The sequence below is a fragment of the Chrysemys picta genome, chromosome 12 (assembly GCF_011386835.1).
Source record: "Chrysemys picta bellii isolate R12L10 chromosome 12, ASM1138683v2, whole genome shotgun sequence".
Classification (NCBI taxonomy): domain Eukaryota; kingdom Metazoa; phylum Chordata; order Testudines; family Emydidae; genus Chrysemys; species Chrysemys picta.
Window position 1 is genome coordinate 16,458,889 of NC_088802.1, and position 112,942 is coordinate 16,571,830.

Genomic DNA, 112,942 nt, shown 5'->3' on the forward strand with positions numbered 1-112,942 from the left:
GAGTAAGGGGCTTCATCAGTGATTGGTGTGGGGCAGAGTAAAGCAACCAGGACGGTCATGACGGAGGCTGGAACTCTGTCCTCACCTCAAACCTGTGGGGAAGACAGGCCTTCAGACACCCCCTCCCACCTGCATTGCACTTTCCAGCCCAGGAGCAAGGAACCATTTCACACCTTAGCGCTGGGGGGAGCTGAAACCCAGAACGGGGAAGTAACTTGCCTGAACTCATCCAGTGAGTTGGTGGCAGGGTGGAGAATAGAAGCCAGATCCCGACTCCCAGCTCTGTGCTCTGATCCCCCAAACAGCCCTTTCCACATCCATGGGGCGGAGGGCAGGAGGGACTCTAGCCACATGCAGGAGACCCAAGGTCATTTATTTTCATTAAATATATAGACGAAATAATGAAATAAATAAAATTTCAAGCCGAACATGTATTAATTCTAATGAACAATGCCACATTATGCAGTATTCATTTTTGAAAGTTTATAATAAGCGATGCTCCGGGGGGAGGGGCGGAAGGGGGGGGGCGCAAGGTGGAAGTTTCGCCTAGGGCACAAAATATCCTTGCACTGGCCCTGGGTGCATGTCCACGTTCCTATGAAGAAGTGGCAAAGTAAGTAATGAATTTACACTGGCCAGGCTCCTGACCAGTGCAAGGCAGCATAATTCTGGGGTGTAAGACAGGGGAGCTGGGGGGAATTGGCTGGAGCCTCCCTATTGACCGTCCATGAGTGGCTGGGAGATCATTCATGTAACACTGCTGGGTGTGTCTCTGCCTGTGAATGGCTGTGTATGTGCAGTGTCTGTCAAGGCTAGTAGCTTGACACCAGCATCACAGGGTGAAAGGCAGCCCCGGTTGGTGGGTTTGGAGGGCTCAGTGGTCCCATAGTCCAGGTTGTGCTGTGGGGACGCGTCACACCCACCTCCTCCTCTCAGGTGAGCCCTCAACCTCTCTTCCCTCCCCTGTCACCCATTCCCACGTATTCCCATCTGTATAATCCCCCATCCCTCGATGCAGAACTAAACCCCTCTTCCCCATGCCGCCTACTCCTCTGCCCCCAACAGCCCTCTTCATCCCAGCCAGCCGGCAGACGGGTATTTTTTTTCTTACATTCAACTCAATTCATTTCACCTCTATGTTTTCATAATTATCTGACAGTTATGAATATGGGGGTTCCAGGGTGCTGCTTTGATGTACAGAGGCCTTACCTTCAACTCAATCCATTTCACCGCTCTGTCTGTAACACAATAATGGTTCAATGCTGCATCGGATCAATTCCAACGCTTCAGTGAATGTTCTAGGTACCAGCGGGCAGAACTGCCCTGATTGTGTCAGAAATCTGGAAGCAGGAAATGGGAGACACTTGGGGCCCCTGGCACTGGGTGGGGTGGGCAAATGGGGGCCCTTGATGAAAGAGTTGGGGGTAACTGAACCTTTAATCCCCTCTGTGGTCTACTGAGAAGCCACCTACAGCAATGGGAGCGACAATCATTCCTGGTGGGGAAGCCCCTGCCCCAGCCAGTTTTGTGCTGGTGAACAGGGCAGGGATTTTGCAGGAGGCTTCCACACGCGCTATTTACACCGGTTGGTGAAAGTCTCCCTCTGACTCCTCCCAGCTGCGAGTGATGCAGACTCAGCAGAAATTCTGCCCACAGTTCAAAATCGAGGCAAACTGGGCAGGTGAGAGCCTCCTAGAGATGGAGCGGGGGTGGGGTGGGGTGGGGGCTGCAACAGCCAGGGCCCTGGGAGAGGAACAGGGAGGGGAAATTCAGTCTCAATCATTCATTTCACAACAATGGGCCTCACCTCATGGAACTAGCTACAGGCAGAACAGCCAAAGGCTCTGAGCCCTGGCACTTTAGGGGGAGGGTGGAGTGAAGTCCCAGCAGGAATGTAACTGCTGTGCAGTGCAGCTGACACACTGTAGGGGGCAGCATCGCCTGCTGCCACTGGGGAATCCTGGAGGCTGCAATACACCAGGCTGTTACCGATGCCTGTGCCTCACTCAGGCTGCAGGCAGCACAGGGAGAGGCCCAGAGCAGGGCACAGAGGTGGCTGTGATGCTGTTTCAGCTCATAGGCACTGGGAGGTCTCGGGGGGCTTGGTGATGCAGGGTTCCCAGAGGCAACATGGAATAATGCGGTGCCCAGCGCTGGCCCTGGGGGCATGGTTCCCCATCCCCACAGATCTCACTGCCGGGATGTTTCCCCTGAAACTCAGTCTCACTTTCCCCTTTGTTAATTTCTCCCCATCCCCCCTGCTGCTTTTGCCCCTAATTTTTTTATGTTCAAAAACAGAACCAGAAACAACACAATCCCCCAGATGGTGGCCACAGAAAATACTGACCCTAGGACCAGTTCTCCATCCACATCTCACACTCCCCATGAGACCTCCTGTTCTCAGACATATCTCTGACCACAGTCCTGCATGTCTGGATGGGTCCCTCCACAGCTGGGAGGGGGGAGTCTGGAAAGTCTGGAGGATGCAGCCACTGTGAACCAGGAGCCCAGGCCGAGCCGCTGCTGCTCGCGCAGAATTGAATTTTCCCCTTTAATTATTGAATATTCATATTAAATCTTCCGAATTATGATGCTTTTTTCCATAATCCAATACTGATACTAGAATTCCCTCCGATTTCCTGCCCGTCCCTGTAATTCTCAATAAGGCTGTGATTGGGCCATGGGGATTTTTAGTATATTTCACTGCAGAAGTGTGGGAAAAACACAAGGAGTCATGGAAAGGTCACTTGGCAAGACCTGATCTGGTTTTAGCCCCAGACGGAGCAGCATGAGGGGTCACTCTCCACCCAATGGGGGCTGCTCTGTGTGTGACTGGGTCCCTTCTCCCCCCAGGCAGCACCCAGAGTGGTCACAAATCTAAACTTAATTTTCCACCATCACCACCACCCAGCCCTGCCACTGACATGGGCATCAGGGAGCCCTGGGTGATGCTGCATTAACAGGGGCAGGATGGGGGATGGAGCCAGAAGATCCTATGGCGCTTGGGGGTGGGGGGCAGCAGCAGAGGGGCAGGTGATTGACTCTTGGTGGTTGGGGTCAGGGCTGGGTTTGGTTAATTATAAATAATTTGGGGGAAGGGGGCACAGTCTGCAGAGGACATTACATCAATATTTAATGCGTAGTTGGGAGTTTAAGGGATCCAGCCCACTGGCCCGTTAGCAGCCAGGCAGCACCGTCCCCCACGTTCTGTTCTGTTCTATTCAGTCCTTACAGCCCCTCATCCCCGCAGGGTCCCAGTGCGTCTAGCCGGGCACCAGCCACACGATTCGCATTCATCCCCTGGGATTCTCTCCTGCTCCCTTCTCTCCCCAGTGCCGGGGATTTTCACTCTGTGTATCCATTGGTGGATGTGGTGCCTGCCGTGCTCTGTGCGCTGGTGACTGGAGGCAGGTCTGACACGTCCCCTGGCACTGGGAACCCAGCGTAGGGATGTTCAGGGGGGTTCTCAGCTCCTGTGGGAGTTTGTCCCATAGCCTGGGAGCGGCTCCTCCGCAGCCCAGCACATCCCGATCAGCAGCTCTGTGAGTGTAGAGACCCTGCTCCCTCTCCACGGCTTTGACTCCATCCTGGGCTTCCCGTCGACAGCACCTTCCCAGCACATGTCCCTAGTCCGCACTGACCTTTCTGCTGCTGGCCTCCCACTGGGGCCATGGGAAATGGCAGGGGAGGGGCCAGCACAACCCGCTCTGTCTCTGCGTGGTCCCGATTCCCAATTCTGTTCATTGTCAGGCAGCCAGACCAGGAATTAAAGCCAGGAAAACAAAAATAACATAACATGGATCCCAATGACATCTCTAGTGGGTCTGTGAAATGACGGGGTTAATGTCACACCCAGCAGCAGCATCTCAGCACACAAGGGGGATACAGAGAGAGAAACACAAATGAAAGTGAATGTCTGTGAGGATCTCATGACTCCCATAGTGTGTGTGGGCTGTTAAATCACCCGTGTCACTAGGTGTGTGCGATGAAGCCCTTTTAACACTGCAAAGCCAACCTGCTTCCAGCCTCCCCTGTCTGACCCGAGCACAACACTCACCCAGCTCAGGCTCACCAGCTCCCTCCCCACAGACAGCACTGAGGGCGGGAGCAGTTGGGTACAGAGCAGAGCAAGGAGGGGTTAGGGGTGCAGTTGTACAGGAAGGTGCCCAGGTGAAGGACGTTTATCTGCGCTGATAGGGCCCCACTCAGCGTTACCTGGCAGGGCTGTGTCTTTGCAGGTAAACAGGTCAATAACAGTTCCCTGCAAAGCAGTGTGGGATAGCTATTGGAGGACTGCCAAAGTGGTGTGCAGCAGGATTGTGTGCACTCAAACAATAGACGGATGGAACTTTATTCGCAGCATGGGGATCCACTTTGCAAGAGGACTCCAGATTTCACCATGAATACAGAATTAGTGTGCTGGAAAGGATTGCGGTATGTGTGCACATACGTTTTTAAATCAAATTAACTCAACTTAATCCAGTTTAACCCCCCTGTGTAGACAAGTAGGGTGGCCACTGACAAATCTCCAGACTACTGGACATTGCAGAACTTCTGGAACAGGATGGGCCCGCCCTCGTTGGCTTGACCCTGCCCCTGACATCATGATTTCACAGGCACCATGCGTGCAAAGTCACACTGTACGGAGGACACCGTGGGGACTCTGTTTTGTTAATTGATGTAAGAAAAAGAAAGGAAGGGTCATATCTTGATTACCAATTATATGTAGATAGAAAGGTAAAAATCAAATGCCTTAATGCTGACAGAACTTCAAAGACTATTATATAATCTTGGGTGAGTTCACTTAAATATATTGCTTAATTAATTCTATCATTTTTTCACCTATTAATTTACAAAGATGTAGTGCAGGAGGTGGGTGTATGTGCCCTGCCTTCCAGAGAGAACCAGTCAAGACAATAAAGAGAGGGGGAGAGAGAGCAGCTGCACATGTGTGTAGTTGTGATGTTTACGACACATGTACATTATAACCAAATAACCTCCTCTGACAATGTAATGGTTTATTTTGTTAAGATAAATATTTTGGATTTCTTGAAATTCCACAGTTGAAATACAAATGACGTTATTGAGAGAAGTTAAACTTCAATATAGACTTGAGGGAAGAATAAAAAAATAGATGTAAATAATTCCAGTTCTAAAAATACGTTTAGATGCTTGTTTTTGAAATACTGTTGAAATGTAAATTAAAATGTTCTTGTATTTACACCTTGTTACAATAATATTTTCTAAATTAGAATAATCTTTTTTCTTTCATATTTTACGTTGAGCTTTCACAGGGGTAGAAAATTCTGACAGGGGTAAATGTCCCTCATCCACCCCCATCTGCTACCCCTGGGGCAGGGGACGGGGAAAGGTGAGGGCTGGGGGTTCCCAGGTGTCTGTTTTTCGACCGGAAGCTCCAGTTGAAAAGGGAAACTGGCAGTGTCCGGTCAGCACCAAAGCTCCAGTTGCTGCAGTAACTGGCCCCCACCACTGGGGGCGGGAAGAGCAGCAGCGCTGGGCGGGGACAGTCTGTGCCGCGGGGTCACTGTCAGGGACAGAGATTCCCTCCGGCCTGAGCTGGGACCGGGCAGATTATCAGGGGAGCCGCGTTTGTACCCCCAGCGTTGAGATAAGGACTGAAATAAGGGCGGAGCGTCCCGGAGAAGGTGTCAGTGAAAGTGAAGAGATGGGACCTGTCAGTCGCATTGTAAAACGAGACCTCGCCCGCCTCATAGTCCAGGAAAATCCCCACCCGGCTGGGCCTGACGCTCACAGGGAGGGGGGTCCAGGGGGAGGTGAGGGCCTTGTATCCCCCATCCCTCAACCACACGGCCCAGTATCCATTCCCAGGTGAGAGTGTGACCTTCCCCTTCCTGCTCACAGATTCCCTACAAACCCCCAGGTCCCACTCAGTCTTGTCTCCCACCTCCACCTCCCAGTAACGCCTCCCACCCGCGAACCCCTCAGCGCCCAGGACACAGTAAGAATAATCAAATCTCTCAGGGTTGTTGGGCAGATCCTGGCATTTGTCTCCGAGTCTCACACGTTTCCGATCCTCAGACAGGACGAGGTTGGGATGAGCCGTGTCTGGATCCAGAGTCACGTCCACTGGGGAGAGAGTCACAGAGTCAGGGCCAGGGGCAGGGGCTGGTCACTGGGATCAAAGGGAAATTAACCTGCGTCCCCGTTAATCGCTGCGGGGGGGCGGTTGTTGCCTGAGGGGAGTCAGGGCCCATCTGCCTGTGAGGAGACAATCAGGGCCGGCTTTAGGCCGATTCAGCCGATTCGGCTGAATTGGGCCCTGCGCCAAGAGGGCCCCGCGCTGCAGCTGTTCACCCCGCCCCCAGCTCACTTCCCCCTCCCCCCTCCCCTGCACGCTCCGCCCCCTCCCCTGCTTCCCGCGAAGAAGTCTGAGACGAAGCAGGGGCAGGCCGGGACGGCAGCACAAGGTAAGCTGGGGTGGTGGGGGCGGGAGAAGGGCTCCGGGGAGGCGCGGCCCGTTCCCACAGGCCCCAGCGGCTCTGGCCCGGCTTGGCTCCAGCCTGGCCCCGGCGGCTCGGGTCCCCCCCCCCCCCCCCGGCGCGGCCCCCGCGGCGCGGCTCGGGTCTCCCCGTCCCCCCCCCCGTGGCGCGGCTCGGGTCTCCCCGTGTCCCCCCCCATCCCCCCCGCAGCGCGGCTCGGGTCTCCCCGTGTCCCCCCCCGTCCCCCCCGCGGCGCAGCTTTCCCCGTGTCCCCCCCGTCCCCCCCGCGGCGCGGCTCTCCCCGTGTCCCCCCCCGTCCCCCCCGCGGCTCGGCTCTCCCCATCCCCCCAGCGGCGCGGCGCAGCTCGGGTCTCCCCGTCCCCCCCCGTGGCGCGGCTCGGGTCTCCCCATGTCCCCCCCCCGTCCCCCCCGCGGCGCGGCTCTCCCCGTGTCCCCCCCGCGGCGCGGCGCGGCTCGGGTCTCCCCATGTCCCCCCCGCGGCGCGGCTCTCCCCGTGTCCCCCCCCGTCCCCCCCGCGGCGCGGCTCTCCCCGTGTCCGTCCCCCCCCCGTCCCCCCCGCGGCGCGGCGCAGCTCGGGTCTCCCCGTGTCCGTCCCCCCCGTCCCCCCCGCGGCGCGGCGCAGCTCGGGTCTCCCCGTGTCCGTCCCACCTGTCCCCCCCGCGGCGCGGCTCAGCTCTCCCCATGTCCGTCCCCCGCGAGCCGCGGGCTCGGGTCTCCCCGTGTCTCTCCCCCCCCCCCCGCGGCGCGGCTTGATTCCTGGGGGCCGGGCTTGCTGCAAGCCCCGCCCCCAGGAATCGGGCCCCGCTCTTGCTAAAGCTGGCCCTGGAGACAATGAGGGGAAAGGGCAGGAGGAGCGGGTGGGGGGAGGGTGATAAGGTGTCACTGGAGGTTGGGGAGGGGACAAGTAGATGCTGGGAGAGGAAAGGGGAGGGGGAGGTGACAGGAGCATGTAGATAAATCTCTGATAATTTTCATATGACTTTACATTGTGCCTCTTCATATAACCTTGTGGTGGGTCTACCCACGTGTGACCTCTGTTTTCATGGGACTTTGTATCAAAGCCTCATTTAGAAACTTTGCATTGCCCTTGGTATAATATTATAGCCCCTAAGGATAGAATAAGATAGAAGAAAAATTTCTTTTTGCTAGCAGTAGAACAAGAGCTCTCTCCCCCCCCTCTCTTAATCAATTGCCCTGTTGAAAGAATGAGGTGTGGATGAGCAAGGCATGGAAGGCAGCACCTCCAGACAGCCTCAACTGTTGGAGAGGGGCTGGGAGCCAGACCCAAGGACAATAAAACGTGTCAAGTGGGCTCATTAAAGACAAGCAGACATACCGACGGCCTCGGGGGTTAGAAGCAAGCACCTTCTTTGGAAACACCCTCTTTGCAGCATTGGGACAACACTCAAAAGAAAGCAGCACAAAGGACCAATGGACACAGACACAGAATTTGAATCTGGTATAGATTTGCATAAGAGGAAAGCTGCTATAAAAGTGAGGTGTCTTGCAGAGGACCCCGGGTCTCGTCTTGTCAACATGGGAGCATCGATCCGGATCGGCAGAAGCCCGGCTCCACCCCCTCCCCCATCTAACTCACCTGGCCAGTGAAGTTAAGGGGAGCAACTAATTGGTAACAAGAAGACGGAGTGTGTTTGTGTGTGTGTGAGTGTAAGTGTAATATATTATATGCATATAATACAGTGTTAATGAATACATGTATTACTAATAAATGTGGTGTTTTGCCTTATTCCCCCTGAAAAGATCCTGTGCAGTACTTTAAGTACAACAAGCAGAGGCAATGGAGGGAGGGGCAGAGGGGAGGGGCAGGCACAAGGGCAATGGGGGGGCCAGAGGAGCAGGCACCAGGAGGGCAGAGGGGGGTGAAGGGAAGGGCAGGTTCCAGGGGGCTGCAGGGGGTGGGGGCTCCAGGGGAGGAGAAGGAACAGACCCCAGGGGACTGTGGGAGGTGAGGGGAATGGGGGGTACCAGTGGGATGTAGGGGGGTGAAGGGAAGAGCATGTTCCAGGGGGGTGAGGGGAGAGATGGGCACAGGGGAGAAGGGGACAGACCCCAGGGGGCACAGGGAAGCAAGGGAAGGGGCGGGCACCAGGGGCAGAGGGGTGTGAGGGAATGGGGGGGAGCTCCAATGGGGCAGGGGGAATCAAGGGGAGGGACAGATGCCAGGGGATGGGGGGGATGAGGAGTGGGGCAGGTGCCAGGACCGGGGGGGGGGGGAGCAAATGGGCAGGCTCCAGGGGGACAGAGTGAGGCAGAAGCCTAGGGGCAGAGGGGCTGGCTATGGCAGGGACAGTGTCACCAGTAGGTGGAAGAGGGCAAGAGGAGGAGGGGCAGGTACCAGGGGGCTGCGGGGGGTGAGAAGAGAAGCATGTGCCGAGGGCAGAGTGGGGTGATGGGAGGGTCGGGCACTGGAGGGGGGGGCTAAGTAGGATGACAAGGGGCAGGTACCAGGGCTGTACAGCACGAGTGAGGGGTAGGATTGGTGCCAAGGGAAAGAGAGAGACAAGGAGAGGGGTGGGCACCAGGAGTCCAAAGGAGGGAGGTCAGGAGAGGGGGCAGGCACTGGGGGGACAAAGAGGGGAGAGGGAATGTGCTTGCACCAGGGGACACAAGGGGTGAACAGAGGTGCAGCTGCTAGGGAGGCAGAGGGGGAGTAGAAGAAGGGGCTGGCGCCAGGGGAAAAGGAGGGGGCAGGGAGAGACACAGATGAGAAGGGGACAAAGAGGGGTGAGGTGTAGGGCAGGTGCCAGAGGGGTATGGTGGGCAAAGAGTGGAGGGAGCCCTGGGGGCAACAGGGCAGTGGGGGAAAGGGAAGTTATCAAGGAGGAGAGGGGCATGAAGGGTGGGTGCCAGGAGGACAGAGGTGGGAGGGAAGGGGTAGTCACCAGGAGGGATGGGGGGGATTGAGCAGAGGGGCAGATGGAAGGAGGGGAGAGAGGAGAGGGGCAGGCACCAGGGGGCAGAGTGGGGACAAGGGAACAGATGAGCACAGGGGGGCAGAGAGAGCAGGGTGAAGGGCAGGCCCTAGGGGGGTAGAGGGGTGTGGAGATGTGGGCACCAGAGAGGCAGAGGGAGTGTGAGGGAAGAGGCGGGACCCAGAGGTTAGGAGAGGCTGAGGGGAGCGGTGGGCACTAGTGGGGTAGAGATGGGGTGAGGGGAAGGGCAGAGACCAGGATTCCAAAAGGGGGACGAGGGAAGGGACTTGCATCAGGCAGGCAGAGGGGGCATAGGAAAGGGCAGGCACCATGGAGGCAGATGGTGGCAATGGTAGAGATGGGCCTCAGGAGGGCAGAGGAGGAATGAACAGAGGGGCTGGCACGAAGGGATTGGTGGGGTGAGAGGTCCAGGTGTCAGGGATGCAGAGGGCAAGGGGAGGGAAAGGGGAAGAACTAAGGGGAAGGTGGAGGGTGTATGTGTGTGCGAGGGAAGGGGCAGGCCCCAGGGCGTGGGAGGATGAGGGAAGCGGCTTGTGCTGAGGGTAAAAGTAGGAGCCAGTGTGGGAGAAGGAAGGGGCAAGCACCAGATGGCAAAGTGGGGAAGAGACAAATGAGTTGGGGACAGTGGTGGGGCGTGGGATGGGGAAGGCACCAGGGACAAATGAGCAGGGGGTGAGGGAAGGTGCAGTCGTCAGTGGGTGGGAGGGCATGGGAAGGGGTGGATGCGAGGGGGATAGAGGGGTACAAAGGGAGGTGTGATAGCTGGGGGGCACAGGAGGGAAAGCAGAGGGGCAGGCAACAATGGGGCAGGAGGAGGGGCAAGTGCCAGGGGGACAGTGGTGTGGCATGGAATGGGGCAAGCAACAGCAGCAACAAGGGGAAAGAGGAGGGGCAGGTATTGGGGGTAGAGGAGGAGCAAGGGAAGTGGTGGGCACCAGAAGGGCAGGGGAAGGGGCAAGTTCCAGGAGACCGAAGGGGGAAAAGGAAGGGGCAGACAAAAGGAAGGAAGGGGGTGGGGGAGGAGTGTGTGTCAGGAGAGTGGGGGTGAATGGAGGGGTGAGCACAAGAAAGACAGGGGGTGGGGCAAGTCATGGGTGATTGGGGAAGAGGGGCGTGAGGAAAGCGGGGTCAGTGGGGCAGAAGGGGTAGGCACCAGGGAGGAGAGAAGTGAGGGGAGGGGTAGGTGTCAGGGGCCACGGGGAGTGAGGGAAGGGGTTGGCACCGGGTGGGTGCGGGGGGGTAAGGGAAAGGGCAGGTGCCAGGGGAATTGAGGGGGTTGAGCAGAAGGGCAGGCCCAGGGAGGGCAGAGGAGGGAGGGACAGGCACCAGGGGGCAGAGTGGGTGGGCAATGGGAGGGGTGGGCACCAGGGGGCAGAGGGGGCGAGGAGAGAGGCAGGGCAGGTGGGTAGAGGGAGGTGTTAGGAGAGGGAATCGAGGAGGGGCAGGAGCTGGAAGGTCAGAGGAGGGGTGGGCACAGGAGGGTGAGGGAAGGGGTGGGTGCCGGGGTCAGAGAGGGCTGAGGGGAGGAGAATGGTAGGAATCAGGACAGCAGAGGAGGGTGAGGGGTGGGGTGGCACCAGGGGAGAAGATGGGCAGCAGAGGGGGAAAGGGGAGAGGAGGATGCCAGGTGGTAGAAGGGGGGTGAAGTGATGGGTGGGCTCCAGGATGCAGAGGCTGTTTGGAGACGAGGGGCACGTGCCAGGAGGGCAGGGGGCAAAGGGGGAATCCAGTGGGGCAGAGGTGGGTGGAGGGCAGGGGCATGAGTCAGGGAGGCAAAGCGGGGCAGAGGGGCCTAGGGGAGCAGAAAGGGAGTGAGACGAAGGGGAGGTGCAAAGGGGAGAAGTAAGGCTAGAGGCAGGGGCCAGGTGGGCACAGGATTGAGGAAAGGGTACGGGAGGGGCAGGAGCCAGAGAGGGGTGAGGGAGAGGCAGGCCCCAGGGAGTCTCTGTTGCTTTCGGGCCATGTGTGGTTGGTTTGTCGCTAAGATCAGGTCTGTGCCGTCCCTGGCCGGGCAGCCCTGCCCCAGGGGGTGAAGCTGGGACTCTTCCAGCTTGCAGGCAGACAACCCCCTCCCCTCCCCTCCCCTCCCCCGGCCCAGCCCCTCCCCCAGGGCACGGGCAGTGTGTCTGGGCTGGGCTCACTAGGAGGGGGCAGTGCAGTGGGGGATTCCGGGGTGGGGTAAATGAGAAATGATTTGGCTGTTGCTCTTGAGTCCGGGACAATCGGGAGGGGAGGGGGCATTTCCCAACTTACTGCCCCCTCCATCGGAGATAAGCTGCACTGGGTGCTGCACAGCACGTCTGCACTAGGGGCTTGCACCAGGGCAGCTTTATCACTGAATGAAAACCCCGGCAGACACGACCTGAGACACTGCTGTGCCAGGGGCCGTAACCCCTCCCCTCACTGGGGCTATGGATCAATAATTACAGGGTCACTGGAGCAGGGGAGCTGGACTCTGGGCTCCCAGGTGGGGGCCCGACCCCCTGGGCTGCAGAGTCATTCTCACTCCCACGCTCTGGCCCAGTGCCCATGGCAGTGTTTAGACACAGGGGAATGCCATCAGCAGGAGAGATTGTGGGAGCCCCACATCAGACACCCAGAGCCCAGCAGTTCCAGCCCTTATCTGAGGTGGGGAGACCCACATTCCAATTCCTGCCCCACATCACACGGGGGTGATTGAACCTGGGGCTCCCAGCTGAGGGCCAAGCCACTGGGCTAAAGGCTAAAAGGGAAGTGCTGGCACCTTTGTTTGTTCATTGAAACTATTCAGCAAACTCAACATGGATTCAATCAACCCAAAACATTTCATCCAGCTCCACTTCGAACCTGTCAGAGCAACTTAGGAGCCCAAATCCTAGTGAGTGACTGTCGATATCCCCAGAAACTTACGGGCAGGCCAGGCTCAGGACATCGGCTATGAAACTCTCCAGAACTGCTGTTAAATTTGCCCTTGGTAGAAAAATTCCCCCTGCACCCCTGATCTCACCCCACAAACTCAGGGTGAAAATGGAGACTTGGTTCCATCCTGAAATCTCTGCCCAGAGTGATTTGTTCCATGGACGCTGCAAGCAGCACAGACCCCCTGCAGATGCACCTGAACATCTCACAGAGCAGATATTGGTCACATTGCCTCAGACTTCTCCATGTAACTACTTTCCTCCGCCACCCGCCTCTCTCTTATTAGCCAGCCCTGGGTCAGACACTTTGGGAACTTTCACACCCAGACCCTGGAGACACTTTGGGTTTGTCTACACAGCCTGCAGCAGTGAGTTCCAGAGCCAGGTCAACAGATTCAGGCTTGCGGGGCTCCCTCCATGGCGGTAAAAATAGCCACGTAGACGTTCAGGCTCAGACTGGAGCTCAGGCTCTGAAACCCAGGGTGGAGCCGGGTCTGCCCCTCACAGCGCAAGCCGGGACATTGTGTTCACGTCCCCTTCGCCCCATTTGTGGGACGGGGAACAGCAGCCCCAGGTCCCCTCCCTTCACCCCCAGGGCAGGGCAGTGAGAGCCCTCGGCCTCCTGGGCAGTGGGGCCTCCCAGTGCCAATTCCTGGGTCAGTGTGAAAGTGTCTCCATCCAGAGAGCTCTGTGCACCCAGCAAATGCAGCTGGTACTCACCTGCTCCCACCCCAGGAGGAGAGGGGGCCTTGGGGCAGTGTCAGTGAGTTCAGTGCTGGGGGTACGAGTGGGGTTTACACCCCGGCTGCTGGAGCTCTGTGTATCGAGGGTACGAGGATGTCACAGCAGCCATGTGAGCCCCCCACTGTCCTGCTGACGTGGCTCAGCTCTAACACCTGCAGGAGCCTCTCCCTGGGGAGGAATCGTCCCTGAGGCCCGTTCAGGCCTTGCCCTCCCTGCGGAGGTGCCGGTGAGGCTGCCGTTAATGTGAGTTACGATATGAGCTCCTGACTGCTGGGAACCGGACTCTGAGCCTGGGCTGAGATCAGTGACTGGGGAGTGAAAGGCCCCAGCTGCCCTCCCTGTGCCCCTGAGCCAGCTGGTCCATTGTGACCCCTGAGCCGTTCAGTGCATTAACAGAGATGCTCACACTTGGTGACCACCCCCAGTGCCCCAAGCAGGGCCCCACACATATTACAGCTGTTACTGGGCATGGGGCCTGCCCCTGGGAGCTATAAGTACAGGATTTGGCCCACAGTGGAGCTAACCGTTAGTGACCACGGCCGCTCGGCATCCCCACCAGGGGCTGGGCTGGCACGTGGCTGGATGCCTGTACCCGGCTCATCAGGCTGTTACAATGCTCTGTGGCCCGGACCCCCGAACAGTTCCCATGTAACTGGCCAGAGCACCCCCCTCCCTCCCAGCTCAGTGTGGTAGGATACCGCAGAGTTCATTGACCCCTGGGCTACTGGTGCTGCTCTGTGTGTGCCTGTCCCCTGGGCTCCTAACCTCTGCTGGCGCTGCCCAGTCTCCCAGCATGCACCAGGGCACACAGCGGTCAGGCAGCCAGCTGGGTGTGACTGTAAAACACAGCTCAGCACAGCTGTGAGACAGGAAAGCTGCTGTGTGGGCACCAGTAGCTGGGGGGGGGGGGGCAGGGGGAGCGGCCCCTCCCCCACTGAGCACATTCTCAAAAGTGGCGCCTTAGGCGCCAACTCCCTGGGTGCTCTTTAGTACTTAGTGCACCTTTTATATGGCTCTGCTTGCTTCTCATTCCTCTTTGGCCATAGAAGAGCTAATTGTGCATCAGCTATGTCCCATAGTATCCTCCTGTGATGGATTAGGGCGAGATCTGTACAGTTTATGAATTCTGCTTGATATTGTGAAGCTGATTATGCAAACCTGCTGTGTTATGAATGTCTCTCTACAAGTACAGCCAGTAGCGCTGACAGGCCCTGGAGCACATATGCACCCAACAGATGCATTAAGAAGGTGCTTAGGACTTAACGACCCTATTCAGGTGTAAACATCTGGGATAATGAGTGAGCTGCATCCTTAGAAAACCAGTTTAGCTGACTCTAGGAGGGTGGGAGGGAAGATAGGAGCATTGGAAAACTGTACCAGGAGGAGAACAAATAGGAGTCATACAGAAAGAGAAAGCACTGGGCAGGAAAGAGCAAGGTTACAGAAGCTAGGTAACGGGGCTCCAGCGAGAGAGGTCACTCAGGGCTTGAATTGTGCCGGAACACTCCGGAACCCCATTCTAACACGTTTTTGACGAGCTGGAATGGCATTTGGGTACTGCCAGTATCACTTAGTGGTGGAATTGGAAGCATGTTCCAGTCCTTTTTTTTTTTTTATTAAAGGATGGAAGTGCATTTTTTTTCTTCGCTGCTTCACAGCGAGTGGCGCCTTTTTTTATGTGTTCGCTCCCCCTGCTCCTAGAACCTGGCTACACCACTGGTGGGCACAGTTTGTTTTACTTGTGAGTTTCACAATCTGGTTATAAAAACATCTGCCTCTGCACTGGAGACAGGGCCTTCCTCACCCCAAATCCATGGAGACACTGAACAGCTCTTAGCCCTTCAGAGTATTGCAGAGGGAAATTGCAGGTTAAAGACCTGTATGAGCATGAAAACCCTGCTGTTGGGAGGGGAGATTTGAGCAGTTTAACGCCTATTAAGGTGAGCTGAGATAATGTCTATCAGGCACGATCCAGATACCATACTGGGAAGGTGAAGCCGAGGGGAAACAGTCTCTCATGATTCAGCACTTTTGCAAAGCAAAGGAGCAGAGAGCTCTCAGGGGCTGGTGGGGTTTTGACAGATCTCATTTCAGCGGAGTTTACAGCACAGTTACCTGCATATTGTCGGGCTTTCTCCCAACCTGAAATCAAGCAAATAGGGAGTGATGAGAACTGCCCTGAACACAAACTTGCTGAATAGAAAACAATCTCTAACAACATTTATGATAAGAGAAAAATATATTTCTGTACGATAACTATTAGCAAAAACACACATTTTTTTACCTGCATTTAGTAGGGCTCTTCTCCACTCTGAAACCAAACAGACAGAGAGATGAGACCTCCCCTGCACACAGACACTCCGAATACGAGACAATTTTGTAGCAAGGTTTATATTAGAAATAAATGACAACTTACTGAGTTCACCCTGCAGTTTCTCTAAAAGTAAAATAAAGAGAAACGAGTAAACATATGATAAAAGAAAAAGGAGGTTATTCAATAAGATCCCACACCACACAAACCAAACTGACTCTCAGTTCATAGTGAGAGCTCTGAATACCTGCCCTGCGGGTCTATGAAACTTGTTGTAAAGTTTGAGATTCCCCCTCCTCTCCCCATTGCAATGAACAAAGGGACCTTACCTTTCTCTGCATGATGTGCCCCTGCAAGTGAATAACAGGAGAGATGAGTTACAAGGTAGAAGACTTATCTTCAATTATTGCAGACTCATAGGAATAATTTTTCTACTGGTAGAAAGTAGAACACACACAGAGGCGCTCTGCCTAGCTATTCCCAGCATTATACTGGGGACACAATTCCTAGTTCAGTTAAAATGCTGAGTAAATAGTCGTCTCCTTTCCGTTTTGGCTGAGAGAAGCGAGGCCCCACACTGACCTCGATGGCATTTCTGTCTGTCTGCAATGAGATAACTTTTGAAAACCACGTCCCATCAGCTCCAGCGTTTCAGGGCGTGCTCTAGGCACCAGTGGGCAGAAACCTCCTGATGTTGGTGAAAACCGGAGAATTGTTAAAAGCCGGATTTCCACTAAACTCACCATTTGATCCCTCAAGATACAGGGTGAGGCAGTGACCTCAGGGTTAGGGTTTAAGCTGTGGGTGAGGTTAGAGTTAGGGTCAGCAGGCCCCTCACCCCACTCCAGTCACCCCTGCCCCAGCTGGGCTTCTTGCCCCAGTGTCAGCCGGACACCCAGCTGGTCTCCTCACCCCCGTATTCCAGCCAGGCCGTCCTCATCTGCGCTCTGGTCTGAACTCCATTGGTTTGGGTGACAATCAGAAAAGCCTGATTTTAGTGGAAATTAGTTTTCTCCAGTTTTCTGCTTTTCACCAAGCTCAATAAGGTTATGGCAGAGTGGGGAGAAGAGGGACCCAGATGAAGGGGGATGGAGAGGGGGAGGAGCCCAGCCGGGATTACTACTGGGCCTATGTAATCAACAAAATGTGCTCCCCTCTTGTTAAAGATTTGCCACATAATTATGCTCCGTGACCTAAACTCTCAGGGTGAGATTCTGTGCTCAGAACCTGCAGCCCAGGGGCATCTGAGGGCTCAGGCAGCTTTAAGCCCTGCCCCGTATCCTCCTGATCCCGGGTGCTCTGGATGCCAAATCAACTCCCGCAGTAATGCAGGGCTTGTCTGCATGGGAAGGTTACACCAGTACAAGGTTAGGTGGCAATTTAAACCGCTCTTGTTACACCGGTATAACGCCCCATGTCAACACACACATTCCATAAGAAGAGTGAGTTTTTCTGGCTTAGTTTATGTAATATCAGAAACTGCTCCTGGCTGGCAGGGGAGCACCGCAAACTCGCAGAGGCGAGACATCAGGAGCTGCTGCTCTCCTGCCCTCCCCTTACGCAGCCCAGGCGGGGAAAGTGACCTGGGATGCAGGGAACCCTGACATCACTCCTCGATCCCCCCCGCACACACACAGCCCCTAGGGGTGTGCAGAGGAGCAGTGTTCAAGGGTGGGAGGGAGCAGCAATGCCAGATGCTCCGTGCATTCAGCTCACTTTTCCCACATGGGCGCAGGAAGAGGGTGCAGGGGTTAGGGACACAGGACGGGGGCAGGGGTTAGGAGCGCAGGAGGTGGGGAATCAAGCAATTAGGAACACGGGGGGCTAGGGTTGGGGCAAAGGGGGCACAGTACAGGGGTTGGGGACACAGGATGGGGGCAGGGGTTAAGAGCGCAGGAGGTGGGGAGTGAAGGGATTAGGGACATGGGGGGCTGGAGTTGGGGTGGAGGGGGCTCAGTGCAGGGGTTGGAGTGAAGGGGGAGCCTGTGGGGGCCAGGATCCCTGGGGGGCACCTACAGGGAACAGGGAAATGAGGGGAGCAGTGTGCCCATGGGGGCCAGGAGCACCAAAATACAAGTCCACCCAGGGCACCATTTTCCTTAAGGCCCAGCCCTTGCGCTGTGGTCCTGCCCTGACACACCCCTCTTGTTCCCAGTCCCATCTCACACATGTCCCCTACAATAGGGCTTGTGAGGGGGTCCTCAAAGGGCAGCCTGCAGCTGTTTCATTCCCTGCCTGCAGTGGAGGAATCTGCCCCCAGCTGGATCCAGGTTTTCAGGAGCCCTGTTACGCTGCTCTGGTCCTTTTACTGAACAAAACTCGGTTGAGGGGGGGTGAAAATCTCACCCTCCATGTATTAAAATGTGTCCAGCCTTTCTGGGTATAAATGTGACATTGATCAAGTGACCTGGGTGTAAGCAGTGCACCAGCCCAGTGCGATCTGCCTGAGTCTGCAGGCAGCGCTGTTTGCTGCTCACACTCAGCACAGTGGGGTTGGGAGGCTGACACTAAAATCTGATCGATGACAATTTAATTGTCACCATTTGCAGTTATCTCAGTGCTGATCATTTTAACAGAAACATCCAGCTTGTGTGTTTCTCCCTCATAGCTGGATGAGGAGAGGTACTGGGGAGGGTGGCAGTGGGGCAAGGGCAGAGGGCAGCTACCTGTCATCAAAGGTTGCCGGGGTGAGGAACAGTGAATTCAGGCCCCTCCCCCATCCAAATACAGTGTGATCTCTGTGCATGCTAAAACGGGGAGGGGAGAAAGGAGATACATTCTCCTTCCGTTCCCTCAAGTACAAAATGCCTCCTGGTCCTGGATACCAGAACACACACACACATACACTCACACAGCCCATGGTCACTGAGGGTGAAATCCTGCCCCTTCCCTTTTTACATGGCTGTGGAAGGGGGATCCCATGTGAGGGAGTCTGTTAAATACTGGACAAGTTTCATCCCCAGCAATGACTCTGGCCTGGCCGGGCTAGCGCTACTCAGGGCCTAGGCTCAGGGTGTTATGTCTGTAATTTCCAAGGGGTTTTAGGACAATTGGCCCCTTCCCCTTCAGAGCCCGTATGCGTCAGCACGAGCAGCCCTGAGCTCACTGCTTGGGCTCTGGTGCCGATACGGAGACATTCCCCATCACCCCTTCAAACACCAGCACGTTATTTGTAATTGTTCCATCCCACGGGTGTTTTGCACTTTCTCCAGCACACACATTTACTCTCCCTCTCCCCTCCCCCCCATTGGAATTGTCTCTGTGCAAATACCCTCCCCCCAACGCCTGATGAAGCGAGGGGCTCTGCCAGGGGTGAAAGTAACATAGAAGACTTACTGGTATAAGGTCCCATCTCGGGTCCCCCGGAAGGGGCAGGGCCTCGGGTGGAAGGGGCGGGGCTGGGGACTCAGCCTCTCCCAGCAATCCCATATGCGCTCCCTGGCCCGCACCACACGGAGCACCAGCGGTGATTTAAAAGGGCCCGGGGCTCTGGCCACAGTAGCGGTGGCAGCAGCCGGAAGCCCCAAGCCCTTTTAAATCACCAGGCCCCGGGGCAATTGCCCCTTTTACCCCCCTCCCCCCTGTTGGTAGCCCTGCCGGGAGGGTCCGGCAGGATCGCCAATGGGGGGGGACAAATGGGGCAGCGATGTTAAAGCGCTGCCGCGACAGCACTTTAATGTTGGCTGTATACGGGCCGGTACCAGTGGCCACTTCTTCCCGGTACGCAGTACCAGCCTGTACCAGCCCACTTTCACCCATGGGGTCTGCTGATTTCTCACCCATCACCCCTCCCCATTGCTCTGTAGTGTCCCTGCTGCAGGCCCTGCAGCCCATGCAGCTCCGTATCCACAGCCTGAGCCATCATTGCCCATGGGCCCTCCAGGCACAGCCGGGTCCCAGGGCCAAGGGAGGGAATCCCCAGCTGTGACGATCTTTACATTGAGTCCCAGCCTCCCTTTGGCTTCATTCCAAATGTCTCCCCTGCCCGGCAATCTCTAGTTTACTGATCTGCCACATTTTTGGGAAACATTCTCATATAACCCTTAACCCACCCCATTGGCCCCAGACACTGACCTTTCTCGCTCTCCAGTTTAGATCGCAGCGTCTCTAGGGGGAGAAAAGGGGGAGAGATGAGATTCCCCTGTCATATTTATGGGAATAACCCTTACATCAGTTAATGTAACTAGCCCAGACACTGACCTTTCTCCCTCTCCAGTTTAGATCGCAGCGTCTCTAGGGGGAGAAAAATGGGGAGAGTTGTTTACTTGTTTACTGACATCTAGTTTGATGACATCCTCAACATCTGGCCCCATGGGAAGGAGGCCCTTGAAGAATTCCACCAGGATTTCAACAATTTCCACCCCACCGTCAACCTCAGCCTGGACTAGTCCACACAAGAGATCCACTTCCTAGACACTACAGTGCAAATAAGCGATGGTCACATAAACACCACCCGATACCGGAAACCTACTGACCACTATACTTACCTACATGCCTCCATCTTTCATCCAGACCACATCACACAATCCATTGTCTACAGCCAAGCTCTAAGATACAACCACATTTGCTCCAATCCCTCAGAACGAGACAAACACCTACAGGATCTCTATCAAGCATTCTTAAAACTACAATACTCACCTGGTGAAGTGAAGAAACAGATTGACAGAGCCAGAAGGGTACCCAGAAGTCACCTACTACAGGACAGGCCCAACAAAGAAAATAACAGAACGCCACTAGCCGTCACCTTCAGCCCCCAACTAAAACCTCTCCAGGCCATCATCAAGGATCTATAACCTATCCTGAAGGACAATCCCTCACTCTCACAGATCTTGGGAGATAGACCAGTCCTCGCTTATAGACAGTCCCCCAACCTGAAGCAAATACTCACCAGCAACCACACACCACACAACAAAAACACTAACAAAGCCCGTTGCCAACTCTGTCCACATATCTATTCAAGGGACACCATCATAGGACCTAATCACATCAGCCATGCCATCAGAGGCTCGTTCAACTGCACATCTAACAATGTGATATATGCCATCATGTGCCAGCAATGCCCCTCTGCCATGTACATTGGCCAACCAGTTTTGCACCCACCTTATAGTAGCTCCATCTAGGTTGCATTTTCCTAGTTTTGTTATGAGTCAAGATATACTATGTCTAACACTTCCCCCCATCCACAAGGCTTGTTACCCTGTCAAAGACAGCTATCAAGTTGATTTGACACAATTTGTTCTTGACAAATCCATGCTGACTGTTTCTTATCACTTTATTATCTTCTAGATGTTTGCAAATTGATTGCTTAATTATTTGCTCCATTATCTTTCCGGGTACAGAAGTTAGGCTGACTGATCTGTAATTCCCCGGGCTTTCCTTATTTCACTTTTTATAGGCCTTGCCTACAATGTCAAGCTACTGACCAGTAAAGCAGCGTTCTGCATTGTAACTCCCGAGGTGTACACACTGCCAAGCCACTGTGGCCTTGGCTACACTTGCGAGTTGCAGCGCTGTAAAGCCACCCCCAGCACTGTAATTCACTCCCCGTCCATGCTGGCAAGGCATTTGCAGCGCTGTATCTCCGTGGTTGCAGCGCTGCATGTACTCCATCTCCCCGAGAGGAATAGTGTGCATTACGCTGCCGCTGCAGCGCTGTGGCGCCAGTGTGGCCGCCCAATGCACTGTGACTGGCCTCCAGAAGTATTCGGCAGTATCCCACAATGCCTGTTCTAGCCACTCTGGTCATCAGTTCAAACTCTACTGCCCTGGCCTCAGGTAACCAACTATGTGACCCGCCCTTTACATTCCCCGGGAATTTTAAAAATCCCCTTCCTGTTTGCTCAGCCCTGCGTGGCGTGGAATGCTATCAGCAAATCTTTCCAGGTAACCATGCCTCCACGCGCCAAGCGAGCCCCAGCATGGAGCAATGGCGAGTTGCTGGACCTCATCAGTGTTTGGGAGAAGGAAGCTGTCCAGTCCCAGCGGCGCTCCAGCCATAGGAATTACGATACCTTTGGAAGGTATCAAAAGGACATGATGGAAAGGGGCCATGACCGGGACGCCCTGCAGTGCAGGATTAAAGTGAAGGAGCTGCGGAGTGCCTACCGCAAAGCCCATGACACAAATGGTCGCTTGGGTGCTCCCCCCGCAACCTGCCAATTCTACAAAGAGCTGGATGCGATACTTGGGGTTAACCCCACCTCCACTCTGAGCACCATCATGGACACTTCAGAGACGGTGTGGGGGGGGAGGGCGGAGGAGGAGGAGGAAAACGGGAGTGAGGGTGGTGGGCCGGATGGAGACACCCCGGAATCCCTGGAGCCATGCAGCCAGGAGTTCTTCTCGAGCCAGGAGGAAGGTAGCCAGTCGCAGCGGCCAGTACTTGGTGGAGGACAAACAGAAGAGCAGGTTCCCGGTAAGCGGTTTTTTTTCGGGAAGGAATTTTTTCGGTGCGGGCTCTTTGGGAGAGGAGGGCTAGGCATGCATGCCTAGATGCGGAATAGTGCATTGATGTGTTTTATCACATCGCGGTAATCGGCCTCGGTAATCTCTTTGAATGTCTCATTCAGAACGTGTGCAATGTGCTTACGCAGGTTTATCGGGAGAGCCACCGTGGTCCTTGTCCCAGCCAGGCTAACGTGTCCGCGCCACTGTGCCGTGAGGGGCGGGGGGACCATTGTTGCACACAGGCAAGCTGCATATGGGCCAGGGCGGAAGCCGCATCGCAGTAGAAGACCGTCCCTTGCTTCTCATCCTCAGCAGTGAGATATCGTCCAGGATGAACTCCTGTGGAAAATGTTGGGACAGTGTTTAGTGTAGGTGCCCCCTGAAGCTGTTGGCTCTCCCCAAGGCACAGAAACCCAGAGGACAGTACAGCCCTAAAACAATCAGTCCCCATTACTCACCATTTTGAGGCTCCCATTGGATATGTGTGCTCTGTTTGGGACGGGAAAATTATGCTATTGTGTAGACCCTGTGTATTTTCTACTCCTTAAGTGCGGGGGGAATCACTACTCTGTCTGGTATAAACAATGCTGCCTCTGTTAAATGTTGCGTTTTGCCTATACAGCTGCATCAACCCTGAGACCTCAGCCGTCCCTCTTATCGCCTGCTCAGAGACTGCAAAGACTCAGGAAGAGACCGTGAAAAAGCAAAGAACACATGCTGCAAGAAGTGATGCGGCAATCTATTAAAGAGAATGAGAAAGCGCAGGACTGGAGGGAGAGAGAAAGCAGGATCCACCAGGAAAACGCAGCACTCACTGCACAGCACACCAGACAGGACATACGCGAATCTGTGATTGTACTGTTCCCCACTCCACCCCCTTGTTTCTTTTCAATAAATAATTTTTTTTTCTTTTCAATAAATGGATTATTTGGCTTTGAAAACATTCTTTATTATTGCATAAAGTAAAAGACTCCTTAGCCCAGGAAATAAACAGGCACTGCACATCTGCTTGTCTGCTAAGCAGACACTGATTCCTAAAGATTGGAACTACTGCACTTCACTCCCGTGCAGGTCACCAGATATCACTGCTGGTTTTCAGCCTCAAATTGCCCCTCAAGGCATCCCTAATCCTTGCAGCACCGCACTGGGCCCCTGTAATAGCCCTGCTCTCTGGCTGTGCAAATTCAGCCTCCAGGTGTTGAACCTCGGAGGTCCATGCCTGAGTGAAGCTTTCACCCTTCCCTTCACACATATTATGGAGAGCACAGCACGCAGATATAACCGCGGGGATGCTGTTTTCGGCCAAGTCCAGCTTCCCATACAGAGATCGCCAGCGGGCCTTTAAATGGCCAAAGACACACTCCACACTCATTCGGCACCGGCTCAGCCTGTAGTTGAACTGGGAAAAAAGTCCCGGCCCGCATCTTCCTGAACAGCCAAGTGTTCCGAAAGATGCGTGCGTCATGCACCTTTCCGGGCCAGCCTGTTAATGTCAATGAAACGCCCACGGTGATCCACAAGCGCCTGGAGAACCAGAGAGAAATAGTTTGACAGCCAAATGTGACGTGCTGGCGAGACTCGTCAGCATACGTTTCAGCAGTTCGGACTCCATTTCCCGCAGACAGATCACGCTGCACAGAAACTGTTGAAAGATGGCGCCAAAGGTCGACGGAAACAAAGAGATTTCTGGGATGCGAAGCGATGCATCACGGGGCATTGGGACAGGACCCAGAATCCCCCGCACCCACGCCCCCTTCCCACAACCCACCAGAATGGGAAAAGGTGCTCTGTGGGATAGCTGCCCATAATGCACCGCTCCCACTAGCGCTGCAATTGCCGCAAATGTGGCCATGACAGCGCGCTGGGCAGCTGTCAGTGTGGACAGACTGCAGCGCTTTCCCTATTCAGCTGCACGAAGTCAGGTTTAACTCACAGCGCTGTACATCTGCAAGTGTAGCCAAGGCCTCAGACTCACACAGGGCTCATGATATGGCACTCAAATAGCTCTGTAGATGTTCCCACTTGGGTGCTGAAACCCAGCCAGGGAGTTTGTCTTACAGCCCAAGCTCCAGCCTGAGTGGAAACTATGACAGGGCTATTTTTAGTGCCATAGCACAAGCCCAAGTCTGTAGACTCAAGCTTTGAGACTCGCTACTTCGGGTCTTTTGTTGCGGTGCAGCCAGACCCATAGAAGTTTGTCAGCTTATCTTCCACTGGTTTGTACATCGCTCTGGGACTGAGGCAGGAGGCCAGATGCCCACAGGGAGGCAGAATTGCACGTGCCTAGAGACTCAAGTATAGATGCAAAGGGAACTTTTACTTTAAAAAATGTAGGGGCCAAGTGAATTTAGGCACCTACAGGTTTGACAGAGGTTTTGAGCATCACAGTGGTGCCAAAACCAGGACTTAGTGCTTAAAACAGGGACTTAGGAACTTGACTCTTTGCAGTGTTCAGCCCTTCCTCCATATTTGACTGAGTTTGGTAGGCTGTGATGGGGTCCCCAGGGTGCAACCTGGACTTTGGGATCACTGAGCCCCCTTTCCCACCACCCTGGAGTATCCCTCTCACGCTGTGATACTGATGTCAAGCCACAAACCAATGGCAGGTTTGTGCTGCACTTACACAGACATCCACAGGCAGGGTCACACCCAACTGAGTTACATGAATGATATCTCAGTGGTTGGCACATTGGTCTGCTAAATCCAAGTTTATAAACTCAATCCCTGAGGGGGGCACTTAGGGATTGGGGGCAAAATCAGTACATGGTACTGCTAGTGAAGGCAGTGGGCTGGACTCGACTCAATGACCTTTTGGGGTCCCTTCCAGCTCTATGAGATATGTATATCTGTATATATTATTATCTCCCAGACACACAAGAATCATCAATAGGGAGGCTCCAGCCAATTCCCCCCAGCTCCCCAGCCTTGCACTCCAGAACTGTTTTGTCTTGCACTAGTCAGAAGCCTGGCCAATATAAGTGCATTACCCAGTCTGCCTCCTCCCTTGATGTGGAGAGGACACGCACTAGCCTTTGTAAACTGGGCTGAGATTTTCCAAGCACTTCAACCAAGCAGTTTTACATTAAATATCAAACAGATTTATTGACTACAGACAGATTTTAAGTGGTTATATGCAGGGCCGGCTCCAGGCACCAGGCACCTAAGCACATGCTTGGGGCGGCACCTGGTAAGGGGCGGCGGGGGGAGCGCAGCGCGGCATTCCGCGGGGGGGGTGCTCCGGCGGCGCGGCCTGGCGCTCGGCAGGGGGGCGGCGCGGGGGCAGTGCTCGGGGGGGTTTCCGGCGGCACTTGGCGGGCTCCGGTGGCGCGGAGCTCGGCGGGGGGGCAGCACGGGGCTCGGCGCTCGGGGGGGGTTCCGGCCGCACGGAGCTCGGCGGGTGGGGGGGCAGCATGGGGCTCGGCGCTCGGGGGGGGTTCAGGCGGCGCGGAGCTCGGGGGGAGCAGCACGGGGCTCGGCGCTCGGGGGGGGGTTCCGGCGCTCAGCGGGGGGGCGGTGCGGGAGGGCGGTGCTCTGGGGGGGCGTTCCGGCGGCGCTTGGCGGGGGGCCTCGGGGGGCGGGGCTTTTTTTTGCTGCTTGGGGCAGCAAAAAAGCTAGAGCCGGCCCTGGTTATACGTAGCAAATGTAAAGATCGAAGCTGGTAACCTAAGAAATACAAATACAGTTGCAGGCTAAATTCTACAAACTAAGCAGGATTTGAATCAAGCAGTGTCTCACCCTGACAGATGGTCTAGTTCAGGGGTCAGCAACCTTTCAGAAGTGGTGTGCCGAGTCTTCGTTTATTCACTCTAATTTAAGGTTTCGTGTGCCAGTAATACATTTTAACATTTTTAGAAGGTCTCTTTCTATAAGTCTATAATACCTATAATATCTAAATTATTGTTGTATGTCAAGTAAATAAGGTTTTTAAAATGTTTAAGAAACTTCATTTAAAATTAAATTAAAATGCAGAGCCCCCCGGACCAGTGGCCAGGACCCGGGCAGTGTGAGTGCCGCTGAAAATCAGCTCGCGTGCTGCCTTCGGCACGCGTATCATAGGTTGCCTACCCCTGGTCTAGTTCCTTAATACACAGGCTGGGACTCTTTTCAAGCCTATGACCCCCTTCTTTTATAGTTTCCTCCAGCTTAGTGGAAAGATCTTTTGCTGTGACATGGGGATCAGTCAGTCCCCATTGGTCAAGCAGTCTCCATGGTACACAGTCTCTGGATAGTGGATTCTTTCCTTGATGGGTGTTGATGAGCCATTAACTGCTGTCTGGCTACTCCATTGTTGTACCTGAAAGGCTAGTTGTGGTGTTCCCAACCTGACAACATATTTTAGCACATATTTTAGTAACACATATAGCAATAATTCATAACTTCACATACAATAACACATACAACCCAACAGATCAAGACTTTTAAAATGATGCCTCACAAGGCATACTTTGTACAAAACATTTCATAATTATGAGACAGTGGTGAATATGGGGGTCCCGGGTGCTGCTTTGAGGTACAGAGGCCTTACATTCAACTCAATACATTTCACGTCTCTGTCTGTAACACAATAATGTTTCAATGCTGCATCTGATCAATTCCAACACTTCAGCGAATGTTCTAGGCATCAGCGGGCAGAACTGCACTGATTGTGTCAGAAATCTGGAAGCAGGAAATGGGAGACACTTGGTGCCCCTGGCACTGGGTGGGGTGGGCAAATGGGAGCCCTTGATGACAGAGTTGGGGGTAACTGCACCTTTAATCCCCTCTGTGGTCTATTGAGAAGCCACCTACAGCAATGGGAGGGACAATAACTCCTCATGGGGCAGCCCCTGCCCTAGCCAGTTTGCTTCTGGTGAACAGGGCAGGGATTTTGCAGGAGGCCTCCACACACCCTGCTGTGACGGTGGACGGTATTTACACCTGTTGGTGAAATTCTCCCGCTAACTCCTCCCAGCTGCGAGTGATGCAGACTCAGCAGAAATTCTGCCCACAGTTCAAAATCAAGCTAGACCGGGCAGGTGAGAGCCCCCTAGAGATGGAGCGGGGGTGGGGTGGGGGGGCTGCAGCAGCCAGGGCCCTGGGAGAGGAACAGGCAGGGGATATTCAGTCTCATTCATTCATTTCACAACAATGGGCCTCACCTCATGGAACTAGCTACAGGCAGAACAGCCAAAAGCCCTGAACCCTGGCACTTTAGGGCCTGTGCACAATTGATTCTGCTTCCCCCAGGATCTCTCCTTTGACTCTCTCCTATTGCACTGTGTGTTCCAGTGCGACTCACCAGGGGCTTTTGCTTAGGGGCCCTGGCTAGGGTGACCAGATCACCCAAGTCAAATATCGGGACGCGGGGGGGGCGTGGCGGGGGGACGTGGCGGGAGAGGGCGGGGCAAAAAAAAAACCACTCTTCCTCCACAAGCGCTGGAGGGAGGCCCGGGAGACACAGGGGAAGCGCGGGGCCAGGGTGAGTGAAAGTCTGGCCTGGCCCCGAGCAGGCAGGACTCAGTCGGGTGGTAGGGAGAGGAGGGGGGCGGCCCGCAGGGCCAGGCGGTGGCTGTTCTCCCACCCTTGGCAGTGGGACTCGGGAGCAGCCGCTGCTGCAGCTCCCATTGCCGCGGCGGGAGGAAGCGGTCAATGGCCAAGCTCAGCGGCTGCGGCTCTGGCGCCCCCAAACCTCCCGAGCCCGGGCCTGCTGTGGTGACCTAGCAGCGCGCACGCTGCGCTCAGCCCCTGGCCAGTCGTGTCTGGGCTGCTGCCCAGCTGGTACTATCCCGCGGTGGCCCCGGAGTGGGGGCAGCAGGCCGCAGCCCCCCCGTCCCGCTTGGTTCCCGCAGGGGAACGAACGGGGCTGGGCTGCCGATGCCTCCGCCCCGGGGCCACCGCGGGATTGCACCAGCTGGGCAGCAGCCCAGACGCGACTGGCCAGGGGCTGGGCCCAGCGTGCGCGCTGCTGGGTCCCCGCAGCAGGCCCCGGCTCGGTGGGTTCGGGGGCGCCAGAGCCGCAGCCGCCGAGCTTGGCCATTGACCGCTTCCTCCCCCGCGGCAGTGGGAGCTGCAGCAGTGGCTGCTCCCGAGTCCCACTGCCAAGGGTGGGAGAACAGCCACCGCCTGGCCCTGCGGGCCGCCCCCCCTCCTCTCCCTACCACCCAACTGAGTCCTGCCTGCGCTCGGGGCCAGGCCGGACTGTTACTCACCCCGGCCCCGCGCTTCCCCTGCGTCTCCCGGGCCTCCCTCCAGCGCTTGTGGAGGGAGGAGGAATGGTGAGCCCAGGGAAGAGGCGGGGATTCGGGGAGGGAGCCAATGGGGTGAGGAGGGGGCGGAGTCGGGGTGAGGGGGGGGGAACGAGCACTTCCGGGCTCCAGAGCATTTCCTTGTTTGTCCAGTGTCCCGACTGCTCATCGGTCGGGACGCGGGACAAACAAGGAAATATCGGGACAGTCCCGATAAAATCAGGACGTCTGGTCACCCTAGCCCTGGCCCTGCAGAGAACTGTCACCAGCAGGGGCAGCTCCTTCTTGGGGGAGGGTGGAGTGAAGTCCCAGCAGGAATGTAACTGCTGTGCAGTGCAGCTGACACACTGTGGGGGGCAGCACCGCCTGCTGCCACTGGGGAATCCTGGAGGCTGCAATACACCAGGCTGCTACCGATGCCTGTGTCTCACTCAGCCTGCAGGCAGCACAGGGAGAGGCCCAGAGCAGGGCACAGAGGTGGCTGTGGGGCTATTTCAGCTCATATGCACTGGGAGGTCTCGGGGGGCTTCGTGATGCAGGGTTCCCAGAGGTAACATGGAATAATGGGGTGCCCAGCGCTGGCCCTGGGGGGATGGTTCCCCAGCCCCACAGATCTCACTGCCAGGATGTTTCCCCTGAGACTTAGCCTCACTTTCCCCTTTGTTAATTTCTCCCCATCCCCCCTGCTCTTTTTGCCCCTAAATTCTTTATGTTCAAAAACAGAACCAGAAACAATAGAACCCCCTGATGGTGGCCACAGAAAATACTGACTCTAGGACCAATTCTCAATACACATCTCACAGTGCCCATGAGACCTCCTGTTCTCAGTCATATCTCTGACTATAGTCCTGCATGTCTGGATGGCTCCCTCCACAGCTGGGATGGGCAAATCCCCTCATGCAGCCCCCTCCCTCCACAGCTAGGATGGGGGACTCTGGAAAGTCTGGAGAACGCAGCCACATTAGCACTGTCCTCCCCCTTCCTCAGACACAGTTGGTGGGGACAGAAATGAGGATACCCCAGGAGGGGGTTCATACAGGATTTCATGCAAGGCAAATGTACTGCTTGGACTGGATTTAACTTTACAACCCCTGCAACGAAGTGGACCTGAGCGGATGGCTCCCCGTTAAATCAAACACTTTGCATCTTTCCCCATGTTAAATACATCTGAAGACTCTATGGTCAATTACACAATCATGGCAGTGTGACACGGGCTGTTAGCAACTACAAATGGAGCCATTTGGAAGCCAGCACCCTGGTCACTGAGAACACCCAGGGCACCGGGTGCAGTTAGAGTAGTTTGGGTTTGGAAGGGCAGAGGGGATCACTTGCACCTGTAGGGAGCCTGGTGAGGTCACTAGCTCAGCGCTGAGAAGAAAGCAGCAGTATAAAAGTCTGAACCAGGGAGCAGGAAGGGGGCTCCTCGTAACTGCTGCTCTGTTGTGATGCATCATAAAAAGTCATAAAGACACTTGGTGGAGGTTCCCTGGCAGACTGCCTGCTGCTTAATTCACACAGAGGTCTGCCAGCCAGGGGTTGCAGGAACTGATGGGGGAGCCCATTCATAGTTAGAAATTTAAAAATGAACATTGCCTGCAATCTCTTCATGGCACTTCATGCTGTAAATTGTGAGTGACAACACATTTTTATGTCTTGTCAGAGAGTAAAAACCATGTTGTATATTAACCTATTTGCCAACACATTTTCCCATGTAATAACACAAGTTAATAAGAAACCACAGTAATTATACATAATTCGAGAAATAGGGAAAGGAACGCAGATATTTCTGAAGGAAATTTTAGGGAAAAATTATCTATTTTTAGATTAAAATTTCCCTGTGTTAAAAACTAGGAAGAACACATAGCTTCAGGAGCCCATTCCACCTAGACACCAGCAGACGGGATAAAAACCACAAATGAATCCATCAAAAGATAAATTTAGGGTATTTATTTTCAGATAATCAAGGTACGTTTAGGGCACTCTGTCATGAATGGCATATTGTGAATAAATCTTCAAAACTGAATTATTACATTGAAAATGTTCATAACACATCATGTTTAAAACAAAAAGTAGTCCTAGCAATGCCATGTGATATGCCTCCCCTCATACTCGATCTTCAAGAAATTAGGCTCAGTCACTGATTTCAAGGAATTAGACCAATCGGTCACTATTTTTACAGAGCATTGCAGAAGGTGGTGAACAGAACCCAGAGGAATTGTGATGAATTTCCTGGAACAACTTTCTTTTCTTTGTACTCTAAACTTCACACGACAACAAAAATATCACCCTTTCAACTGATTTATGGCTGAGAAGAAAGGTTTGCCAAAAAGCTTCACCAAATTTCATGTTATGTGTAATTAAGTGCCAGCATCTTTAATACAATTAAGTAATTTGTGATGATTGAGTAAAGGAATACAACCCCTTCTCTATTTCTTTATCAAACTACATTTGTTGTGTCCTTATAACCAAGACCATGAACAGCCTGGCAGTACACTGAAATCAACAGTGCACAGTGACAGCACATTGCCTGCAAATAATATGTCTAAAGAAAAATAAACTAAAAAATGGAGATTGTAGAAGAGATTTCTATCTATAGAAAGGTAGCATTTGAGGTTGGGGACCGTGTTTTGTTAATTGATGTGAGAAAAAGAAAGGAAGGATCATATCTTGATTACCAATTATATGTAGCTAGAAAGTTAAAAATCACATGAATTAATGCAGACAGAAGTTCAAAGATTATTATATAATCTTGTGTGAGTTAATTTAAATATAATGCTTAATTAATTCTATCATTTTTTCAACTATTCATTTTCAAAGGTGTAGTGCAGGAGGTGAACATGTGTTCTCTACCTTCCAGAGAGAATCAGTCAAGACAATAAAGAGAGAGGGAGAGAGAACAGAGAGCAGCTGCACATGTGTGTAGTTGTGATGTTTATGACACATGTACATCGTAACTGAACAACCCAATCTGATAATTTAATAGTTTATTTTGTTAAGATAAATATTTTGGATTTCTTGAAATTCCACAATTGAAATACAAATGATGTTATTTAGAGAAGTTAAACTTCACTATAGATTTGAGGGAAAAATAAAAAAAAATTAAATAATTCCATTTCTACAAATATATTTATATGCTTGCTTTTGAAATACTGTTGAAATGTAAATTCAAATATTCTTATATTTACACCTTGTTACAATAATATTTTCTAAATTAAAATAATATTTTTTTCTTTCATATTTTACATTGAGTTTTCACAGGGGTAGAAAATTCTGACAGGGGTAAATGTCCCCCATCCACCCCCATCTGCTACCCCTGGGGCAGGGGACGGGGAAAGGTGAGGGCTGGGGGTTCCCAGGTGTCCGGTTTTCGACTGGAAGCTCCAGTTGAACAGGGAAACTGGCAGCGTCCGGTCAGCACGAAGTCCAGTTGCTGCAGTAACTGGCCCCCACCACAGGAAGAGCAGCAGGGCTGGGAGGGGACAGACTGTGCCGCGGGGTCACTGTCAGGGACAGAGATTCCCTCCGGCCTGAGCTGGGACCGGGCAGATTATCAGGGGAGCCGCGTTTGTACCCCCAGCGATTAGACCAGGACAGAAATAAGGGTGGAGCGTCCCGGAGAAGGTGCCAGTGAAAGTGAAGAGATGGGACCTGTCAGTCACATTGTAAAACGAGACCTCGCCCGCCTCATAGTCCAGGAAAATCCCCACCCGGCTGGGCCTGACGCTCACAGGGAGGGGGGTTGAGGGGGAGGTGCCGGCCTTGTATCCCCTACCCCACAGCCACACGACCCAGCATCCAATCTCAGGTTTGTATGTAAGCCACTCCTTCCTGCTCACAGATTCCCTACAAACCCCCAGAGTCCATCCATTCTTGTCTCCCACCTCCACCTCCCAGTAACGCCTCCCGCCCGCGAACCCCTCAGCGCCCAGGACACAGGGACAAGGATCAAATCTCTCAGGGTTGTTGGGCAGATCCTGGCGTGTGTCTCCGTGTCTCACACGTTTCCGATCCTCAGACAGGATGAGCCAGCGATTTGCAGTGTCTGGATCCAGCCTCACGTCCACTGGGGAGAGAGTCACAGAGTCAGGGCCGGGGGCAGGGGCTGGTCACTGGATCAAATGGAAATTAACCTGCACCCCCGTTAATCGCTGGGCGAGGGGGAGGGGGGTTTGTTGCCTGAGGGGAGTCAGGGCCCGTCTGCCTGTGAGGAGACAATGGGGGGAAAGGGCAGGAGGAGCGGGGGAGGGGTGGGAAGGTGTCAGTGGAGGCAGGGGAGGGGGCAGGCCGATGCTGGGAGAAGAAAGGGGAGGGGGAGGTGACAGGAGCAGAGGGGGTGGAGGGAGGGACATAGGGGGAGGGGCAGGCACAAGGGCAATGGAGAGACAAGAGAAGGGGCAGGCACCAGGAAGACTGAGGGGGGTGAAGGGCAGGTTCCTGGGGGCTGCAGGGGGTGAGGGGAGGGGTGGGCACGAGGACAGAAGAAGGGGACAGACCCCAGGGGGCACAGGGAAGCAAGGGAAGGGGCAGGAACCAGGGGGCAGAGGGATGTGAGGGAATGGGGGCAGCTCCAGTGGGGCAGGGGAAATCAAGGGAAGGGTGAGCTGCCAGGGGGTGAGATGATGAGGAGTGGGGCAGGTGGAACCATGCGGGGGAGCAAATGGGCAGGCACTGGTGCCAAAGGGGCAGAATGGGGGGTGTGGGAGCAGGTGAGCAGAAGGGGGGGCAAAGAAAGGGGTGTGGAGAAGGGTGAGCCCTGGGGGCACAGCGGTGTGAAGGGAGATGTGGGCACCAGGGTGGCAGAGGGGAGATGAAGGGAGGGGTGGGACCCAGATAGGGTGACCAGACAGCAAATGTGAAAAATCAGGACAGGGGGTGTGGGGTAATAAGAGCCTATATAAGAAAAAGACCCAAAAATCGGGACTGTCCCTATAAAATGGGGACATCTGGTCACCCTAGACCCAGAGGTTAGGAGAGGGAGAGGTGAGCGGTGGGGCAGTGCTGAGGTGAGGGGAAGGGCTGAGATCAGGGGTCCCAGAGGGGGGTGAAGGAAGGGACTTGCACCAGGCAGGCAGAGGGAGCAAAGGAAATGGCAGGCACCAGGGAGGCAGATGGGGCAAGGGTAGAGCTGGGACTTGGGGGAGAGGAGGAGCTGGCACCAGGGGACTGGAGGGGTGGTGAGGGGTGCAGATGTCATGGAGCCAGAGGGCGAGGGGACGGGCAGGGTGAGAAATAAAGAGAAGGTGGCATGGGTGATGGTGGCAGAGAGGAAAGAGGAGAGCAGGTCAGTAAGGCAGAGGGTGCTGAGGGGGTGGGCACCAGGAAGGAAGGGGAAAAGGAGAGTGTCAGGTGTTGGGGGGCAGGGGGAGGGAAGGAAGGGGTAGGCAGCAGAAGGGTGCGGGGAGCAGGGAAAGGGCAGGTGCCAGGGGGATTGAGGGGGTTGAGCAGAAGGGCAGGCACAGGGAGGGCAGAGGAGGGGAGGGACAAGCACCAGATGGCAGAGAAGGGAGAGGAGAGAGGCAGGGCAGGTGGGTAGAGGGAGGTGTTAGGAGAGGGGATTGGGCAGAGGCAGGTGCCAGGGGGTCAGAGTGGGGCTAGAGGAGGGTTGGGCACAGGGCGGGGTGAGGGAAGGGGTGGGTGCCAGGGGTCAGAGAGTGTGGGGAGAGGGACAGGTGTCAGGAGGGCTGAGGGGAGTAAGAAGGGCAAAAGCCAGGACAGCAGAGGAGGGTGAGGGGTGGGGTGGCCATCAGAGGGTGGGGGGGGTGATGGCAGTGGTAGGCACCAGGGAATCAGATGGGGGTGAGGGGAGGGGTGGGAGACATGGCATAGAGGAGGGAAAGGGGAGAGGTGGATGCTAGGACATAGCGGGGATGTGAAGTGATGGGTGGGCTCCAGGGTGCAGAGAATGTTTGGGGGAGAGGGGCAGATGCCAGGATGGCAGGGGGAGAAGGAATGGGCTGTTCCACTGGGGCAGAGATGGGTGGAGGGCAGGGGCACGTGCCAAGGAGGCAAAGTGAGAGTAGAGGGGCAGGGGCCCAGGGGAGCAGAAAGGGAGTGAGAAGAAAGGAAGGGATGTTGGTGAGGGGTCAGAATAGACGCAGGGTCCAGTTTTCCTCACAGGGGTGAGGGAAGGGTAAGGAAGGGGCAGGAGGTGATGGAGAGGAAGGCCCCAGGGAATCTCTGTTGCTTTCGGGCCATGTGTGGTTGGTTTCTCGCTCAGAGCAGGTCGGTTCTGGCCCCACACACATTGGGGGTGCAGCCCTGCCCCAGGGGGAGCAGCTGGGACACTCCATGCTGGTGGACACCACCTTCCAGCCAGGAAAACCCCACAGCCAGCCCCTCCCCTTGCCCGGCCCAGCCCCACCCCCACAGGGGCAGTTGTCTAGATTGGACTCACTTGGGGGGCATTACAGTGGAAGATTCTGGAGGGGGGGGGATAAATGCGGACTAATGGGCTGTTGCTAATGAGGCCAGGGCAGTGGGGAGGGGGCATTTCCCCACTTCCTGCCCCCTCCATCTGGGAGAAGCTGCTCCGGGGACCAGTCCCAGTTAACACCCGCACAGCGCGTCTGCACTAGGGGTTTGCACCAGTGCAGCTACATTGGTGCAAGGAAACCCCAGCAGACACGACCATAGACACTGCTGTGCCAGGGGTCGTAACCCCTCCCATCACTGGGGTTATGGATCAATAATTATAGGGTCACTGGAGCAGAGGAGCTGGACTCTGGGCTCTCAGGTCGGGGCCTGACCCCCTGGGCTGCAGAGTCATTCTCATTCGTATGCTCTGGCCCAGTACCCATGGCAGTGTTTAGACACTGGGGGACATCATCAGACACCTGGAGCCCAGCGGTTTGAGCCCTCATGACATCACCCGGGGGGATTGAACCTGGGCTCCCAGCTGAGGACCCAGCCGCTGGGCTAAAGGCTAGAGGGGAAGCAGCAGCACCTTTTTCTCTTAATTGAAACTAGTCAGCAAACTCGACGTGGATTCGCGAATAGTTTCTGTTGACCCGAAAAATAATTTTGCAGCAAATAAACTATTTGTCCAAAACATTTCACCCAGCTCCACTGCAAACCTGTCTGAGCAACATAGGAGCCTGAATCCCAGTGACTTGCAATGAGAGACTGTCAACAACCCCAGAAACGCACAGTTACAGGCAGGCCAGGGTCAGGACACTCCAGAGCTGCTGTTTAATTTGCCCTTTGCAGACAAATGCCCCCTGGGCCCCTGATCTCACCCCCACAAATCAGGCTGAAAATGGATACTTGGCTCCAGCCTGAACTCTCTGCCCAGAGCGATTTGTCCCATGGACACTGCTAGTGGCACAGACCCTCTGCCGCTGCTCCTGGACATCTCCCAGAGTGGATAATGGTCACAGAGACCATCTCAGAGCCCCAGGGACTCAGATGTCTCCATCTAACGACTATTAGCCACCCCCCTCGCTCTCATTAACCAGTCCTGGGTCAGACATGCTGGGAACTTTCACACCCAGACTCTGGAGACACTTTGGGTCCTTCTACACAGCCTGCAGAAGCGAGTCTCGGAACGGGCTGGACAGATTCAGGCTTGTGGGGCTCCCGCTTTAGAATTAAAAATAGCCACGTAGACGTTCAGGCTCAGGCTGGAGCTCAGGCTCTGAAGCCTGGGTGGAGACGGGTCTGCCCCTCCCAGCGCAAGCGGGGACATTGTCTGTGTCCACGTCCCCTTCGCCCCATTCCTGGGATGGGGAACAGCAGCCCCAGAGCCCCTCCCTTCACCCCCAGGGCAGGGCAGTGAGAGCCTTCAGCCTCCTGGGCATTGGGGCCTCCCAGCAAAGGTTCCTGGGTGAGCGTAAAAGTGTCTCCACCCAGAGAGCTCTGTGCACCCAGCAAATACACAGATGTGCCCGTGGATCAGGATCCGGGATGGTCCTCTCCCCAGGAGTGATGGAACCTCTCTAAAAGTAGAGGGGTCACCGGTGCCCAAACCATGGCCCCACACTCTCATGCCGGCCCTTTTTCCCTAGCTCCTGCCCCCGCACCACCCCTTCTCCCTGAACCCCCGCCCTCATACCGCCCCTTCTCCCTGACCCAAGTCCCCGCCCTCACATCACCCATTCTCCCCGAGCCACCACCCTCACACCACCTCTTCCCCCCAACACACTGACCCCCTGGTTGCTCCTCTCGGCCCTCTCCCCCCTCACCCTTACAGCTGGTAAAAAGTGGGAGGGAATAGCCCTCCCATTGGTAAAAGTGATTGGCCATGGCCCCTGGTCCCACTCTTCCAGTGCCCCTTACTCAACCCCCCCCCCCAACCCCAGGAGGAGAGGGGCCCTTGGGGAAGTGTCAGTGAGTTCAGTGCTGGGGGTACAAGTGGGGTTTACACCCTGACTGCTGGAACTCTGTGTATTGAGGGTACGAGGACGTCACAGCAGCCGTGTGAGCCCCCCACTGTCCTGCCAACATGGCTCAGCCCTGACACCTGCTGGAGCCTCTCCCTGGGGAGGAATCATCCTTGAGGCCCATTCAGCTCTTGGCCTCCCAGCGGAGGTGGCCGGTGAGGCTGCCGTTAATGTGAGTTACGATGTGAGCTCCTGTCTGCTGGGAACCGGACTCTCAGCCTGGGCTGAGATCGGTGACTGGGGAGTGAAAGGCCCCAGCTGCAGGGCCAGCTCCAGGGTTTTTGCCGCCCCAAGCAGCCAAAAAAAAAAAAAAAAGCCGCGATCGCAATCTGCGGCACTTCCGCCACGACTCTACTGCTGCCGCTTCTTCGGCGGCAGGTCCTTCCCCCCGAGAGGGAGTGAGGGACCCGCCACCGAATTACCGCCGAAGAGCCGGACGTACCGCCCCCTTCCATGTGCCGCCCCAAGCACCAGCTGCTACGCTGGTGCCTGGAGCCGGCCCTGCCCAGCTGCCCTCACTGTCCCCCTGAGCCAGCCCAGCGCCGCCAGCCATTCAGTGCAGGAACAGTGATGCTCACACTTGGTGACAGAGCCAGTGCCCCCAGCTGGAAAGACGAGGGTCTGTCCAAGGAGCAATGGGCACAATCTGCAGCAAGGGAGGTTGAGGCTGGAGATGAAGAAACACTTTCTAACTCTCAGGGCAGTGAAGCTCTGGACCCGGCTCCAAGGGAGGTTGTGGGATCCCCGTCACTGGAGGTTTATAAGAACAGGTTGGACAAACCCCTGCCAGGGATAGTCTAGTCCCTGACCCAGCCTGGGGGGCTGGACTAGGTGACCTCTCGAGGTCCCTTCCAGCCCTGCATTGCTGTTTCTAGGTTACAGCAGTTCCTGGGGCTGGGTCCAGGGCCCTGGGGACTCTAGCGTGGGGTGTGGCACATGGCAGAGTTAACACTGTTAGTGACTATGACAGCTGGCAGCTCAGCGTCCCTGCCAGGGGCCTGGGCTGGCACATGGCTGCCTGTACCTGGCTCAGCAGGGTGTTACTGGGCCGTGTAGACAGGACCTAGGGCTGGCACCTGTCCATAGGGTTGCCAGGCGTCCGGTTTTTGATTGGAACGCCTGGTCAAAAAGGGACACTGGTGGCTCCGGTTGTCACCGCCTACTGGGACGTTAAAAGACTGGTTAGTGGTGCAGCGGGGGCCCGGGGCTAAGGCAGGCTCCCTGCCTGCCCTAGCTCTGTGCGGCTCCTGGAAGCGGCCGCCAATTTACTTCCCTGGAGTTTGAAACTTTTCTAGCAGAGAGGAAAATTTTACACAGAAGGTCATCCCTATATTACCCTCAAGCCAATGGGGAAATCAAACGGTTTAACAGAAGTTTGAAAGAGAGTTTGCAAACGGCTAAACTGGAAGGGCGATTGTGGATACCCTTCACTACCAATTTCTTGCAAGCATATCGGGCTACACAACATGCCACAATGCAAAGATCATCCGCAGAGTTACGACATGGGAAACAGATGAATACTAAACTGAACACTGCTGGATTGTTAAAGGCACGACCTGAGGCCCCAACCGAGGATGATGTGAAAAAAACATTTGAACGGAACCAAGCAAAGTCTAAGGCTTTCACAGACAAGCGGCGGGGTGTTAAGGAACCAAAGTTTGAGTGTGGTTCCTTCGTTAGAATACGAAAACCTGGAATTTTACGCAAAGGGGACCATAAATTCACAGCTCCTCTTAAAATCATAGAGAAGAAGGGACCTTACATCTATCGACTTTCTGATGGGTGGGTATGGAATGCTTCTTATCTTGCACCTGCCTATGCACCAAGAGGCGATTATGCCAACACCCAGTCTGTATTGGATGACTTCACAGTAGAACCAACACAACAAGACATTGCACTGGAACCGGGGCTTGAGAGACAGCCTGTCAGACCCAGATGCCCACCTGTCTGGACTAGAGACTATGTTATGTAGTATCTACAGTGTTTTCAGTGTAATATTTCTCACAACAGTATAGTGTCTTGTTTCCTATTTGTTCCTGTGGTTAGAACACCAATGTTTATTTTAATTGGGAGAGTTTCTTAAGAGAGGAGGGAATGTGGTGTTTAGATGTTGTTTGTAATTATTAGAACTGGGAGCACTGGCTGTGGGGAGTCTGAAAGTACAGGAAACAGGAAGGACGGGGGAGGAGTTGAGGAGGCTGAGTGAGAGCTACTGAGGGTGCAGCAGCAGCTTGGTAAAGAGGTTTCCACTTTTAAAATAAAGTCCTGTTGAAGTTTGTTAGTACCTTGCCTGGTCACTACAACACCATGGTAAGTGCTGCCGGGACCCCGAACCCCCTCACGCACCCCCTCCCACACTCCCAACCCCCTGCCCCAGCCCGAAGTCCCCTCCTTCACCCCAAACCCCTCATCCCTGGCCCCACCCCAGAGCCCGCACCCCCAGCCGGAGCCCTAACCCCCCTCCTGCACCCCAAACCCCTGCCCCAGCCCAGTGAAAGTGACTAAGAGTGGGAAACAGTGAACGACAGAGGGAGGGGGGATGGAGTGAGCAAGGCTGGGGACTTGGAGAAGGGGAAGGGCAGGGGCAGGGCCTCAGGGCAGGGGTGGGGCAGGGGTGTTCGGTTTTGTGAGATTAGAAAGTTGGCAACCAGACCTGTCCAGGTTTTCCCAGGATTGTCCCTTTGTCCATGTCACTCTCCTGGGAAATCTGTGAGTCTGCCCAGGACATGACAAGTCCCAGGTGTGTCAGTGGCTGTAGCGGGGGAGCTGTGGGGTGCTGGTGACTACGCAAAGGGAGCTCTGGGTCCAGAGTGCCTGGGAGCTGCAGAGAGGGGGCAGCTTGGGGCAGTGAGTGAGATCGGGAGCTCAGGGCCAGCAGGGCCCAGTCACCACTGTGCAGGTACCAGCTGTGAGGGTCACTGCCGGGGGCAGTGGGGTAGATCTGGTGCCATGTTCTGCTTGGTGAGGTTGGTACTTGGGAAAGTCCAGGAGCAGGAGCCTTTGGGGGCTGGTGCCCTCTCCCGGGATTTGGATGGGGTGACAGTGCCCGAGTGAGGGGACAGGTGGTGTACATGAACCAGGCAGATTTCCTGTTTTGTTGCACCTCAGAGGTGGCAACCCTAACAGGACCCTCAGCGGTGTTTGTGTAACGGCCCTGGGTGCCCCCCTCCCTTCCAGCTCTGTGCGGTAGGATACCTCGGAGTTCATGGACCCGTGGGCCAGTGGTGCTGCAATGTGTGTGCACATCCCCTGGGCTCCCTGATCATTGCTGGAGCTGCCCAGACTCTCCCAGCATGCACCAGGCCGTCCCTAGCTATTTTGGTGCCCTACGTAGCCCCTCCCCATGGGGGGGGGGGGCTGTGTTGGGCTCTGCCCCAGGCCTCTGCAAGCCTGGGAGCCAGGGGAGCAGAGCAGGCTGGGTCTGGGTCACTCCACTTCCCACAGGAAGTGGCCAGCCCGCCGTCCCCCACGGAGGCCTGGGGCAGGGCCCCGCACAGCTCCCCTGCGGAGGCCTGGGACCCCAGCCTGCTCTGTTCCCCTGACTCCCAGGCTTGGGGGGAGGATAGAGGTGGGAACCGCCCCCCAGCACTCACCGGTAGCACAGCTGGGAGCCCTGGGAGCGGAGCAGACTGGGGCCGGGTCGCTCCACTTACCATGTGGTGAGTGCAGGGTCGGGCCTGGCTGCAGTCTTCAGGGGAGTGGGGGCGGGAGCCATGGGGCGGAGCAGGGGAGCCCCCCCTGTGGCAACTCCCAGCCCTGCAGTGCCCCCCCTGCAGCAGCTCTCCGCCCCCATTCCGCCCAGGGGGCCCCCCTGCGGCAGCTCCCCGCCCCAGCTCACCTCCGCTCCTCCTTCTCCCCTGAGCACGCCAGTGCCACTCCACTTCTCCCGCCTCCCAGGCTTGTAGTGCCAATCAGCTGTTTGGTGCGGCAAGCCTGGGAGGGGAGGAGAATTAGAGCGGGGACGGCGTGCTCAGGGGAGAAGGTGGAGTGGAGGTGAGCTGGGGCGGGGAGCGGTTACCCTGCACGTTCCCCCCCCCCTCAGTTACTTGCTGCGGGCAGCCCTCCCTGCACCCCCCTGCCCCAGCTCACCTCCACTCCACCGCCTCCCCATAGCGGGCTTTTTGGTGCCCCCAACCACTTGGTGCCCTAGTTCGCCTAGTGGTCGCACCGGCCCTGCACACACACAGCTCAGCCACGGCTGTGAGGCAGAAAAGCTGCCGCATGGGCACAGTTTGTTGCAATTGGGTCAGGGGAGTGTCACAGGCTGGTTATAAAACCGTGTCTGCCCTTGCAGTGGGGACAGGGCCTCCCTCCCCCCCAAATCCAGGGGACACTGAACAGCTCCTGTCTGGGCCTGTTACGCTAGAAGGAAATTGTGGGCTAAAGCCTGGTCTGAGCATAGAAACCCTGCTGCTGGGAAGGGAGAGCCGAGCAGTTCAGTGCAAATGATGGCCAGATAAGAATGTCCATCCTGCAAAGCCCAGGTAAGGCCCTGGAAAGGTGACACCAGGGGGCAGTATTCCCTCACCAATCAGCCCTTTCCCAAAGGGGGCATGTCCCTGCTCTGCAATAAACCTGGGGTGTCACCTGCCCCTTTCCATCTGCCCCCAGTGATATTGCTGTTTCCAGCCTATTGAATGTCATAGGAAAATGCTCTGCAGGGAAAGGAGCACAGAGCTCCCAGGGGAAGGTGGAGCCTCACCCTGGATAAAACATCAGTGGTTTGTACAGTACCTGCGTAGATCTGGGCGCGTCTCCACCCTGCAACCAAACACAGACAGACGGGTGAGAACGCCCCGGAACACCGACACGCTGATCAGGAGACAATGTCACACAGGGTGATACAGGGGGGAATGGAACTTACTGAGCTCAGCCTGGAGTTTGTCTAAAAATAAAACAAAGAGAAATGAGTCAATATCACATAAAGTTACCAGATGTCCCGATTTTATAGGGACAATCCCGATATTTGGGGCTTTGTCTTATATAGGCGCCTATTACCCCTCACCCCCATCCCGATTTTTCACACTTGCTGTCTGGTCACCCTAATATCACATTATCTTGCAGAAGAGAAGTGAGTCAAAAAGACTTTAAAGTAAGGAAGTTAAAATGCTTAGGCCTTGGCTACACTTGCGAGTTGCAGCGCTGTAAAGCCGCCCCCAGAGCTGTAACTCACTCCCCGTCCACACTGGCAAGGCATTTGCAGCGCTGTATCTCCGTGGTAGCAGCGCTGCATGTACTCCACCTCTCTGAGAGGAATAGCAAGTGCAGCGCTGCCACTGCAGCGCCAGTGTGGCCGCCCAATGCGCTGTGAATGGCCTCCAGAATTATTCGGCAGTATCCCACAATGCCTGTTCTAGCCACTCTGGTCATCCGTTCAAACTCTACTGTCCTGGCCTCAGGTAACCAACCATGTGACCGACCCTTTACATTCCCCGGGAATTTTAAAAATCCCCTTCCTGTTTGCTCAGCCCGGCGTGGCGTGGAGTGCTATCAGCGAATCTTTCCAGGTGACCATGCCTCCACGCGCCAAGCGAGCCCCAGCATGGAGCAATGGCGAGTTGCTGGACCTCATCAGTGTTTGGGGGGAGGAAGCTGTACAGTCCCAGCTGCGCTCCAGCCGTAGGAATTACGATACCTTCGGGAAGGTATCAAAGGACATGATGGAAAGGGGCCATGACTGGGATGCCCTGCACTGCAGGATTAAAGTGAAGGAGCTGCGGAGTGCCTACCGCAAAGCCCGCGACGCAAACGGCCGCTCGGGTGCTCCCCCCGCGACCTGCCGATTCTACAAAGAGTTGGATGCGATACTTGGGGTTAACCCCACCTCCACTCCGAGCACCACCATGGACACTTCAGAGCCAGTGGGTGGGGGGGGAGAGGGGAGGAGGAGGAGGAGGAGGAAAACGGGAGTGATGGTGGTGGGCCGGATGGAGACACCCTGGAGCCATGCAGCCAGGAGCTCTTCTCGAGCCAGGAGGAAGGTAGCCAGTCACAGCGGCTGGTACTTGGTGGAGGACAAACAGAAGAGCAGGTTCCCGGTAAGCGGGTTTTTTTTTCGGTCCGGGCTCTTTGGGAGAGGAGGGTTAGGCATGCATGCCTAGATGCGGAATAGTGAATTGATGTGGTTTATCACATCGCGGTAATCGGCCTCGATAATCTCTTCGAATGTCTCGTCCAGAACGTGTGCAATGCATTTGCTCAGGTTTATCGGGAGAGCCGCTGTGGTCCTTGTCCCAGCCAGGCTAACGTGTCCGCGCCACTGTGCCGCGAGGGACGGGGGGACCATTGCTGCACACAGGCAAGCTGCATATGGGCCAGGGCGGAAGCCGCATTGCAGTAGAAGACCCTCCCTTGCTTCCCAGGTCACCCTCAGCAGCGAGATATTGTCCAGGACGAACTCCTGTGGAAAATGTTGGGACAGTGTTCAGTGTAGGTGCCCCCTGAAGCTGTTGGCTCTCCCCAAGGCACAGAAACCCAGAGGACAGTGCAGCTCTGAAACAATCAGTCCCCCTTACTCACCATTGTGAGGCTCCCGTGGGATATGTGTGCTCTGTTTCAGATGGGAAAATTATGCTATTGTGTAGACCTGTGTGTTTTCTACTCCTTAAGTGCGGGGGAATCATTACTCTGTCTGGTATAAACAATGATGCTTCTGTTAAATGTTGCATTTTGCCTATACAGCTGCATCAGCCTTGAGACCTCAGCCGTCCCTCTTATCGCCTGCTCAGAGACTGCAAAGACTCAGGAAGAGACCGTGAAAAAGCAAAGAAGACATGCTGCAAGAAGTGATGCGGCAATCTATTAAAGAGAATGAGAAAGCACAGGACCGGAGGGAGAGAGAAAGCAGGATCCACCAGGAAAACGCAGTGCACCGGCGGCAAAGAACCGCGCACCGGCAGCAAAACACTGATAGGCTCATAAGCATCCTGGAGCGCCAAGCAGATGCTATCCAGGAGCTGGTAGCCATGCAGAAAGAGGAGCAGTACCGCAAACGCAAACACCCCCCACACAGCCCTTGTCCCAAAACTCTTTCCGTTGTGCCCCATTGTCACCTCCAACCCACTTTCCCCAACTTCCGTGTTCTTCACGCCACCCGCTGCCTCCAACACCAGTATCTTCACCACCCAGCCCTGAAAACCACGACCCTTACCCTCTGCACCCAACCCCCATCACCATGCAGTATAGCTGCCCTGAAGTGCAGCACTCACTGCACAGCACACCAGACAGGACATATGTGAATCTGTGATTGTACCATTCCCCACTCCACCCCCTTGTTTCTTTTCAATAAATATTTTTTTTTTCTTTTCAATAAATGGATTCTTTGGCTTTGAAAACATTCTTTATTATTGCATAAAGTAAAAGACTCCTTAGCCCAGGAAATCAACAGGCACTGCAAGTCTGCTTGTCTGCTAAGCAGACACTGATTCCTAAAGATTGGAACTACTGCACTTCACTCCTGTGAAGGGCACCAGATATCACTGCTGGTTTTCAGCCTCAAATTGCTCCCTCAAGGGATCCCTAATCCTTGCAGCCCCGCACTGGGCCCCTGTAATGGCCCTGCTCTCTGGCTGTGCAAATTCAGCCTCCGGGTGTTGAACCTCGGAGGTCCATGCTTGAGTGAAGCTTTCACCCTTCCCTTCACAAATATTATGGAGGGCACAGCACGCGGATATAACCGCGGTGATGCTGTTTTCGGCCAAGTCCAGCTTCCCATACAGAGATCACCAGCAGCCCTTTAAACGGCCAAAGGCACACTCCACAGTCATTCGGCACCGGCTCAGCCTGTAGTTGAACCGTTCCTTGCTGCTGTCAAGGCTCCCTGTGTAGGGTTTCATGAGCCATGGCATTAACAGGTAAGCGGGATCTCCAAGGATCACAATGGGCATTTCAACTTCCCCTACCGTGATCTTCCGCTCTGGGAAAAAAGTCCCAGCCTGCATCTTCCTGAACAGCCAAGTGTTCCGAAAGATCCGTGTGTCATGCACCTTTCCGGGCCAGCCTGTGTTAATGTCAATGAAACGCCCACAGTGATCCACAAGCGCCTGGAGAACCATAGAGAAATACCCCTTCCAATTAACGTACTCGGATCTTAGGTGGGGTGGTGCCAGAATAGGAATGTGCATCCCATCTATCGCCCCTCTACAGTTAGGGAACCCCATTTGTTCAAAGCCATCCACTATTTCCTGCACGTTACCCAGAGTCATGGTTCTTTTGAGTAGGATGTGATTAATGGCCCTGCAAACTTGCATCAACACGATTCCAACGGTCGACTTTCCCACTCCAAACTGGTTTGCGACCGACCGGTAGCTGTCTGGAGTTGCCAGCTTCCAGATTGCAATAGCCATCCGTTTCTCCACTGGCAGGGCAGCTCTCGATCTCGTGTCCTTGCGCCGCAGGATGGGGGTGAGTTCCTCACACAGTCCCATGAAAGTGGCTTTTCTCATCCGAAAGTTCTGCAGCCACTGCTCGTCATCCCAGACTTCCATGACGATGTGATCCCACCACTTGGTGCTTGTTTCCCGAGCCCAAAAGCGGCGTTCCACGGTGCTGAGCATGTCCGTGAATGCCACAAGCAATTTTGCGTCGTACGCGTTACGCGGCTCAATAGCATCGTCGGACTCCTCACCCTCACTCTCACTGTCACTTTGGATCTTAAGGAATAGTTCGACAGCCAAACGTGACGTGCTGGCGAGATAAGTCAGCATACGCCTCAGCAGTTCGGGCTCCATTTCCCGCAGACAGATCGCGCTGCACAGAAACTGTTGAAAGATGGCGCCAAAGGTGGATGCAAACAAAGGGATTTCTGGGATGTGAAGCGATGCATCACGGGGCATTGGGACAGGACCCAGAATCCCCCGCACCCACGCCCCCTTCCCACAACCCACGGCGCCAGAACGCGAAAAGGTGCTCTGTGGGATAGCTGCCCATAGTGCACGGCTCCCAACAGCACTGCAATTGCTGCAAATGTGGCCACCACAGTGCGCTGGGCAGCTGTCAGTGTGGACAGACTGCAGCGCTTTCCCTACTCAGCTGCACGAAGTCAGGTTTAACTCACAGCGCTGTATATCTGCAAGTGTAGCCAAGGCCTTAGACTCAGCCTGGAGGCTACATCAGCAACCAGAGCCTGGCACCTCCTGAGCAGCAAAGGAATTAGCAAGGGGAGGAATATTGTAACCCCACCTGGCCAGGTGCAGGAGGTGTTAGAGCCAAACAGGGATCCCTCAGCAAGTGGAAAATATTAACCCTGTGAAGCCCGCAGAAAGGAGCATAAAGTACATCAGGTGAAGTGCATGATGGGAATTAGGAGGCTAAATGGAATTAGCAGAGTGAACAGCCAGAGATATAAAACAAATACCAGGGAATTATTTCAGTCCATCAGAATCAGGAAGCCTGTGAGAGAATCGATGGGTCCCCTGGATCAGCAGGGGGGAAAGGGAGCAATTGAGGAGGTTAAGGACAATGCTGAGAGACTGACTGATTTCTCTGCATCAGTTTTCACCACAGAGAATGTTGGGGAGAGACCTGCCTGGAGCTGCTCTGGTCATGAAATGAATATCAGGGATCGAGGTGTGAAGACGAGATATTGGAACAACTGATAAGTTAAAGAGCCAGCAGTCACCAAGAGCAGCGTAGATCCCTGCCAGGTGCCAAACGCCCAAGAGTTCTGAAATGACGTCTGAGCGATATGGCTGAGCTGCTAACAATAATACGCATCACTCATTAAAATCAGCTACACTTCCGGAGATTCAGAGGGTTGGGAATGTTGTCCCCAGCTTTAAAAATTTGGCCGGAGTAATTCTGAGAGTTACAGCCCAGTGAGCCTTATGTCAGTGCCTGGTAAACTGGCTGAAACAAGAACTAAACCAGAATTCTAAATCAGCTGTATGAGAATGATGGGAACAAACCCAACTAGCACAGCTGGAAAAGAAAACTGTGGGTATGTCTACACGTAAACCCCTACAGCAGTGCAGCTGCACCACTGCTGCTGGGGGACTTCAGCATCAACACTCCCTATGCTGAGGGGAGGGATTCTCCCATTGTCATAGGTAACCCACCTCCCCCAGAGTCAGTAGCTAGGTTGATTCTTCCATCGACCTAGCACTGTCTACACCAGGGGTTAGCTTGGTAAATATAAACTACATCTCTCAGGGATGTGGATCCACACTCCAGAAAAACGTAGCTATACCAATATCAATTCCTAGAATAGACTAGGCTTGTGTCTCACTCATCTATTAAAATGTCACTGAGTATGTCAGTACAGTATGGCACATAGGAGAACCCAATGGCATAACTGATGTGGACTTTCAAAAAGTTTTTGAAAAAGTTCCTCACAAAAAGTTTTTAAGGAAACTAAAGCTGTCCACACTACCACTTATGGCTCCAAAACTTATGTCACTCAGAGGTGTGAATATTCCACCCCCTGAGCAACATAAGTTACGCTGACATAAGTGTTAGTGTGCACAGTGCTATGTCGGTGGGAGAAACTCTCCTGCCCACATAGCTACCTCCGCCCGCTGGAGGTGAATCATTATGCCAATGGGAGAACTCTCTCCCGTTGGCACAGAGTGGCTCCACTAGAGATCTTACAGTGGGACGGCTGCATTGGTACAGCTGTAGCGTTAGAAGCTCTGTAGTGCAGACATAGCCTAAGTCATCATGGGCTGAGAGGTAAAGTATTGTCCTGGATCAGAAACCAGCTTAATGACAGAAAACAAAGAGCAGGAATAAATGGTCAATTTTCATATGGAAAAAGGTTAGCTGTGGGGTGCCTCAAAGTCAGGTATTAGGACTGGTGTTTAGTCTATTTCAGCGGTTCTCAAACTGTGGGTCAAGACCCCAAAGTGGATTGCGGCCCTGTTTTAATGGGGTCGCCAGGGCTGCCTTAGAGTTGCTGGGGCCTGGGCCTGAAGCCCGAGTCCCACCACCTGGGGCTGAAGCTGAAGCCCAAGAGCTTCAGCCCTGGGCACTGGGGCTCAGATTACAAGCCCCATGTCTGGGACAGAAGCCCTTGGGATTCAGCTTTGGCCTGGCCCCACCCCCACTCAGTGGGCTCAGGCTTTGGTCCCCCCTCCTGGGGTCATGTAGTAATTGTTGTTGTCAGAAGGGGGTCGCGGTGCAATGAAGTTTGAGAACCCCTGGGCTATTTATCAGTGACTTGGAACAAAGGATAACCCTGAAGTGGCAAAATTTGCAGATGACACACAATTATTTAGGTTACCAAAGACGTCTGAGTTATTTCAGAGGGACCAAGCTTGGATAACATGATGGCTGATGAAATTCAGCATTGATCAATGTGAGGTAACGCACATTACACAGATAATCAGACCTAGGCATGCAGGTTATTGGCTTTAAAATACTCAGGAAAAAGACCTGGGCAGCACTGCGGACACCTCTGTGAAGAGCTCTGCTCAATGTGATCTAAACTCTCAGCGTGAGATTCTGTGCTCAGAACCTGCAGCCCAGGGGCACTTGAGGGCTCAGGCAGCTTTAAGCGCTGCCCCGTATCCTCCTGATCCCAGGTGCTCTGGATGCCAAAGCCGCCCCCGCTGTAACTCAGGGCTTGTCTGCAGCCCCCGCTGTAACTCAGGGCTTGCTGCAGCCCCCGCTGTAACTCAGGGCTTGCTGCAGGGCAAAGTTACACCAGTGTAAAATAAGTTGGGCATTTAAACCACTCACGTTATACCAGCGTAATGCTCCATATGAATACACTTATTCCATAATAAGAGTGAGTTTTTCTGGCTTAGCTTGTGCCTTTAGTTACAGCAGCCTTTCCCTGGGCGCATATGGGCAGCAGCACGGCCCAGAATCTCTCCAGCACCGTGCACTGTGGCCCCGCCCCGACACCCCCCTCTTGTTCCCAGTCCCATCTTCCCTACACCCCTACAATAGGGCTTGTAAGTGGGTCCTCAGAGGGCAGCCCACAGCTGTTCTCTGCTGTGCCTGCACTGGAGCGAATCCTCCCCCAGCTGGATCCAGGCCTTTTGAAGCCCAGTTATGCTGTTTTGGTCCTTTTGCTGACCATAAAGGGGTTGAAGGATGGGTGAAAATCTCACGCTCCATTTATTAAAAGGTGTCCGGCCTTTCTGGGTATGAAGATAGCACCGAGCAAGTGACCTGGGTGTAAGCAAGCAAGCTGGGTGCACCAGCCCAATGAGATCTGCCTGAGTCTGCAGGAAGCGCTGTTTGCTGCTCACACTTATCGAGTGGGGCTGGGATGCTGACATTAAAGCCTGATCGATGACAATTTAATTGTCACCATTTGCAATTATCTCACTGCTGATCATTTTAGCAGAAACATCCAGCTTCTGTGCTTCTCCCTCACAACTGGATGCAAGGACTGATACGGAGGAGGGCGGCAGTGGGGCAATGGCAGATACTGGGGCAGAAGGCAGTGGGGCAGCTACCTCTCATCAAAGGTTGCTGGGGTGAGGAACAGTGAATTCAGTTCCCTCCATCCAAATACAGAGTGACCACTTTTATGCTAAAACAGGAAGGGAGAGAGGAGATACATTTCCCTTTCCCTCCCCTCCTCCGATACGAAATGCCTCCTGGATACGAGAGCAAACACACACACAGCACATGGTCACTGAGGGTGAAATCTGGCCCCTTCCCTCTTTACATGGCCGTGGAAGGGGGGATCCCAAGTGAGAGATCCTGTTAAATACTGGACAAGTCTTATAGTGTCCAGCAATGAGTCTGGCCCATGTGGGCTGCTAGACAGAGCTGCTCAGGCCCCTTCCCCTTCACAGCTTATCTGTGTCAGTGCGACATAGAGAGAGAAAAGGGCGAGAGGTTGGATTTCATTCCATCACGTGTATGGTGAAGTTCCTATTACTGTTGAACGCAGCTCCGCTGTAGTTATGAGACAGAGAGACAAAGAGCCGGATAAATGGGTCACACAGATAGGTCTGTCTGTGGAGGTCTCTGCCCTCTGCGCCCCTGCTGCCTGGGACTGGACTGCAGGGATGGGTGGTTCAACCTGTCCCCACAGGCTGTGGCCTCAATGGGTCATAGCAGCTGTCCCTGCTGTTTGAGAACTAGGGCTAGTCTTCACTTACCGGCTGGTCCGGAGGCACGCAATCGATGTTCTGTGATCGATTTATCGCGTCTGGTTAAGACGCGATAAATCGATCCCGGATCGATCCCGGAAGTGCCCACAATCGGCGCCGGTACTCCAGCTCTCCGAGAGGAGTACGCAGCGTCGACGGGGGGAGACTTCCGGCCGCGTCTGGACCCCGGTAAGTCCGGACTAAGGTACTTCGAATTCAGCTACGTTATTAACGTAGCTGAATTTGCGTACCTTAGTCCGAAGTCCGGACTAAGTGGGGACCAGCCCCTAGACCCACTCACATCAGATATGGCTGTTGTGGGAGGGAAGGTCTTTTTTATCGAGTTTCCTGTCTGGTGCCCTCTGTGCCCATCCCTTGAATGGCCCCAGCTCCCCCCAGCTCTTGACTGTGGAAATGGGGGAGGGAAGAGAGCGATGGGAATGGGACTTTGACCTGGGCTGGATAAGGAACAGGGTCTTGCTGGCTCCATCCTAGGCCAGATCCTGATCTTGTGGGTGGCGTCTGCCCCTTGGTCCTAGGGATCACAGGGAAGAGCTCCCCCTAGGGGCTTGGTAAATAGTGGGTGTCCCAGCAAAGAATGGGGTGGAGGTGCCCTTCCAAATCTGGATGCTCAGGTCACTATCACTGCTGAGCACAGCCTGAGCGAGAGCATCTTGTGCCCAGTGTGAGCAGCGTGTCAGACCAGCCGTGCAAATCCTGAGTGTGTTTGTGTTATTACAGCATCCCAGCCACAGCTCACCAGTGCAGCTGGTGCAGAGAGTTCTCTGAAAGGCCCAGGGAACAAGACAGTGACAGTTAATTGTTCTGATTGTTTAGTGTTTGGAAATGCGCCCAACATAGCTCTCTCTGGGCACATACATGACTTTTACATACAACTCAAAATGATTAATCCCTGTCACCTAAACATGGACTCAACCCACGTAACGTATCTGTTAAAGCAGGGGTGGGGAACCTTTTTTCCATCAGGGGCCACTGACCCACAGAAAAAAATAGTCGGGGGCCACACACAGCCTTACAGGGAGGGGGCGGGGCGCGGAGGATCAGGGCTTCCCCTAGGCTCTGGAAAGTTGCCAGAAATGAGGGGTTCAGAGTGTGGGATGGGGCTCCGGGTTGGGGCAGGGGGTTGAGGTGTGGGAGGAGGTGAGGGCTCTGTCTGGAAGTGTGGGCTTGGGATGAGGGGTTTTGGGTGCAGGAGAGGGCTCCAGGCTGGGGCAAAGGGGTTTGGAGTGCAGGAGGTGGCTGAGGACTGGGCAGGGAGTTGGGGTGTGGGCTCCAGCTGGGGGTATGGGCCCTGGAGTGGGGCTGCGGATGGGACAGGGGGTTGGGGTGCAGGAGGAGGTTTGGAGTGCATGTTCCAGGATGGAGTTTGGGTGTAGGAGGGGGCTTTTTATTAATTTATTTATAAATGGACAGAAATCTGGCATCAGGAATTATAACATTCAAAAACCAGTAAGAGAACACTTCAGTCTCTCTGGTCACTCAATAACAGACCTAAAAGTGGCAATTCATCAACAAAAAAACTTCAAAAACAGACTCCAATGTGAAACTGCAGAACTGGAATTAATTTGCAAACTGGACACCATCAAATTAGGCTTGAATAAAGACTGGGAGTGGTTGGGTCATTACAAAACCTAATTTCCCCCATACTAATTTCCCCCTAATGGTACTCACACCTTCTTGTCAACTGTTTGAAATGGGCCACTCTCATTACCACTACAAAAGTGATTTTTCCTCCCTTGGTCTCCTGCTGTTAATTGAATTGTCTCGTTAGACTGACCCCCTACTTGGTATGGCAACTCCCATCTTTTCTTGTGCTGTGTATTTATACCTGCTACTGTATTTTCACTCCATGTATCTGATGAAGTGGGTTCTAGCCCATGAAAGCTTATGCCCAAATAAATTTGTTAGTCTCTAAGGTGCCACAAGGACTCCTCATTGTTCTTTTAATCTCTCTCTCTCTCACCAAGTTCCCGCCTCTTGTTACTTCACCTTTTGCTCTGTGCTGCCTCCAGAAGCAGTAACTGGACAGGGGAATGAGAACAGCCAGGAGAACCAGGATCACACCCAGAGCCACCATCCAGGGATTGACCCTCGGGAAAAACAGCTCTGCAAGAGAAAGTGCCATTGACTTGGGAGCAAACACGCGCAGAATGAAGACAGGAATTGACAAAGGTGACACTGCGACTAGTTAAAAGAACCTCACAGGGAAATACACAGGGTAGGGTTACCATATTTAAAAAATAAAAAAAGAGGACACTCCACGGGCCCTGGCCCCGCCCCTTTCCCACCCCTGGCCCCGCCCCTACTCCGCCCATTCCCCCAAAGTCCCCGCCCTAACTCCCCCTTCTCCCTCCCAGCCACGCGAAAAGGGCTGCCCAAGCGCTACCGGCTTCACGGTTTGCCGGGCAGCCGCCAGACCCTGCGCCCCCGGTCGGCGCTTCCCCAGCACAGCTGGAGCCCGGGAGGGGAAGAGCCCAGCTGGGGGCGCAGGGTCTGGAGGCTGCCCGGCAAACCCGTGAAGCCGGTAGCGCTCGGGCTTTGGGCAGCCCCTATGCCTCCGGACCCTGCGCCCCCGGCCGGGCACTTTCTCTCCCGGGCTCCAGCTGCTCTGCTCCTCCCCTGACTCTTTGGCTCTGTTTAAGAGCCAAGCTGCCCGAGCCAGCGCTACTGGCTTCGGGCAGCCCCCGTGCCCCCGGACCCCAGCCACCGGAACAGAGCAGCTGGAGCCCGGGAAGGGAAGTGCCCGGCCGGCGGCTCGGGGTCCGGAGGCACGGGGGCTGCCCGAAGCCGGTAGCGCTGGCTCGGGCAGCTTGGCTCTTAAACAGAGCCGAAGTCTGAGTCAGGGGAGGAGCAGAGGAGCCGCGGGAGAGGAAGTACCTGTCCGGTATTTTTCCCGGACATGTTCGGCTTTTTGGCAATTCTAGGGTTACCATACGTCCGGATTTTCCCAGACATGTCCGGCTTTTTGGGCTCCAAATCCCTGTCCGGGGGGAAATCCCATAAAGCCGGACATGTCCGGGAAAATCGGGACATGCGGGGCCGGCCGTGCAGGTGCTCGGGGGCCGGGCCGGCGGTGCGGTGCTGGGCCGTGCGGGTGCTCGGGGGCCGGGCCGGCTGTGCGGTGCCGGGCCGGGGGCTCGGGGGCCGGGGGTTCGGGGGCCGGGCCGGAGGAGCGGTGCCGGGCCAGGGGCTCGGGGGCCCGGGGGCCGGGCCGGGGGCTCGGGGGCCAGGACGGGCCGGCGGAGCGGTGCCGGGCCGGGCCGGGGGCTCCGGGGCCGGGCCGGCGGTGCGGTGCCGGGCCAGGGGCTCGGGGGCCCGGGGGCCGGGCCGGGGGCTCGGGGGCCAGGACGGGCCGGCGGTGCCGGGGGCCGGGACAGCGGTGCGGTGCCGAGGGCCGGGCTGGGGACCGGCGGTGCGGTGCCGGGGGCTGGGGGTGCTCGGCCGGGCCCGGGGCCGGCACCCCAGGGCCCGAGCCGACCCAGGCTGGAAACGCCGGGGGGGCCAGCCTGGGCTGCGCCTCCTCCCCCGACACCCCTCCTTACCTGCTTCAGGCTTCCCGCGAATCAAATGTTCGCGGGAAGCAGGGGAGGGGGCGGAGACTTTGGGGAGGGGGCGGAGTTGGGGCGGGGGGGCGTGGGCGGGGCTGGGGGGGGGGGGGCGTGGAGTGTCCTCCTTTCGGAGGCACTAAATATGGTAACCCTAGCAATTCCCCCCGGACAGGGGTTTGATTGCCGAAAAACCGGACGCATGGTAACCCTACGTGACTGGTGCCCGGGGCCGGGGGCGCAGCTCCAGCCCCAGGGGGACGCAAATCCGGACAGTGCCGGCTCCCCGCAACGCGCTGGCATCCACAACCCCCCCTGGGGCGCCCCCCAGCCCTGCGATGGCTGCCGAGCGGCGCCCACAGACACCCCCCACCCAAAGGACAGGGGCCCGCGCCCTCCCTCCCCCGACGGCTTGCTGCCTCACAGGGGCAGGTTGGTCGTGTCGCAGGGGCCGCTGGGAGTTGTAGTTCTCGGCCGCTCCCCTCTCCCGGCTCTCCCTGGAGCGTGAGGCCTGGCCGGACTACAGCCCCCAGCATGCCCTGGGCAGGAGCCGAGTGTCGCACCGAGATGATGTCACAGCGGGCGACCAACACACACAGATTCGGAGATCCTAGCCTCCCTATTTCCCCGGACATGTCCAGCTTTTTGGCAATTCCCCCCGGACGGGGATTTGGGGACCAAAAAGCCGGATATGTCCGGGGAAATCCGGACGTATGGTAACCCTAATTAGAGTTCTGGATTCTTAGCAATAAAGCAGTGTGACATTGCAGCCTTTCAGGAAGAGTATTTATGTTTTGTTTTTAACTCTCTGTGTGTGCTGTGAACATAACAATGAGGTAATACTGGGCATATCATAGACTAACCAGCAGTGCAGCACTATGAGACCTCAGACAAATACTGCTTTACAAATTCATCACTATAATAGTAAGCATGTTGTAATATTCATTTGATACACAAGAACCCCAGAATAGAGAGGGAGGCATCTCCCTAAGGCAGCAGGCACAACTCATCCCACCTTGCTCTACGGTGGCTCGTCTATAGGCGCAGTTAGTGCGCGGCAGGCTGGGGTGTAAATCCACTGTGCACTGGCCTGCTGCGCACTAACTGGCTGTGTGCACGCTGGTTCACTTTGTTCTGTTCCCGGTTTAAGGTGGGGTAGATCAAAGCACAGCATGGAATTTTTAGTGCATGTAGCAGGGTCCAGCCCAAGCTCGGACATCTATACCACAATTTAACAGGCCCTTAGCCTGAGGCCCTTAGCCTGAGCCAGCTGGCCTGGGTCACCAGCGGGTTTTGAATTGCAGTGTAGACATATCCAAAGAGAATTGAAGTTGTTCAGGATTTTACAAGACGTGCTCAGCACATTGAAGGTTCAGGCCAATAAACAGGAGACACAATGATAAATACTCTCTGCCCATGTCTGCAACGTCTCAATCTATCCATGTGCGGCACAGACGGGTACTGACCTGCTATGGAAATCTCTGACTCTCTCTCCTGGTTGAGAAGGAGGTTCCTGACAGAGCAGAACACTTTCTGGTTGGACTCTTCTGGTATAACAATGGCAATCTCTGTTTGAAACAGGTCATTAGCTTCTTGGGATATTTTTTCAGAGGCTGATGGTAAGATCTGCCCCTGGAGATCTCTCCACTGAGCCTTGGGTTGTGGGTACCATCCGGCTGATCGACACACAACCCGGATCCCTCCGTCCTGATGTCCCTCCACAGAGATGGCAGGAGCAGAGCCCAAACCTACAGAAGAAATAAATGAACTTGTGATTATCCTACAGTGCCTAGTAATGAGCCAAAAGTTTTATTACACAGTTATCAAAAGCCATTTCCTATTAAACTGAGAATTGAATGTGAGTCCATGGATGTGGTTGATTAGTTAAACTGGCCAGATTCCAATTTGATAGAATTAATCTTAATATCAGGGCTGTTCTATGCACAAACTTGCTCCAGTTTTGTTAAAGTTTTTTTTTTAAACCAGTGCAAACCCCTGTGTGGACACTCTTAAATCAAGAAGGAATCGACTCAAGCTTAATTAATATAAGCCATTTCCAAACCATTTAAGAGTGTCCATATAGGGTTTTGCACTACTTCATGGTAACCAGAGCATGTGTATGTATAGACCAGAGGTGGGCAAACTATGGCCTGCGGGTCACATCCGGCCCACAGGACCGTTCTGCCCGGCCCCTGAGCTCCTGGCCCAGGAGGCTAGCCCCTGACCCCTCCCCCACTGTTCCCCCTCCCCCGCAGCCTCAGCTCACTGCACCGCCGGCGCAATGCTCTGGGCAGCAGGGCTGTGAGCTCCTGGGGCAGCGCAGCTGCAGAGCCCGGCCTGACCCGGTGCTCTGTCCTGCACGGTGCGTGGCTGGCTCTAGCTGGGCGGCACGGCTGCCTATCCTGGTGCAGCCGCGCCGCCAGCCATCGGTGCTCCAGGAAGCGCGGTAAGGGGGCAGGGGCTGACAGAGGGGGGTTGGAGAGAGGGCAGGGAAGTTTGGGGGTGGTGGTCAGGGGCCGGGGCAGTCAGAGGACAGAGGACAGAGAACAGGGGGGTTGGATGGGGCAGGGATCCCGGGAAGGCGGTTAGGAAGGGGGGGGGGTTGGATGGGGCAGCAGGGGTCAGTTAGGGGTGGGAGGTCTGGGGGTGGTCAGGGGACAGAGAGCGGGGGGGTGGATAGAGCAGAGGTTCCAGGGGGGCCATCAGGGAACGTGGGGGTTGGATGGGGCAGGAGTCCCAGAGGGGCCATCAGAGGGTGAGAAGCGGGGGGTTGGGGGGGGGTCAGATAGGGGTTGGGGGCCGGGCCATGCCTGGCTGTTTGGGGAGGCACAGCCTCCTCTAACCGGCCCTCCATACAATTTCTGAAACCCGATGCAGCCATCAGTCCAAAAAGTTTGCCCACCACTGGTATAGACAAACATTAAATTAATTCACTACCAAAAAACTTTGTTACTGGGGAGTTCAAGTTGCCTCGGCTGTGCCTTGTACCCTTCCAGAACGCCGAAGTTGGCAGCAGAAAACTGGACTCCTCTGAGCCAGGAAACACACCCACACTCACACCCACAAAATACAGACATTAGATAACAAAAAAATGCAGGGTTAAGGTAATGCCTTCTGCACCAGATCATACTTTTACTGATGAGCTAAACTGAAATAAAATCTTAATCTGAATGATCTTAATCCGGTGGGAGCAGTGACCCAGTGGCGGTGGCAGGCAGGAGCAGCGGGCAAGTGGCTGGCAGGAGCAGTGAGCAGGGGGGCAGTGGGAGTGGTGAGCAGGCGGCCTGCAGGTGCATTTACCCCCCTCCCCCCGCTCATGGCAGGAGCAGAATGCACACAGATGTACCTATGAACTCTGGGTCTGTGCTGACCAGGTACAACAACTGTGAGTGGTGTGTTAAACGGGGGGCACACTGCAAGAACTTGGTTGCTGGACTCAAGAACCTGAAGCAAAGGACACTGCCCAGCACACTCTGGGGAGGGTGTTTTGCTCATGCTTTTGTGTTTATGAATATCGCTTGTACTGTTTTCTCAGATTAATACTAGGTTACTTTTATTAAAGAAACTATTTCTATCTCAGACTCTGCTTGCGAGAGGGGAAGAATTGCCTCTTAGAAGTGCCCAGAGCGTACAGTGAAATTTTCCCACATTACTGGGCAGGAGCTCAAGCCGGTTTTGGTTATATTGTTGAAAAGGAACCCCCTAGATATTGAACCCGGCGCTTCTTGCTGCCCACTCCAGCTGGCAGACGGGTCACATTATTATAGCACTTTTTGATTGTCGGCGTAACTTTTGTCAACAAAAGTTGGCAGTGTAGACAAGGCCTATTTCAAGGCGGATGGATTTTTTGGTTTTTGTTTTGATTTTGTTTTTCTTTTTTGAGATGTAATCTGTATCCAGGAGATAAATTGGAACGTGCTGAAACTATATTTGAAAAGAAAATAAATTACACGGCAAACACTCGCTGGGAGGGGTGATGGGGATGGAAGAGGAGATGGGAACAGGGGTTGGGTCTGCAGCAAGGAATGTGGGTATTATGGGGAGGGGGATAAATTGGAACGGGTGAAACGGGAGGAAAAAAGGGTTGAGGCCTCCTCAGATATGGGGAAGACGTGGGATGGGAGGGATTTGATATTGTGAGGGGTGACAGTAAAAGTTGTGGGTTTAGGGGCAGGGAGTCCTGTCAGCCCCAAATTCTCCCCTTCCCCATTCTGGGATCTGGGGGAGCCCTACCCTTTTGCAGGGCTCTGAATTCCTTTTTCTTCCCACTGTATGTCCTGGGATCTGGGATCCCCTGCCACTGTTGGGGTGTCTAACCCCCTCATGTAATCTGTGATCACAGGGGAGTGGGGTGGGGGCTGAATATGGTGGAAATGTAAACATCTGAAACGCAGGAAATGAATAGTTAAAATACACATCGCCTCTCTGTGGGGTTGCCAGACTGTGTCGGGGAGGTGGAGTTGGATTGGGTGAGCCTGCAACATGGCTGGGGAAGTCTGGCTGGACCGGGGGCAGAGGGTCTAGCTAGGCTTGGTAGTTGGGGTGAGGAGCCCAGCTCAGTGTGTAGCTCACATAACCGAGGTACTGTGTGGCCCACCAGTAAGCTGCTGCCTGTGATGTGGGCCCCCAGAAACGCAGGGCAGAGGGGAGCTACATGTTGTGGGGGATGGTGGAGAAGGAAACAGACACACGAGTCTCCTCTCACACGCTTAGAGTATCCGCTGTATAATAAAACTGTCAAGGTGTTGGGACAGAGACCTGGGATGAGATTTCTCTCACCAGCCCTGTTACAAGCTACACACTGCAAACATTGCAAAGCACGACCGTTATCCCCATTGCACTATCACAGAACATACAGGGGGGAGGGGCAGTGAGCAACCACAGAGCAACTGAGTGGCCTAACAGAGCATTCCCAGGACTGGGACTATTCCTCGCTCTGCCACTGAGCTGCTGGGTGACCTTGGGCAACTCACGTCTCTGCTCTGTGTCTCAGTTTCCCATCTGTAAAATGGGGATAATGATGTAAAGTTCTTTCAGGTCTACTAATGGAAAAGCACTATACTATACTTTTGATTATTACTGAGGCACAGTCATGTAGCAACTGCAAACCTAGATGAGAACTACAACCACGTAAATGGCCACTAGCTCCTACAACAAATGTTTCCCTTTCTGTTAAAAATAAAAAACAACTAGAAAATCCACTGACAAAACCTTCGTTAGCACAGAGTTCAGGCTGCCTGGTGAGATTATCTCCTGCTCTTCCACAGCACAGTGACAGCTCTGAGACCCTGTCCCCACTACTCTCTCCACTGGTCAGTACAGCTACACTGAACACAGGGATGCAGCTGCCGTGGAGGCAGATACATGCTGCAATTCAAATCTGTGGAACACAACACAAACAATGGCACCTTCCTGTAATCCTCCCTCATGTCTATTCACTGACAAAAAACTTAGTTACCTCCAGGCAACCTTAACTCCGTATTATCTCCTGCCTTTCCAGAATGCCTTTTTCAGCAAAACTCAGACCTCTAAAACCAGGAAATCCATAGTGAAGGTAAACACCCAAACAACCTTAACTCTGCCCCTTTGAAGCTGGCAATAACCACTGGGAATTGGCTGCATGCACTAAAGCTGCATGCAGTGTGCTCGGTGTAGCTGTAATGACCAGTGGGGGGGATTATTTGAGCCTATTGGCAGAGCTGTCACTGTGATATGCGGAGAGGTGCAGGTGTAACTTGAGGGATCGATCATGCCTCATTTCAGTGCTGAGTTGTGCAGGCTGTGTCAGTAGCAGGGCACAGACTCCTTGCCATGGGGATTGTCAGCAGTCTGGTGTCAGATATGCCAGTGATCTCCAGGGCTTGGTGAGGGGTAAGTGAAGGCAACATCCCAGAAGGAATCCTCAGGGCAAGGGTGATGAGGCGATAAAATTTTGCAAGTCAGGGTGGTTTGTGTGCAGCAGTGTTTGAATGGAGACCAGGAGTTCGCTACACCTGACCTAAGCCTCATGTCATGGTTACAGAACTAGCTACACCTCTGTCCCCTTGCTGGTCTCTCTGACAGCACCTTCAGGGGTCAGGCCTCCTGCCTCTACGTGTGCTGGGGGCGGGGAAATCCCCAATTCGCCCACCCTTAGACCAGGCTCTGGGCTATAGGTCCCTGTGCATCAACCACTGTTACCCTGAAGGGGCCAGACATGAGCTGAGATCAATCCCAGCTGGTGGCGTCAGTTTTCGGAGGATCAGAATCATTGTTCAGTCCCAGGTGTGCACAAAATAGTTGTAATCACCACAACATGTTAATGTCACCTGACTGTTTAGGGGTGTTTGTGTGTCTCATTAATTCCTTGCTCTAAAGACCTCACATTTGGGCCACTAACCCAACCCCAGACTCCAATGAGTCGCAGCAGTTTTCAAAACAATCTGAGGCCTTGTTTATGCCGGCAAGTTTCTGCGCAGTAAAGCAGCATTGAGAGCTGTAACTCCCGAGGTGTACACACTGCCAAGCCACTTTGTGTGCAGAAACTGCGCAGTTGAAGCGCTGTAAAACAACCACCTCGACAAGAGGTGTACAACTTTCTGCACTGGGGCTACAGCACCACAGTGCCAGCGTAGACACCCTGGTCGATTACAACACTGTGATTTGCCTCCAGGAGGTGTCCCACACGCCTGTTCTCGCCTTTCTGGTCATCGATTAGAACGCTACTGCCCTGCCCTCAGGTGACCAACCTTCAGCCCTATCCTTTAAATTCCTTGGGAATTTTGAAAGTCCCCTTCCTGTTTGCTCGGCATGCGGTGGTCTCAGCGCATCTTTCCAGGTGACCATGGCTGCTCCACACACCAGGCGATCCCCCGCTTGGAGCAATGCTGAGCTGCTGGACCTCATCAGAGTTTGGGGAGAGGAGGCTGTCCAGTCCCAGTTGTGCTCCAGCTGTAGGAATTATGATACCTACGGACAGATTTCACACTTCATGACAGAAAGGGGTCATGACCGGGACACATTGCAGTGCAGGGTCAAAGTGAAGGAGCTGTGGAACGCCTACCACAAGGTGTGGGAGGCAAACTGCCGCTCCGGTGCTGCACCCACAAGATGCCGGTTCTACAAAGAGCTCGACATGATACTCAGTGGTGACCCCACCTTCAGTGCGAAGAGTCCCGTGGATACTTCAGGGGCTTCCGTGCCAGTCAAGAGTGGACTGAGCCAGGAGGAGGAAATCTTGGACGAGGCTGCGGAGAGGGAGGTGGACCCAGAGCCAGAAGATGACTTGTTCAGAGATGCATGCAGCCAGGAGCTCTTGTGTACCTTAGAGGTGGCTAGCCAGTCACAGCGTTCAGAGCTTGGCGAAGCAGAAACAGGAGATGAGGCCCCTGGTAAGTGGCTTTGATTTTGGGAATCACTGAAGCGAGCTGTTGGGGGGAGGAGGGTTGCAGAAGGCTGGCTTGTTTCTGTGTGCTGAGCTTGCCGGAGGGATTTGCAGAAGGCTGCCTTGTGTCTGTGCGATGCGTGTACCACCACATGCCTAGGCAGAGCGGCGGAACAGGGTGTTGATGGACTCCCTCACTTCACGGGAATCTGCCTCAGAGATTTCCAGGAAACTCTCGTGGAGATACTGGTCAATCGGCTGCCACGGGTTCTTTGGCAGAGCTGCTTTGTTTCTTGCCCCACTAAGGGTAACGTTCCCACGCTACTCAGCCATCATTGTGTGTGTTTGGGGGGGACCATTGCTGCACACGGGCTAGCTGCATGAGGGCCTGGGTGGAAGCCGCATTCCTTGAGATGACCCTCCCTTGATTCACCCTCAGCAGCGAGATATCTTCCATAATGAGCACAGCCTGTGGAAAGTGTGGGGACAGGAACAATGATCAGCCCCCGCCTACAGTGCTGGCTCTCCCCAAGAGCCACGTGCCCAGTGTACAGCAGGGTCCGGGAAGAGTAATTTACCCTGCCCCTGTGGCTACTCACCATTTTGGGGGTCTTGTGGCTCATGTGTGCTTGCCTGGGGTCAGCCAGTTAGTGACAGGTGTGTGAGTACTGGCTGTGTTTTAAAACACTGATTCAGTGGTCTCTGTGTTGCAAACACAGCCTCCGTAAAATGCTTCATTTTGGCTTCACAAATCTGACCTTGGGAGCTCAGCCTCCCTCTTTTTTATTACCGGCTGAATGGCTGCGCAGGATTAGAAAGCAGCCACGAAAAAGTAGAGAGGATCTTCTGCGTGATGTCATGCTGCACTCTGCAGCCGAAAAACAAGAGTTGAATGAGTGGCAGGACAGCAAGAAGAGGGACCAAAAGGAGAACACAGAGTGCCAGAACGAAGCCACGGAGAGGCTCTTAAAGATTAGGGAGCGCCAAGTGGACACGCTCCAGGCACTCCTAGCACTGAAAACTGAGCAGCTCCGGCCCACCCTCCCCTGCAGCTGTTGTTGCAAAACTCTTTCCCATGCACCACCCCCAACCCACACACACACACACACACACACACACACAGAGCGCCAACACACAGTCCAGCTCTGTGGACTCCCAGTACCTACTGCACTCGACACCCATTCCTCTGCAGTTTACCCTGCTGAAGCACAGTACCCACTGCACAGTACTCCAAAGGACAAGGGTGCATATGACACCTGGACATACACAAATCTTTAACCATCTTGGGACCCCACCTCCCCCTGGGACCCTCCCTTCCATCATCCCCCTCACTGCTGATTTTGTGTGTGTGTGTGTGTGTGTGTGTGTGTGTGTGTGTGTGTGTGTGTGTGTGTGTGTGTGTGTCTCCTCCAGTTGTTTTTTTAATAAAAGATTTGTTTTGGTTTGAAAGCGACCTTTATTACATTAACTGAATGCAAACATAGCCCTGCAAAGCAACAGTCCATTTTCTTAAACCTTCACAGTGCATCATCCACACCAACATAATCACCTCCTAGCATTACAAGCACTGCAATCCCGAGCGTAGCAACAAATATTAGTGGCTTTCAGCTTCAAATGGCTGCCTCAAGGCATCCCTCATCCTTATGGCCTCACACTGTGCCCCTCTAATAGCCCTGGTCTCTGGCTGTTCAAAGTCAGCATCCAGGTGCTGAGACTCAACGGTCCAGCCCTGAGTGAAGCTTTCAGCCTTCCCTTCACAAATATTATGGACCGTTCAGCACGTGGAAATAACCATAGGAATATTGTCATTGGCCAGGTCCAGCCTCCCATATAGGCAGTGCCAGTGGGCCTTTAAATGACCAAGAGCACACTCAAGAGTCATTCTGCACCTGCTGAGCCTGTTGTTGAACCACTCCTTGCTGCTGTCAAGGTTCCCCGTTTATGGCTTCATAAACCACAGCTTTAACGGGTAGGTGGGGTCTCCCAGGATCACAATGGACATTTCGACTTCCCCTACGATGATCTTCTGGTCTGGGTAGAAAGTTCCTGCTTCCAGATTCCTGAACAGGCCAGTGTTCTGAAAGTTGCATACGTCATGCACCTTTCTGGACCAGCCTGCTTTAACGTCCATGAAACACCTATGGCGATCCACAAGCGCTTGGAGAACCATAAAGAAATACCCGTTGTGATTAATGTACTCGGTGGCTATGTGGTCCGGTGCCAGAATTGGAATATGAGTGCCATCTATCTCCCCTCCACAGTTAGGGAAGCCCATTTGTGCAAAGCCAACCACAATGTCGCGCATGTTGCCCAGAGTCCACGGTCTTACGCAGCAGAATGCGATTAATGGCCCTCCACACTTCCATCAACACAAGTTCAACGGTTGACTTTCCCACTCTGAACTGGTTAGCGAATGATCGGTAGCTGTCCGGAGTTGCCAGCTTCCACAGTGCAATCGCCACACGCTTCTCCAACAACAGGGCAGCTCTCATTTTTGTGTCCCTGTGCCACAGAGCTGGTGCGAGAGCACCACACAATACCATGAAAGTGGCTTTCCTCATTCGAAAGTTCTGCAGCCACTTCTCATCATCCCAGATGGGCATGACGATGTGATCCCACCACTCAGTGCTTATTTCCTGAGCCCAAAACCAGCGTTCCACTGTAGTTAGCCCCTCCGTGAATGCCACAAGCAATCTCATGTCATAGCTATTGCGTGCGGTGAGATCAATATTAGACATGTCTTGCCTTTGTAGTTTAAGGAACAACTTCACTGCCACTTGTGACGTGTTAGTCAGAGTGAGCAGCATGTTGGTCAACAGTGCGGGATCCATTCCTGCAGACTGAAGAGGCAGAGTGCACACTACGCAAACCGTTGAAAGATGGCGCCAAATGTGGAAGGAAGTACAGGAATTGCTGGGATGCAAAGCAATGCATCATAGGGCATTGGGACAGGGCCCAGGATGCCTTGCAACCCCCTCTGCCTTCCCACAACACTTAGCGGCGGAAGAGGAAGACGTGCTCTGTGGGATAGCTGCTGAATGACGATGCAAATGCCGCAAGTCTGAACACGCTATTGCGCAGGCAGCTGACAGTGTGAACACACAACAGCGGTTTCCCTTTAGCACTCGCTGAGCGGCGCTGGAACTGCCGGTGAAGAAAGTCTGCCACTGTAGACACACCATGAGCATGTGTCTTGGTTTTAGAGAACTTTGAAAAAATGGATATTATACAGCAAACTAGACTCAACTTTGTCCAGAGCAGAGCTGCTGCCCCACTATAATGAGAAAAATTGTGTCATCTCACAATGAACCCTCTGACTCCACTTATTACCCTGTTGAAGACATTAAAACATCAGAAGTTACTGACCTGCCACATGTAGTTCCAATACAGCATCTTCATAAGAGACACTGGACTGAAAAAAACACTTGTACTGTCCATTGTCAGAGGGTCGGATATTGCGTATTCTCAGGGAAACACTCCCATTGGTGATGTGGTCTCTTAAGAGCTCAGTTCTTCCTCGATATTCCGGTATCTGCTGTCCGTACTGATCCTGCCCATCACGGTACAGGTGCACGACTGCAGAGAACTGGGATCGGAACCATCTCACCTCCATGTTCTCAGCGCTCATCCTGGGGGAGAGGTGGCAGGGCAGGATGGCCTCCCCACCTAGGGAGGCAATGACTGGATGGTCAGGTCCAGCCACTATGAACTGTGCTGTGAAATGTACAATGAAAAAGGGAAATTAAATCGGCGAGGGGCTGGGCGTGGCGTTAATTCAGCCGTAAGACACACAGTAAGAGAGCGCCCTGCATTAGAAGTGAGACCATTTAAAGACAAAAGCCTGACAGAGAAAACTTACCATAAACCAATCAAAGGTCTGAACACATGTTATGCTTATCCCAAAGAATTCTCATCTGGCACATGGGACTCTTCGGTAGGTTCCAAAGTCTTTCAAACCTTTCTCTAAGGGTTTGTCCTCTTGGTTAACAGGTTCTGTCACTTTGCAGCCCAAGATCTCGGGGCCTCTGGTCAGTTCAAAGCCAACTTTTATACCAAAAATCTTTGTTCTCTTGGGTTTCTGGGACCTGGTCTAACCCAGTTTATGCAATTCTCCCTAGGAGTGGTACTTCTCTGGAGCTGTTACCTGTCCCACAAGTAATTACCCCCTGGTCTGTACATTCTGAAGGAGATGGGGTAACCCTCCTCCATGGCATAGATTACAATCCCAGTCCCACAAAGATACATATAACATGTATAGATACCATTGATAAAGAGGGTACAAAAATAAACAGAACATTCATAAAGTGAATTTGATAGTCCCCAAAATGCAGCATGTGGCTGCAATATCTGTCACACAGAGTTCACACGAGTGTTATACACTGTCCCTATTATCTCTGAATAAAGCTCTAACTTCTCATAGGCACCCTGGGGATAATGGTACTGGGGGCCTGGTTCTCTGATACACCAAGGCCTTTTCGTGCTGCTCCAGCACAGGGGCCTCCTCATCTGCAGGAGGGGGGGTGTAAAGGCTGACAAGGTGTAAAGATATGAAAACAGATCATCACTATGCAGGCAATAGCTTTAAAGGTAAAGTCAGGGGTCAGATAATGGAGAGGGAGAAGGAGGCAGATAGAAAAGTGCAAGAAACAGAGAATCGGTCACTATGGAACTGCACAGGATGTGGGAATCTCGGTGCAGAGACTCAGCATCAGGAGAGACAGAGAGAGCTGGTTAAATTAACAGGATGGAAACCACAGTAGGAGGGAACCAAAATGCCCGAGTAGCTGTGGAGCCAGCCCGGGGGTGGAGTGGGTCACTATCAGGGCTTCACTGAAGACACAGAATGAAGAAGCCAGCAAATATCCTCACATCCTCACTGTGAGATGAGGTTTAGCTCTGAGCCCTAGTCACATGTGCCTAGTGCAGCATGAATGACTTGTGGGTTGTTACATCTAAACTGGAGAGCCTAGGATTCAGGACCCCTTCGTGACTGAAGAGTCTGATTTCTGACGTATTCGGTCTGTCAGTGCAGTGTCTAGGAATTGGGTAGTTTCCTTTTAAATAGTTTGCGAGCCCTGTAGTGGTGCTCACTGTGTTCTGTGTTTTAGAAACTGCCAGAAATCAGCCAGAGCAGTAGGAAGGATGTAGTGTCAAGGTCTGACAAGATGGTGTATAGATAGTAACCATGGTTACTGGGGACCCAGGTGTAGCCTGTGATTTCTCCATGAGCTCCTACCTGACACCAGCCTGCGAACCTGTAGAGCGAGGCAGAGAGCGACGTAGCCGAGCAGAGCGGAGCTCACTGTGGAACCAGGGGAGAACGAGGGAACCTTCCCCGTCATCGTAGCTTGGTCTGGGGAACAGGAGAAATAACAAACCAGACAGCGAGTGAGTGGAATGCAGTGCCAGTGCCAGGTTGTCTAACTTTCATAGCCCTGGTCCATGGATCAGTTATGTTTACATTAGCGCACTTCCCAATATTCATAGACTAAGATCAGAGGGGACCATTAGATCATCTAGTCTGATCTGTGGCACAGGCCAAACACTCTCACCCATTTATCCCTGTACTGAGCCCAAACTTGTGTTTGACTGAAGCATCTTCCAGAAAGTCACCAAGTCTTTATCTGAAGACAGCAAAAGACGGACAATTCACCAGTTCCCTTGGTAGTTTGTTCCAGTGATTAATCACCCTCATGGTTACAATTCTGTGCCTTAATTCTAATTAGAATTTGTCCAGTTTTAACTTCCACCCATTGGTTCTTGTTATGCCTTTCTCCACTTTATTAAAGAGACCGTTAGCACCATGTACCTTCTTCATGAAGGTGTGACAGGTGGGGAATTTTACTGAAATATTTTTATGAACTATCAGTAGGACTCTGTACCAATCCCCTTGGCATTGCTGCTGCTTTGGGGAAAAGAATTGATTGTCTCGCTGGGACATGGCCGAACAGGCTAGGTGTCTGAGATGTAGAGCCACTCGGACTGTCTGGGCTGGAATCAACGCATATCAATGGAGGATTTTGAAAAGACAATGGGAAGCCTCAACGATTAAGCATCAACTCCTACACCAAGTTTCTCCCCCCACACCTCTCTACAGGGAAGAGGAGCAATAGCTGAGAGCTGGAGCACAAAGGGAGAAGGTGCCAGGTGTCTGTGTTAAAGGACTGGGCTGACAGAGACACAGGGACTCACTTGGGACTCAGAGACAAAAAAGGGACAGGGAGAGAGCGATACAAGCGGGACCCTCCAGCAGCACGGCTCGGCAGAGCCCCAGCTCTGGCCAGGCTGAACCCTCTCTTAAACTTTGCTTCTCTGTGCTGACCTAAGGACTTTCAGGCTCTATAGCCAGGTGACTAACACATGGTTAGTTGGTGTGGAAAAGGTGCCTGGTGTCTCTGCAGATACTCACTGAGAACATTGAGCCCTGAAGGGGTAGAACACGTCTCCGGCAGGAGTCTGGCTTGTTGGACTTGCTGCAGGGAGCCGTGGAGAAAGCCAGGGATCGCTGGTGCTCAAAGGCCCAGTTTCTGAGTCACTGAAGCCATGGACTTGCCTCTGTGGAATTGTGTGGATCGTGGGGTCCAGCACAATCAAGGGGTCACTCCCAAGGGCCTGGCTGAAGGCCAGGGCACAGACCAGCCCTTGTGAATCCATGACAGAAAATCACCTCTCACTCTTCTCTTTGCTAAACGGAACAGATCAATCTCCTTCCGTCTCCTACTGTGAGGCGTTTGCTCCAGCCCCCAAATCACGTTTGTGACCCTTTTCTGCAGTGTCTGATATTTTGGGGTGCAATGCAGACCTGTAAGGGGTTGCTCCAACACCCGCCCTGCCCTCCCGAGTGTGGCTGCTCAGAGCCCCTGGGAACCTGCCCATGTCACACAGGCGCCTGCCTGGGAGCAGTTCAGAGCTGAGCTCTCTTGGAAACGTGGCCCTAGGCCTCTATGGCCGCCGGCGCCTGCAAGAGGCTGCGTTGCTGTGAAGGGCAGTGGGGGGCTTCCCACAAGGGCTGACTTGACTCGGGGCTCACACCACATAGCGCCGATGGAAGCTCTGGCTGGGTCTGGGCTGTGATAAGGGGAAATGGCTGCAACCTGCCTTAGGCCAGGACAGCAGCAGGGGCCGGCAAAGAGCAGCCGCGCTGGGGAGGAAGTAGGTGAGCGCAGGGCTGGCGGGGGAGTCACTCACTGAGCACCTGCATTCGGTGCCAGCTGCTGATAACCTGCAGGTGAGAGGTAAAGATCCCCCTTCCCTGCCAGAAACTCCCCTAAGGGAAACAGCAGCCTCACCTACCCTCCCCTGGGGTGAGACCCCCCCCCGGAATGCAAAGGGCCTAGAGGGCACAGACAGGTGCAATTCACACTCGGGGGGGGGGGAGATTTTCACAAACACAGGGGAGTTAGGATCAATGGGCTTGTGGTTCTGAATCCCTTAGGAGCTTTAGAAAATCACCCCTTCCTGCATCAGTTGCACCCAATCTGGCCCCAGGTGTTTCCCTTCCATCTTTCGGCCTCTCACTCTGGAAGTTCATGGTGGTGAGCTGATGATGAAAATAAATGCACACTCCCAACAGTACCCCACAGGAGAATTACAACTGGCGATCGGTTCCTACAGCTGTCAGTAAATAGAGCAGAACAGCAAACAAACGGGAACCTGGCAGTGGAGAAGTGACTGGGCAGGTCTCTGAATCTGTGTGGGCATCTCTACAGCCACAGCTGAGTTCCCCGTGGGAAAGTGATACTTTATCCCCCAAATCCCAGGAGCGAGGCCCTTTGATAGCAGCAGCTCCTCTGACTAATCAGCGCTATGAGCCAGGAAATACCAAGGGAGCAATTCAGCTGGAGTTGCAGTGAGTGAACCCCCTACCTGCGGAGTCCTGCGGAGTCGTGTCTGGGCTGTTCCAGTCTCTCCAGGGGGCTCCCAGCTTTGCTAATGCCCAGAGCCATTCTCTCTAGGCAGAGCTCCTGCTCCCAGTGACTGCTTCCCTTTTCCAGGCTGTGACATCCATCCTGCCGGAAGGGTCAGGGAGCCATAGGGTTAACTCCAGCCTGCCCCTGAGCTTTTCATTAAATTAATATATTTTATATGTAATGGAAGCACCGTCCTCTCTTGGCCCATCCACCAGCTTCAAAACCGAAAGAAGGACAGAGGCTGGAACGTGACTGTGATTGGCTCCTCCTCAGGGTGGTTATGGCACAAAGATTAAATTCCTCTGACACACCCACTGTGCTAGTGAGAGGGCAGCTTTGGTGCCAGCAGCCTCAGCTCTTAACTTCAACTGGTGACACAGTCAGTTCTGCAGGCTGCTTTCTTGTGCTCCAGGAGTTGCTGTAATTACCTCAGTCCTGTGTAAACAATGGGACCAAAGTCTGCTTCAGCAGCCACTAGACTCAGTGGCCATGTTAATTTAGTCTAGTGCCCTGGAATATTCCTCATTCCCAGCCCCACCCTCCAAATACACACAGGACTTGTGGCTGAAAATACTCATTGATGCAAAATTAACCAGTGACTATTTGGTGGATAGGGTTTGTTGCTATACTCTCCAGGTGGCCCAGCCCCACTCTTTGGGCCTCAGCTCCTGCAATGTTGTTCAGACAGCCTGGCTCAGACACTCCTCTCCTGGGCCCCAGCTGCTCTGCTCTTCTCCAAGACGCAGGTGCCAGCAAGCCAGGGAAACAAAAAAGCAAGATGGTGCCAGGCTGCATGCAGCAAACCTGCTGAAGTCTCTGGGATCTTGGAAAAATGCTAAATTCCATCACCAGGGAATGTTGTGATGTTCAGGGTAAAAATGTCCCTGAATGGTGAGCTGAGCTGTGAGAAGGGAGCAAACATTAATAAAATATCACAATAGCCTGTAACAATAAACGCTGATAGGAAGAGCTGCAAACAAAGCCGGAGCTACCCCATTGGGGGCCCTAAGCAGGAATAGTGGGGGGTGGCCCTGACCCGCCCCTGAGAATTCTAACTGCATTATTTCCACAAATCATGGTCCTGAACTGCTCGGGGCCCTAAGTTACTGCTTAGTCTGCTTATGCCTAGTGCCGGCTCTGGTGGGAGACAGGCCGACTGAATCAGTCCCAACAGACAGGCTCCTGGTTTAACTCCAGGACTGTGTTAAGATCATGCCTGGTAAACATGAGAAGTGTGGGATGGGAAATCAATGGACCACAATGGGTGTGTCTGAAATTAGGCCTAGCTGGGGAACATAATACTGAGCGGATGGGCTATTCCACCCACCGCTCCCCCTTGGGGACCTCTACAAGAGAATTTTTGGGGGAAATTAGCTGCTGGCTGACTGGGAGACAGGTGAGCTGGAAAGAGCGAGCTTCACCATCATGGCTGCCACCCCCACCATCTCTTGGGACTTCAGAATCCACCATTACATGGTTGGGCCTTCATAGTCCTGATCCAGAGAGATGCGCTGACCAGACCGAGCCAGGGAGGGACCCAGGTGGCATCACCACCTCCACCAACTCTGGCTAAATCCCAGACACCACCTGGGATAAGAGACTTTGTCACATACACACACCCCGTGTGTCCTTTTCCTTCCCTCCCTACCTTTCTCTGTCCTATCCCTCTCCTTTTGCCTTCTGTATATTTTGCAACAGTCCTGTAAGCCTGTGGCCAGAAAGAGGCAGCTACAAGCAATGCCCTGAGCAACCCGATGCTGGTAAAAGTTTGCTCTGTCCTCAAGTGGCTGATCAGATCATGTGCTGTGATTCTCCAGCAGCGAGGCTACAAGTCAGAGTCAGACTCACAGACAGAAGCTGCATTTCCTCTCTTTGCTGTTTTTTTCTCTCCCCTCCTGGGCTTGTCTTGTTTGGTTGTCTAGGAAACGGGATTGGACTTTCACAGAAGTAATGGCAGCTCCAGCCCATCTCAACTAACGTCTTCCCTTTTACTCAAAAGAACAGCTATTACCATTTCTAATTTTCCCTCCTTTGATATTCACCCCTTCTTGTCAACTTTTGAGAATAGGCCACTTCCACCTTAATTGAATTGGCCTCTTTAGCGCTGACCCCCCCCCACCTGGTAAGGCGACTCCCATCTTTTCATGTGCTGTAATATTTATACTGCTTACTGTATTTTGCACTCCATGCATCTGATGAAGTGGGGTTTAGCCCACAAAAGCTTATGCTCAAATACATTTGTTAGTCTCTAAGGTGCCACCAGGGCTCGTTTTTGCTTTTGCTGATACAGACTAACACGGCCACCACTCTGAAACCATAAAGACTGACATACAGGGAGGTGCTTCCTTCTAAAATCTCTCTGCAGCTAAAGGAAACAAGGCATGTTATTAAAATGAGAGCCTGACTCAATACTTTAAATTTCAAATGTTTTAACTGTTTGTCCTTCTTTTCTGAATCTTTAATAAAAGGTTAAAGGGATGTTTCATGGTGTGTTTGCCATGGGACTCAGCAGGCTGAGGTCTCTGAAAACCAAACCCCGAACCTTGTTTAAAAGTGCTTAATATTAGACAGTGACAGGGTCATGTTAACACCTTTGGTTCTTTGGGCCCATTGATTCCATCCACATTAATACAACGTATAATATAACATACCAGCATAAGCTCCATGGGGCCTTGACTCAGATGTCTGGTGCAGTTTTCTCTTTTCAGAGCTGCTGTTTCAGGCTGTCTGCAGACTCAGGCAGTCATTACCTGTTCCCATTTTCAAAGTTATCTCTGCAACCGTAAAGCTAGAAACCTAGGCTGGGGTTTCACAGCCACCTAGGGGATGGTATGATGACATTGCCTACAGTGCCATGTGCCCCATCTGTGACTGTAGCAAATATCTCCAATGGCCAGAGATGGGACATTAGATGGGGAGGACTCTGAGTTGCTACAGAGAATTCTTTCCCAGGTGTCTGCTTGGTGGGTCTTGCTGACATGCTCAAAGTCTAAGTTATCACAATTTTGGGGGTCAAGAAGGAATATTAAGTCAGATTGGCAGAGACCCTGTTTTGTTTTTTTGTTTTTTGTCTTCCTCTGTACATTGGGGCACGGGTCACTTTCTGATTTAAACTAGAGTAAATAGTGGATTCTCTATTACTTAAAGTCTTTAAGTCATGACTTGAGAACTTCAGTAACTCAGCCAGAGGCTAGGGGTCTATTACAGGAGTGGGTGGGTGAGGTTCTGTAGCCTGCAATGTGCAGGAGGTCAGACTAGACGATCATGATGACCCCTTCTGCCCTTGATGTCCATATGAATTGGGTGCCAATTCCCATTAATTTCAAATGGGAACTGGGCATCCAAATGTTTTATGTGGTTTTGAAAATCCCCCCTGTGATTTCTGAAGATGCAGATGGAGATTCTGGAGCCCAATATCTGCAGCAAGAGGTGAATTCTGCAGCCTAAGAACTGAGGAATACACTGGGCCCAGCTGTAATAAGGGAAATAATATTTATTTAACACCCACCTGCCCAGGCTTCCCCCCGCACTAGAGAGACACCGCTACAGAGTTCTGGTTGTGAGGAGTGTGACAAGGGCAGGCAGCTGGACAGAAGCTCAGCAGCAGCCCAAGATCAGCAGAGAAAACCCTCTGCACAGTGTCAGTTTCCTTCACAGGTTTCCTGGTACAAGTAAAATAAAACAACTTAGCAGAGTCTGTGGCTACGTTCACTTCATGCAGCGGCACAGACTGAGACCCCAAGGGCAGGGCCCCCTCTAGGGATCTGAATCAGTCACTCCATGTCCAGTGGATGTTTCACCTCTGTGCTGAGACTCCAAACAGCATCTGCATCGGTGCCGATTGTGATGGTGGATGAGATGATGTGGGCTCCAGTTCCCTATGAAATAAACTAAGACCAAACGGCTCACTTCACACAGGTCACCAGACATCATCCTTGTATCATTGTCCTGTGCTATTACTGACCGACTGTACCAGTGCCCTAGCAGTGAAAATAACAGAACACCACTGGCCATCACGTACAGCCCCCAGCTAAAACCTCTCCAGCACATCTTCAACGATCTTCAACCTATCCTGGAAAATGATCCCTCACTCTCACAGACCTTGGGAGGCAGGCCAGTCCTCTCTTACAGACAGCTCCCCAACCTGAAGCAAATACTCACCAGCGACTACACACCATACCACAGAAACACTAACCCAGGAGTCAATCCCTGTAACAAAACTCGTTGCCTACTCTGTCCCCATATCTAGTCTAGCAACACCATCAGAGGACCCAACCACATGAGCCACATCATCAGGGACTCATTTACCTGCACATCTACTAATGTGATATATTCCATCATATGCCAGCAATGCCCCTCTGCCATGTACATTGGCCAAACCGGACAGTCTCTACATAAAAGAATAAATGGACACAAATCGGACATCAGGAATGGTAACGTACAAAAGCCAGTAGGAGAACACTTCAATCTTCCTGGACATTCAATAACAGATTTAAAAGTAGCCATACTTGAACAAAAAAACTTGAAAAACAGACTTCAAAGAGAAACTGCAGAACTAAAATTCATTTGCAAATTTAACACCATTAATTTGGGCTTGAATAGGGACTGTGAGTGGCTGGCTCACTACAAAAGCAAATTTCCCTCTCTTGGTATTGACACCTCCGCATCAATTATTGGGAGTGGACTACATCCATGCTGGTTGAATTCGCCCTGTCAACACTGGTTCTCCACTTGTGAGGTAACTCCCTTCTCTTCATGTGTCAGTATAATAATGCCTGCATCTGTAATTTTCACTCCATGCATCTGAAGAAGAGGGTTTTTTACCCGCAAAAGCTTATGTCCAAATAAAGCTTATGTCCGGACTCCTCGTTTTTGTGTGTGGATACAGACTAACACGGCTACCCCCTGATATTTGATTAAATTTATAGCTTTTTAAATGCCTTTTGAAGATTCTGCAGCTTGTACTAGCACTAGTTGGAGTAGATGGCCTCTGCAGTGTGTATAGGAGAGATTAGAGTTACACTTTTCTCTGAGCAAAGCTTGTACTCCACCATGTTTTCCAGAGAAGTTTGCAGCTCCATCAAATCCACAAGCAGCCATCTGTTCGGGATTCAACTGACAAGTATTTAACTCTTTTAAGTTGTGGCTTGTCAGAGATGCAGGCGATGTGTCTTCTATAACCTGAACATCTAGAAATTCTTCTACTGACCTACCACTGCTATCAAGAGAACGTAGGCAGACTTAATACTTGACATCCATTTGCATCGGTGCATTCATCAGCCATTTATGCACATTTTCTGAATGCGGTGAGAGAGTTCTTCACTTTTTCAACTGCTGAGGCTTTCAGTGTGGCACTGCATGCTTCTAACCAGTCAGTTCAGTTTCTTGCAGAAAGATAGTGAGCATTTGCTGGTCTTGGTCAGAACCAGTGTCCAACTTCCAGATTAACAAATGACAATGATTTAACACTGGATTCCAGTTTGTAGCATGTGGTATCTCTTGCTTAAAGAGAAAGTATAATGTGACAGCCATGTTTGTTCGCATAAACTGTGTTGTGTCTCCAGCATTCTTAACAGCCTCATTAAGTACTTCTAAAATTGGCTTTGACAATGACTGGCTTATAAGGCTTTCTTCATGTTGATGCAGTCCAGAGGATTGGTGTTTTGCAGCCTTTTCACATAGTTTGTCAGCATTGGCTTTGCTGATCAGGCTGGCAAACCAAGCTCCTCCACTTTTACTATATAAATCCATGGAATGCTCACAGCTTGAATACTGCATGCAGTCCTAGTCACCCCATCTCAAAAAAGATATATTGGAGTTGGAAAAGGTACAGAGAAGGGCAACTGAAATGATTAGGCATGTGGAACAGCTTCATATGAGGAGAGATTAAAAAGACTGGGGGACTTTCCATCTTGGACAAGAGACTACTAAGGGGGGGATATGATAGAGGTCTATAAAACACTTGACTGGTGTGGAGAAAGTGAAAAGCTCCCTCACATAACACAAGAACTAGGGGTCACCCAATGACAGTAATAGGCAGCAGGGTTAAAACAAACAAAAGGAAGTACTTCTTCACACAACACACAGTCAACCTGTGGAACTTTTTGCCAAGGGCTGTTCTGAAGGCGAAGACTAGAACAGGATTAAAAAAAAAAGAACTAGATAAGTTAATGGAGGATATTGTCCATCAATGGCTATTAGCCAGGATGGGCAGGGATGCAACACCATGCTCTGAGAGCCTCTGTTTGCCCGAAGCTGGGAGTGGACGACAGGGGATGGATCACTCAATAATTGTCCTGTTCTGTTAATTCTCTTTGAAGCACCTGGCATTGGCCACTGTCGGAAGACAGAGTACTGGGCTAGATGGACAATTGGTCTGACCCAATATGGACGTTCTTATATAAAAAATAATTATAATAAAAATGTTTAGTACAGGAACTCCCAACACCAGCCAAAATTGATCATTTGGGCAACACAGCTCTGTCTGCTGGAAACCTAGGCAGAGTAGGTGAGTTCATGTAAATACAGTCTGGTCCTGAAGCCTTCCCCCCACCCCTGGCTCATCACTGGCTGTCAGGGGAGAGCTCATTCAGACCTTGCTTACAAATCATAATTTTAAATTATAAGGTTGGCCGGCATTGCCGAAACGAATGTGCCGACATTGTCAGAAAAAACAACAGCTGTGTGAGGAAGCCAGTCTTTGTTCGTAGTTTTCTAACCTATTATACTTCTTCAGGTACAAGTACTTTATCATAAACTGTATATGCTTTTAAATTGTGTTTTAATGCTTCAATTTCAATTGAAATTTCCCACCAATGACAAAATTGGCAACACTGTCATAACTAGTTGACCACTGGAGGGGTGTTTGGGAAATTCAGGGGGGTTTACAGCCCCCCGGGGGGGTGTAGGGAAGGCCTGGTCTCACTGAATAAAGTTCCTGCTGCAGCACCTCAGTAGGTTACATCAAAGAGGAGCTGCAGTGACTAGGCATTGGGATGTCTGTGTCTTTAAGAACCCAGCCCTGGGAAGCCCATGCTGAGAGGTGCTGTCTGTGAGAGGGAAAATAAAAAATCCCCTCTGCTCCACTCACCCTCTGCCCCTGCCTGTGTGGGGGTTTTGCCTTCTGTCACCCTCTGGCAGTGCCTCACCCATGGCTCCTTCCCCTCCCTGATTTTGCCCTTCAGCACCTTCCTAACCCTGCTTCCAGCTGCTTGACTCCCCTGACCAGTCAATTTTTGCCCCCTGCTAAGACCCTGGCCACCTATACCTATCTCATAGAACTGGAAGGGACCCTGAAAGGTCATTGAGTCTAGCCCCCTGCCTTCACTAGTAGGACTAAGTACTGATTTTGCCCCAGATCCCTAAGTGGCCCCCTCAAGGACTGAACTCACACCCCTGGGTTTACAGGCCAATGCTCAAAGCACTGAGCTCTCCCCCTCCTCCGATGTGCCACTTCTAACCCCTGTACAAAGCACTCAGCAGAATCTTATGCCTAGTAAGGGCAGGGTGAAGGGCAGTGGCTTCAGCAGATGTTACTGAGAATGGTCACTTTGTTCGAGCATACTAAGTGCTCCCCTAAGTAGCAAATTCCTACAGACAGCGGTGCCCTACACTACACGAATGAGCCACATAAGGAAAACCTGAAACATTTTACATCAAACACTTGATTTGTCTTTTTATCACTAACAACAAACACAGCCCCCGAGCCCGGCGTCCCCCATCCCGGCACCCCAGGAAGTCACGTCGGTTACGAGCCCCCAAATCCGGCCCTGGTCCCCAGGTCACTCACCGAGGCTGCAGCCCCAGTGCCGCACACGGGGTCACGACACTGGAGGGTTTGAGACCCGACCCGGCATCGTTATTGTTGTGCCATTTGTAGCTGAAGTGACGGGGCCGGGGCCCCCCGCCTGGGCCTGACACGCGCTGCAAAACTGAAAGTAGAAAAGTAGGGGAAGTGAAAGTACCGGTCTGTGTCCCGGGCTGGTTGGGGGCGGAGCAAATTCCTGTGAAAGTACCAGTCCGTCCTCCCCCCCCCACAGGGCCCGGGGCTGGGGGGATGGGCCTGGGAGGGGCAGTTTGCCGGGGAGCCAGTGTAGGGGTGTCAATGCCCCCCCCCGCTGCTGTTCCTGCCCCCCCGGGGATCGCTGGGTTCAGTAATTCACCGCCTGCCACAGCTCGGTCCGGCTGGGAAATAAACCAGCAGCCAGTTCTCATCCCCCCCCCCCCCCCCCGCTGCCCTGCCATAAGTGGAGGCAGAACGAGGAAGGTGGAAGGAGGGGGGAGGGGAGCTGAAATCCGGAGTGACTGAGTGGGAACCGGGGCGGGAAGCAACAGCTGGTCAATGGGGGGATCAGAACGGACTGACTGTGACTCAGGCACTGCCCGGCTGTAGCTGGCTCGGCTCCTGCAGGCGCTCAGGGGGTCAGAGCCGGAGGGGGGGGTCAGGGAGGGCAGCAGCTCTGGGACTCGCAGACCCCCGCTCCCCCTGGGGAGTGGCAGCAGGCGGCAGGTGCCCAGAACGGGTCCAAGTCCCCACCCCAATCCCGCCTCAGGCTCTGGGAGGGAGTTCGGGTGCCCGAGGGATGCGGGCTCTGCGATGGAGTTTGGGTGCTGGGTGCAGGCTCTGGGCTGGGGCAGGGGGCCAGAGAGGAGGACTCCCCCCCCCAGCCCTCTGCCCACTGTCAGCAGTGAGTTCCAGGGAAGGGGGGTCCTCCCTGGCCCCCCAGGCTGCTGCTCAGGGGGTCCAGCCAGGATAAGCCCTGTCCTGCCCCCATCGGACTGGACTCTGACTCACCTGCCGGGGGGGGGCTGCCATGCGCCTCCTCCCCTCCTCCCTTCACAGGCACAGCAGCCGCCTCAGACTGCCCCCAGTGCCCAGGGCCGGCTCTAGGCACCAGCGCTCCAAGCGTGTGCTTGGGGCAGCACTTTCCAAGGGGCGGCACTCCAGGCCCCCCCCTTTTTTTTTCTTGGGGCACAAAAAGCCGGGAGCCGGCGCTGAACCAAGATGTTCCCTGTCAGCTGAGGCTTTCGGGCTGCGCTGGAACTGACGCTGCAGTTCTGGCTGCAGTCGCTAGGTGGCGCTCATGGCAGCCGGAGTCGCACAGGCTGGACGGCAGTTCAGGCTGCCCGGCCGCTGGAGAGCCGGAGCGTCATCCCCGGAGCTGAGCCCGGCTGCGGCGGCGAGAGGGGCTCAGCTCCGGGGGATGATGCTCCAGCTCTCCAGCGGCCGGGCAGCCTGAACTGCAGCCCAGCCTGGGTGTGAGGAGCCAGGGAGGGAGGGAGGGAAGTGGGCCCGGGATGCAGCGAGGGAGGAGGGGTCCTGCTGCCGCTGCTGCTCTGAGTCTCCCCAGGGCGGCGCGGCCGTTCCCCACCCGAGGGGGCTGGGCAGGCGCCGCCGGGCTGGGCAGGGGGCGGATCCCGGCTCGCGCGTTGACAGGGCGAGTGGCTGGGCAGCCCGAGCTGCCAGGGAGCTGCCGCCTCCTGCCCCCGGACCCAGCCCGCCGCGCACCTCCCCCGCCTCAGCCCCGCGCTGCCTGCCCTGGGCGGGGAGAGGCAGAGCCCAGCTCCGAGCGGGGCAGCGGGGGATACTGCCCTGCCGGGGGACCCCCGCAGCTCAGGCACCTGGAGGTCAGTGTCTGTCCTCTCGGCTCTGCTTGCATGGGGCTGGGGAAGCAGCTGTCAACGCCTGCCCCTCTCAGCCCTTGCATCCCCCAACCCGCTCGCAGCCCCTCCACTTGTACCTCCCCCATTGTTCCTTTGCTGCACCCCTTCCCCTTGTACTCTCCCTTCACCCACACCTCTCCCCTTGTACCCTCCCCCAGCCCTCTCCTCCCACACCTCCCCCCTCCCCTGCACCTCTTCTCCCGCAACCCTCCTGATACCCCCTCTCCTCCTCCACAAGCACCCCCACACCCGCTCCTCTGCCTGAACCCTCTTTACTAGATCCCCATCCCTTTCTGGGTACAAGGTTTGAGGGTTAGTCCCTATGCCTTCCATGTGCATTTGGAGCACTAAAGATGGGGTTGCGGGGGCGAGATTTATACTAAAGTGAAATAAAAATAGGAGAAACAGTTTGATCCCCACTGCAAGTGTAAATGGGGATTGCTGTGGTGAACAAGAAGGTCATGTTTGGGGGGGGAGCTCAGGGCTGGGGCAGCAGGGGGTGCGGGTGGGGGGGGGGAAGAGAGAGCCCAGGGCTGGGGCATGCGGGTGGGGGAGGGCACTGGTGGCGGGGGGGGGAAGAGCCCAGGGCTGGGGTGGGGGGCAGCCAAATTTTTTTTTTGCTTGGGGCGGCAAAAAACCTAGAGCCGGCCCTGCTCATGAAGTCCTATACAGGCGCCCTGGACAGTGAAGAAGAACTCTTCAACTACCGGCTGAGCAAGTGCAGAATGGTGGTGGAGTGTGCGAAACCGCATCCTCAGCCAGCTCCATTTGGGCCTGGTCGGGGCCTCTCCCAGCTCGGCGCCTGCGCCGGGAGCGGGTTTTGTTTGCCAGAAGGCTGGGCACGTCCGCCTTCTGGTCTGGGTGGGCGCTGCTTCCCCGCCAGTGGGGATGGAGAGGTTTCTCTGCCCCTTGGGAAGATGGCAGCTGCTTCCCTCAGGCTCTGGGGCCACCTGCAGAGCCTTCTTCCTGAACATCCTCAGGAGCCTGGTCATCCTGGAACCGAGCGGGGAGCAGGTGTGAGTCTGGTGTCAAGGCAGCCTTTCACTCATGGGCCTTTTCGGTCCCTCCTCATCCCTGCTCCAACCAGAGCAGCCCCTTCTCCCCCCACAGGAGTGCAGGGAGTGCAAGCTACCCACACTGGCAGGAGTTCATTGCATGATCTGCTCCCAATGTTCCCCCTCATAATCCCTGCTGCTGCTGCAATATCCAGGAAGTCTCAACCTTTTAGAGCAATGGGGTCAGTCCCAAAGACCATCGGTTACTCTGGACAAGCAGCCGCCTCCTGTCATCCCAGGCCACACTCCCCCGCCCAGGCTAGAGAAAGAACAGAACCCAGGAGTCCGGACTTCTCCTGGAAAACCATTCCCCACGTCAAAGTCACAAAGACCCTAGGCACAGGAAGATCAGGGCCCTCCTCATTCCCCATTGATTTCCATGCCCAGCAGCTCACAGGGTCTGGCCCAGCTCAGAGACACTCAGCCTGGGGAACAGTGTCCCACAAGGAAAGGACTGGGAGCCCCATTGCTGGGACCTTTCCAAACACACTGGAGATGGCTCTGGAGAAGCCCCTGCCCAGTCAAAGAGTGAGGGGCTATTGGGGGCTGTTTGCAAATGAAATCCCCCTTTGGAGATGTTCTCTCCCCCTGTTTCTGCCTCTCCCCAGACAGACAGGGGAAGCCACCGAGGAACCCTAATGCCACTCACTTGCTCTAGGTGATGGTATGATGGATGGTGGATGTTCACGGTCAGCAGATGTCCCTCACCCTCCTCCTCACTCTCCAAGCCCAAGGCAGGCTGGAGAGGGTGGTGATCTGAGGAGTTACCCTGCCCAGCCAGCAGGCAGGGTGATGACAGTGGGCGATCAACTGTCTGTGAAAAGAGGAGTTTGTCTTATTGTCAAGGGACGGAGAAACTCAGCCAGCAGCAGCGGGGTGCAGAACACTGCCCTAGTGCGGAGGTGACAGCGCCTCCAGGATCCTGACCTCCCAGCACTTATACACGTTCCTGGAGCCTCCCAACCCCCCTGGGCTGTAGCAATGGGACCCCAACCCTACTGATGGCAAACAGGCCTGAGCTACCGGCTCAGGGTCACACCGAGTGTCAGAACCACGGATGGACCCCTTCACTAACCACTGCTGCACACTCCCTCCCACAGCTGGCAATTACAACCAGGCCCTCATGTCCGGTCCCCCTGCCTTTGAGAGGGAGTGTCACTCCTGGTTCCATTGCTGCCTATTGATCTGTGGGACTTTGGGCAAGTTACTCACCCTCTCTATGGCTCTCTGGGACTCACATCCCTGAATGGGCTTTAAAAAAGACAATGGTTCAAGTTTGGCCCCAACTATTCCTTGTTTCTCTAGACTAGCCATTTTAGCAAAGTTTAGAATTCTTGACGTTCAACACCTGGAAACATCCCTTTGCAGACGGCTTGAACATCCCTTATCTCACCCAGGCTCACTGCTGCCTGGAGTTAGAGAACTGACCCTATTCCCTTTGGACCTACCCAAGGTGTCACACAGCAAAGCGGTGACAGAGCCAGAAAGAGAAGCCAACAGTCCTGACTCTTGTTCTAACTAACAGACAACAACCCCCCCGGAGGCAGGGATAGAGCCCAGGAAATAAGGGGTGAAAATTTTCATGGAAACCGTTTTCTGTCAGAAAATCCATTCAGACTAAACCACTTTATTTCTTGAAATCATAACTAGTAGGATGAAAATTCTTTGCAAAAATATTTGTTTGCAAAACAAGAGCATCTCCTGTTTGTCACAGTGCATTAAACTGTCTCGTTGTACAGAAAGGGGAGACACTATGATCTAGAAAATTAGACGAGATGCTTCAGTCTGAGCTAAGTAGTTGCTGCTCTTAACAATTTCAAAAGAATAAAATACAAATAAAATAGAATATTATGTCATAATCTGATATGGCTCAATGTGATAGGACACCTCCTATTCTGCACTGCTACTAGTGACACTCTTCAATGGATCCCCATCATCCACCCATCGCGAGGTAGGTGGGAGAGGATTGTTATTCGTACTTGACAGAAGGAGAAACTAAGGCTGAGAAAGGAGCAGTGACTTGCCTTAGCTGATGCAGCCAGTCAGTAACAGAGTTGCTCTCACATGAGCTACAGACCAACAATTGTTCATAGTAATTATTCAGCAAGTATTTTAGAAGAATTGGAATGTTAGAGAGAATCATGAACTGCTCCGAGACAATGAATGGAGAGCAGCATCAACATTGGTCAAACATATAACTGGTTGTGACTTCTTTGCTTGGTCATAAAAGAGAACAACAAAGACCAGAGTTTCCTCCCTGTCAATAGCCCCCTCCTCAGCCAATCAAGGTTGAGACTTTGAGGGGTGGGAGGCGAAGGGTTCTCATCAAATAGCCCAAAGAATGGTCCAGGTCACCACTGAGGGGATCACTCTCGGAGCACTATTCCAATCTCACCTCTCTGTGACGACTTCCCACAATGCCCCCGGCCCCCACTCCACACACAGAGTTCCTGGTGGTGGGAGGAGAGCAGAGGAAAAGGACAAAGGAAGCAAGAAGAGAAAGGTAGGAGGGACAGAGGAAAAGGTAAAACAAAAAGGAGAAACCCCAATGTCCCCAGTGATTCTAAGGGACAAAGTCCTACATTGGGAATACAGTGCTGCTACCTCAATCTAGTGTTTTCCATTCCTAGAATTCAGCCGGCACCTGATGGATCAAACTGAACAGGTTCCAAACCTCTCGGAGGCTCTTACCTTCTACACAGGGATGTCTGTTTTCCAGCAAAATCAATAAAAGAAAAGGAGAAAACTCCAAAGAGGTTCCTCCTTGCGCTCACGTACGTGAAAGTGAATTCTCTTTCAGTTCTCAAGGAGAGACCTCGAGAAGTAGACATGCTGAAGCAAACACACAGGGATCTCCAAGGTTGCCCCTGTCCTGCACCCGTGTCCTGCCTGGCTGATGTCAAGATCTCACTGTGAGATCATCTCCTCCCCCCCACCTTTGTCCAATAGGCTGAGGTCCTGCCAAAGGCCCTTGTGATGTCACTGCCACACCCACCCCTCCCCTGCAGTGCTGATGTCCTGCCCCTGTCCAGCCGCATTGGATGTTTGAGCTGCTTCCCCTGAATCACCCCACTCAATGACTCTTCATTGTGGGGATGACACCAACTACACAGTAGAACACGAGAGGCTCTTCCCCAGGCCACAATCAGGTTTTCATAAGTTAGTAGACTTTATGGCCAGAAGGAACCATTAAAGCATTTAATCTGATCCCCTGCATATCCTAATGCCTCCTGTATGTCAGAAGAGCTGGGTTTTTCTTTTACTCAAACATTTTCCAGGAAGGCACCTAGTCTTTATTAGAAGATATCAAGAGATGGAGAAGCCATCATTTCTCTTGGTACTTTGTTCCAATGATGAATCACCCTCTTACAAATCTGGGTCTTATTGTCATTATACTTTTTCTGATTTCTGCTTCCATCCATGGGGTCTTGTCATGCCTTTCCCTGCTAGATAAAAGCCCTTTTATACTCAACATTTTCTCTCCATGAAGTCAAGCAACTCACCTCTCATTCTTCTTTTGTATATATTAAACAGATTGAGCTTTTTCAATGTCTCATTAAAAGGCATCATCCCCATCACTCAATTATGAATCTTTTCTGTACCCTCTCCAATTTTTTTAACATAATATTCAAAATGTGGACACAAGAACTGGAGTCAACATTTCAATATCAGTCTCACCAATGCTGTATCATTTCCCTTTCAATACTCACTACTCTATCCATCCAAAAATGGCTTTAGCCTTTTCTACCAGTTTCACATTGACAGATCATGTTGAGCAGCTCGTCCACTATGGCCCCAAAATCCTTTTCAGGGTCACTGCTTTCCAGCGGACTGTCCCCCATTCTGTAGGGTGCCGCCTGACTCCTTTGTTACTGGAAGTATGGGTTTGCATGTGGCTTTATTAAAAACTAATTAGTCAGTAAGTATTTTAGAAGAACTAGCCCATTAGAGAGAGAATCATGAATTACTCAAAGACAATGAATGGAGAAAAGCAGCAAGAGCAGTCAAACATGTGTTTGTTTATGGCTTATTTCCTTGGTCTTAAAAGAGAGTAACAAGGACCTGAGTCTCCTCCCTCACAAGAGCCCCATGCTCGCCCAATCAGCATTGAGACTCTGAGAATCAGAAAGCTGAGAGTTCTCACCAGATGTCCCAGGTCACCACCAGAGGGAGTCACTTTTAGAGCACTATTCCAGCCACAGGTCTTTGGGAGGGCCTCCCACAATGAGAGTTGGAGTGCAAACCCGCCCGCCCCCCACTCCACATGCACAGACAGGTCCTGGTGGTGAAAGGAGAGCAGGGGAAAAGGACAAAGATGCAAGAGAAGAAGAGAAAGGAGGGAGAGACAGGAAAAGGGAAAACAAAAGGAGAAATCCCAATGTCCCCAGTAATTCTAAGGGACAAAGTCCTAGGTTGGAAATAAAATGCTGCCCCCACAATCTAGTGTTTTCCTTTCCTAAAAATCAGCCGTCACCTGATGGATCAGACTAAAAATGTTCCAAACCTCTCGGAGGCTCTTACCTTCTATACAGGGATGTCTTTTTTCTAGGAAAATCAATAAAAGAAAAGGAGAAAACTCCAAAGAGGGTCCTCCTTGCGCTCACATACATGAAAGTGAATTCTCTCTCAGTCCTCAAGGAGAGACCTCGAGAAGGAGACTTGCTGAAACAAAGCCCCAGGGATCTCCAAGGTTGCCCCTGCCCTGCACCCCTGTCCTGCCTGGCTGATGTCAAGATCTCTCTGTGAGATCATCGCCTCCCCACCACCTTTGTCCAATAGGCTGAGGTCCTGCCAAAGGCCCTTGTGATGTCACTGCCCTCCCCTCCCTCTCCTGAAGTGCTTATGTACTACCCCTGTCCAGCCACATTGGATGTTTGAGCTGCTTCCCCTAGATCACCCCACTCAATGACTCTTCATTGTGGGGATGACACCGACTACACAGGAGAACACGAGAGGCTCTTCCCCATCTACGCTCAGTTTTTCATAAATTAGCAGACTTTATGGACAGAAGAGACAATTAGAGCATGTAATCTGACACCCTGCATATCGCATGCTTTCTGTATAGCATAGTAGCTAGTTTTTTGACTAAACAAGTTCCAGAAAGGCATCTAGTCTTCATTAGAAGACATCAAGAAATGGGGAATTCCCACCACTTCCCTTTCTAGTTTGTTCCTTTGGTGATTCATCCTCACTGTTGAATACACTGCTCTACAGCCAAAATGCTTCTGAAATAAATGTAGTCAAACTTTACTAATTCTGGGTCACTGAGAACGAAAATGATGCTTAAAATTGTTGATTGGCTCTAGTTTTCAAGATATGCTATTGCGTCAGTATATATGAACCTTGACTTGGGAATGGTGGAGGATAAGTGAGTTATAAAGGGAAGGGATCTCAATTTAAACCAGAAATGACTAAAATACATCTTTGACTGGATCTATGAATAAATCTATGACTGGGTTTGGACAGTACTTGCTTTTTAGGCAAAACAATAAATGATGCAATCTGAAGCTGGTATTGCATCATACATGATATGAATTGCATCATGTTATTCATAGAAGTCATGGATGATGCAATCATAATGAAGCTTACATCACTCTGCTGAACAAATTGCCGTATATCAGCTCTAGAAATCATACAGTGTCGTGCTCTCTTATTTGTCAGTGTTTGATTTTGCAAAGGGACACATTTCTGTTTAGCCAAAAGAACAGGAGTACTTGTGGAACTTTAGAGACTAACAAATCTCTAGCTTATGCTCTGATAAATTTGTTAGTCTCTAAAGTGCCACAAGTACTCCTGTTCTTTTTGCAGATACAGACTAACACGGCTGCTACTCTGAAACCTGTTTAGCCAAAGTGAGCAGAGATGCCTCGTACTTGTGTGAACAGTGCAGATAACTTCTGCTATGTTTGTGGTGAAGTGACTTTTGCATCACAAAAGCACAGTATAACCACTATGGTTAAGAAAGCCTATCACCTTTATTTTGGCTGCAAAATTGGAGATCAGGACAAGAGGTTGGCCCCACACATATGCTGCAACACTTGTGCAACAAATCTTCGCCAGTGGTTGAACAGGAAAAGGAAATCTATGCCTTTTGCAGTGCCAATGATTTGGAGAGAGCCAACAGATCATACCAGCAATTGTTACTTCTGCATGGTGCCTCCAGTTGGGAAAGGTGTGTCAAAGAAGAAAAAGTGGACTGTGCATTATCCAAACATTCCATCAGCTATACGCCCAGTACCCCACGGAGAAGGACTGCCGGTTCCTGATGCACCAGAATCATTCTCACTTGAGTCAGACGAGGAAGAGGAAGAGGATGAAACTTCTGGTCCTGAACCATCAATGTCACAGGACCCACATTTTCTCCCATCCTCCTCCTCTGAACCACACCTCATAACACAAGGTGAACTCAATGACCTTGTCAGGGATTTGGAACTACCCTAGAGGAAGGCAGAGCTGTTGGGCTCCAGCCTACAGCAGTGGAATCTCCTGGCAGGTGATGTTAGGGTTTCCATGTTCCGTGACCGTCAAAAGGATCTTGTCCCATTCTTCTTCATGGAAGGTGATCTTGTAGCCTGCAACAACATCAATGGTGTGATGGCAGCCCTCAACATCGTTCACGATCCAGATGAGTGGAGATTGTTCATTGATTCATCGAAGACGAGTCTTAAAGCTGTTTTACTGCATAATGGCAACGATTTGCCAGCAGATCGAGGAACATGATCGTTCCCCTTTATTCGACACTGGTGAGGCCTCATCTGGAATACTGTGTCCAGTTTTGGGCCCCACACTACAAGAAGGATGTGGAAAAATTGGAAAGAGTCCAGTGGAGGGCAACAAAAATGATTAGGGGTCTGGAGCACATGACTTATGAGGAGAGGCTGAGGGAACTGGGATTGTTTAGTCTCCAGAAGAGAAGAATGAGGGGGGATTTGATAGCAGCCTTCAACTACCTGAAGGGGGGTTCCAAAGAGGATGGAGCTCGGCTGTTCTCAGTGGTGGCAGATGACAGAACAAGGAGCAATGGTCTCAAGTTGCAGTGGGGGAGGTCCAGGTTGGATATCAGGAAAAACTATTTCACTAGGAGGGTGGTGAAACACTGGAATACATTACCTAGGGAGGTGGTGGAGTCTCCTTCCTTGGAGGTTTTTAAGGCCCGGTTGACAAAGCCCTGGCTGGGATGATTTAGCTGGGAATTGGTCCTGCTTTGAGCAGGGGGTTGGACTAGATGACCTCTTGAGGTCTCTTCCAACTCTGATATTCTATGATTCTATGATTCTATGAATTCCAGTTGGTCATGCAGTCCATATGAAGGAAACCTAGGACAACATGAAACAACTTTTGAGGTGCATAAACTATGACCAACATCAGTGGCAGCTTTGTGGCAATTTGAAGGTTGTTGCTGTCTTGCTTGGTCTGCAGACTGGATACACAAAGTACTGCTGTTTTCTCTGCGAATGGGATAGTTGTGCAAGAGATTCCCACTAAATCAAGAAAGATTGGCTACTCGGACAGTCATTGGAGCCTGGGAGGAAAAGTGTTCAGCATCCACCACTTGTTGAATCAAGGAAGATTTTGTTACCACCCTTACACATCAAGCTAGGTCTGATGAAGAACTTTGTCAAGGCCATTGACAAAACACAAGCAGCTTTCAAGTACCTCTGTGGAAAATTTCCAAGGTTAAGTGAAGCTAAGATAAAGGAAGGTGTCTTTGTTGGTCCTCAGATTCATGAACTTCTTCGAGATGATGCATTTGACCATGCACTGCGTGGCAAGGAAAAGACGGCATGGAAAGCCTTCCAGTTAGTGGCAATAAATTTTCTTGGAAACAACAAGGCAGACAACTACAGGTTGTTGGTGGAAAACCTCCTCAAGGCATACAAAAACCTTGGTTACAACATGTCACTAAAGATACACTTTTTGCACTCTCATCTAGATTTTTTTCCACTGAACTGCGGAGCAGTGAGCGATGAGCACGGCGAGCGATTTCACCAGGACATTGCAACAATGGAGAAACGCTACCAGGGCAAATGGAGCCCATCAATGCTTGCAGACTATTGCTGGACAGTGACAAGAGATGCTCCATTTAATGAATACAAGAGACAAGCCAAGAAGTGCTGAGTAGACATTGAATAGGACTAAACTATGTACATAATAGTTTTTTGCCTTTTGTTTCATAATACATTTTATTTATATAACCCTTTTGCTGATTTTTAAAGTGTTACATAAACAGGACAGGTGAAATATTATCATGTAAAGCAACCAGAAACACATGAAAAGACCTAGGTTTACAATTTATGATTAAAACTCTACTATCTACACAATATACATAGACATAACATGTAAAAACTTAAATATCTTAGAAACAATAGCCAATCCGTTGTTTTAATTGTCATATTTGAATTCAGCACATCAAAATACATAATAAATAGCACATTTTATCTCTGAAGCAGACGACTTCTCAAAAATTGTAGACCAGTGTGATCAATTGCTGAGGAATCCATCAGACCCTAAGAATATCTTTGAGGATATGTGTATGACTATATTAATAACGTGTGCATGGGTATTCACAAGATTAATATATGCTTTGGTAATTATAACCTTGCTTGTGACTCTAATAAAACTTGTAATACAGATTAGATGTGGCGGATGTATGTGTGGTCACTGTCCTTGGTCTTCATGAGTTTTTAGAGACCCTAAATCTGAAACGAGTAGCAGAGGAGACTTTCCCTCTGTTGAGCTGGAAACTGTAGCAACCAGAGCCGAACCCAGAGTGATGTAACATAACATCACTACATTTACTCTAAATAGAAAAGGCTACACTTCATATTTTTTGACTCTGAAATTACGCATCCTAGTGTCAGTGCTTTACCTTCCTCATCAGCATTTTAGTTATTAGTATAATTAACTAGTGGCAGAAAGGTGTGATTAGACCTTTCTGGGGCACAGACCTTTACCAACATCAAGCTCCCTTCCACCTAATCCTGAATTGAGGCGATGCAGCCACAATTTTTAAAGGCGACCAGGAAAAGATCAAATAATAAGTTTTCTGATCGTTGTTTCCCTGGGATCAATAGAGGTCAAAAAGGCCTTCAAGCTTTTTTATACTTTTATTAATTAAAAAATCTGGTCTTAAGAACACTTGGTGCAAAAGCTATGTTAGTTCAATATTCAGCCCCTCCATCTGCGCTGAGAATCTGAGGCCAGGTCTATAGTAGGAAATTAAGTTGGTAGAACTATGCCGCCCGGGATGTGAAAAATCCACCCCCCTGATTTGACACAGTTAAACTGACCTAACCCCTGTGTAGACCTGACAACGGGGGAGGGCTTCTTCTAGCACAGCCACCAGCTCTTGGGGAAGTGGAGTCGCCTCCTGTTGGTGCAGGGAGCATCTTCACTGAAGTGCTACAGCAGCACAGCTGTGCCGCTGCCGTGTTTGAAGTGTAGACTGGCCCTAAGAAAGCTCCCAATACACATGGTAGTTTCCCAACCAGCCACAGCAACAACAGGGGAGTGAAGGTATTTTGGGGAGAAAATTCAAGCACAATTCATTTTTTCAGGTGGAAGAAAACCCTGCCAGGAAGCTGTCAGGCCTCCCCTATGTGACCTAGAGAATCACAAAAGGAAGAAGATCCCAGTTATTCTCTCCCCTTCAGATCACCTTTAAGGAGAGGCCATTTTTCAAGTACTAGACACTCATCTCCAGCTGCAGATTTTTCTGTTTTCTCTCTAATTCTTCCATTTGGAAATAAAATCCCCACTGATATCACCCCTTTTCCTCTGGTTATTAAATACTGGTGCAAATTCCTCTACAGCGAGACCCTTGTCCCCCATGGAGACTGTCCAGCCCCAGCTGCTGCCTCCCCCACCAAACCCAGCTCCCTCCAACGGGTTCTGTGTTGTAATTGAAATAAATATATTTTAAAATGCAGAAAAACATCCAAAAATATTGAATACATTTCAATTGGTATTCTACTGTTTAACAGTGCGATTAAAACTGTGATTATTTTTTTAATCACGATTAAATTTTTTTGTTAATTTAATTTTTTGTGTTAATCACGTGAGTTAACTGCGATTAATCAACAGCCCTAGTTCAGAACAGTGACCACCCCAGTAGAGAGCAGTGCGGGATCCAGCCTTTCTGACTGCTTTCACTGCTGATGCTAGAGCACCAAGTGTGGCTGCGCTCTGCCGACAGAAGGAGCATAGTGTGAACATGCACCAGTGATATAATTATACCGATTTTTGATTGTCGGCATAATTTGCATTGACAAATCTCTGTAGTGTAGACAAGGCCTAACACACCTCCCAAGGATCTGTCTAGCAGCTGGAAGAAAGTATAAAAGAAGGAGAGTGACATCATCGCTTGGCCTCTTCCCCCCTTCCCCCTCTCAACGCCTGGAAGAATATCTGAAATACAAAGACTTTGAATGGGGAAAGTTTGGTCCCAGGCTGGACTGGAATCCTGTCTGTGCTTTAAGGAACTGTAACCTGCTTGTACCATCTGTTAGGGTGAGACAGTGCTTGATTCAAACTTGCTTAGTCTATTAAAGTCAGAATTTAGAGGCATTTCTATTTTTATTTCTTAGGTAACCAACTTTGATCTCTATGCCTGCTACTTATCATTTGAAAGCTATCCTTCTATAGGTAATCAATCTGTTTTATATTTTACCAAAACCAGTGTGTGTTTGGTTGAAGTGCTTGGGGGGAATCTTAGCTCAGATTACAAAGGCTGGTGCATGTCCACCTTCCTATGAAGAAGTGGCGAAGAAGTAAGTAATGAATTTACACTGGCCAGGCTCCTGACCATGCAAGGTAGTATAATTCTGGGGTGTAAGGCAGGGGAGCTGTGGGGAATTGGCTGGAGCCTCCCTATTGATGGTTCATGAGTGGCTGGGAGATCATTCATGTAACACAGCTGAGTGTCTCTCTGCCTGTGAGTGGCTGTGTATGTGCACTGCCTGTGAAGGCTTGTAGCTTGACACCAGCATCACAGTGTGAAAGGTGGGTTTGGAGGGCTCAGAGGTCCCACAGTCCAGGTTGTGCTGTGGGGACCCGTCACACCGACCTAGGGACCGGGGTGACCAGATGTCCTGATTTTATAGGGACAGTCCCGATTTTGGGGTCTTTTTCTTATATAGGCTCTTATTACCCTCCCACCCCCTGTCCCGATTTTTCACATTTGCTGTCTGGTCACCCTACACCCACCTCCTCCTCTCAGGTGAGCCCTCAACCTCTCTTCCCTCCCCTGTCACCCATTTATTCCCATCTGTATAATCCCCCATCCCTTGATGCAGAGCTAAACCCCTCTCCCCCAAACCGCCTGCTCCTCTGCCCCCAACACCCCTCTTCATCCCAGCCAGCCGGCAGACGTGTATTTTGGGGGGAATCTCAGCTCAGATTACAAAGGCTGGTGCATGTCCACTTTCCTGTGAAGAAGTGGTGAAGTAAGTAATGAATTTACACTGGCCAGACTACACTGACCAGTGCAAGGCAGTATAATTCTGGGGTGTAAGGCAGGGGGAGGAAGCGGCCGATGGCCAAGCTCGGCGGCTGCGGCTCTGGCACCTGGGCCTGAACCCCCCGAGCCCGGGCCTGTTGCGGGGACCCAGCAGCGCACAAGCTGCGTCCAGCCCCTGGCCAGTCGCGTCTGGGCTGCTGCCCAACTGGTGCAATCCCGCGGCGGCCCCGGGCCGGAGGCATCGGCAGCCCAGCCCCGTTTGTTCCCCTGCTCCCCCCCTTCACGTCCCGATATTTGACTTGGGTGATCTGGTCACCCTAGCTGATCCACAGGGCTGCCGGTGGTTGCTGAGCATCCACTATTATTTTTTCTGTGGGTGCTCCAGCCTAGGAGCACAAATGGACAGGGCCGGCTCTAGGCACCAGCAAACCAAGCACGTGCCTGGGGCAGCACATTTTCAGGGGCGGCATTCCAGCCATCATTTTTGTTTTGTTTTGTTTTGCTTCAGGTGGCAAAAGCCTAGAGTCGGCCCTGGCAGCAGCAGCGTGTCGCGGGTGGGGCCGCCCTGGGGCCGCTGCGGTTCGTGCCACGGGGGAGCAGCAGCCGCACCATGTGGCTGGGCCAGGCAGGCTCCGAGCGGGGGACACTGGGGTTGGTGGCCGCCCCGCGGGGCACACGGAGCCACCTGCAGGTGCCGCAGGGCAGCCGCCCCCCAGCGCTGCAGCCAGGGCTGGGCGAAGCAGCCTGAGCCGCCCAGGGACTGTGGCAGGATGGCCAGAAGCAGCAGCAGGACCATAGAGGGTGGGGTGCTGCCGTGCGGGGCCCGCGTCCTGTTCTCCGGGGCTCCGCTCCCTCTGGGGCTACCCTGCCCCGGCTCCTCAGCCCCCTGCCAGGGTGGTCCCCAAGCTCTGCCCTCCTGGGTCCCAGGTCCCAGCCAGTCCTGGGCTGAGCCGCGGCCCGGAAGCCCTTCTGCTTCCCCCAACCCTGCCAGTGCCAGACTGGCTGGAGGTGAGGGGAGAGCGGGCGGAGTGAGCACTGGTGGGGGGGAGCCCAGGGCTGGAGCGGCAGGGGCTGTGGGTGGGGGGCGAAGAGAGAGCCCACGGCTGAGGCGACAGGGGGTGCGGGTGGGGAAGGGCACTGGGGGGCGGGTGAGAGCCCAGGGCTGGGGTGGGGGGCAGCCAAAAAATTTTTTGCTTGGGGCGGCAAAAAACCTAGAGCCAGCCCTGCTCACCAGCATGGTCATCCCAATGGTGAGCTGTAGGAATGTGTTGCTCCCTAATCACAAGCTTTGAAGAACGGCAAACTGTTCCCTTGGCAATGAGGCAGGAGTGACCTTGTTCTAGCGCCTATGTTTGGAAAACTTATTGGCAACCTGACATCACCTTTGCAGCTGCTGTTCACGCGCTCAAGGGATGGGTTCGTTATCTTATGTGCATATATACTGCCTAGCTTTTCTATGCGCAAGATTTGTACCAATGAAAAGCGTTGTAAGCAAAAAAGTGTAAAAAATAAAAGCCCCAAGAAAAGTTCCTAGAGGTAGAGGGGCTTTTCGGCTACCACAGACCTGGCGTTCTGTTTCCTTTCCTGCGTCGTCACCACAGTGAGCAATCAGGAGACAAGTTCCTTCCCTAGCTACCATGCCCAGGCCTACTTCCACTTCCTGATGGACTGCATGGAGTTCTTCCTCTTTGATGTCATGTCCTTAGACTTCTATATGGCCATCTGATACCTGCTGCAATACGTCACCATCGTGAGCAATCGTATCTGCCTCTGGCTGGTGGCTGCCTCATGATGAGGGGTAACATTTGCAAAAGCACTTATGTGACAAGGTTCCATTTTCAAAAAATGACTTAGTCACTCAGGCCAGATTTTTAAAGGTATTTAGATGCGTTGTGAGATTTTCAAAAACATCTCATCACTTAACACGCATTGATTTCTACAGGTATTAAGCATCTAGGTTCTTTAGGTAATCCTCCATAGGCACCTAAATACCTTTATAAATCTGGCTGTATTATATTTATAATTGCCAAAGGCACTTTTGAAAATAAGACTTAGGTACCGAAATAACTTGGTGGGGATGATAATTTTACCCAATGGCAGTAAATGGAGGAGAATCTGTGTGCATGTAAGTGTGAGTGTGTGAGTTTATATGAGAAGAAGAGGGAGAATGTATAGTGAGACAATGTATAGCCAGGTCTACACTGGAAAAGTTTTGCTGATATAGCAATACAAACAAACTCTCCTATTGTAAATGTACTAGTAGTTTTGCTGGTCTTGCTTACACTGGTTCTCTGAGAGAAACAAGCCACATCACAGAAGCATTTTAAAGCTGGTTTAACCATATTTACACTAGGGGTTTTACCGGTATAGAAATGTTGCAAAAAAAAAAAAAATATCACACTTCCAAACTGACATTGATATGATGGTGAAGGTTTCTAGTGTAGCTCTGGCTTATGTGTTTCTTTTTGTGAGATTACATTATAAGTGCAATGTACTTTGCTTTCAGTGTGTGTTGGCCAGTCAAGTACACTGCTTACATGTGTGTTGTTGTCAGTGTACATTATTGTGAGTGTATACCTGAGTTGAAATCAATGTGCATGTGAGTTTTCTATTCCTGTGTGTTACCTTGAGAACATACATGATGTGAATGTACAATATCATGTATTTATTACTGAAAAATATTGTGTAACTTTTGTGTGTGTTGTCAGTGCTTCTTCTGGAGTGCAAGTATGCATTATTGTTGTGTCTGTGAACACACAATATTGTGTGTTTAATAGTGTAAAATATTGTGTGACTACGTGTGTGTTGTTACTGGATTATTGTGTGTGTGTGTTTCTACATGTACATGATTGTGTATTTATGGGAAAATATTATTTTGTGCATGTGTATGTTTGGAAGTGAACATTAATAATGACTTACTGCTGAGCCTGGTATAAAAATCAAAAGCTGCTGTCTTCCTGCAGCTCCTAAGATAGTGAGATTTTAGTCCATTCAAAGGTGATGCCTACAATGCATCATTTCCTCACATGCCAAGTCCAGCTCATTCCAGGAGTCCTTTAACGTTTGTATTTGCTGTCTTGTTAATTTTAAAACAAATTTTGCAATAATTATTTTGAGACACATTTTCAAATGTCACTTTTATTCTGCATCCTGAAAGGACTCCAGAATTGTGCAAAAAATTACATATTTGGGCTTTTATTTTCAAGGGAGTCTACGGAATTTTGTGCAGTAGATAGGAATTCAGAACTTGTTCCGGGCCCAGGTCCTCCAAGGTATTATGCACCCAGCTCTCATGGGACTTGGTTTTTGGTTTTGCCACTGACATACTTGGTAGCTCTGGGCAATAGCCAATACTTGGTGCTTCACAGAAGGTGAAAAATCAACTCATCCAGTGCTGAACATGGAATGTAATTAATTCTTTATGCCCGGAGGCCAGTTCAGAAGAACTCAGTTCCCATTCAGGCACCAAATTAAATGGTGCCCATGGATCAATTGAATCTAATAATGACATCAGCCTCATGATAGCCTCTAACGGAAGGAACTGTCATAACTCAACTCTAGAGATGATCAGGGAAAAAAGTCCCATTAGTCACTGCTCTGTCGATCTAAAGTGTCTATATGGCTGCCATGAATGCAGTATCTGAGCCAGGAGAGCTCAAAAACATTCCATCCCGATGTTTTCCAATGTATATATTGCAGGGTTCATCAAACAACATTTTCACAGAAAGTCTTCACTGTCCTTGAACATTTTCTGTTTTTCATTTAAAGAAATGAAAACTGGAAAAACAAATATTTTTGTCTGAAAATTGTATTTTTAATTTAATTTATTTTAATGTTTTTTTAACAGTTTTCAGACAAAAAAGTTCAGTTTTGAGAAATGTTGGGGATTTTCTTTGACAAAAAGACCCACACAATTTTCATGAGGAAACAAAGTTTCCAACCACCTCTGTTTTAACCACTAACTCTTTAATATATTTATCCTCACCCCGACCCTACAAGGCAGGGCAGTACTATTAGATCCATGTTATAGATGGGAACTGTTGTCCAGACAGAATGACATGCCCAAGATCACACAGGAAATCCAGGGCAAAACAGGTAGCTGAGCTGGGTCTCTCAGGTTCCAGGTTAGCATCCAAACCACCTGGACCATTTTTCCTCAGTCATTGCTGTCACGCTGTCTGGACTGGCTCCCAACCATGAGTGCCAATCTCAGGTCAGACTGTCAGAACACAGGGCAGACACCCCAAACTGGGGGTATATTCTATAATTAGATTTCACCAAGCCAGTAATAAATGTGAACTCCTGGATCACTATATTAGCATTACCATGGAGTCACAGACAGTCCCCTAGGCTCTCCAGCCAATCTTACCAACCAGATAAACTGGACTTTGTGATAAAAAGCTTATTAAAACAAAACATCACATTATGTTAGGTTAGGTTACTCCCAACCCCAAAGGGTCAGTCACTTATCCGAGATCAATGGATACCCTTGATCTCACATCAAAGGCAACGCTGGCAGCCCATTTCTCTAGTAAACTAACTAAAGGTTTATTAGCTAAGAAAAGAAATGAAAGTTATTGGGAGGTAAAAGCAGGTAAAAGACATTAACAGGTTTGGACAGTCCAAGTTTGTCAGTCCAAAGTGACAGCAGAGATGTGGTAATCTGCTAATTTTCCATAAGTCTCTCAGGGTTACCCAAGATAACTTTGGGGATCTCAGTCTTTCATCTGGAATGTTTCCTGAAAGTGTCCAAACAGCTCAGAAATACAGAACATGGATCCATTGTTATAGCTGTCTTCCCCAGAAAGCAATATGGTAAGTGTTTCCATCACAGCATGGGTTTTTCCTCTGTTGACTAGCAGACTGGGTCTGTGGATGTCCCTTTGTCAAACACAATGACCCGTGCTTTGAAGTTAGCATGTTCTTCATTTACATTTCCAAGGCTCCAATAGCATTTGATGGGCAAACGTAATTACCGGGATACATGCGATGTAAATTGCAATGTAACAGCATACAACAATCCTTCCTTAGTTTTCATGAAGTTCACACATCAAGTAAATTCACACTTTAGATCTAGGGTTAATTAAGTACAGGGATATACATAATGTAAAGGGATAGCATTCAACAGGTTACGGATAAATGAAGGCAATATCATTCCCATTTCCTTTGAACTAAATTAACACTTGAGTGAATTAGTACACTTAACATGTCTTTGATATTCACATGTTAGTGATGGTAATATAGTATGTAGTCCTGTTTATTTGCCCGAGATATAATTTTGGGTTTTGTTTGCTCACTTGAATTTTGAGGTTTTTAAAATATAATTGTTTGTGTCTTATACCCTTATCAACATATGTGAACAAGGGGGAAAAAAAAAACTGTGTGTTGCTTCTGCCTACAGCCAGATGGGTTTTTTAGTACAAAGAGAAAAGATAAGAAATAGAGTTCAAGTGTTGCTGGATATGGTGGGAGTTTGATATACAGTGTATAATTGATGGCTGCCTGACTCCTCTCCCAAGACAAGGTCAAGTAACCAGTTGGGAGGGGCCAGGAGGCTGGGGGGGGGGGGAGCTATAAGGAACACTAAAACCCAATGAAAAAGGTAACCCTGACCGGTGCATAACCTCACTCCCTATAAAAAGAAGAACAGGAGTACTTGTGGCACCTTAGAGACTAACAAATTTAGTCTCTAAGGTGCCACAAGTACTCCTGTTCTTCTTTTTGTGGATACAGACTAACACGGCTGCTACTCTGAAACCTCACTCCCTATCCCTCCCATGGGGTACAAAAGAGGTGGTACTAAAGCCCCCAGACTCAAGACCCTCCAAAACGGACCATAAATTGCAAGGGTGGTACCAGGGGCATACACTACAGTATAATTAATCCCACTACAAAGGAGGAGGGAGAGGAAGTTCTATTGGTATAAAGAGCTGTGGTTACGCTTGCTTGTTAACCCCAATAAACATCGCATTGCCTGCATTTTGGACTCTCGCTATCTGCTTTCTGTCTGCATGACAAGACCCAAGGGAGGGTAGGGGAAGCCCTAACAACACGCAAGAGCATTGGCCTATTGCTCTGACCTGAGCTGGCCTGTCAGTGTCACAATTGCTACATGTCCAGAGGGAGCAACATTACTAAGGTCTGTCTTCACAGGGATAAAAAAAACCCATGGCTGGCCTGGGTCAGCTGACTCGAGCTCATGGGTCTCAGGCTCCGGGGCTGAAAAATTGCTGTGTGGACATTTGGACCCTGGCTGGACCCCGAGCTCTGGGATCCTACACAGCAATTTTTGCCCCTCTCCCCAAACTCTGCAACCCCGAGTCAGCTGATCCAGGCCTGCCACAGCCATGCCACAGGGCTTTTATCCCTGTGCAGACATACCCTAAGGGACTGGGACTCATGACACCCGGGTTATATTCCTCAGAGCTGCTGTGTGACCTCTGGCCAGTCACTTCCCCTCTCTGTACAATCTGAAAAATGAGGATGCTGATACTGACCCGGCTTGATAAATCACTTTGAGATCTACAGCTACGTTGTATTGTTATCTAGATCGACAGGGGAACCAGGCACAGCGCAGGGGAGAACACTTGACGAGTGCAGCGGGGTGGGAAATGGGTTTCCCATCCTGCAAGACTTTTCAAGATTTTGAGAGAGACAAACAAGGTGAGGTAACATTTTTTATTGAACCAACTTCTGTTGGTGGATGGGACAAGCTTTGGTGCTTCACAGAGCTCTTCCTCTGGTCTGGAGAAGAGAACCATAGTGTCCACGATCAGTACAAGGTGGGACAGATTGTTATGCATAAGGGGATCACACAGGTTGTAGGAGACCACTTAAAATGAAGTGGGCAATTTACATGAAGTGGGCGATTAACACTGCAGAACAGGCAGCAGGGCCCATTGACTCCAAAGGAGCTACAGCCAATTTACACCTGCTGGGCGACCAATGTGAACTAAATATTTTTAAAAAGTCATGCAGCATCGCATCTGCCGCCCATTGAGCTTTTTAGTGTAGTGCTGTCTGTAGTAAGAGAAAAATTAATGTAATGGCTGAGAAAGAAAGAAAGATTCTGGGCCATTCATCCCAACAGAAGTTGAAGATCAGATACTTGAAAACCCTGAAACACTGAATTCCTCCAAAGTTCTCTCCCTAGTGGGACTGAACCATTCTCCGTCACCAATAAAAGTTACATTTGTAATTAAACCCATGGGGCAAAGAGCTAAGAAAGTGCGGACTGGTTCAGAACTTTTGAATCAGCTTCAGATCAGATTGGCAGGCAAAAAGTATGGATTTATAACTGTGTAATGGGCTAGATCCCCAGCTGATGTAAATTGACATCGCTCGACGGAAATCAAAGGCCCAGATTCCCAGTTGGCATAAATAGTCCAAACTACCACAAACTCAATGGAAGTGTAGCAATTACACAAGCTCATGACCTGGCCCTTAGCTTTTAGTATTCACCGCTGGGTACCTCTTGGTGACTGACTTCAAGCAGACAGGGCAGCCTGAGCTGTGGGTTCCTCTAGTGGATGCATCCCAAGAGCTGTTAAAACAATGCAGGAGGGAAAAATCCCTGTTTTATTTTGCAAACACCAGGCCTCTGCCCTGCCTTGTTTTTAGCCAAGGGTCCTTCCAGGGATGCTGCCATCATGTGAGATCCAGGGTGGGTGCTGTTCTCCCTCTTTGGGGTTAGAGTCGGGCAGGTTGTCAGGGTGGTTTGCTCCAGAGGTGAGATCAGAGCTGGGCTTAAAGCCTGGGAGACTGGATTCCAATATTTAGCCCCAGAGCAGGGACATCCTGGGCTGTGACCATGTCTGAAACCTGCACAAGCCAGGCTCAGCTCTAGAGCTGGGAGGAGTTTTCAGTCTCTGATCCCATTTAGTCCTTCGTCTCTCAGCCAAGCCTGTCCAAGGAGGTGAAAAGGGAGTGCCCATCTGTGGAGTGGATCCCTGTCTGCTAGGAACTGCAGAGAGACTCAGGAAATCCAGCGAAGGAACATGGAAACTGCCGCTGGATAATACAGTGATGGGGGCATGAGAAAGAGATGACCAAAGAATCCTGGCGCTGGAGGATCAAAGGCATCGCAAGTTGGGAAAAATTCCACAAAGACCAACAGACAAATTGAATAATAGACGCATGAATTGTAATTGGAACTCTTTAAGACTTTTATTATCAATCATCTAGAGCCTGTCAGATTTCTTTTCAGCAGAATGTAAGAACCTAAATATAAGTTACAATTTGAACTCTTTAAGGATTTAACTCTCAGTCTAGTCAGACATCTAGATCCAGTCAGAAAAAAAAGAAGGTGGATAATTTTGACTTTGCATCAGAAATCAGAAATGTTTGCAGGGTTTGGCAACCAAAAACTAATTTATTTTCAGCTAAAAACTACTCTAAACTGGAAATTGTACGTTGTAAACCAAAGACTATTGGGATTTGCAGATTTCAACAAAACAAAGCAAAACATCTGAGTATAGGAGGTACTTTCCCTGAACATTTTTGTTTAGTTCAAAAACTCATTTTCCTACTACTACAAAAAAAAATTGAAATTTCCAAACATCTCTAATTTGAAATGGAGCTTTAAACAAGGGTGGGGAACATTAATACTGTTCAATAATAGCAACATTTCAAAACCATTTTTTCCTCTTGAAACTGGGTTTGTTTCTGTGTCAAAGGGATAGTTACTGGAAGGTAAAAATGGAATAAGCAGCAGAGCTGATAGCCACAGTTTCTGTTTTCTGCACACTAGCACCGCTAGACTCAGAGTTGACCCACCAGTTAAAGCCAGTCTATCTCAGTGTTGCCAGAGGACATACTGGAGGTAAATGGGACTCGGACCCATATTTCCAGGCCTTGGAAGTTAACAAGATAGACACAGGACCAGGATTACAAAGGGTTTAAGCACCTAAAGAAGGAGAAAGTGCCTTTGGGGATTTACAATAGCATCTGAGCAGATTAGGTGCCTAACTCCCACTGAATGTTCATAGGATTTAGCCACCTGGCTCACTTAGGAGCATTGATAAATTCCAGTAGGTGCCTGTCGTCATCTTTTAATCCTGGCCCACAGATAACACAGAAGATGGGCTGGAGTCAGGGAACCCTGATCAGAATGGCCCTTTGGGCTTTATCACCTTTGTTTCTGTGCCCTTGCCTCTGGGTCTCTGCTTCTGAGCTGTGCAGGGCTCCAGGGCATGAGTCCTGCTCGCCCTTAGGAAATAGACATGGATAAATCACCTTCCCGCAGCATCAGTCCTTTAATGCCAGTGCAGCTCAAAGCCACCTACACACAGCTCGTCTGCAGAGAGCAACAGGTTTGAGTCTAGTTCAATCGCAGAATTAGGGGTGAAAGGATTCTCAGATACCTGTGCTATTAGCTTCTAGATTCTGGTTTATAGAGAGATATTGACCAAAACATCCTACTACTCGATGATTGAATGTGTCTTCTGTTGGGAAAAAAACCACAAAGACTAGTACAGGAAGTTTGCTATTTCAATTAAATATGTTGGGGGATCAGCATACAGGGGAAAATTAAGATGATAAACATGAATTACAATACAAACTGGTTAAGATCTTTACTATCAGTTTAATCAAATACCTACTGCTGATTGGAATTTTTCCTCCTATCAGGAACATTTTTACTTTTCACTGAAAACCCTAAATCCATTTTTTCCCCAGTTTTTGGCAAATGAAAACTTTCTGCTGAAAACTGATTTTTTAAATCTCAAAACCAAAAAAGTTTGTTTTTTTAAGTTTTCAGGTTTTTTTTTTACAAAACAATCCCAAAAGGTTTGAGAAAAGCAGACAGATTCTGAGATTTGTTGTTGTTTAGCTGAAAAACCAATCTCCATTAAAAAGAACGCAGCTGAAAATTTCCAACCAGCCTTAAACATCAAATGAATTGGGGAACATTAATATTGCCTGATAAGAGCCTGATTTCAAACCCATTTATTCTATTGCATCTGTGCGATTTCTCTTTCAAAGGGATAGTTGTGAGGAGGTAACAACTGACTAAACAGTAAAGTTGGCAGCACACAGAATGTTTTATACAGAAGAGCCCCTTTAAACGGTGGGTTAGAGTTGAACCAAGCAGCCAAAGCCTGTCTATCGTGACCCCATCCAGGGACATACGGGAGCTCACTGGGAGTAGAACCCAGACCTCCTGGCCTAGTTCCACATTGCTGTCGGCTGAGTATAAGCGATGTAAATGGGTGTGCAGAACATACACAGAGTAAGAAAAGGGGCTACATTTCCAGAGGTATTTAGGTGCCTAGTAGGATTTTCATAAGCACCTAGGAGCCTACAACTCATTGACTTCAAGGGGTGTTGGGGTCCTGATGCTTTTGAGAATCCCACTAGATGCCTCAATACTTTTAAAAATCTGCCCCACAGCCCCTCTCCGAAAGCCCTTACTGTCCTAGTAGACACGGCAGAGAAGGGGGTTGGGGGGAAACAGAGGCAGAAAGAGGGGAAATGACTGGCCCAAGGTCACACAGCAGGTCACTGACAGAGACAAGAACAGAGCCCAGGTGTCCTGACAGCCACTGCACAGCACAGCACAGAGTAAACGATACAACACAGCGATGATGGAGGGAGGCTGCTAGCCCATTGTTACATGCAGGCCGAAGTGCAGCTGGGATTTGGTGCCATAAATCAATTTGGGAACAGGCAGCCGGCCATCTAGGCACAGAGCTTGGGGTAGAAAAGTTACAGATGAGCTGCTCCTTACAATTCTGGGTGAGTCTATGTCATATTGCCCTGCAAAGTGGGAATCAGGCTGTGTTAGCATTTTAGATTATCAGTTTCATACCCAAGTTGTGAGCTTGTTGATGGTCGCAATGGAGGGACCTTCTTTGCAAGAATTGTTGGATTTGGAGTGTGCTTTGTTCCATCCTTCATATTGCATTTTATCAAGCCACACCATGGGCAAAATCCTCAGATGGGATAAAGTGATGAAGCTCCATTGACTTTAAAGGAGCTGACCCAATTTACACTAGTGTGGTAATGTGACTCATTGATTGTCAGAGGTGAGGAACAGGAAGTGAGTCTCCATGCTCTGAGGGACAGGAGGTTCCCAGGTGAAGTGCTGTAGAAATCTGCCCACTAGGAACTAGACTGAGACACCAACTGCCCCCTCCCCAGCTCATTCCACACAGGTCTCCAAACAGTCCTCAGGTGGGGAGACGCTTGATCACTGCTGCCCTGGGCTGAATGGTGACCAGTGCCCCAGCAGTAACAGGCTCATATTCCATCCCCACAATCCTGAGGCAGCCAGTCCCCCAGGGATGTGACACCTCTAGGAAATACTTTAGGTCAGTCCTTCCCACTGAATGATAATTCCAGAGTCTTCTGAGCAAGGGTGAGAACCTCAGGATGAAGTTGATCAGAGAGATTTGTGTCCGACATGTGGCCTTCCCCACACATTTTGTTGTAGAGCCCTGGGGAGATGTGGTGTTAACTGTGACGGGGTCCCCAGGGTGCAGCCTGGGACTGTGGGACTGCTGCACCCCCTTAACTCTCTCCGGCCTGGGCTGTCTCTCACAGTGCCTTGCTAGTGACAAGCAGCAAGCCCCTTATCTCTCAGCACAACAGCATGTGGAGCCCCACACCCAGCTATACTGCATGAATGATCCCAGAGCCACTCATGAATCACACAGAGAAAGGCACCAGCCAAATCCCGCCCTGCAGCTCCCAGCACTGTACGTCAGGAATATACTGTCTAATTTATTAATTGGTTCACCACTTCATCAATGGAAAGTGTATATACACCAGCCTTTGCAAAACCTCAGCAGATTTACCACATACTTTCATACAAACTCACGGGTAAAGATAACCAGTAAAAGAAGTTTATTGACTACAGAAAATAGATCTAAAGTGATTGTTATATTCATGGAGATACGGGTAGCATAAAATCCCTCCTGGGTAGCTGTACTGAATCTTTACCTGTATGGGGTTAAGAAGCTCAAATAACCTGGTAGGCACTTGACCAAAAGGACCAATAAGGAAAGAAGATACTTTCAAAGGGGGGGGGGAGAAGAGCCTAGTGGTTAGAGCACTCAGCTGTGTGTGGGAGACCCAGGTTCCAGTCCCCCCCTTTCTAAAAGAGGGGGAGAAAGAATTTGAAGAGGGGTCTCTGACCCCTCTCAGAAAGTGAGATTCTGATGTGGGGCTCCCTCAATCTGCCCTCCTGAAGCTGCTCCACTGTGGATCAATAGTGTCAGGGGGGTTGGAGCAGTGGGACTGGACCCAGGGTCTCCCATCTGGCTGCAGCATCATTCTCTCCCAATCTCTCTCCTGGGCACTGGCCCTTTAACTGATGGGGGAGGGATGGATTTAGAATGTTCAGTGGCAGCAGGAAGGGGGCAGCAGCTGGGGTGGGCAAATTGGGGCTGGGCAGTTTATTAATATTTGGTATTTGGGGTTAATAGAGCACAGTCTGCAGAGGATTTTCTATCAATAGTCGATGAGTTTAACCCAATCAGTAAAGGTCTGGCCAAGTGCCCTGATAGCATTATTAATTATTACTATAGTCATACTCATATCCTCAAAGATATCCTTAGGGTCTGATGGATTCCTCAGCAATTGATCATCAGTAGAGGGATGGTTCCTGCTGGGAATTTTCCCTTGGGTACTCCCAGTTTTACTCAACCTGGGAACCTGCCTTCCCTCTAAGGTGCAGCCCTGGGCAGCCGCACAAGAGGGCATCAAGTGCCGCACACCTAATTAGTGGAGCTATGTAGACGTGGCTCCACTAATTAGGCACCTGGACCCCGGAGATGCACATGTAAGAGGTGAGGTGGTGGTGTGGGAGGGGGAATAGGGGGCAATAGGGGGGGGGGGTGAGGGACAGCGGGGAGTTTGGGGTGTGCAGGGCTGCCGTGCAGGGGAGCAATGCTTCTCCCCTAACCCCTGCTGAGCTGCCGTGGCCCCAGGAAGAAAGAGGCGTCTCTCCCAGCCCCAGCTCCAGGGCTGAGATAGCAGGTTGGAACACAGGTGCTGCCAAGCCAGAGCCGACCTTTGGGAATCCAGCTCATCTCTGCAGACAGGTTTGAATTTTCCTGTTACACTGGGGAGGGGGAACCTTCCCTCTGCAGGAATTAAAGCTCCCACTGGGAGGTGACTGTCCTGATCCTTTGTGAGTTCCTGCTCTCCACTAGCCTCTCAGGCAGCCCAGCTCCGGGACTGCTGCGGCTGGGGAGAGAGAGAGACGCTTCTCCCCCAGCCTCTGCTGAGTTGCAGTGGCTGGGCAGATAAATGCTTTGCTGAATCAACCTTCCTGAAAACGCCTCACTGCAGAGCTTTCTGCTTCCGTGTCATAAATCCTTAGAAACGCTGGGGTTACGAACCACTGCACTAAACTGATATGATCTGCCTTTTAATTTAATTTTAAATGAAGCTTCTTAAACATTTTAAAAACCTTGTTTACTTTACATACAATAATTTAGTTATAGAATATAGACTTACAGAGAGACCTTCTAAAAATGTTAAAATGTATGACTGGCCTGTGAAACCTTAAATTAGAGTGAATTAATGAAGACTCGGCCCACTGCTTCTGCCCTAGGCACATGCCTACTGTGCTAATGGGAAATCCGGCTCTGGGAGGAGACTGATGATGCATGAAGGGCACCAGTGGGGGGCAAAGGGGGGAGCACCTCCATGCAGAATGACAAAGGCAGGGTGGGCCCATGCAGGCAGGTGTAGGGATGTCCCATATTCTGGGGATGTATCTGTGGCCACCCTAATTAGAAATGCAGATTTGTATAAAGAACATTTGGGGATTGCCCTAGTGCTGTCCTAAACCTTTTCAGTGGCAATGCCCTCTGGGTAGATACCTCACTGTCCCAGTCCAGGAGGCAGCCTCTGATCATGCCTATAAGCTCAGGCCCTGCATATGATTTAAGGTATGTCTGCACTGCAACATAAATAAAACAAGAACAAAAATCCAGAGCAGCAAGTCTCAGAGCCCAGCTCTATAGACTCAGGGCTCACACGGGGCTCACACTATGGCACTCCAATAGCTCTGTAGCTGGTCCCACTTGGCTGCTGAAATCCAGCCAGGGAGTTTGTCTCAGAGCCCTGTTGTAAAAGGAAAGGGATAAGAGTTGTACCCTGAGTGCAAACTAACAACTAAACCAGGCTCAATCTACCAACAACCAGTAACATAGCAAACATTATTTTAAAAATTAGAAGCGAAATTGGTACAAATAGCCAGGGATTGCAGAGGAGCGAAGCGGGGTCAATAACTAATGAACAAAGAAAACCCCCTGTGCAGTGGCCACAAAACCGGTCTATACTAGTAAAATTGGCTAAGACCAGAATTGCATAGCCCGAAGTATATTGGCCAAGGCCAGCAGAAAAACTGAAAAACAACCCCTTATAAGGCCATTTGGAAATGGGTGCATAGTCAAAGTCAGGTATAACAGGGACAGGCAAACAGATCTAAATCGAGCCTCAGGAGGACACGTTCAGCCTGATCACCTGAACACCGACTCCGGCGACCAACAACCATAACTGCGTGGTCTAGAAATCTGAATCGAGAATCTTAGAATTGGTACCAAGACCCTGACATGCCAAGGATAGGTATTGTATTGTGGTGGTATGGAGTTTGGGGGTAAGTTGCAGAGCTCAGTGTGAATGTACATATATTAAGGGGAATAGTACTGTAGCTTGTATTCCTGGGATTATTGTATTTGGTAGTTTTGTGGGAGGTGTTGTGTTTAGTTATCTGTTTTGCTTTGTGTGTTAAACTTGTATATTGCATTGTTATAAAGGAATCCAGGAGGACGATTTGTTTTAATGATGGTAGTGTTAAGGTAAAATATAAAGTAATCATTGTAGTAATTGAAGGGCAAAGTTATTATAAGATTAGATTATACCGCTATAGTATAAAAGCAATTTAAAATATTTTAATTGTTATTGCAAAATAATAAAAATGGAGCTGTACCACACTCACATCGTTTCCTTCCTCCTCGTACTCCCCTTCAGCACCCATTACCCCCACCAATTCCGAACTTAACTGACTCACCCAATTCAGAGTCCACAAGTTCAAGCTCCAGCCTGAGTGGAAACTATGACATGGCTATTTTTAGTGCCATAGCACCAGACCAAGTCTGTAGACTGTAGATGGAAGCTTTGAGACTCGCTACTTCGGGTCTCTTGTTGCAGTGTAGCCAGACCCTTAGACATTCGTCAGCTTATCTTCCACTGGTTTGTGCATCGCTCTGGGACTTAGGCAGGAGATAGGCCTGCAGATGCCCACAGGGAGGCAGTATTGCACGGGCCTAGAGACTCAAGCATAGATGCAAAGGGAACATTTTCATTAAAAAACTTAGGGGCCAAGTGAATTTAGGCCCCTACAGGTTTGACAGAGGCTTTGAGCATCACAGTGGTGCCAAAACCAGGATTTAGTGCCTAAAATAAAGACTTAGGAACTTGACTCTTTGGAGCGTTCAGCCCTTCCTCCATATTTGGCCGAGTTTGGGAGTCTGTGATGGGGTCCCTCGGGTGCAACCTGGACTGTGGGATCACTGAGCCCCCTTTCCCACCAACCTGGGGTATCCCTCTCACGCTGTGATACGGATATCAAGCCACAAACCTCTGGCAGGTGCTGAACTTACACAGATATCCACAGGCAGGGACACACCCAACTGAGTTACATGAGTGATCTCCCAGACACTCATGAACCATCAATAGAGAGATTCCAGCCAATTCCCTCCAGCTCCTCAGCCTTGCACCCCAGAACTGTATTGTCCTGCACTGGTCAGAAGCCTGGCCAATATAAGTTCATTACCCAGGCTCCCCCTCCCTTGATGTGGAGAGGACATGCACTAGCCTTTGTAAACTGAGCTGAGATTTTCCAAGCACTTCAACCAAAACACACAGTTTTAGATTAAATATCAAACAGATTCATTGACTATAGAAAGATAGATTTTAAGGGGTTACACGTAGCAAATGTAGAGATCAAAGCTGGTTGCCTAAGAAATGAAAATAAATTTGCAGGCTAAGTTCCACAAACTAAAGAGGATTTGAATCAAGCTGTGTCACACCCTGACAGATGGTAGAGTTCCTCAATACACACGCTGGGACTCACTCTTTTCCAGCCTGGGACCCCCTTCTGTTATAGTTTCTTCCAGCTTGGTGGAAAGATCTTTTGCTGTGACGTGGGGGTCAGTCAGTCCCCATTGGTCAAGCAGTCTCCACTGTACACAGTCTCTGGATAGTGGATTATTTCCTTGATGGGTGTTGATGAGCCATTAACCGGTGTCTGGCTACTCCGTTGTTGTACCTGAAAGGCTAGTTGTGGTGTTCCCAACCTGACAACATATTTTAGTAACACATATATCAATGACAGGTTTCAGAGTAACAGCCGTGTTAGTCTGTATCCGCAAAAAGAAGAACAGGAGTACTTGTGGCACCTTAGAGACTAACAAATTTATTAGAGCATAAGCTTTCGTGGACTACAGCCCACTTCTTCGGATGCATATAGAATGGAACATATATTGAGGAGCTCCTCAATATATGTTCCATTCTATATGCATCCGAAGAAGTGGGCTGTAGCCCACGAAAGCTTATGTTCTAATAAATTTGTTAGTCTCTAAGGTGCCACAAGTACTCCTGTTCTTCTTTTTACATATATCAATAATTCATAACTTCACATACAATAACACATACAATCCAAGAGATCAAGACTTTTAGAATGATACCTCACAAGGCATACTTTGTACAAAACATATCCTAATGATCTGACAGTGGTGAATATGGGGGTTCCCGGGTGCTGCTTTGAGGTACAGAGGCCTGACATTCAACTCAATGCATTTCATCTCTCTGTCTGTAACATAATAATGGTTCAATGCTGCATCTGATCAATTCCAACACTTCAGCGAATGTTCTGGGCATCAGTGGGCAGAACTGCATTGATTGTGTCAGAAATCTGGACGCGGGGAATGGGAGACACTTGGGGCCCCTGGCACTGGGTGTGTGGGGGGCAAATGGGGGACCTTGATGACAGAGTTGGGGGTAACTGCACCTTTAATCCCCTCTGTGGTCTATTGAGAAGCCACCTACAGCAATGGGAGGGACAATAACTCCTCATGGGGATGCCCCTGCCCCAGCCAGTTTGGTTCTGGTGAACAGGGCAGGGATTTTGCAGGAGGCCTCCACCCGCCCTGCTGGGACAGTGGACGGTATTTACACCTGTTGGTGAAAGTCTCCCTCTAACTCCTCCCATCTGCGAGTGATGCAGACTCAGCAGAAATTCTGCCCACAGTTCAAAACCAAGGTAGAGCTGGAGCAGGAGTGGGGGGCTGCAGCAGCCAGGGCACCTGGGAGAGGAACAGGGAGGTGTCCAGTGCGACTCACCGGGTCTCTTGCTTAGGGGCCCTGGCCCTGCAGAGACCTGTCACCAGCAGGGGCAGCTCCTCATTGGGGGAGGGTGGAGAGAAGTCCCAGCAGGAATGTAACTGCTGTGCAGTGCAGCTGACACACTGTGGGGGCAGCACCGCCTGCTGCCACTGGGGAATCCTGGAGGCTGCAATACACCAGGCTGCTACCGATACCTGTGCCTCACTCAGGCTGCAGGCAGCACAGGGAGAGGCCCAGAGCAGGGCACAGAGGTGGCTGTGGGGCTGTTTCAGCTCATATGCACTGAGAGGTCTCGGGGGGCTTGGTGATGCAGGGGTCCCAGAGCCAACATGGAATAATGGTGTTGGGGTCCACTAGGCATAGCTACCAGATAACTTGGGAGAGTGCAAGGCCAAAAGTGCCGATGAAACTCTTTTGCTCTGGGCCTATCTGAACCCCCAAACTCCATCTTGTGCACTCTCACCTACTTCTATGCTAACTGCTGACATGCTCTGAAGTAGGCTGAAGCAGAAATGTAATGTCAGCTTTTTAGCAGATGGCTGCAGTTTCATTCACACTAGCAGAAATAATAGAGATAAGGAGCGAGGGAAAAGAGGGGTAGTTAGTTTGCAGGCGTCTAACCCAAGGTCGCAGAGACTGGGAAAGTTTTCTCACAAGCTTATGTAGAGTTTATTGTAACAGTTGTCTGGAAGGGAGGGGTGAGGGGGAACAGCCAGACAAAGAGATGTATGCAAACAGTTTGGAGTATAAAAGGTAAAATTTGTTTGTATTTGTTTCACTTAATTTGAGACATGCTGGTCTCCTAGTGCCATTTCAGAGCTCTGAAATAAACTTGGCTTGCTTTCTCCCCTTGGTGTCTTTATTGGTGCCAAGCACACCGGGCGACGGACCCTGTTTGCCATCTCGGGCCCAGTTCCGGGCAGGCAACAGTTTTGGCGCCCAACGTGGGGCTCGAGGCTGAAATTTAGCCTTGCCCGGATCCCTCCTGGTGGCCGACGGATTACGATGACGACCAACGCCCAGAGCTCACCGGTGACTTCATCGGGGGCCTCAGCGGAGATGTGATTTGCTCAACCCCGGAGGGCACAACGGTGCAACGCACACAGACAGTGGAGAAGCAGCTGCGGGCGACGGTGGGGAACCGGTCCCGTGGATAGGGCGACGGTGCAGAACCGGACCCTTGGATAAGGTAGGAACAGTCCAGTGGGGACTTTACCTGTTTTGACCTGGGAACGCCCAGAGTCTCCCTAGAATATCGGGCAGGGACAGAGTACAGCCAGCAGGGGACAGTGTACACCCTTAGCATGCATTCTGTGAACTGGAAAGTGTTTGGATCTGATCAGTTGATTAAAAGTAAATTGAAAAGGTTCTGTACAGTTGATTGGCCTCAGTACCAGCTGGAGTGCCAAGAAAGGTGGCCACCGGAAGGATCACTTAATTACAACATGGTCCTTCAGTTGCTTTTGTTTTGTCAGAAAACTGGTAAATGGAATGAACATCTCTATGCGTATACGTTTATGGTGTTAAGAAATAGGACTGATATTTTGCTCAAGTGCCATTTGACTCCGACAGACTCGGTAGTATTTGCTGCTAAACCCCAGAACCCTCCCACTGTTGTAATGCCAGAATCGGTGTCCCCTTTGGCTCCTCCACCCCCACAGGCTTCAGAGAGTACCCCCCTCCCCCCCGTGGGATTGTATCCGTTGATTACTGAGAGTGTGGTAGCCCGTCCAGGAACCCAGGAATGGCCAGCCCAGATAGTGTCTGTATATTCGCATGTACCTTTTAATCCAGTCCATCTAGCTGCTTTTAAGGCAGAAGAATTCTCAACGAATCCAAGCAAGTTCATTTCTATCTTTGAAGGATGTCTAGCTAGTCATAAGCCTGACTGGGATGATTGTAATATGCTTATGAGAACCCTGTTGTCTGAAGTGGAGCGGAATCAGGTCATAGCCAAAGCCAGGGAGGAGGCACAGAAAAGGCATGATGAGAATAGAGAAGGCAAGCCCTTGCCAGATGTCGCTGTCCCCCTAGGGGACCCTCGGTGGAATCCGAATGAGGAGGGGGATTTGAGGCTGCTTAATTCCTATAAGGAACTGCTTATGCATGGTCTCCGACACTCAGCTGTCAGGCATAACAATTGGGCTAAGCCTCTGTATGAATGTGTTAAGGAAGCGGAACATGACCCCTTTCACTGGCCCCAGAAGCGGACAGGGCATTTAAAATCTTGAAAAGGAAGCTAATGGAAGCTCCAGCCCTGGGTTTGCCCGATCTATCTAAGCCATTCCAACTGTATGTGCATGAACGAAAAGGGGTAGCTTTGGGAATGCTTACCCAGCTATTAGGTGCCTGGAAACGTCCTGTGGCATACTTTTCTAAGCAACTGGATCAAGTTTCAAAGGGATGGCCAGCCTGTTTGAGGGCGGTCGCAGCTATTGCTCTAGTGCTTGGGAAAGCTGAAAAACTGACACTGGGAGGAACTGTGCAAGTGTATGTTCCCCATAGTGTCCAGCAAGGCTCGGACCATAAGGGTGGTCTCTGGCTCACACAGGCTCGGGTTGCTCGGTACCAGGCGAAGCTGTTAGAGAATCCTGAAGTCACCCTGCAGATCTGTCCCTCCCTTAATCCAGCTACCCTGTTACCAGAGACAGAAAAGCAGGAACATGACTGTCTAGAAATCATAGATGTTCAGTATTCTAGCCGCCCAGATCTAAAAGATCAGCCACTCCCAAATGCTGACTTGGAATGGTATACGGATGGAAGTAGTACTGTTGTGGATGGGCAAAGGAGGGCTGGTTATGCTATTGTGTCTCTTCATGATACCGTGGAAGCTGAGAGTTTACCGGCAGGAACACCTGCCCAACTTAGGAAGGAAAAATCAATTTCACACATACAGAATGGGAAAAGACTGTCTAGGAAGGAGTACGGCAGAAAGGGATCTAGGGGTTATAGTGGACCACAAGCTAAATATGAGTCAACAGTGTGATGCTGTTGCAAAAAAAGCAAACATGATTCTGGGATGCATTAACAGGTGTGTTGTGAGCAAGACACGAGAAGTCATTCTTCCGCTCTACTCTGCTCTGGTTAGGCCTCAGCTGGAGTATTGTGTCCAGTTCTGGGCGCCGCATTTTAAAAAAGATGTGGAGAAATTGGAAAGGGTCCAAAGAAGAGCAACAAGAATGATTAAAGGTCTTGAGAACATGACCTATGAAGGAAGGCTGAAAGAACTGGGTTTGTTTAGTTTGGAAAAGAGAAGACTGAGAGGGGACATGATAGCAGTTTTCAGGTATCTAAAAGGGTGTCATAAGGAGGAGGGAGAGAACTTGTTCACCTTAGCCTCTAAGGATAGAACCAGAAACAATGGGTTTAAACTGCAGCAAGGGAGGTCTAGGTTGGACATTAGGAAAAAGTTCCTAACTGTCAGGGTGGTTAAACACTGGAACAAATTGCCTAGGGAGGTTGTGGAATCTCCGTCTCTGGAGATATTTAAGAGTAGGTTAGATAAATGTCTATCAGGGATGGTCTAGACAGTATTTGGTCCTGCCATGCGGGCAGGGGACTGGACTCGATGACCTCTCGAGGTCCCTTCCAGTCCTAGAATCTATGAATCTATGAACTTGCTGAACTAGTGGCCCTGTCTCGTGCACTCAGGCTGGCAAAAGACAAACGGGTTAATATCTTTACTGACTCAAAGTATGCTTTTGGGGTATTGCATGCTCACGCTGGTCTGTGGAAGCAAAGGGGAAGGCTAACAGCCCAAGGTTCTCCAGTCAAGTATGGGTCTCAAATTCTCCGGCTGTTAGAAGCGGTACAACTCCCCTCAGCAGTAGCAGTGGTGCATTGCAAAGCCCATCAAAGGGAAGATCAAGATGTAACCAAGGGCAATGCCAGAGCAGACAGGGAAGCTAAGCGAGCTGCTACCCTGAAATCAGCAACTGAGGAGAATGCCCAAATGCATGCCCTCATCCCATCAGTGGGTGAGCTTGCAGCCCCTCAGTACTCCCAAGAGGACAGAAACCTGGCTGACAGTCTCGGTCTCCAGGAAAAGGAGGGAGGAAAAATCCTCCTGCCCAAGGGCCTGATTCAACCGGTGTTGCAGAAACTGCATCAAACCACACACGCAGGCAGAGAGGTTCTTACCCAGCTCATGAATAAATATTTTCTAACCTCTGGACTTAAACCCCTAGCATCACAGGTACAGGCTGAATGTTTAATCTGCCAAAAGAATAACCCTCGACCAGGAGTAGCAGTGCCACCAGCCACCCTGGAACCTACCCCAGGCCCAGGATTAGTGTGGCAAATAGACTTTACTGAGTTTCCCAGGACCCAAGAGTACAGGTACCTTCTTGTCTTAGTGGATCGATTCAGCGGATGGCCTGAAGCCTTTCCATGTCGCAACAACACTGCCAAAACAGTGGCTCTTAAGTTTGTCAAGGAGATCATTCCTCGCTTCGGCCTTCCTCAGTGGATGGAATCTGACAATGGAACACACTTCACATCTCAAATTGTTCAAAAGATATCAAGTGCTCTGCAAATTCCCTGGAAACTCCACACACCCTGGCGACCACAAGCCAGTGGAGTAGTGGAACGCACAAATCAGACACTCAAGCGACACCTCTCAAAGGTCTGTCAGGAGGCCTCTCTTAGGTGGCCTGATGCTTTGCCCCTTGTGTTACTTCGCATTCGTGCTCTCCCTAAGGGTAGAATAGGGCTTAGTCCCTTCGAGATTATGTTTGGAAGAGCATGGCCTATGAATGGTACCCCAGTTCTGGCAGGGGAGTGGGAGATGGGGTATGGTTTCTTGTCTCAGTACATGTGCTCTCTGTCTGCTGTTCTTTCTTCTCTTCACAGGTATACCAAAGATTCACAGCCTCTTCTGCTGGATACTCCGGTCCACTCCCTGCAGCCTGGTGACTCCATCCTCGTGTGGATCTGGAAGGACGAGCCTCTCCAAGAGAAGTGGAAGGGACCCCACACCGTCCTGCTTGTCACACATACAGCGGCAAAGGTCGAAGGACACAAGAACTGGATTCATCACTCTCGACTGAAAGCAGTGCCCATTCCCAAGCAGTGGACTGTCCAG

The 112,942-nt window shown here is 51.7% G+C and overlaps 1 protein-coding gene and 2 long non-coding RNA genes across 5 annotated transcripts; 2 read left to right on the plus strand and 1 right to left on the minus strand.

Annotated features, from left to right (window-relative positions):
- Positions 1-4,998: 4,998 nt before the first annotated feature.
- LOC112061047 (butyrophilin subfamily 1 member A1-like) lies at positions 4,999-76,483 on the minus strand. 2 transcript variants are annotated; one of them, XM_065565013.1, is made up of 8 exons: positions 76,115-76,481; positions 65,652-65,768; positions 63,782-64,129; positions 54,519-54,800; positions 51,497-51,613; positions 41,302-41,322; positions 41,172-41,198; positions 4,999-6,108 (listed from the first exon to the last, which is right to left on the minus strand). In XM_065565013.1, exons 2-8 carry the CDS (start codon positions 65,755-65,757, stop codon positions 5,549-5,551), a joined length of 1,461 nt encoding a protein of 486 aa, XP_065421085.1. In that variant the 5' UTR covers positions 65,758-65,768; positions 76,115-76,481; the 3' UTR covers positions 4,999-5,548. The 2 variants fall into 2 exon arrangements, with proteins under 2 accessions (XP_065421085.1, XP_065421086.1); XM_065565014.1 differs by lacking the exon at positions 4,999-6,108 and adding an exon at positions 30,031-32,122 and having other exon boundaries at positions 76,115-76,483.
- On the plus strand, positions 38,606-54,769 carry LOC135975046 (uncharacterized). The gene is made up of 3 exons (XR_010592103.1): positions 38,606-38,747; positions 51,520-51,679; positions 54,634-54,769. It is a non-coding gene; the product is annotated as an uncharacterized LOC135975046 (long non-coding RNA).
- A 28,387-nt stretch (positions 76,484-104,870) lies between the features above and the next one.
- LOC135975036 (uncharacterized) lies at positions 104,871-112,676 on the plus strand. 2 transcript variants are annotated; one of them, XR_010592087.1, is made up of 2 exons: positions 104,871-105,109; positions 108,733-112,676. It is a non-coding gene; the product is annotated as an uncharacterized LOC135975036 (long non-coding RNA). The 2 variants fall into 2 exon arrangements; XR_010592088.1 differs by lacking the exon at positions 104,871-105,109 and adding an exon at positions 107,117-108,612.
- Positions 112,677-112,942: the final 266 nt, after the last annotated feature.

Excerpts from the sequence above, each read along its gene's own strand:
- LOC112061047 (XM_065565013.1), bottom strand. The coding sequence starts at position 65,757 with ATGACGGGGAAGGTTCCCTCGTTCTCCCCTGGTTCCACAGTGAGCTCC. Across the intron at positions 41,199-41,301 it reads CAAACTCCAGGCTGAGCTCA|GGTGGAGACGCGCCCAGATC; the intron begins GTAAGTTCCATT and ends GTTTGGTTGCAG. Across the intron at positions 6,109-41,171 it reads ACGCGCCCAGATCTACGCAG|TGGACGTGACTCTGGATCCA; the intron begins GTACTGTACAAA and ends CTCTCTCCCCAG.